The sequence below is a fragment of the Opisthocomus hoazin genome, chromosome 7 (assembly GCF_030867145.1).
Source record: "Opisthocomus hoazin isolate bOpiHoa1 chromosome 7, bOpiHoa1.hap1, whole genome shotgun sequence".
In the NCBI taxonomy this organism is placed as follows: domain Eukaryota; kingdom Metazoa; phylum Chordata; class Aves; order Opisthocomiformes; family Opisthocomidae; genus Opisthocomus; species Opisthocomus hoazin.
The window spans coordinates 14,897,485-15,041,663 of record NC_134420.1 but is presented as its reverse complement, the minus strand read 5'-3'; the positions used below and the strand labels follow the sequence as shown (position 1 = coordinate 15,041,663).

The window sequence follows — 144,179 nt, the reverse complement described above, 5'->3', positions numbered from 1 at the left end:
GACTTTAAGGATTTATGTACTATATCTCAGGAACAATATAGAAGAGTGACTGATGGCCCAGGAGTCATTGCTATAACACTGTATGCCCAGGAGTCATTGCTATAACACCGTATGCCCTCTGGTATCTAATTACTGAAGTCAGCCTTGCCTAAGAAGTTTTATTCCAGGTTGAACCATTACTAGAATGATGTTGGAGAGGTTCAACTTGAAATCAAGATATTTTGGAGGCGTATACACAGTAGGCCTGAGGTGAATTTAACCAGTCATAGGATTCTCTGATTGCAACAGTGAAAGGCAAGCTGAGCAGCAAATGATTCTTCCACAGTTATTCTAGGTATCAGAATAGCTTTATGGAATTGCAGCAAGTTATATCTTCTCCATGCTTTTGAATCTGTGCTGGCTGAAGACTAGTGTAGGCCAACAGCAGGTAGTCGATAATCAAAGGAATAAGGAGATTGATTGAAAACTACTTCTGCTTTCCTAGTCCATGTAGTTTGCATTAGATTTGCAGCTGAACCCCAGAATTGGGCCCACTGAAACAAGAGTGAAGGCCCTAATATGTAAAATCCTGTCACACTGACATCTTGGATAAAAAGGACCACGCTTGAAGAAGTACAATCATATGGACTTCTACAGCTCTATTAGCAGTACTACAAAACTGTACTACAAATTTCTGTTAGGTTTCTAAATTTACCAGTGTCACTGAAGGAGTGATGCACTTCACTTGTAAGAGAGAAGCAACAATATATTTTATTGATATAAACCAGTGATTTAACAAAATTCAGTGGTAAATGAGACAGTGGTTTAACAAGATTTGATGGCAAGGTACACTTGATTATTTACTGCATAGAGAACAGGATCAGACAAAACTGTCAGGGAGACCGTCCCATTGAGTCATGAAGTTCAGGGAGGACCCCCTTCCTTTCTAAACTCCTTCTGAGAGAGGACTCTAGGTGTGGCTGGCCCAGACTGAGCCACAGACTGCGTCAATGGTTTATGTCTAAAGGATTATACGTGCACAATCAATCCTTTATATCACTCAGCTAAGATTTTTCAAAGTTTCAGCATGCTTCCTGAGAATCTGTTGCTGCAAGGAATCTCTCAGCCTCGAGGAGTAGCCTTGAGAGGCATCCCTAACTCAAGGGAAGATACTGGCGTGCAGCCCACTGCTGTGCAGGAAAGCTTAAAGGGCTCTTGGGCTGCTCACTATTTATAAGGTGAGATGATTGACTCATAGTCATATTTGCATACATACTACAGATTCCAAATATGGCTTGAGATGGGCATTGACAAGCACTGTGGCTAGGTGGGCGGATTGACATAAATTAGACCTTGGCTATTAGGCTATTATCTGTCTCCCTAAATCCATTTTGACCAGACGCATACATCACAACTGCCATTGGTGGTTATCGCTTGAGCAGGGCTACAGGAAAAGGTCAGGTCAGGGTGGTGGCGGAGCATACCATCACAACAAAGCACACCACAGTGATGTTCTTTTAGAATTTGCTATTACTTCAGTAATTTTTTTCCTTGTTCCTCTGAAGAGTTTCCATATAGACTTGAGGTTTGTAAATACGGACCAGCAGTTGAAAAAACAGAAAAAACAAGGACAATGTTGCTGTGATATTAAAAAAAAAAAAGATTCTGTAAGCAAAATGTGTGTTAGTGCTTCAAAAATTGCAAAGAATTAAAGATTTCAGATGCAAGCCAACAATCTTACCCTCATCTTTTCCTGCCACCTAAGATCATGGGATATTTCTGAAGAACTATACCTTTTTTCTATAATCAAATAGCACCAGTAAATAGGCTATATTTACATATTAATGTACAAACAATTATTATACAAGAGAACCCATTTGGCCAGAAGTTTTGCTTCTGTTTACAAGCCTGATGATGATGAATTACTCCTCTATTGTCATAAAATAGCTAAATGAAAAAGAAATCATATGCTCACTACCTTCCTCCAAATAACCTGCAGCTTAAGATTTATAGAAAGCTTACATAAATCTTACCTTGCATAAGATTATATAAACTTCGGACTTTCCTCTCATATATGCTTTCTAGCCAAAGAATCGCATGTTTTCACACCTCTAGCTGTAAACAGCTCATGGTGCCTCCTACTCCCCTACAAGGAACTACCTCACATATTCACAAAATTAAATCAACTCAGAGGAATAAAATCACAGCTTAAGATCTGACCACTCATAGCTAGGTATCATAATCATGTGACTCCTTTCTCACCCTACATTAGTCATAAGATAACCTCATACAAATAGCTACCTTGACCTCATCTCCATTCTAAATGCTGTCTTCAAACCAAGACTCTTTTCCAAAACACACCAGACAAAGAAGTGATCGGAACTATCATACACTGAAGATGAAAACAATCTGGCAATAAATAATTGAGGTGGATGTTGCTAATTTTATGATTTTGGGAGATATATTCCAGATTATTCAACATACCTCTACTGTACATACACAACTGAGGGTGGCACCTCAAGGGCAAGAAACTCCAAAACATAAGGCATACATCTTATTGTTCTAGTCACACCAAACCATGGAGCTGACTTCAAGCTCCCAGAACTGATTTTTCAGAGGTCTCATGTTCTTCCCTATCTGTATCTATACTCTTACAGACACTGCACAGAATGTAAAGATGTTTGAAAAGTGCAGGATATAGTGACTTGGCTGAGTACATTATACAGAGAAACTGAGGCATGTGAGATTTTATATGAAATATCCTCCTTTGACCTGTGCTATGCACTTTTCACCCTCTAAAAGCTCCACATACAAGGCTTAAGCAATTCCATCACGAAGACTAGTAAGGGTGTTGTTTAACTGTATTTCTGAGATGGCAGAGTTGAGGCAGGGCTGGAGTTCATCTTGCCTAAGTTTAGCTAAATAGCAGTTATCTAGCCTAAGCTACTTGTCCAGTTTTCTTCTCCAGTCAGAGGAAAAGAAACACCTCCAGAGCATGATGTACCCCATCCTAAGATGAGATCAAACCATCTATGAAGAGAGAGAGAAAGAGGGAGAAATATGTGCAGAAATCAGTTAATTGTATTTGGAGACCTCTGTCTCTTGCTCTTCTTCTTCATTGATGGTGGAAAGAGTCTGTGCAACTAGCTTATGTAAATGTCTGACTGTCAACATGTGTACTGTCAGGCAGGCTGAATCTCAATATACGAGCACAAAAAGCTGTACAGGATTACTTTAGCTTTCGTTCCATAGTGATAAGCAGAACCCAGAGGCCATGTTATTTCTTTGTTGGAAGTAATACATGAGGAATTTGAACTATTTAATCTAACTAATTGCCTGGGCAATGCAAATCTCAACTCTGGGTTACTGCAGTAACTTTCAGGTTAGCTGAGCCAGGGCCAGAGCCTTGTCTTTTAAAGCCAGTGTTGACATTCTGTAGGAAGAAGCTGCACAATTACTCCTCTTTCCACATCCAGTCTACCCCTTATACACACAGAAAACTAATACCTGTTGCCTTGAACTGGATGCTGTGTTGATAGAATGGTTTTCCTGAATTGTTTCTCTCTTTCATTTTTACTAGATGGCAGGAGATATGCCTCCGACAATGATGGACAGGATTACAAGCTTAATCTGGAGGTCTTCAGTGCATTTTATAAAAGTAATTTTTAAAGAAAAATAAATATAATTGACCAGTATACTAGCTACAGATAAATATCTGTTGCTTTTTATCACATTAAAATCAAAATCCTTTTTTGCTAGTGTAAGCAGTTCTAACTCCACAGGATTATTTACATAACAGAGTATCCATTCCTTGGTTTGGTACACTAACTGAAATCTAAGGGAAAACAGATGGAGGCCATGATTTTTCAAAGTGGTCAAAATTATTCTGTCTCTGCTGCCTGTGGCAATTTGAATTCTCTAACAGCAGAATTAACCAAGAACACAAGACTGTCCTCCCTTTAAAACCAGTGGTTTTCTAAGAATTCAACTGTTTCTTTGGAAAAAAACACATCAGAAGTTCGGTGATCTTTCTGTATATCTGGAGTTGAGAAAAGGCCAGCAGCAACATAGTGCATTTCCCATATCCAAAACAACTGTGACTGCAACAGGATGACAGCAGGGAACAGAAGCAGCCCTGACAAGAGAAGGATGCAGTGAAGTAGTGCAAATACCACATACAGACAGAATGAGATGATGCCAGGTGGCAGAAAGAAAGAGTAATTTTGGTGTTATTGGAAGTAGAATTTGTTCAGTGCTTATGACGGTATAATCCCTCTCCATGACTACAAAGCAGAGTTATACTGTTGGGAACCTGCTGCTTGAAGATACAGCACCACTGTCTCCTAATGCAACAGTACAATCTGAAGATTCCACTTTTTCTGGAGTGGGACACACAGATTACGTTCCCACTATTTTGACAGGGACAAAAAGGAATTTGGAGTAGTCCTCAGAAAGAGACCTGGGAGTCTTCAGCATAATCCCTAATTCTTCAGCTGCTTCTGAGAAATATCAGAAATTGTTAGCATTATGAGATCAGTTTGCAGACCACGTCAACAGTTTAGGGAAAATGTTCTTGTGCAAGAAAGGTGATTAAGCATATACATAGCAGAGACAAGACTATAAATACATGCTGCAGAATCTTCCTAGAATAGTGCCTGTAGAAGTAATCATTACCAGAAGATTAATGGCAGAAACTAAGATTTACATGGGAAAGTAAAGGATGTTCACAATGTCAGTTCAGCCAGCCCTAGAAAATGAACACTTAGTTTTTGTTTCATTGACTTAGCCCATAGGGATGCTGCTGGAAGGTTTAAAGAAAATAGACCAAAGTAATGGAAAAGCAATTCTCTTTCATGGGCAGCCTCTCCCTTGTACTTGAATTGCTGTCGTGGAAAGAAAGTGTCACAGTTCAGTTGGGCCTAAGCAGAACATTCAATGTTAAGCTTTCAGCTCCTAGTATGGGACTAGCTAAGTACATACTTTCAAGGCTGGATCAGCAAGAACAATATTCCAGGATTCTAAGATAGACAGATACACATCTGCAACAGCTGCTGTACATATGTAAGACCCAAAGCCAACACCTGCTTATGTCAAAGGAAAGATCTTGTCCTCAGTGTAGCTAGATTATTTATGAAAATTAATCATAGAGACCAAGCACTGTTTTCTGCAGAATGTCCAGAGAATGTAGAGGATGGGGACAAAAGCAGATTGCTGTAATAAACAGAAGAGAAAAATGCTGAAGTAAACAGGACTTGTGGATGTGCTGAAGCAGCCGAGTTAATGATAAGGAGTTAAAAAACAGCTGTTGTGTACTGCCAGCCAGCGCATGGACAACGTGTGATCAGCAACCCCATTGACTGACCTGGTGTGTGATATGGCTATGGATTGGACAGAAGTAGAATAGACAGCCTCATGCAAATAGCTGTCTTATCGGGATAGACAGTTCCCAGGAACTAACGTCCGCATAAAGATGTATAAAGCACTGCTTGCAAAATAAACTTGGTCTCACTTGCACCACAACTGAGTCTGTGACGTCATATGCCACAAGAGAACACATACATTTATGTTTTTTTCTTTAATTTTAGGCTGAATTCAACACCAATGAACTTTCTGAACATCAAAGATTTACAGCCCAAAATACAGACACCACCTGCTTTAAATAAAACAAAGCTTTCCTGCTGTTTGCTGCAAACATCTCCTTATGCTGAAAAACAATAATACAAATGTTAAATGAATGTAACTACTGTAAATGTCACAAGGTAAGTCTCTTTAAAGACCAGAAAATGTTAAATGAGCTTGTTCCAAGACAAATCTTCATTTTATCTCATTAATGTTACATCTGAAAGTCATGAAAGCTAAAGGCTTACTAATATGACTCATCTTTTTTCTAGTCCCCTTACTTCACTCACAAGACACAATGTAAGTAAATGAAAAGCTTATAATTCCCCTTATAATTTTCATAATTGTCTGTGGGAAGCAGCAGTATTCAAAACATTAGATAAATATTTCTTTGCTGTCCTTAAAGGTCTTCTTTACAAAACCTGTCATACATAATGCTACAGTATTCATTCAACTCAATGAATTATACTCAGCTTCTCTCTGTGCCTGGGCCTATCACTCTCACATGCTAAGTTGCTAAAGAGTATGAGGTGTCTCCATGTAGACACAGTCTTTGTGATTCTCACAACACAAAAGATGCCAAATATCAACATGTGCAAGTGATCACATTGTCTTTAAAAAGAAGTTAAAGATTATAATGTTTCTATCCCTCATTCAGGTAATTGCCAGAACATTAATAAGCAGGTACATGTCTCTTCTGTTACTAGTTCACATATTTGAATTAAATTAAACTTAGAGTGTTTGATTTCTTCTCCAGCTTTGCCACAACAGAGCTCAGAAATCTGAACAGATATTTAACAGATATTGTTGCTGCCAATTTCATGAACTTTCCTAAAAAATATGCTGGATTCTTACATAAGATCTAGAAAAAAAATCTCACAAGAATGCTGCTTCTGATCTTTTCTGTGCAAATGTTAAATTTTGTTAATTACCCACTGAAAAGCTGCCTCAACTGCTCACCCATCATACTGACACAGGACAGCTGCTACATTCACTTGCATAAAACAGATGAAATCATTTATGCTGCTACGATCTGGCAAACAGTTGCGGTCTGTGTTTGGGTATGAAGATGATATAAGTTCCAAACACTGACTCTGATCTGTCTGTGATATTTTACCATTTCTGTACTGCAGTGCTGACACTAGTTCACAGTGTTCTTTAATCATCTCTGTTTGGTTTTATTTTTAATTTACCACGATGGGATTTTGATGGAATTTCTGCCATTGAAGAGAGTCCTAGTCCTACTCAGTTACAAGGGTCCTTGGCAAAATGGTAACATACATGAACAAAAGTGAAAAACAGGTGCCCTAGTCTAAGTTTAATATATTATAATTGTAATAAATGGTGATAATTTTCACAATCTCTGTGTAGTATATAGTTAAAAGAATCATCTAGGATCACATAGCCTGCTGTTGCTTCCTGATAAATACTAAATAGCACTTTTGCTTGCAGTTCTGCATTCAGTGAGGTTTGCTGCCACTTTCACCACACACCTGTCCTATCTTCCGTGCTCTAGCAAAGTAGGAAAAATTACTGGACTTGAGTATTCACTATTTCTTTTAGCAGAGCTAAAGGAAACAGTGAATGACACTGCACAAACACAAGATTTTATCTCCAAAAGGCACAGAGCTATGTGTGGGTGAGATGTGAAGGCACAAAGAAGAGTATAGGCAAGTCTATGTCTAAGACCACTGCCTTTCATAACTGACTGAAGTAAGGGAAAGACTTCTACTGATTTCACTGACCCTGCATAAGAAAGCAAAATCTTTCCTTCTTGCCTGTCCCAGCACTATAATGCAAAACAGAACATATTCAAGATGGCTATTCAATTTGGCTATGAAAATCCCACTAGTAGCTCCAATTGCAAGGACAGCTCCCAAGGAAGAAAATTTTTCAACGCTCCGTATCTCTTGTTCCAATAAAGAACATAGCTGTTACATGTGCCTCATATTCACCTGGAGCAAAGAAAAGAGTATGTTGTAAAAACAAAGAAAGTGATGCTACAAGACAGATTCTCAGTAAAACCATATGAAACTCAAAAAACAAAATTCTTAAATCAAGCAAAAATCTTAAAAGATAGAAGTGACAAAAAAAAAAAGCGCCTACTCATTTCTACCAAAGGAAAAAAAGTGATGTGTCTATACACACATATTCACTTCCAGTAAAGATGTCTATTCTGTATTCACCTGCCTATCTCAATTTTTTTCTGTACTTTCTAAGTGCATAATAAGAAATCTCCAGAACTGGGTTTCTCAGGGTCACTCTGTGAAGCAACACACAGTCTTCTACTTATGGCTCTAAACTGAAAAGTTGCTTGAAACTTCAAAACTTCCCAGTCTGAAAAAATAGAGCTCATAACATTTGTTTTCACTTACATCCCATATACTCCTGATTTACATCAATGAGGTAGACAGTGCTCTTTACAGGGAGATTTTCTCTTGCTGCATTCGTACAATGATCCCAATTTTGATGTGCGCTATTACTTAAATATGACTGTGACTGGAACAACAAATTGAAATGATCAGTAACACAAACTGACTCCCAGAGACAGGGGAGCAGTACTGCATTCCACTTGATTAAAAACATATAAATAAACAAATAACCAAACAGATAAACTTAAATACTAGTGTTTTTGTTGCTACTGTTCTAATTTTTCAAACAGTAGTACCCAACCAAACTCTATTAACAATTCAGATATGCTTACTAGACTCTGACAATGTATCACTTATACCTTTTCCATAGTCATATCTGCACTAGCACTGACAGCTTCCAAATCATGGCCAACCTGCAGCAATCTCTCATGATTATTATTGTTATTATACTCACTGCAGTCAGAACCTCTCTTGAGGATTGCCTGTTACTGCTTTTGACAGTATGTACACCTTAATAGGCTTCTTAGCAAGAAACAAGAGAAAAGAAATGCAATGAAATGAGGCTGGATTACTTACACAAAAATGTGAAAAACTTGTAAATTTGGACAGCTTCCTACTGAAGTTGCTTTCCATTGTCCCCAGTCCTGTTGGTATGTAACAGAAAAATACAGTGTTTTCTTCCATAATTTCTCTTCTTGCAAAAAAGATGTTTTTAAAGTTGTCAGTCTGATCCTGTAAGATTTCTCATTTCTAGATATTTTAAAGGAGCCACTTCATTCACCATACATATTATTAATAAATGGCAACTACATACAACATTTGCTAAGATCCTCGCATCAAAGGAATTCAGCTTAACCTGACACTTGATTTTCTCATATTCTGCTACGTTAATTGAACAATCCATACTCAGTTGCTGGGTTTTACCTTTGTAATCAAAGTAATTTTGGGCACCATGTTATTCTTAACAATTTTATATATCATATATTGCAAGCACTATTCCACAAGTGAACGTTTCTTTTCTACTCCAGGGCCATCAGTTTGCACTCAGCAATTCACACATGGCACATTAATGCAACAGAAAGTAAAACCTGCAAGGAGTATTTCTACCATGCAACACACTTTCATTAGCCTACACACAAACTGCAACTGTCAAATGACTTAGTGGTACCCTCTATGAATTTTGTCACTGCATAATACCTGTGAAGAGGCTGGCTTTTCAGTATCCCTTCTAGACTATTAGGACTGAATTACTTAGCTAAGTTTACTGGGAATGGCCTGTCTGTTGTGCCTCAGCTGTTCTATTAAACATGTAGTATTGTATTAATGAAAATGTGAAATGTCAGGTTTCCCTCAAAGACACAAAGAAAGGTGAAAATTAAAAAACAAGTTAAATTTTATAGCATGCAGACTAATTAGAAGTTGACCTTCGTATTCAGCAGGTTTGCCATATGAACAAATTAATATCTATTTACTTCAGTATAAAAATAAATCCATACCAGCTTCTCTTGACAATGCAGTTCAAATAAAAATGCACCTTTTATATAACAAATCTACTTCAAAGACAGACATCTACTCCTTTCAAAGTACAGAACATAAACTCACTCACAAATTTCAAACTCATTTGCTCCATACTTGTTAAGGAACCTAAATGCAGAAGATCTTTTTTTCCCCTTTATGGACTAGGAATTTGTAGCTTCAAACTATAATTTTGTTTCCATGCTCCTTTCAGATATGAAAACTTCTCCTATGCCACATCAATAATATAATTATACCTTAATGTTTCTCTTGTTGCAAAGAATTGAAGAATTACATAGCCTTTTACCAGTTCCCTTGCTAAGACAGAATACAGAGGGATGTGTTTCTAGCTACAGTAATTACCTTAATTTTGTAGGAACATAAGATTGCAGTGTAATCGGCTATTACTAATGCAATTACTCTGAAGAAATGGCTCACAGAGATGTGTCAGAGGTGCTTCTACATCAACAGAGATTGAAGTAATTTAATAATGAGTCACATTTGGTCTCTGAAGTGGGTAATACTGAATGGCAAACACTACAATGAAGATTTATGAAAGCATTATTTTGGGGTATGCTTACAGGATAGCTACTGGGTTTTGCAAAATCACTATACACCTCTTCTTTTCCCAAACACATGAGCACAATTTCTATAATTTATGTTATAGTAGAGGCCCCAGCTGGGACCAGGGTCCCATTCTGTTAGGTACCTGGTCAGGGTCTGATATTCCTTAGTTTTTCTGAAGGCCCAACTCAGAGCTTGCTGAAATAAATGGAGAGACTTTGGATGGGTTACGGACTGAGCCCTAAATAAATGGCACACTAAAGGAAAACAAGGGGGAGGGAAGAGCCTGTCATCCCACTTCTAATGGTCTGAATTCAAGAAGGACCTTGACAACACGCTTGACTTTATTATTCAGTCTTTACTCAAATACTTCCCTGAATCAAGGCCATGGAAATTCAGTGAATCTCTCAAGACCATCAAGGAAGCATGTAGCAGAGTCAAGAAAGGAACTCAGGTCTCCAAAGTCCCTCTTTAGCTCCTTAACCACAAACAACATCATTTCTGTAAACAGAGCTCTGTGGTGTGTAATTAGTAAATTTGTTAACTATTAGCACCTCTCAAAAGGCCTGTCTGACAGCTTATTTAGTTATTGACAATGATTGTGAAAAAAGAAATATAATGAATAAGCAACTGTCATGGTTTAGCCTGGGCAGGCAACAAAGGACCATGCGGTCACTGTATTGCACCTCCTCCCACTGGAGTGGGGAGGAGAATCGGAAGTAAAAGGCAAAACTCGTGGGTTGGGATAAGGGCAGTTTAACAGAACCGCAAAGCAAGCCAAGAGTAACAACAATAATACTGATAAGAAGAATATACAAAACAAACAACAGAATGCACAGAACAACATCCAGATGCCCAGTGCGCTTCCGAGCCGACATTAACTTCCACCCTGCCAGCTTCCCCAGCTCACTCCGAACATGATGGCACATGGTATCGAATACCCCATTTGTTGGGCCACTTTGGGTCAGCTGCCCAGCTGTGTCCCCTCCTCGCTTCCTGTAAAAATTAACCCTATCCTGGCTGAACCCAGGACAGCAACATGAAGTATGCAACAGTAGGTTGCCACACTGCAGTAGTTGGAATGAAGACTATTTGTGTACAGTTGCCCACATGCTCTATGAATTGATTACAAGTAGCTCTACAGAATGAGCTGACTTACTATTGCTTTACCCCAGAAGCAGAAATACAGACATGCCTGAAGCACCAAACATACATGGAGCTGTCACTACAACAGGTATAGTCATTCATTATTCTTTTCTTTTTAACTCCTGCAGCTGAAAAATGTAAACCAAAATCATCTAAACACAGGGATTAAATGATGACACTAGAGTTTAAGCGTCCAATAAGAAATGACTGCTATCACTATCAGTGCAGTAAAATAGAATGCAATGAATATAATAATTTAAGTACAAAGTTCATCACTTTCAGTAATACTCATTAATTGTTCAGGCACGCATACAGAAGGCCAGACCTGGTCAGGGTTAACCCAACATGTCGTGAGAAATTGCCAGATGCTGTAGACAATGGAAGGGGGGAAATCAGCCGGCCAAACTTAACCTGGGGCTAAATTAATAGGACAGTAACAGGAGAAACTTCTGGATATAAAATACCGAAAAGGGAGTATCCAGAACTCCCTTTGGGTGAAGACTGAAAAGATAGTAAAGAGGCATGTGTTCATTTACTGAGGCCACTGACAAAGGCTGAAACTGTCAAGCAAGGATGCATTCTCCCTCACTCCCCAAACAAAAAAACAAAACCAAAACTCAAACATTAATAACTCTGGGAATAATGGTAAAAGTGTAAAAGGGGGACAAGCTGTTTATGTGAGAGAAAGAAAAGGGTACCTGATTTACAGGTCACTGCCGTAATCAACAGAACCTGGATTAGCACAATAAACCTGTTGTTCTGGTCATACAGTCAGGCACCCTGTGGTCCAACAGACTCTGCAACATCTATCTCCCCTCCTAGGAGTTTGGCTGCCTGTGCTGGAGGACAGCTTTGATGTGGTACAGCTATAGCCTTGGATCAGATTTGTGTGAGAAAAAGCTGTGAGAAGCCTTGTTGGTGACCTCCCCCTTCACTCAGGAGCTGCATTTAAGCTCAGGCCTTGATCCTTCCTGAGCTATTTCACAGATATATCTATGCCTGGTTATATACCCTGCTTATCCTCACTTACTGATTTGAATTCCTGGTTTGGCATCATATTTACCTCATCACTGTGTATTTGTCTGGCAACAAGCAAACTGTAGGCTGATCTTATTACAATCACCAAAGCTCTTCTTGCTCAGGCACCATACACTTCACTGGTGTGGAATTTAGGCACACAGGCTTGGATCTTCAAACCCATTTCCTTGTTGACGATAAGCAACATGTGTGTCCAGTTTAGAAGGGACCACAGAACAGCTACTTCACATTCCCCACACACTTCCCAGCACTTACTTTTATATTTCACACATGAATCAAGAGATTAGAAACAATACCTTGCTACAGAAAGAATCAGAAACTGAGAGCATCAAGTAAATATCTGAATTGGCAGAACATTAAGAAACATAGATAATCCTCACAGAGGATCCTAAAAAAATTCACCGTCTTGTGATTGAAAAGTGTTTCATGATCCCAAAGTAAGTTTGAGCGTTAAAACCTGAGCATGTGAACAGGGGAGTTGAATATCTCTAGGAAGGTGAATACACACTGCCTGCATCTTGCCTCAACATCTGTTAGTGTTCAGTACTTCGGGAAGCCCACAGAGAGGATGACTTTCCCTTCATTAAGGAGGACTGTGTGAGGGATTGCTTAAGCGATCTGGATGCCTACAAATCCATGGGCCCCGATGAAATGCACCCACGAGTGCTGAGGGAGCTGGCAGATGTCATTGCTGAGCCACTCTCCATCATCTTTGAAAGGTCCTGGAGGACAGGAGAGGTGCCTGAGGACTGGAGAAAGGCCAGTGTCACTCCAATCTTCAAAAAGGGCAAGAAGGAGGATCCAGGGAACTACAGACTGGTCAGCCTCACCTCCATTCCAGGAAAGGTGATGGAGCAGTTCATCCTGGAGGTCATCATCAAGCAAGTGGAGGAAAAGAAGGTTATCAGGAATAGTCAATATGGATTCACCAAGGGGAAATCATGCTTGACCAATCTGATAGCTTTCTATGATGGCATGACTGGCTGGGTAGATGAGGGGAGAGCAATGGATGTTGTCTACGTCGATTTCAGCAAGGCTTTTGACACGGTTTCCCATAACATCCTCCTAGGGAAGCTCAGGAAGTGCGGGCTGGATGAGTGGTCAGTAAGGTGGATTGAGAACTGGGTGAATGGCAGAACTCAGAGGGTTGTCATCAGCGCCGCAGAGTCTAGTTGGAGGCCGGTAAATACTGGTGTCCCCCAGGGGTCAGTAATGGGCCTAGTCTTGTTTAACTTCTTCATCAACGACCTGGATGAAGAGTTAGAGTGTACCCTCAGCAAGTTTGCTGATGACACGAAACTGGGAGGACTGGTGGATACACCGGAAGGCTGTGCTGCCATTCAGCGTGACCTGGACAGGCTGGAGAGTTGGGCAGAGAGGAACCTGATGAAATTCAACAAGGGCAAGTGCAGGATCGTGCACCTGGGGAGGAACAACCCCATGCATCAGTACAGGCTGGAACATATCTCCTACGAGGAGAGGCTGAGGGAGCCGGGCTTGTTCAGCCTGAAGAGAAGACTGAGAGTGGATCTAGTAAATGTTTATAAATATCTCAAGGGTGGGAGTCAGGAGGATGGGGCCAGACTCTTTTCAGTGGTGCCCAGTGACACGGCAAGGGGCACAAACTGAAGCATAGGAAGTTCTGTCTGAACATGAGGAAGAACTTCTTCACTCTGAGGGTGACAGAGCACTGGAACAGGCTGCCTAGGGAGGCTGTGGAGTCTCCTTCTCTGGAGATATTCAAGACCCACCTGGACAAGGTTCTGTGCAGCCTGCTGTAGGTGACCCTGCTTCGGCAGGAGGGTTGGACTAGATGACCCACAGAGGTCCCTTCCAACCCCTAACATTCTGTGATTCTGTGGGACTCTAACAACGACCTATCAAGGAGAAAAAATATTTTTCTGCGTGCCATAGTTGATTAGCCTTGAAGTATGAGATTCATGCAAGGGAAATATAGCATAATCTACTCTATCTCCTTTCAAAATCCCTTGAATATGCCAATATATAGACACCCAAAGCCTTGTACCACAGACATAGTTTATTGTCTCCAGGAAATCTGTTTTAATTATGCAATTTTTCAAGTTCCATTTTTAAATAGTTTAGGTTCCTAGCTCACATCATCCTATCTGGATGACTATTTCAGAACCTTACCCTTTGAATGGTTAGGAAAACTTACTTTGCATTCCAAATTTAAGTGATATGTATCCTTTAGCAGCTTCTATTCCTCATCTATATTTATCCCCTGAATTTATTTATGAAGAGGAATCATATCTCCTCTCAGCCTTTATTTGCCTAGACTAAATCAAACTCCTTTGTTCTCTCCACTTAAAGACAGATATTCCATTCTCTCATTCATCGCAAGAGCCTTTCCGAGAAATGCATCTGTTCAGAATTAAGTTTATCTTTCTTGAGCACAGATGACCAAAACTGTACACAGTATTCCAAGTGAAGATTTAGTGGCATATTATAAAATAATACAAACACATTTTCATCTATCTACTAAAAATATCTTATCCAGTATTCCCTAGAACAGTATTAAGCTTTTTCATAGCTGTATAAAATGAATTAATACTGGTAGCTTAGAATCACCTACTGATTTACCATATAATTCACATTTTTCTTTTTTCCTCCCCTTGCCTCAAACTGATGCAACAAAAATATAGAATTAGAAGCTATTTCTTACACCTTGCTACTTTCCTCCAGCTGAGATTCTTTCCAAAGTCAGTCTCTCATACCTCCATTTGCTTTCATGTTCCTCTTCTTGCAGAGGGTCTAATTTATCCTGTTCTTCTGTCCATTTATGTCAGCTTCTCAAATGGACTGAGTAGTCTAAAAGGAGAAGGGGTCTCCTGTGTTACAATGTGTTACAATTTTCTTAATCTGTAGATTGAAATGGAAACATTTAATCCCTATGATCCTTAAGAACAGTTGACTAAATTCGATGACACTTGCCCTAATCAAAAAGGGACAAAGTCCAAACCTAACTAATAGGGAAGGCATCAGACAGCAACTTCCAGTTTTTACGTAAAGATCTCATGGAGTGGATTGTATTGTGTTTCACTTCTCTCATCTGATATATATATAAATACATAATATATGAGAAATTCTGTTGCCCACGTAACTTTTATTCTGTACCAATCCATACCTCTGAATAAGACCTCACATACCACATTACAACATCCTTCAGCTGAACTGCATTATTATGAGCCAAGAGAGACCTCTTAGAAGTGTCTGCACTTCTGAATTTCAGAGACCTCTCTGAAATAATATTTATGTGCTGACCCCTGGTCTCTGCACTGAAAATTTTAACAACAGTTTACCAAGCTTTTAGAGTACTGTCTGATATACCTGTAGGTAAATGAAATAGAAAAAAGATGTTTGGTTTAAGTAACTTTGCAATCCTACCCATCCAAATAATCTCTGTATTTACCTATTTTTAAAAGATTAATATTTCTTGTTATTTTCAGATGAGACTGACACATTGCCAGTTTCAAAAGGGTCTTTGTGTTTTATCTGCAAGGTTAAAATGTTAGTAGTTCATGGAGTTATGAATCCATGGGCTTGCTTGATTTTTAATTCCTGCTTGTTTCCTCAGAAAGACGAATATCATATATATCTGATACATAATTTCATATTCAGAAATTGAACAAATTTTAAAATACTGTAAAAAGAAAAGAAGATCCATTACCAAGCACAGCACAATAGCTGCTATAAAGAGAGCTATTCATGCTTCATCTCTTAGCTATCCTTTTCCTTTTTTTTAATTTATTTGCTGGGGCCAGGGTTTCTTTTGCTGGTCGAAGCAGCAGTAATTGAAGGCAATTCTGCTTAGTTCTTTGTGTTTGCATAAAGCCATACGAAGAACTTCCATTCACTAGTATTTCATTTCCAAGATCCTTGCAAGAAACAGAAAGGCAAATTTTCAACTTATTTGAAAAGCTATTTTCCCCCTAATATAGGTACCCACATGTTCTGATTCTATTCAGTTAAAGTCTTTCTTAATCTTTTCTGTACAGCTGTCAAGCCCTTGACCTACTCAGGACTGATTTTTGGCGCCTGTTTCCCCAAAGTTTTCAACTTTGTTATGAAACCAAACCTTTCTTTAGTAACAAAGGGCTACACTTAGTTAAGAAAACTGATACATATTTCCTACATGACTCCTTCGGGAAGAAATCTGTGGCTGTGTCAACATTGTTCTCAAATAATTTCATTACTGACTGCAAAACGCATTATTTGTAAGAGCACAAAGCTAGTTTTAGCTTTCTTTATTAAATATATAACCCTCTTTAACAGAGTTTTGCAGTTTGTTGACAGTTGCAGAAATTGCTTTTACATTATGTATTACTATCAACTGATTTATTTTTTTTTTTTCCAGAATATAATTACAATCCTAGTCACCACAGAATCTGGGAGTGTTTTTACAGACTGAGTTTATATCACCTGTAATAAAAAAAACCTGTAAATCAAACTGGTTTTACCTCTCTATAATGAAAAAGGGAATTTCAGCTTTTTACATCTAGCAGTTGGGTTTTTTTGTTGCTTCAGTGTAAACTCTTACACATTCTAGTGCCTTGTGGTTTTCATTATGAAATTGATATTAATTTTGTTTATGCCCATTTCATTTATATGGTGACTTCAGAATATATGCAGAAAATGCAGAAACCTTCCCTCAAGCCTTCTTAGCTGGCATCCTGGGTGAAAGTCTCAGCATTACATATGTAATGTTTTATCAGAGATGAGAGCCTAGGGATGTTGCTCAAAGCTGTAACTCATGTCTTCTTCATTCATTTCCCTTACTACGCTATTTCTATCTCTCCCCTGCACTCCTACCCTTTACTTTCGGTGGCAGAATTTTCTTATCTTTCCTACTCTAATTCCATTTTAATTCTATTATTTCTTCTAAAATTTTCCTGTGATTTTTTCCTCTTTATTATTTTCCAACCTCTTCACTAGTCAAAATCTTATGATTTTTCTTCCTAGTCTTTTTTTCCTCATCATTTGAGCTCATGTCTCTTTTGGGCTTAATAACTTGCCATTTTATACGATGACATTTTCTCCTGCTGTGTGTATTCAGTTAAGATGCATCTGAAGACGAGATTGTACTACACTCAATTCAGTTTTTCAAGGACTCTAACACTTCCTCTCACATTGTGTTTATCTTTATCTACTCCTCCCAATAATTTTTAATTTTATTTTGCATTTCTATTCCTAAAAGCTATTTTTAATCCTTACTTACGTCACTAGTTCTAACCCCAGTTTCTTGTTTACTAGTGTTAATCCTGCTGAACCTCACCTCCACTGGGAATTTTGGTGAGTTGATTTCCGAGGTTTTATTTCAAGGCATGATTTAGCAATACAGGGTGGTTTCTTCCTCATGCTTTGCTCCCTTATGGAGTGTCTATTGACTTTACAGTCCTTGTGTGCTCTTCTAATTTATGACCTCATAGTAACTCTATCTGGAGACAAACAATTTTTAAGATGATGCCTTTCTCTAGGTATGAGAAATATTCTTTAGGTGTTAATTCCAAAACCAAGAGAGATCATCTTAGGAATCAAAGTGCCCAGGAAGGGGTGAAGCATACAGGTGGTGCCATATCACTTACGGAGCACTTTGAAAATCCATTTTCTCCTGTGACCCTCAGCAATCTCCAGCAGCAGTTGTTAAAACCAAAGACACAAAATGCAATCCGTTCACACATTAACTGCCACTAACAAAAAAGCCCGCCCTCTTATTAAACAAAATTTTAAAATAGCATGCAGTGTCACCTGCTGCCCTGGCAACAATTTTCATGAATCGACATGACATGGAGAATATATTTATTCTTTTAAGCATAAATGCAAAAAATATCTAAGCACATATTATTAACTTAGCATAAAATGTCTAAAACCAAAGACTACTAATTTTTATATAATTTGTCAGTCCATTTATATAACAATTCTAAATTTTATTTTCTTTTCCAGAAAGACGGCAGCAAATAGCTTACTCTTGTTAGAGAAAATAAAACCTACTATTATCCCAACAGGGAGAATGACAAGAGGAAGAAATGTCACAGAGAAAATGTCCACATACGAAAAATTATTAACTAAACAAAAGCTATTCCAAGCTTTAAGGGAAACTGAATTGAAAATGTAGGATTCAGCAAATTTCAATCCCAAATGCTATGTACATAAAAGATTTTCCCTTCACAAACTTTTGTACTTTACAGTAGGAGTAAAAATGAGGTCATCTTCCTCCTTTTCTTTATGAGGCTCATCTCTAACAAATCTAATGTTGAACAAAGTCTGGTGTGGGTTTTTTTCCAACAGTAAATACCAAACCTACTGACAACATTGCTCTGTTTTCCAAAAATAGTACATCTGCAGACAGCAGAAATAAATTGCCAAAACAGAGAAGACCCAAAGCTAAACTTAGTAGTTTTGCCTGCTACCACTGGAAATGGTATTGTTTCACAATTCATAAAATAATCAAACTGAGATAGCAAATTCTTACTCACTTTTTACTGCACCTTCACTCACGCAAACATCCAATGAAGTCTTTTTAAGTTAAATTTACTTCTAACAAGGGCCTAGGTAAAGACTGAAGAATCAGCTCAGAAAGCCCTAACTACAGAGAAAATCTGTTTTAGTAGAAAATATAAGAAGCTTTCTACAGTATTAAGCTAGTAAAAAAAAAATGCTAGTTATGGTGCTGGTTTCACTTACACTAGCATAATTCAGACAGAATTCAGCTGAAGCCTATGAAATTATTCCTATTAAAGACCAAAGTAATATCATTAAGTAGCAAAATAGTGGAGAGTATGGCAACATATCAATATTAATACTTTTTGGCTTTATAACACATTGAACATTATCCAACTTTCAGTCTTTTAGATTTTAATTATGCACGTAGGATCTGGGATAAACATTTCCCAAATTCCTCCATGATCATCCGCTCAGCTAGACAGACAGAGTAACCTCTTTTTTCTGCCTCTTCAGCTTGCACCAGGAGACAAGCACATACTGCTTTCACTTCTTCCCAAGATATACATACAGCTGGTTGCCTGACAGGGGAAAAGAAACTAGTATAAAATATCTCCATTTTAAATCCACTAAATAATTTAAAAGACAAACTGCAAAACCCAGTTATGAGTTGGAATGCATAGAGCTGAATCAGACTAGTTACTCTGTTACAATGTTACTGTATCTGGGATATTCTTGTAGCAATTTCACTGTTCTACGCTGAATAGTTTCTGCTTCTAACAGATTGCTGCTCAGTTTTTCTAATTGATCATATTGAAGACTGTGTTCACACTACACAATTAACATATACAAATTCTGCCCTGCCCAACAGGTGCAGACACAGAACGGTTATGCAAGAAGCCTCTTCCTCCATCTGCATTCAGTAGTGACATCCTGCCTCATGTACAAGGAAATGTGTTTAAAAGGCCTAGCCAGGGTCTAGGAGGTACTAAATGTAAATTCAGTCTACTGCTGTTAAAGGAAAGAGCACCAAGCCTCTCAGGGATTCCCTGTATGGCACCTTAGCAGCCTTGCTTTGAATAAACTCTTGAAACTACCAGTCATTAACATAACTCATTCTACTATATTAATAACTCATCCTACTTGGCGATTGAAGAAAAGGCATAACTCGGCACCATCTACCCCATTAATATACTACAAACAGCAGAAATTATTATAATATTTTTAAAATGGAATTAAGACAAGAATTTTAATGTTGTGATTGATGCAAAGAAGCAAAAAAATGATCTATCCGAACTGAAAATTTTAGACCCTGGAGTAAAGCTCCCTAAAATCAATTAAGACGTGGTTTAATTCATTTTGATTATTATTAACAGGTGTTTCTATTTATTAGGCAGATAATTATAAACCAACCAAAAATAGAGATTAGGCTACAACTATGTTAGAAAGTATTACATGAGGATATATCAGCTGCCTTAGAATATTTTACAATCCGAATTGCCAACACAAATAAAATTGACAGGAGATGGACCAAAGGAAGAAGAGATAGGAAAGAAGTAGTGATCAAAACATGCTTATTAATTGAACATCACAAACATATTAATAACATAATTTTCTTAGTACTTATTTGGTCAAGGTTTTGCTAGAAATTAATGCTTAAACATAGAAAAATTTAAGAACAGAGAAACTGCAGGAAAAACATAAAGTAGCTAAGGGAGGAAAAAAGTTGAGAGAATGAAATATGTGATCAATACATAAATAACTGCTGTTTTGTAAGCAGAACTAAAATATATATCCCTGAAATCTGTATACTATATTCTTAAAGGATAGGTACAGCCTCTCCTTTAGATACTTTTTTATTCAGACAAAAAAGATGTCAAATGCTATGTGAAGTGATTCCTTCTATATAAGCCATCTGTCATTTTAGTCACTATTTCTTAGATAATTATGATAATGGTTACACAAAAAATTAATAAAGTCAGACCACTGGATATGCATTGCTATTTCCAGGCTAAACACATGCTAAATGCATTTGGAAACATATCAATTAACTTAGAAAACTAAATGTTTTTTAGGCAAATGGACAGCACACTTGCGCTGATCATAAGAAAACCTGAAACCATGCTATGTAGTCTTGACTACCAGCAACTGTCATCATGACTCCCAAGACAGATACACAAAGCATTCTTACAGAACTGCAATTTTGTTACAAGAGAGAAGCAGCTATGCAACATGAAAATGTCTGAGAGTCACTGCCAGTTTAAAATTCAGAAGTCCTCATGGATATCAGATGTTTCACACATCTTACCCCTCTGAGGTAATTTTCACTGGCCCACGCAGATTTGATTCTAGATGGAATGTGGCAGTGCTAGCTACTGGCTCTAAGGGTCCATTTTCAAACTGCTCAAGATAAAATGCATATATCCTGTTCATGTTAATTTCTTTAAAAAATACTCTTGTAAATTAACAGAGAAGAAGTAACACAAGGAAAATTCTTCAGGGATAATCTGATTGCCAAGATTACTGATAAAAACTCATGGAAGTAAAGAGTAATGAAAACAGCATTCAGGCCTTTGACACTGTTCCCCACAGCATCCTCCTGGAGAAACTAGCTGCCCATGGTTTGGGTGGGTGTACTCTTCGCTGGATAAAGAACTGGCTGAACAGCTGAGCACAGAGAGTGGTGGTGAATGGAGTTAAATCCAGCTGGCAGCTGATCACGAGTGGTGTTCCCCAGGGCTCAGTTTTGGGTCTGGTCTTGTGTAACATCTTTATCAATGATCTGGATGAGGGGATTGAGTGCTCCCTCAATAAGTTTGCAGATGACACCAAGTTGGGTGAGAGTGTTGATCTGCTCGAGGGTAGGAAGGCTCTGCAGAGGGATCTGGACACACTGGATTGATGGGCTGAGGCCAACTGTATGGGTTTCAATAAGGCCAAATGCTGGGTCCTGCACTTTGGTCACAACAACCCCATGCAACACTACAGGCTTGGGGAGGAGTGGCTGGAAAGCTGCCCGGCAGAAAAGGACCTGGGGGTGCTGGCTGACAGCCAGCTGAACATGAGCCAGCAGTGTGCCCAAGTGGCCAGGAAGGCCAGCGGCATCCTGGCTTGTATCAGGAATAGTGTGGCCAGCAGGAGTAGCGAGGTGATCATGCCCCTGTACTTGGCACCTGTGAAACCAGACCTCGAGTAATGTGTTCAGTTTTGGGCTCCTCACTACACGAAAGATATTGAGTTGCTGGAGCGTGTCCAGAGAAGGGCAGTGAGGCTGGTGAGGGGTCTACAGAACAAGTCTTATGAGGAGCGACTGAAGGAACTGGGGCTCTTTAGTCTGGAGAAGAGGAGGCTGAGGGGGGACCTTATTGCTCTCTACAACTACCTGAAGGGAGATTGTAGTGAGGCAGGTGTTGGTCTCTTCTCCCAAGTAACTAGCGATAGGACAAGATGCAACGGCCTCAAGTTGCATCAGGGGAGGTTTAGATTAGATATTATGAAAAATTTCTTTACTGAAGGAGTGGTCACATATTGGAGTAGGCTGCCCAGGGAGGTGGTTGAGTCACCATCCCTGGAGGTGTTTAAAAAACATGTAGATATGGCACTTTGGGATATGGTTTACTGGGCATGGTGTTGTTGGGAGGATGGTTGGACTTGATCTTAGAGGGCTTTTCCAACCTATGATTTTACGATTCTATATGATTCTATGTCAGTAATCCCATTCCTCCCAATGCAAAGAACCAAGAGTAGCTTTCAACACTGCAGTGTTGGTACACTATTTTCAGTTTACTGACAATTCTAGATTCAGTTGCTTTTAGTTCTTCAGACATAAGATTAATAAGGGCCTGGTTATGGAGAGAGACAAGGGAAGAACAATTAGGGTTATACTGATATTACTCGTAATAGAGGGACAGTCAATAATTGTAAATCACTGTTACTTCAATAGGTGATTAATCTAGTTTACCATGAAGAAAAGGAAAATTACTATATTTAAAGAAAGAGAAGAAATCTAGGAAACAACTAATTTAGGAAAAGGTTAGAGAAGAACTACAAGCCAGTCTACATCACTGCTCCAGAATATGTAGGCACCAATTTGCAGATATACTGCCTTTAGAGATGAAAGACTCCCCAGGTCATTGTTCGATCTGACCCTTGGGTTTTTCCTTCCCTCTTTTATGATAGTGGCTGCTATCCACAAACCATTTGCTGTGTTTGTACTGACATCACATACTCACTTTACACAAATCAAAAATTAATAATTAAAAATTTGCAGTGATTTTTGCTACCAGCTCTGCTGGAAGTAACTATGAGAAGCCAAACATCTGCAAAGATTTTCAGTCTTCTGTCGAGTTTTAATCAACAAAAAAATAATCAACAAAAATTAAAAAGACTTAATGACTGTTAAATCCTAAAAAAGAGAAAAGAGTGTAAAGAAAGATTTTTCTTCCTACTGGAAGAAAATATTCCCCTTCTTCTGGTACAAGTCAATGTGCTTTCCTTCATCCCAAAAGAGTCTTAAAATGATTCTCTGGAATGACATAATCTATATAATACCAAAGTCAAGGTTTCAAAACTGGAATAAATTTATTTTTCTTATAGAAAACTATATTTTTAACTCTGGCATTACTTGTAGAAAATGTTGAAATCAGAAACCTTTATATACGGAAAGTATACTGAGTGCAGAACTAATCTGCCCAAACTAGCTAAACTACCTTTAGAAAATGCATACACTTGTTACTTCCCAGCATAGACTTAACAACTCATTTTAAGAAAAGGAAAAAGAGTGTATATTGTACTTCACAAGTTTAAAACATAAAGTTTCTTTACCTCTTGTTCATTCAGAACCAGTTCACCTGGAACAGGCAAAAACTGCCTCAGTACGGCTGTTAAAGTGTTGTCCACATGTGAAAAGAAGATATTTACTTGAAGACAGCAGAAATACAGCGTATAAATCTGTGCATAAATATTTTTTCAATCAAGCACATAAGCAAATCAGTATCTTTATGTTCTTTTGTTAATAAAAAAAATTAACTGAGGTTGTCTGTCCTCTGTTAGCACATTCTCCTACAATTTAGTTTTAAATCCAAACTTACTCTACAATAAATAGTGTCATTAAAGGACATAGAAGTTTTGTCTCCAGAAATGTTTTCCTCATTGCAAAAAAAACAAGAATAAAAACACAATAATACCCCTGACAGAAGAACCCACCACCAATTTGTCAGCTAGGAATTTGATCATATGACATCAAGTACATTTAAATTCAAATGCCATAGACTGAAATGTTTTGATAAAATATGAAAAATGTTAGAAACAATTGAATATATTTATACTGAGTTCTTATTTTACAAATTTCCAGAGTTCTGAAAAAGCATATGGAACAGAGGTCTTCAGCTTACAAAAAAGATTACTAAAAAGCCATGGAGAAAACCATAGCTGTAAGAGTAAGTCCTTGCATAAGCTCTGGTGAAGAACTGCATGTAAGTACACGAGCATCCTAGCTTATACAGAAAAAAGCAAACGTAAGTCATAGTAAGATTACAAAATGAATCTTATACCTGCACTTCCTTCCCATTTAAAGAAAGAAAGAAGAAGCCAAAGGACACCTCAACTCAAAACTTGAAGAGATTAGTCCCTATAAACTGTTAGATATAATTTCTGGACCTAAATCTTTTTCTTGCTGTGAAGATGAGTAAAACAGAAGAAAGCTCAAGAAAGTAAAAACCAAAAAACATACGCCAGTGCATTGCTCTTCAGCTTTTCTTCCCTGACAAGAAAATTCCCAGCAAATGAATGAGAGTTTGAATTTTATAAAGGAACATGACCTTTCAATTGGTCAAATTTTGGTTTCTTTGATCATGGGAAGGTGTACAAAGCACCAGGCCTGCTGGCAACAGATGGAGTCCAGCTATCTCAAAGGGGAAAAAGGATTCTTGGCCACGAGCTGGCGGGGCTCACTCAGAGGGCTTTAAACTAGGTTTGAAGGGGGAAGTGGTCATAGCCCACCTCACTAGGGATGAGCCCAGGTTTGGCATGCCAGGGTCAGGGGCAAGATTGACAGCCCAGCTCAAGTGCATCTATACCAACGCACGTAGCATGGGCAATAAACAGGAGGAAGCCATTATACAGCAGGACGGCTACGACTTGGTCACCATCACAGAAACGTGGTGGGACAACTCACATGACTGGCATGCTGTCATGGATGACTGCACGCTCTTTAGGAAAGACAGGCCAACAAGGAGAGGTGGTGGAGTTGCTCTGTATCTGAAGGAGCAACTGGAATGCATTGAGCTCTGCGTGGGGGAAGATGGAGTTGAGAGGTTATGGGTTAGAATTAAGGGACAACCTATATGGGTGATGTTATCGTGGGTGTGTACTACAGGCCACCTGACCAGGAGGAGGACGTTGATGAGGCCTTCCACAAGCAGCTGCAAGTTGCCTCACAGTCATAGGCCCTGGTTCTCATGGGGGACTTCAACCACCCTGACATCAGCTGGGAAGACCACAGAGCTGGCAGGCGCAATCCAGGACGTTCCTGCAGAGCATAGATGATAACTTTCTGATGCAAGTGGTGGAAGAACCAACAAGGAGAGGCGCTCTGCTGGACCTTGTACTAACAAACACGGAGGGACTGGTTGAGGATGTGAAGGTTGGAGGTAGACTTGGCTGTAGTGATCACGAAATAGTCGAGTTCAGGATCCTGCGTGGAGGAAGCAGGGCAATAAGTAGGATCAAAACATTGGACTTCAAGAGGGCCAACTTTGGCCTCTTCAAGGAGCTACTGGGAGGAATCCCGTGGGCCAGGGCTCTTGAAGGCAGCGGGGTCCAAGAGTGCTGGTTGCTGTTTAAATGTCACTTCCTCCATGCTCAGGAGCGGTGCATCCCCCTGAGAAAGAAATCGAGCAAAGGAGGCAGGAGACCTGCATGGTTGAACAAGGAGCTTCTAGCGGAGATCAGGTGGAAGAGAAAGGTCCACGGAATGTGGAAAGAGTGACAGGCCACTTGGGAAGAATACAGGAATGTGGTCAGAACATGCAGGGATGCAACGAGGAAGGCCAAGGCCAAGGAATTGAATCTGGCAAGGGATATCAGAAACAACAAGAAGGGCTTCTTCAACTACATCAGCAGCAAACGGAAGACTAGGGATAATGTGGGGCTGCTGCTGAATGAGGCAGGTGTCCTGGTGACAGAGGATGCAGAGAAGGCAGAGCTACTGAATGCCTTCTTTGCTTCACTCTATAGTGCCAAGGCAGGCCCTCAGGAATCCCAGGCCCCGGAGGTAAAAGAGGAAGCCTACAGAAAGGATGACCTTCCCTTGGTCGAGGAGGACTGTGTGAGGCATTGCTTAAGCAATCTGGATGCCTACAAATCCATGGGCCCCGATGGAATGCACCCATGAGTGCTGAGGGAGCTGGCGGATGTCATTGCTGAGCCACTCTCCATCATCTTTGAGAGGTCCTGGAGGACAGGAGAGGTGCCCGAGGACTGGAGAAAGGCCAGTGTCACTCCAAACTTCAAAAAGGGCAAGAAGGGGGATCCAGGGAACTACAGGCTGGTCAGCCTCACCTCCATCCGGGAAAGGTGATGGAGCAGCTCATCCTGGAGGTCATCAACAAGCAAGTGGAGGAAAAGAAGGTTATCAGGAGTAGTCAGCATGGATTCACCAAGGGGGAAATCATTTGAACAATCTGATAGCTTTTTACGAAGGCATGACCAGCTGGGTAGATGAGGGGAGAGCTGTGGATGTTGTCTACCTCGACTTCAGCAAGGCTTTCGACACTGTCTCCCACAGTATCCTCCTAGGGAAGCTGACGAAGTGTGGGCTGGATGAGTGGTCAGTGAGGTGGATTGAGAACTGAGTGAATGGCAGAACTCAGAGGGTAGTCATCAGCGCCGCTGAGTCTAGTTGGAGGCTGGTAAATACTGGTGTCCCCCAGGGGTCAGTACTGGGCCCAGTCTTGTTCAACTTCTTCATCAACGACCTGGATGAAGAGTTAGAGTGTACCCTCAGCAAGTTTGCTGATGACACAAAACTGGGAGGTGTGGTGGATACACCAGAAGGCTGTGCTGCCATTCAGCGTGACCTGGACAGGCTGGAGAGTTGGGCAGAGAGGAACCTGATGAGGTTCAACAAGGGCAAATGCAGGGTCCTGCACCTGGGGAGGAACAACCCCATGCATCAGTACAGGCTTGGGGCGGACCTGCTGGAAAGCAACTCTGTGGAGAGGGACCTGGGTGTCCTGGTGGATAACAGGTTGACCATAAGCCAGCAGTGTGCCCTGGTTGCCAAGAAGGCTAATGGGATCCTCGGGTGCATTAGGAGGAGTGTGGCCAGTAGGTCGAGGGAGGTTCTCCTTCCTCTCTACACTGCCCTAGTGAGGCGGCATCTGGAGTACTGTGTCCAGTTCTGGGCTCCCCACTTCAAGAAAGATGAGGAGCTACTGGAAAGAGTCCAGCGGAGGGCTACAAGGATGATGAGGGGACTGGAGCATCTCCTCCTATGAGGAAAGGCTGAGGGAGCTGGGCTTGTTCAGCCTGAAGAAGAGAAGGCTGTGAGGGGACCTAATAAATGCCTACAAATATCTTAAGGATGGGTGTCAAGAGGACAGGGCTAGACTCTTTTCAGTGGTGCCCAGTGACAGGACAAGGGGCAAGGGGCACAAACTGAAGCATAGGAAGTTCTGTCTGACATGAGGAAGAACGTCTTCACTCTGAGGGTGACAGAGCACTGGAACAGGTTGCCTAGGGAGGCTGTGGAGTCTCCTTCTCTGGAGATATTCAAGACCCACCTGGACAAGGTTCTGTGCAGCCTGCTCTAGGTGACCCTGCTTCAGCAGGGGGGCTGGACTAGGTGACCCACAGAGGTCCCTTGTCGCGGAGGATGAACCGGACTCGACACGACGATCAGTGTGATCAGGTACAAGTAGTTTATTAGCCCCAGATAGCTCACATTTATATTCCCCATTACATACGCGGCGATCTCCCATTGGCAATAATAAAATTAAATCACATAGAAACCCGATTATGATTGGTGTGCATTACTTGTTCACGCGCTGTGCTCGTGGCCTTCTTGGAGGTGGCAAGTTCCGCTTCAGTATCGTGGACTGATTTTCTTTGCATTCATTTCCTTGTTTATACCACCGTTTGTCCTCTAGATGCCCTTGCGGCCTTATGCTAAGGCTCTGCGGCCTTATGCTAAGGTTTCATGGCCTCATAGAGAAAATGCTGGATTGCTCACGTCTGCAGTCCTTTAATGGTTCATCCTCCACAGTCCCTTCCAACCCCGAACATTCTGTGATTCTGTGATTAAATTTGAATGTGTCTGGATTTACTCTTTCGATGGTTTCTGACAAGTATAAGTTAACAGGCTCCACGCTTGGAGCATCTGCTGAGAGGTGCTCATGGTCAGCACCTGCTGATATTGAGAGTAATATCTGTGCTTGTATGGTGCCTAATATTAACAAGCTTTGTTTTCACACTGCCATCAAAATGCACCACTGTAATAAAATTATAGTAATAAATAATGAAATAAACCATAATAATAATTTTTTTGAGGAAGCTATAATTAGGTAAAGAAATATTTAAATTAAAACTAAACCACACTCCAATACTTTCTTGCTGCTCAGATGAAAATGTGTTACTCCATCTAAATAGCATTAATTTGAGGACCTCAGAAACTGCTTTCTTTAAAACCTGAAGGCATTTCAAGACCACCTAATTATGTAAATATTGGTGAGACATTCTGAATCCCAAGGCTGAAGTACACCCATAGCCCGCTCTTCATTAATAGAGAAACAGTGACACTTGGTGGCAAGCTAGGGTAAATACAAATGTATGCAGGTGCTTATGCTAAATGTGCTTTATATGGAAAGTAATCTGTATATTACAAACTTTCAATAAATTCAACATATCCATTACATCATTCTTATTACACTGAAGTGCCTAGCAATTTTTCAGTTATAAAATAAAGTGAAATAATAACTGGTGAACAGCTACATTATCTTAAGAACATAAAAACATGCAGTTGCATATTAACCATCTATGGTATAATATCTGACAGGCTAATTTTCATTTTTATTATACCTGACTGAAGATAGTTATGTTGGTTGTGACACTCGGGAATTAGATGAACTGGTTTCAGTTCTTGTGCGCCACAACTGTTTATGCAGAGTATTTGAGTACCTCCTTCCAACTGGCAGATAACCTGGAATGAATAACTAATGATTAGCTTTCATCTAAGAAACTGTAATTCTAAGCATATAGATATAAAAGGTTTTCATAAGAGTTCCACGTGTCTCATAAAGCTGCATAATCACAGACTGGAATCTCCCAAACAAATGGATCATTATGCATTAAAACGTTTGCTTTTTGACCCTTAATTTTTTTTTGGAAGCAGCTACTGAGATCTAACACTGTAACTCAACCTAGGGGATATGGATTCTTGGTTTTCTCAATTGCTCCATGGGGCTTCATAGAGCATATTCTAGCTATTTACTAGTGTGCTGGCTTCAGATTCAGTCCCCTAACCAGAACACACTATTGTAATTGTTCATGTTTCATTTAATTTATTCAGCTGTGATTTTTAAATCAAGACTTTTCATTCAGATTAATATTCACTTTTTTTTTGTTTCCAGCTGTTAAATATAAAATAATATGCTATATATCTCTCTCTCTCTCTAAAGTAGCACTGTAACAAGACAAAATTTGGACTGTGAGTCCAAGGAAGAGATTGCCTTATTCTTGATACGACATTTACTAAGTGGGACTTCTTGATACTACCATGGTACAAATAAGTCAATTTTCTCTAGCATTTAATCTTACTGTCAATTACAGGATATAATTACCACAGAGTTGGAATCATTTCTGTGTGAACATCTGGACTCCTCCACCATGCTGTGCAATGCTAATAACTCGCAGCCAGACTTGTCAACATTTGAACTCTGAAAAATTGCTTTCTCTTGATGATTCTCAGTAACATCACTAACTGCCTCTGTTACCTCAGCCGGAAATACAAAGTTTTCAATCTTCACAGGCATGCTTTAAAATCTACTTTAAATTCCAAGCAAATACAATAAATTTGAAAATTTATCTGCCAAAATAATGTATTTTAAAGAAAGGACTGTATTCAAATGTAATACTGAGAATAGTTAATTTACTTGTCGATGGCAGAATGATTTTTGCTTATATACTAACACTAATACTAATCAGCTGCCCAAGGGTATTTGGTGATGACCCACTAGGCAGTTTGTGTTCAGGTGGCTGTAGGAGAAGCCCCCTCCCCAGCTGTCCTGGAATCAAAATGTGCAAGTGGCAGACACGAGCGAACTAGACTTCAGCCAATAGGAATGGAAACAGGTGAAAAATCTTCCATCTTCCATAACATAGCAGTGCAGGAAATCTGAAGAGCAACATTTTCTTTCCCTCTCTTTTGTGAACAGATTATATAGGACAGTGTTTGAAAGAACCTTTTACCCTATGGCACTTAGAATAAGGCCCTTTTCAGACATCCAACAGTTGGACAGATTCTTCCAATAAAAACAAAACCTTGCATGCATACTTACTATTTCGTCATAGACAGAAGCACTAGCCTGAAGTAAGCCACAGCTATCACTGGTAGATTCTAGTGCATAAAATAAACCATATTTTGTTTAAAAAAAGATCAGTGTTTTATGCCAAGAACTCCTTTACAGCTTCAATAAAAGAGATTTTGACATAACTAAAGCATTATATTCTTGTGAAAGAAATATTTAATATTCTTTTGTAACAGACTTGCTGGGGAAAATAGACTTCACCTTTGGTCTTTTTGATGTCTTTCAAAGGTTTATTGTGCGCATTCGGCAAAATTAATTTAGCTTCAGGATAAACTACCTTGTAAGATCAAATCTAGCAGCCAGTTTAACTTTGAGCAGGATTGTGAACAGGTTATGGCCAGAACACATTAAACAACCGCTCAGAGCCTACTGTCATCATCAGCATCAGTGCAAACCACCTAACTTTCATAATCAGTGGTCAAACTTCAAGGTGAAATAAACCATTGTTCAACTCAGTCAAAAAAAAAAAATTGTACTGCAAGAAGGAATAGCTTCTTCACAGTCCCCTGAAGGAACAGGGAGGTGGTACGAGTGGAAGGGAAAATCAAAACTAAGACTGAACTACACCGTTGAAGCAACATGAACCTACACGAAAAAACAGTAGTCCACTCTCCTTTCAGACATTCTTAGCTATATGGACATAATAAGTAAAGTCTCATGCTTCAATTTGCAAAATCTAGAAATTTATTTATTTAGCTATGTAAATCCTTCCCTAAGCCTAAGAGGAGAGAACAAAATAAATCCCCCTCAATCACTTGTGGTACTTACCATTTAAGCAATTGGTCAATTTTGTAACTGCATAGTACTGTTTTGGATTCCTTTAAACTGATCATAACAAACACATTTATTCTTACCTGCAACTGGAGGTATGAATGATCTGAACACATGAAGAAAAGAATGTTTTCTTTATAACTGTTTTATGCATTAAATGATTCATTTTTTTAAAATGAAATGAATAAAAAAAAATTCACTTAAAGTGATCTTGAAAATTGGAAGTTATTTACATTTTCATGACATAATTAAGCACATAAATGCTGCATCTGTTCAGCATTACCAGATACCGTTATATAGCTTGGATATTATTTCTGCTTTTTCTGCTCAACATATAGTTATGGTTCAGATCTAATGCATTTACAACTATAATAGCATCATACTTAATAACTAAATTTGTATTTTCAAAAACAAACCAAATGAACAGAAAATGAAACAAAGACAGAAACCAACTATTTTCTAGTTTCAAATCAGAATTGAGAATATTTGAATTAGACAATTTGCTCTCTGTGTGTGCTGTGCTTCCTCTTAATGTAGATAGCAGTTTAAGAGGGTAAGTAAGCAGTGTAGCAACAACCAATCAGCTTTGTTTATTTCAACAGAATTATTTATAACCTGATAAGAATTTTGTTTTAATACCTTTAAGAAACAGGGCAAATTAAGGAAACATGCAGATTTAGTGTGATAAGCTGTAAGGATACTAGGAAGACAGCTGGCCAGCAAGATTTTTTCTAAACATTTTAGCTCCTTGTACAGAGACTAACCAATTTTCATTCCTTTCAACTTGACTTCAAAGAAAGCAACTGTTACGCCTTAATCACATTTATTTTCTAGAGGCTTCCACCAGTCTTTTGAATCTTATTAATGGTTCAAAAGACTGAAAGTTTCGATTATTAAATAACTACTGATAATATTAAGTATGTGTGTAAACAACCTCCCAAGCCAGAGATACTTTTAAACTACGACTGTAACATGAAATCAGAAAAAAAACCCAAAACACATAAGGTAACTGTCACAGTAGACCTCAAGCATCTCAGGATGAAATGTCGCTGGGAAACACACTGGGCTTGGTTGTGTCAGCAATCATTTCTGTGACAGGTGGTTTCCTGCAGACAGCCCCGCAGCTGCCAACCTGCCTTCAGCCTGGCACCTTGGTGGGGGACTGCAAGGGAAAATCAGACTTCATTTTCAACGAAGTGATTTTTGTGAGTTTGAGGGGTGGGGGGGTGGGGTTTAATGCTTTTGATTTTTTAATCTAACAGCACTGTTTGTCAAAATATTTACATGGAAAAAAATGTCAGCTGGTATGCTTAATTATTTCAAGACAGTTGCTCGGAGGAAACCTCAGTGCCCCTCTAGAAGCAGCCACAGTGCAAACTTAAAATCTGGAGGTTTCTTCAGATGATATTCTACAGGCATAAACAAAGATGCAAGGACACCTAAGTATTTGCAATATGAATAACCTGCATTAAGCAGATGGATTTGGTCCATGAGCATGACAAGAAGTTTTATGCTGTGTACCTTTCTAGACAGCAATTGATCCAACATAGAAAATGCAGCTTCAATCTATACAGAAAAACTGCCAAACATGGTAAGCAACAGAAAACCCCTCTCTTCTACAAAACTACTTTCCCCATGGAGATTTAAAAATACAGGCAATGGTTCACTGCTACAAATAAATTACTTTTTAAGATGACAAGTGTGCCACCAGTGGAACTAAAAAACAAAAGCTGATATCCTATTTGTACTTTGTACAATTATCTAGTAGTTGCTAATACAGACAGTAACATATAAAACCAAATTAGGTATATTTGTGATAGTTAAGATTTTTTTAATGAGTAAAATAACTACCCAGCCATTTAAATATATGGCTTATAACATGGACAAGAAAAAGAACAGCAGTCAGAGCCATAGGTTCACACTGCATGCTACTTCTGGCAATAAAAACCAATTTCTGTATTTACTACTAAGTTCGATCTAGTATAAAATTTATGACATAACTTTAAACATTATGTGGATCCCATGCAAGTTTTAATGTGGCAGTTCCCCACACTGAAGTCACAAGTATGCATCAATATACAAAAATTCCCATTTCGATGAATCCTACTGGTATCATTCTGACATTTTGATTGACCGTTCCCTCTGGAGAGAAAATGCTTGAAGTTGGAACACTACAATTTTTATGCTGCATTGCTACAGAAGAAAGAAAGTGGACACCATTTGAAGTCAGATAAGGTGAATGCATATGTTCCGCTGCCTCTGGAAGATTTAATTCCTTGTATTTTTCAAGATCTTCATCATCACAGCTGTTGTTTCCATGTGGATGTACTTCAACTTTCACTATTGTATTTTGATTTTCAATGGTAAGTGGATACTTGAAGTGATCTAACAAAGTCTCTCCCACATTTACAGTGCATAGATGATTGTCTTGACTAGACAGCAATCCTTCTTCTACCAGATTCTTAATTACTGCCATTTCCAGATTAAAGTTTTCACAACTAACAGGACTATTTTGACTAAATATTTCAGCTACAAGTCCACTGTCTATTACTGATCTTATATCAAGCAATATCTGATTCTCCATAGTCATGGACAGACTGTCAGCTGGTTCGTATTTATTTTTTTCATTGAAGATAATTAAATTTTCTGTTTTGGTATTCTTCTGAATAGTTTTTTCTTTCTAGAAGCTAACGAAATAGTCTTAACCAAACAACGCATATGTATAATACTGACAAATAACTCAATTAATATGTAACTGTGAAACTTAAAATCATAATGCTGGAAGAGGTTCTTGGGATTCTGAATCTAGCTTTCAGAAAATACCGGCCACCATGCCAACACAAACAAGATGCTTTTACCATAAGAACACATTCTTTGTAACTTTTAAACACGTTAACAGCATTCAGTCAGAATTTTGCCACTTGACTTCAGCAGTCAAAACAAAATCAATCAAATTTGACATAGTGCACTTGGACAGCTATAATGACACTGTTTTTAAGTATGTGTCAGTAAGTACCACATTAAGACCAAACAGTATCTGTACTGTCCATGTCGCTATTGCCAGTTATAGACAACGCAAGCCAAAGCACCCCTACCCAGAGTACCACAAGGCCACCATTAAAAAGACATAGGCCAAGATCCACCTTCACTGTCATCACTACTGTATCTGGATTTAGACTAAGACAATATGGGGAGGGCCAAGCCACCCGTGTCCCCCTGGCTAGACTGGGATATAGCAGCCCTCTGCAGGTTCAAGCTTCTCTGACCCATATGCAACAACCACGACCAGCTCTAGGACACCCATGGCGCTCCGGCTGCCCTCTCCCCTGACCCCATATCACCACTCCGGTTTCCAGGGCAGAAGGGAACGGGACAGGACCCACCTCCACCCCGGCCCTCAAAAGAAGCCGTGTCTCTGCCCCTTCCCCCAAGCAGTTCAACTTCTGCCATAGCCGGCACCCGCCCTTCCGTGTGTGAGGAGTGACGACTGCAAGCCAGAACAGAGGATAGGCATGTGCCAGAGCACGGCTTCCATCCGGCCCCACCCCTGCCCCCCATGGCAGCCTCGTAGGCGGGTCTCGTGCTCAGCAGAGGCAGCAGTGCAAATTGGGCTGGGTGGTTTGGGGGATTTTTTTTTTTTTTCTGTTGTATTTAAAGTATAATTTTCCTTGAGAAATTACCTCGCATTACAAGGAGTCAAAGATTAACCAGCACTCTGGTACTGAGTAAGAGGTTATTTGTTATAAACCATGTAGAAGAGTGCTACTCAGCACTGGTGAGGCCACAGCTCTAGTACTGTGTCCAGTCCTGGGTTCCCCAGTACAAGAGAGACATGGACATACTGGTAAGGGTCCGACAAAGGACCATGAAGATGATTAAGGGACTAAAGCATCTCTCTTATGAGGAAAGGCTTAGCCTAGAAATACAAACTGGAAAGGAGGGTGCAAAGAAGATGGACTTCCAGGAGCTCTTTGGTGCCCAGTGACGGGACAAGAGGCAATGGGCATAAACTGGAACACAGGAGGTTCCCTCTGATCATCAGGTAACACTTTCTCACTGTGTAGGTGACCAAGCTGACACCCGTTAATATAAAATTTCGACTGACCAGAGTGATTGTAATTAAATTAAAGTAGATCCTTGCTGTTTTGAGAAGACAGGAAAGCTCCAAGACAGAGAGGCTCCTAAATAATTCTACCCCAGACAGCTCAGCCTTGGGAAGGCAGAAGCACCAAGCTACAGAGATAAAGGGGCACCAAGAGGGCAATGAGACCAGAGCAAAACAACCTGGAAGGACACAGTAAACTCATCTTAGAACTGAGTTTGCACAGAAACAAAGGTCAACCAGCGGACACTGTGGTGAGGAGTATAAGCCTTCATCTTAGGACCCCCAAAGACCACCCGAGGACGCTAACAGATATGCGTGAAAGACATTAACATATGCTGATTAGTTCTTGGAAAAATCATTAATATGCTAAGCATTTCTCAGAAATATAATGAGTATGTATATTGTGATTGTATTTAACCTGAAATGACAGGATGTTTGGTGCACACGTTTGGAGGAGAGATCCCCCGTGTGCCCAGCACTACAACAAAGAATATCTGCTTAATAGCCCTCTGACTATTGAGTCTTCCACTCCAGCTTTTCACGGCATCAAAGCACTGGCACAGGTTGCCCAGGAAGGTTGTGGAGTCTCCATCCTTGGAGATGCTCAAAAACCATCTGGACATGGTCCCTTCCATCCTCAACCATTCTGCTCTTAAAGCCCTTTCTACAACTCCCTGTGTAAATTCTGGAATGGTCACCCTGGTGCCTTAAAGATTTCAGAATTTAGAAAACACTCCAAACCTACTAGGCCACTACCTATGGCCCTTTAAGACAAAATATGGTTTCCGTGAAAGCAGAAATTGAACTTGAACTTTTGATTTTATGTATTACTGTCTTCATTTTTAGGAAATTTTGTGTTTAAAAAAAAAAACAAAACAAAAACAAAACTGCAACTAAAACTACCCAACCAATTTCAAGCTACCTTTCATCCATAAGGTGCCATATAATTAACCCAGGAAGAAACTGGAATAAGTTTTTCCTTTTTTAGATACAAGCTTCCACCCCACCAGCCCAAGTCGGCAGCCCTGAAAGTTAGAGAAAACCAGAAGAAAACAAAACAAGGAAACCCTATGCTTTCTACTCACCTCTCAAAGGTTTCATCTAATAGCTAAGTTCTTTATCCTAGTACTTCCGAACAGGAGTTCATTAATCTCAGCTGGAGCTGATTAATCCCATGCATCGTGTATAACTACAGCAACATTTTCTGTGCATAAGATGCATCTTATACTTCCCACCCTTAAAACCAGGAAAAGGGAAAAAGGGAAAAAAAAAACCAAAAAATAAATCAGTATTTTCTGTGCCTAGAAAATTTCCATACAGCATTTCTGTTCATATTGAACATATCAATTTAAAACTTCAGTATCCAGCCTCGGTTTCAGAGTTTTGAAATACAACTCAGGAATTAACAGTATCTAAGAGATGAAGTGTGAAATTGGTATCTTTGTTCTTTCATGTAGTGAAGGCTGCAACATCCAAAAAAGCTGCAAGCTAAACGACCGTGAAAATGGTCTATCACACAAAACTATTCGGTGGGTTTTGTTTGGGGTTTTTTGTGTTGTTGTTTGGTGGTGGTTTGTTTTGGTTTTTTTTTTATTAAACAGCAATTGAAAAACTAGTATCTGAACCTTTAAAGGGTAAAAAAAATAAACCAACCCTCTTCAACTGTCTCAAAGTAGTCCCCAGTTTTAATGCAATTTCAAATGAGTTTTCAGGTACTGGGAATCTTCAGACAAACCAAATGACATTTTAACAATGTTAACTTTCTGTGCCTGAGCTAGTTCTCCACTGCCTTACCATTCATATTCTATGGATTACTGACTGTAAAGATTAAACCAGTGCTATTCTGCTAGCTTGCAGACACTTTCACAGAAACATTCCAACAGTTATTTGGATCTCATGCAAAAAGCTTATCTAAAGTAATACCAATGTTGTTTCTTCTTTCCACTGAACCTGAAAAATTGTTCATTAACACATTCCCTATTAATTAGCAAGACTTATAAATCACTGCTAACATAAACTGAATAGTCTGCTACTACCATTCGTAACTGGATTTAATAGCAATGATTTCACAAGTCCAGAAACAGCAGCAAGGGAGCTGTGAAGAAGATACAAAAGATATTAAACATTGTAGTAAGTAGTGGTAATTGTGAAACTTTATTTTCTGAAGTCACAGAAGAGGGTAGAAAATAAGAGACAAAGCGCTGGATGTAAGTAACCTACCATAGATGCAGAGTAATTGAACAAGATAAAAAAACCCAACATCTAGCTTAAACTAATATATTTTGTATGAGAAAACAATTCGTACAAAGGCTAATTAGAAACATGATTTTCAGGGTCGGGCACACGCTTCATTAGTCCCTCAAAAAATCCAACCCTTAAAAGAATATTTAGTTTGGAATAGTGTTAATCCTGTACAATGGTAGCCTCTAAATGCACTTAATGTTCTCCTAATTTCTGGCACGAAACAGCTGAAATAAGAAATTTGGAAAACACACTTTCGAGTTATTCCACCAATTCCATCCTGCTATTTAATAAACAGGTCAATTTATTATCCAACCTGACTCTTACCACCTACTCAACCCTAATTTCGAGCTGTTAGATCACTAATTGACAAGTGATTCAAGGTTTTAGTAACAAATCAATAGTTTTTCTGGAATATGAACATTTTACTTTATAAAGTACACTGTACTAGAAGGTTCATCCAAATCTAGGTAATGTTACATTCCTATGGCTTTTGAGCAAAAAAGCAAGCTGTTTAACGTATGCACATAATATTGAACATCAAGATTTAAATTAGTTATTTATTAATAACCTACACACTGTGAATTTCTAAGATTTACATCCAAAAGCATATTTTATTTACATGCTGTTGATATTTTAAAGAAAATGAAATAAAATCTTATCTGTTTAGAAATTATGATCTATCCCAAATTTAAAAGATACACTTAACACCACAAAATGTTTAAAACATTTACAATAAAAAACAGCTTTCTGTGCCAATTATACTTTAAGAATGTAAAATTGCATTGATAACTCAGTAACTACAATTAGACTTGAAACACTTAAAACCTGAGAGTCAAATCTAATTTTTTTTCCTATTTTTAAAGAAAATCCTACAAGCGAATATGCCCCAATGTTAATTTAAGCACAGACTGTTCAGTGGTCAGTAAAAAACAAACAAACAAACAGTGCATTATTTCTTCAACTCCAAAATAATACATCACTATAAAATTATTGTAGTAGTTTGATAAATGCCAGGCCTGCCAGCCGCAGTAAGGCTTATTTCAAAGTGTGCTTTCCCACACACTGTACCTAATCACATAATGAATGTCTTTGGCCAGTTCCTGTGAGGGTTCCTACATTTATGTAAGCATGCATTTGCTTAAGTATGCATCTGGGATCTTTGAGACTTCCTACCTCAAACATACACATACAGGTGTTTTAAGAGCTAGATCAGAGAAAAAAACCAAACAAACATGAAGAGGCACAGAAAGTTAGAAATATGGTACAGAAAACATTCAAAGTCTAAGAAGTTTTTTATCAACCCCAAAGGCCTTTTAAAATCAGCTCTGGAGCAGTATTCACTGTATTACTTAATACCATGTAGCTTGCATTTAAAAAAAATTAAAAATAAATTGTTGTGGCAAGAGGTATGCTTTACTGCACTGCAGGATGTAAAAAGTAACCACACCTATAAAGCCTAGAGAAGTATTGCGCACAATGTTACTCCATTTTGTAGCAGCCATTTTCTTTCTGCACTTGGAAATCCTATCCTCCTTTTTGAGTGAAAGAGCTTTCCCCTCCCTCCTTGTATCCTTCAGAAACTGTGCTTGACCAAGAGCATCTCCCAGGAGGGGTCTGAGAAGCCCAGGATTTTCCCATTCTGGAGCTATTATCCACAGTTTTAATAGTTTGCCCTTCTCACGCAGATGGTTGGCAATGGAGTAGTGGTCCTTCCAGGCTGAAAGCAGCTTCTACAGGCAGCCTTCCTTTGTAGACTGTCCAACAGGTTACATTTAACTACACTGACATTCCCTAGGATCCAGAACCTCTTATCCCAAATGACTATCAATACCATTCACCAAAATAAACAGGAGTATCTGTAGCTCTGAAACAAAGTTACTCCTGCATTTCCCAGGGACTGATCTTTGCCATTTAAGAAGGGACCATTTCATTAGAGCTTTAAACCTAACTGCACCATATGGCAACATACTCAAGTCTACTCATGCCACACCAACCTAACTTACAATGTGAAACGCAGATCTGCGTTACTAATGCTTCATCTCCTTCACCAATAAGACAATGTAAAACCAACTCCCAGCATAAGCTTTTATCCTTTTTCTTACTTTTCCTATGGCACTTGCATGAACAAGCATGCAGGTATATTTATTTATGTGGAAATAAAATGATGTGGCAAAAATGCTTGTAAGTAATATGAAAAATGTGGTATCTGATAATTAGATGAAACATTTTACTACCAACGTAGCACTACCCACTGTGTTTTTTTTTCCCCAAACCCCCAAAATTTCTGCAGCTTGGTATGTTATGGTGGGTTATATCAGAGATTTCTTTTGTATGTTTTTACAGAATCTACCTTTAAAAAAAACCCTAAAACCAATGAAGGTAAACAGCCACAAGTTTTGTCATTCATTGACATAAAGCAGCAGATACATTGAGGAACATTCTGCTATCAATACATCGCAAATCAAACTTTTTCTAGTATTTGAGTTTAAGATAGTGTGTTTTATCATTTTGATTCTGGAATACAAATACACTAATTTTAATTCTAAAAAGCGCAAACATACACAAATTAAGAGGAAACTGCAGGAGTTAGAATACACATGGCTTCATGCAATGATGCTATACTTCATTCTTAGACACATACAAGATTTCAAAAGTCATCCTTTGTGGAAACAAACTTTCCAAACTACTGAAAAAAAAATAATGAAACATTCAATATACTGCTAAGGCTTTCGTAGGTGATCAAGATGATGCTAACTCAGTTTCTTCACCAGCTACTGTTTGACAAATCTTGCTCTCATTCACTGTCCAGAAGAGTTCTCATCCCAACAACAGGAGATTACTAGGCACCAATAAGGCAAATCACTTGGTACAGTTTTTAATGAGGTTAAATAACCCCATGATGTCAACCATTGCTTTTTGGATGTTTTTTCCAAAACGATGAGAATCCTTTAAAAACAAACAAAAAAAATAAAACCAAAGACTTGTACTGTCAATCAACAGTTATCTTTTAGGCAAAAAAAGGAACCTTTTAACATTTTATAATTTTGCAGCTTACAGAATTAAGGCACATATTTTACCATTAAGCAGGGAATTTAAACCACAAAAATTTTAATACTATACAAATTAATCCTGGTTTATGCTATTACTGACTAATGAGTTCTTCATTATGCATTTACTTTCATACAGACACGAACTGAGATCTTCTCCTTTTGAAGTCAGATGCATCTATAGCTTTCTGTTACTTTAAAATAGCTGGGTTTCAGTATTGGGATTTTTATACAAGATTTTGTGAAAGCTAATATTCAGAAAACAAAAGAATGTCAGAAAGTGTATGACTAATGACCTAGAAGTACTGAAAGTGCAGAAAAACATTTTGTCTTTGAGTTCCTATCAATCCTGAATTGTTTGCAATTGAAAAATTACATAAAGTATTTAAAATGCAAATCACAATTGTCTAGGTGTAAATAAACTATGAACTTGTTCTGTTTATTCTAAGTGTCAGATGAATGGTACAAGGCAGAAATTAAGATTACAAATATAAATTATTAGGTTCATTACAGGACCTACTACAAAGACCCTACTAATACCAAGGCCACGCACGTGAAATCCTACCTTTTCTGATGGAACTTTGACTTGACTAGTAAGTAAAAAATACAGGGAAATTTAAAGTACAAGCTAACAAGCATGTGAAGAACAATTTCAACTACGAAAAAACAAAGTTGTATTTTCTAATCTTGCACCAAGTTCTCGTGGACATGCTAAGGTCAAAGAGGAAAACTAGTTCAGCTATGTAATCCTGAACAAACTTAGCATTTTTATTGAAGTCAAAAATCTAAATGAAAGTCTAAAAAATCTAACCATTAATTGAAACTCACTCAAAGCAGGCCCTTGCAACAGCAGGATATTAAATAGATGACATCTACTACATTCTAATAATGGGTGTTACTCTAATAAATTTTTGGTTAATTATGTTTCTCAAGCACAGATTATAACTTACAGGTCAGTTTCTTTCAGTGTTATTTAAACAAAGAAGATTTGAAGGATAGGGAGCATACATTTTACTCTGTCTTTACAACTGCAGCCATAGACAAATCAAAGCAGAACTGAAATAACAAAAACCAAGAAAAATCTCTTACTGTTTATCAGACTGATACGAGTCATTTTACCTGAGTTCCAGGAAACTACATGTGTAGAGAGGACCTTGGGCTATGTGCTTTCTTTGTGCTTGAAAGCTTAAGTGAAATAGAATATGGTTTCCTTGCTTCATAAAGCTATTAAATTTACAGAAGTGGAGACATAAAATCCTCCAACAAAACAGCCTATGTTGAGAAAAAAAACACACATTATAACTGTATGTTGGAAGTCCTACTAAACTGTTTTAGATGATGAGTAGAACCACTTTATAAGCAGGCACCTGATCAGATTTATTAAACCATAGGAAGGGACTAACCCTTACCGTCTCAGAACAAGATATTTTGCTGGAGACATGGAAATGGATGGAATTTTCACCCAAGATAATATAAGAAACACCATAACCATCATCAGCAACCTAGGGGAAGAAAGAAGAGAGAAACAAGTTATAAGCTTTTTTTTTCCTTCCATTCCTAAATTATCTTACACATAATTACACAATTCTTTTAGTGCAGTTTTTAAAATCAGTTACAGTTTCTCCTCAAACAAAAATTAAGTTTTCATATTTAATGTATCTTTTCTAAAGATTAATTCCACTTAAGGAAACAGTTCTAGTCTCATCTCAAGTGCATGGAATTAACATTTTCTGAATACGTCTGTAATATTTCCCAGCTTTAGTATTTTGAAATAGAATACTTGTTCAAAGACCTTCTTGTATCAAGGTCTGGTCCTAAACAGCTACACAGCTTCAGTGCTTAAGTAGAAAGGAATAAAACAGTTCAATTGTATACTTAAATATCCTGTTTCATGGGATTACTCTGCAGATGTAAACAAATACAGTATATAAATATGGAGTATACAAGAGCCCCGTATTATGAAAACTTGCCCAAAGGCAAAGTCATCCGACTCTACAGCAATGGTATGATTCTGTACACCTATGTCATTAGCAAAGCCCTGGTCTGATTTCAACATTAGCACCATTAACTGTCACAATTTTTAGTCTGATGTTTCATATAAAGTATGACTAGTAAAGACAGACTATGCTGCTGCCACCCTCCTTCCTCACTCAAACCTTCAAGCTCTTTGCTGTCACTGCTGCTAAGGACACTGATAGTCTTCCCTCCATTAGCACTACAGGGCTATAATCTACAGAACGCTTAGGAAAAACAAACCAAACCAAACCAAACCAACACACATCACACACACATGGAAAGCCTGATGTACTGAATCTCTGGGCTACTTCAGCAAACCAAAGTACAGTTTTTGTAAGGATACAAAAAAATGAGGAAGGGAAATGTACGCAGAGTTATTTAGAAAAACAGACAACTGAAGGAAGGAAATTAAAAGGAACGAAGAAATAGTAAGAAGGGAGCAGTTAACATAGCATTAGCAAAAACAAAAGGAAAAAGTGTTATAATTGCCAGACCACACCTTTTTGGGATTCTACATGTGGGCTTTATAATCTGTTGGAGCAAGCCAGTTACTCATGAATGAGAAGCATTGCAATAAATAGGCTTCCTTGATACTGTAATTTAAACTCATTCCACCTGTAAGAACTACTGAAAGTCGCATCAGAAACACGAATAAATAAATAAAAAACCCCACAAAATCCAACTTCCAGCTTGGCAAATCAGCCAAAATACATTGTACTTGTAATCCTAATTTCTGCGTGGCAAAGAACAGTCCTGTGATCCCTCTGATTGTTCCTTCAATAGAAATGCTTTTTGTAAACAGATTAATCTAGTCTACAGCCCCATAAAGTCTGCTTAACAGATCTTATTAACAACACCACCATCATCAATAGCCATGTTCAAATCCCGGTAAAATACTACAGCAAATCAAAAGCTTCTAACATCTCTAACAATACACTCGTTTCATGAAAGTCTACAGAAGCTGTAGAACGTGGTTTCATTCTTGACTTCTCCACTGCTCGCACTTTGGAGGGAAAGAAGAGCAATGCGAGAAGCTTAATTTGGAGGAAAGGATGAACACATTTTTTAATTAATCAGGAAATATAAAGAATAAGTCAAGTATAATTACTTTTATAAATACCAACCCTAAAATCTAGTTTAAGTAATAACACATTTGTCACATAGCCCAATGTACTGAAGTTCTGGGCATAGATAATGTGACCAAAGCCCCTACTTTATCAGAGCTCTCTGCCATGGAGTCTTGTATCACATTTGATAACTGTGTATTTCCTTAAGAATAATCCATTCTTGTAGTGGGATATGAGAAAAAGGTGATGCAGACTTTCCTGAGCACATTCACTTCATGAGAAAGCACTAAACACACACATTTAAAAGTATGTGTTGCACTTTTGATGTGCAGCATTAAGGTATTACAGATCTGAAATTATTCAGACTGTAATATTCAAAATAAAATTGTATTTAAAGGGGTAGTTTTATTTAGCAAACATACTGGTCCAAATCCTCCACCACAGGATAACATCTCAGGGTTCTTCTTCAGGTCAATGTGTTGCTGTGGTGTCTGACTCGTTGACAGCCTCCAAGGCTCTGACAAAACCTTTATTAGATATGAGAGAGATGCAAACAAGTATAACACACTGCATGTTTTAGCACATGTGACTTTCTCAAAAACTAGACAAGTTAGAAAGCACTCCATAAAGCAATATTAAGGATAACTCCAGTTCCCATTTCAACAGAATGAACAATTAAGAAGGTTAAATGAAATAGTTAAACTTGTCCTGATATGCAAACCGTTAACATATGAGGTCATAATGTCAATTCCTCACAGCAAATAAAAAGTTCTTTTAATAGAAATGCTGTTTCAAAACAGATTAATCTGGTCTATAGCCTGGTAGATTCTGCATAACAGGTCTTGTTAACAACAAGATGATCATGAATTGTCGTATTCAAATCCCAGTAAGATACTGCATCAAGTTACAAGCTTGTAAAATCTCTAACAATACACACATATCTTGAAAGTCTGCAGAAGCTGTAGAAAGTTGTTTTATTCTTGACTTCGCCACTATTCACATTTAGGATGGCAAGAAGACAAATGTGAGTAGTTGAATTTGGAGGCAAGCTAAGACACATTTTTTAATTAATCAGAAAACCATGCAATCACTTTTATAAAACCCAACTAGTTAAGTATTAAAGCATTTGTCACAGTAAACCAGTGACAATAATGTCGTGCATTAAAAAAAAAACACATCGCAATACACAGCTTCTTTAACTCACAGTAACTTAATTAAAAGAAAGTTCCAAAAGAACATTCTTGAGAGAAAACACACAGCCTCTGTTGTGCTGCCTTGAAAATACGTAAAACCACAGCCAACTATTATAATGACTATATCTTTCTTTCAATCCTTAATAATGTGTATTATACTACAAAGCTCACAGCATTACTATAGGTCTATTAGTAAGTTTATACATAAAGCAAAATTAAACTAACTTGTAATCTACCAGAAGATGTTAAGCAATGCTAGCTAAACTCTTTACCTTTTTCTTCGGAAAACCAGAGTTCTACAAGTACGTAAGCAGATACCACAAAACACTAAGTAAACAAAGGATTATTTACTGTAATTCATAGGTATCAATAACAGTCACTTACTTCCTTAAGGAAAGGAGAATCTACAGCAAGGTACTTGGACACAACATAAAGGCAGAACAGATGGCGGTCGATGCCAGCACCAGTCATGGCAAGACGATACAAATGCTGATGTTTCGCAGCAGCAAGCCGAAAGAACTTAAGTCTATTTTCATTCTAACAGTGAAAAAAAGATGACGAAAAAATCAGTTAAGTGAACTGGGCTGAAGATGCAGAAACCAAGTTACAGCAATGGCTTCCAAGCCTAGACACTTAAGGATCAAGTACAAGACAATGCATGCAACTAACACCAAATACTAGTATCCTCTGGCTTTTCAACCTCATGTATTCAATTTCAGGTACTAGCAAGTGTGAACTATTACCTGCTGTAAACACTGCATAATGAAAAAAAAACAACTGTATTTTAAGTGTGATTCAACCCCAGAATCAAACATGATTATAACTCAAGTTTACTACATTATTGTATATTTAGTTTGTAGAGACACTGGTCTTAAAAATATTATACAAGAGCAAATCTCGACATGATTTAAGAAAAGCTGGAACTGTAACAGCCATTTCAGAAGGCAAACTGATAACACTGAAGGTACTGCGGTCCATGAATGCTGGCCATTTTTTAAAAGCCTTCTCTTAGGAGCTCAGGAGCAGGCAATTCCAATGTGTTAGAAGTCAAGCAAGAAGGGCAGCAGACCTGCCTGGCTGAGCAGGGATCTTCTTCTAGAACTTAAGAGGAAATGGAGAGCATATGGACGTTGGAGACCTCAGCACAGGAAACCAGAGCCATCAGCACAGGCACAACATGGACCTGTTGGAGCAGGTCCAGAGGAGGGCCACAAAAATGATCAGAGGGATGGAACACCTCTCCTATGAGGAAAGGTAAGAGTTCGGGTTGTTCAGCCTGGAGAAGAGAAGGCTGCCGGAAGACCTTATGGCAGCCTTCCAGTACCTGAAGGGGGCTTATAAGAAAGATGGGGATAAACATTTTAGCAGGGTCTGTTGCAATAGGACAAGGGGTAATGGGTTTAAACTAAAAGAGGGTAGATTTTTATTAGATATAACAAAGAAATTCTTTACTATGAGGCTGATGAGGCACTGGAACAAGTTGTCCAGAGAAGTTGTGGATACCCCCTCCCTGGAAGTCTTCAAGGCCACATTGGATGGGGCTTTGAGCAACCTATTCTAGTGGAGGGTTTCCCCCACCCATGGCAAGAGGGGTGGAACTAGATGATCCTTAAGGTCCCTTCCAACTCAAACCATTCTATGACTGGAAGGAAGCACAGGCAACAGAGGCAGACTACAGAGATGCTGTTTGCTGCTGTAGGGAGAAAATTCATGCAGCCAAAACTTGATTTGAGTTCAGGCTGGCCAGTACTGTGAACGACAACTAAAAGGGTTCCTCACAAATAGGAATGTAGTTGAAGCAAAGATATTCAAAGCCTTTTTCACCTCTGTCTTTAACACTGATGAATGGCCCTGGGAACCCTGGAGCCCTGTGTTAGAAGACTGTGAATAGGGGGATGATAAACTCCCAGCTAACTCTGAACTTGTTTGCGACTTGCTGTTCCAGCTGGAGGCACTAAGTCTCTGCGCCCCAGTGGGATTCATCCCAGAGTACTAAAAGAGCTGGCCGATGTTATTGCGGACCCTTCTCCATTATTTTTCAATGGTCTTGGGAATCTGGAGAGGTCCCAGTCAACTAGAAGCTGACAAATGTTGTCCCAAGGTTATTCTGGGAGTTACTGAAGAACAATTGAGAGACAGTGCAGTCATTGGTCACAGCTAACATGAGTTCACGAGGGGAAAGTCCTGTTTAACTTAATTTCCTCTTATGACAAGGTCACCCACCTAGCTGACCAAGAAAAGCCAGTAGATGTAGGATTTATTGGATTTTAGCAAAGATTTTGATAACTGTCTCTCACAGCATCCTTCTGGACAAAGCGTCCAGCATACAGCTAGACAAGTCTATAATATGTTGGGTGGACAACAGGCTGATGGGTTAGTGGAGTTCACATTCCTGAGGGATATGGGAAAGGCAAGGAGTATAGTCAGGACCCTAAACTTTAGGAAAGCCAATTTCCAGCTCTCAAGGAGTTAGTCAGTAGGACTCCCTGGGAAATGGTCCTCAGCAACAGGGGGGCAGAACAGAGCTGGCAGATCCTTAAGGACGCTTTCCATAGAGCACAAGAGCTATCAGTCCCCAGGTGTAAAAAGTCAGGCAAGGAAGGGAAGAGACCAGCATAGCTGAGTCAAGACCTGCTGGTCAAACTAAAGGGCAAGAGGGAACTGCACAGGCAGTGGAAGCAGGGACAGGTATCTTGGGAAAAGGATAGGGATGCTATCCGGTTGCGTAGAGATGAGGTCAGGAGGGCCAAGGTGCAGCTGGAGCTGCACTTGGCAAGGAATGCTAAGAATAACAAGAAGGGCTTCTACAGGTACCTCAGCCAGAAGAGGAATGTTATAGAAAGTCTACCCCTCTCAATGAGCAAGAATGGCAACCTTGTATCAACAGATGAAAAGGCCAAGGTACTCAACTTTTCTGCCTCAGTTTTCACTGGCAACCTCTCTCCTCGCCCCTCCCCAGTTGATGGCCTGCCAGATGGGGACCAGAGGAGCAAAGTCCCTCTCACTGTAAGGCAAGACCAGGTTCAGGACTACCTGAAGAACCTGAACATACGTAAGTCTATGGGACCTGATGAGATGCATCCCACAGTCCTGAGGGGACTGGCTGATGTCATTGCCAAGCCACTCTCCATATGTGAAAGGTCATGGCAGTCAGGCGAAGTCCCTGGTGACTGGAAGAAGGGAAACATTGTGCCCATTTTTAAAAAAGGGCAGGAAGGAGGACACTGGGAACTTACTAACCTGTCGGCCTCACCTCTGTGCCTGGGAAGATTATGGAACAGATCCTTCTAGAAGCTACGCTAAGGCACATGGAGGACAGGGAGGTGATTCAAGACAGCCAGCACGGCTTCACCAACGGCAAGTCCTGCCTGACCAACCTAGTGGCCTTCTAAGATGGTGTGATTAGATCAGCGGACAAGGGAAGAACTATGGATGTGATCTATCTGGAGTTCTATAAAGCCTTCAACACAGTGTCTCACAACATCCTTCTCCTTAAATTTGAGAAATCCGGATTTGATGGGTGGACTGTTGGGTGGCTAAGGAATTGGTTGAAAGGTTACAGCTGGAGGGTAGTGGTCAATGGCTTAATGTCCAAATGGACACCGGTGACAAGTGGTGTCCCTCAGGGGTCCGTACTGGGACCGGTGCTGCTTAACATTTTCATCAATAACTTAGCAAGATGGAGTGCACCCTCAGGAAGTCTGCAGATGACACCAAGCTGAGTGGTGCGGTCGACACACCAGAAGCACTGGATGCCATACAGATGGGCCTGGACAAACTTGAAAAGTGGGCCCATGTGAACATCCTAAGGTTCAACAAGGCCAAGTGCAAGGTCCTGCACCTGGGTTGGGGCAACCTCCGCTGTCAATACAGGCTGGTGGATGAAGGGATTGAGAACAGCCCTGCTGAGAAGTACTTGGGGGTACTGGTGGATGAAAAGCTGGATATGAGCCACCAATATACACTCACAGCCCACAAGACCAACCATACCCTGGGCTGCATCAGGAGAAGCGTGGCCAGCAGGTCGAGAGAGGTGATTCTGCCCGTCTACTCTGCTCTGGTGAGACCCCACCTGGTGTACTGCGTCCAGCTCTGGAGCCCCCAGCACAAGAAGGACATGGAGCTGTTGGGAGTGGGTCCAGAGGAGGGCAACAAAGATGATCTGAGGGCTGGAGCACATCTGCTATGACTAAAGGCTGAGACAGTTGGGGTTGCTCAGCCTGGAGAAGAGAAGGCTCCAGGGAGACCTTATAACAGCCTTCCACTACCTGAAAGGGGCCTATAGAAAAGATGGGGAAAATATTTTCAGCAGGGCTTGTTGTGATAGGACAAGGAGCAATGGCTTTAAACTAAGGGAGGGCAGATTTAGACTAGATATTAGGAAGAAATTTTTTACCATGAGGGTGGTGAAACACTGGAACAGAATGCCCAGAGAGGTAGTGGAGGCCCCATCCCTGGAAACATTCAAGGCCAGGTTGGATGGAACTCTGAGCAACCTGGTCTAGTTGAAGATATCCCTGCTTCACTGCAGGGAGATTGGGGTAGATGACCTCTAAAGGTCGCTTCCAACCCAAAGCATTCTATGGTTCTATGGATGCAGGAGTCAAATGTACATTAAGTTTGCCGATGATACTAGATTAGGAGGAGCTGTGGACTCCCCTCAAGGGTAGAGAGGCCTTACAAAGACACCTGGATAGACTAGAGAGCTAGGCAATCACCAACCATATGAAATTTACCAAGCGCTCTATTCTGCACCTGGGATAGTGTAATCCTTGTTATACACACAAGCTATGGGACCAGAGGCTGGAGAGAAGCCTCACAGAAAGAGATCTGGGGGTTTGTGTCAATGCCAAGTTGAGTATGAGTCAACAGTGTGCCCCGGCAGCCAAAAGGGCCAACTGTGTCCTGGGTTGCATCAAGCACAGCATAGCTAACTAGTCCAGGGAGGTGACTGTCCCATTCTACACTCCACTGGTGTGGCCCCACCTTGAGTTCTGTGTGCAGTTTTGGGCATCTCAACATAAAAAGGACATCAGACTATTACGGTGTGTCCAGAGGAGGGTGACTGACATGATGAAAGGTCTCAAGGGCAAGAATTATGAGGAGTGGCTGAAGTGACTTGGCTTGTTCAGCTTAGAGAAGGCTGAGAGGTGACCTCATCACAGCCTACAAATTTCTCAAGAGGGGCAGTGGAGGGGAGGTGCTGATCTCCTCTCTCTGGTGACCAGTGATATGACATGAGGAAATGGAATGAAGCTGCATCAGGGGAAGTTCAGATTGGACATTAGGAAAAGGCTCTTCACTGAGAGTGTGGTTGGTCACTGGAACAGGCTCCCCAGGGAAGCGGTCAGGGCACCAAGCCTGTCCGATTTCAAGTAGCGTCTGAATGACGCCCTTAGTCATATGCTTTAGTTCTAAGTAGTCCTGTGAGGAGCAGGAGGTTGGACTCAATGATCCTTATGGGTCTCATCCAACTTGAGATAGTCAATGATTCTATGAATGCTATATCAATGTTGCAAGCGCTGAAAGAAAGTGTTCAAAACACTCAGCCATTCTGTTAAGACTTTATAATGTGGAATGCAACACACTGAGTATACAGAAACCTGTCACTTCTTATGTCCAGCATCACTGTATTTTACACCACTTACTTGGGACACAGTGAGCAGGCTATTTGCCTCCAGCATCAGAAACTAATAAATCACTTGTAGTCATGCTAAGCATGCCTACCATTGGCATTCAGGAGTAAAGCATTGTGGACAGTCCATGGAGGATGCAAGTGCTCAGGAAAAATTCTACGGAAAAACCCAGAGGAAAGTAGAAGCAAGCAGTAAAGGCAGCCAACTTATTTTAAAATAATATATAAATGCACATAATATAATCTTCATAATACATAAAAACTAAAAATTGTATTATGAAGGCACGATTCCTCTGCTCTGTGGCTGATCATTCCAGATGAAAACCAGTAATGAATCAACAAGTCTGAAAAATAATAATGTTTGTAGTACCCGTAAAAAAGGTAGTAGAATGAAATCTGCTATATATGTGATCTTGCCATGTGTGGGGCTACCTTATCCCTTTAACAAAAATGCAGATGTTAACTGCAGAGATGTAATAGGACAGGCCACTTGGGAAGAATACAAGGATGTGGTCAGAGCATGCAGGGATGCAACGAGGAAGGCTAAGGTCCACCTGGAATTAAATCTGGCAAGGGATGTCAAAGACAACAAGAAGGGTTTCTTCAAGCACATCAGCAGCAAACGTAAGACTAGGGATAATGTGGGGCCGCTGCTGAACGAGATGGGTTTCCTGGTGACAGAGGATGCAGAGAAGGCAGAGCTACTGAATGCCTTCTCTGTTTCAGTCTTCAGTGCCAAGGCCGGCCCTCCGGAATCCCAGGCCCTGGAGGTAAAAGAGGAAGCCTACAGAAAGGATGACCTTCCCTTGGTTGAGGAGGACTGTGTGAGGGATCACTTAAGCAATCTGGATGCCCACAAATCCATGGGTCCCGATGGAATGCACCCATGAGTGCTGAGGGAGCTGGCAGATGTCATTGCTGAGCCACTCTCCATCATCTTTGAAAGGTCCTGGAGGACAGGAGAGGTGCCCGAGGACTGGAGAAAGGCCAGTGTCACTCCAAACTTCAAAAAGGGCAAGAAGGAGGACCCAGGGAACTACAGGCTGGTCAGCCTCACCTCCATCCGGGAAAGGTGATGGAGCAGCTCATCCTGGAAGTCATCATCAAGCAAGTGGAGGAAAAGAAAGTTATCAGGAGTAGTCAACATGGATTCACCAAGGGGAAATCATGCCTGACCAACCTGATAGCTTTTTACGATGACATGAGTGGCTGGGTATATGAGGGGAGAGCAATGGATGTTGTCTACGTCGATTTCAGCAAGGCTTTCGACACTGTCTCCCATAACATCCTCCTAGGGAAGCTCAGGAAGTGTGGGCTGGATGAGTGGTCAGTAAGGTGGATTGAGAACTGGGTGAATGGCAGAACTCAGAGGGTAGTCATCAGCGCCGCTGAGTCTAATTGGAGGCCGGTAAATACTGGTGTCCCCCAGCGGTCAGTAATGGGCCTAGTCTTGTTCAACTTCTTCATCAATGACCTAGATGAAGAGTTAGAGTGTACCCTCAGCAAGTTTGCTGATGACACAAAACTGGGAGGACTGGTGGATACACCGGAAGGCTGTGCTGCCATTCAGCGAGACCTGGACAGGCTGGAGAGTTGGGCAGAGAAGAACCTGATGAGGTTCAACAAGGGCAAGTGCAGGGTCCTGCACCTGGGGAGGAACAACCCCATGCATCAGTACAGGCTTGGGGCAGACCTGCTGGACAGCAGCTCTGCAGAGAGGGACCTGGGTGTCCTGGTGGATGACCAGTTGACCATGAGCCATCAGTGTGCCCTGGTTGCCAGGAAGGCCAATGGTATCCTGGGGTGCATTAAGAGAAGTGCTGGCCAGCAGGTCAAGGGAGGTTCCCCTCCCGCTCTACTCTACCCTAGTGAGGTGGCATCTGGAGTACTGTGTCCAGTTCTGGGCTCCCCACTTCAAGAAAGATGAGGAGCTACTGGAAAGAGTCCAGCGGAGGGCTACAAAGATGATGAGGGGTCTGGAGCATCTGTCCTACTAGGAAAGGCTGAGAAGAGAGCTGGGCTTGTTTAGCCTGAAGAAGAGAAGGCTGCGAGGGGACCTTATAAATGCTTACAAATATCTCAAGGGTGGGTGTCAGGAGGATGAGGCCAGACTCTTTTCAGTGGTGCCCAGTGACAGGAGAAGGGGCAAGGGGCACAAACTGAAGCTTAGGAAGTTCTGTCTGAACATGAGGAAGAACTTCTTCACTCTGAGGGTGATGGAGCACTGGAACAGGTTGCCCAGGGAGGTTGTGGAGTCTCCTTCTCTGGAGATATTCCAGATCCGCCCGGACAAGGTTCCGTGCAGCCTGCTCTAGGTGACCCTGCTTCGGCAGAGGGGTTGGACTAGGTGACCCACAGAGGTCCCTTTCAACCCCTACCATTCTGTGATTCTGTAATAGCAATTAATTCTGACATTAGGAGTAAGTTAAAATTAACTTCTATACACAGGGCAGTTGTACAGTAGCTATGCCATAGTTATGTATGACATGTTGACATAGCTGGATTTCCAGACTTGCACTGGTCTGATCACAGCTCCCAGCACAACATATTGAGAAATCCAGAGAGGTTCCACAAAGAGGAGGGAGAGAAAAGTTTCTCTCGTTCTCTGTGCATCTGTTTTCTGGCAGTAACTTTTGTTCATAGAATCATGGGCCTAGAAAGAACCTTGCCTATTCATCTCCTTAGACTTCTCTGCGCTACGATCCGATCTCTTTCCTGAAGGACCACTATGTAACTTACTTCTACAGATTTTCAAATTGATAAAACAACCTCTCCAAGTAATCTGTTTCATGCTTCTCGCTATTTCTCTCATTATCCTTACTAGCAGAAAATGTTTCTCTAATGTGTTTCTTTCTGAAGTTTAAGTCCACTACTTCTTGGGATGGAGAACAGGTTGTTCACATCATCTCTGCATCAGCCTTTTTATTCTCTTGCGCACAACTTGGCTCCCTACCTCTTCCTCAGTGTTCTCTCTTCTTTAGACTAGGCAAGAATAATTAAGTTCAAACTCTCCTCATAGATCCTCTTCAGAGGTTTCTAACCATCTTTCTTGCTCTCCTTTAGACTCTCTCCTAGTCATCCACACCACAAGTGTGGTGTCCAAAACTGGACACATCACCCCAGCTAATGTGGTACTAGAAAAAAGGTGCAGGGACAAATGACTACTAAAAATAAAGGACAAGACTAACTGAAGTGAGGGATATATTTTTCCCAATGGCGTAGCACTGAATGTGCTATGTCGGTGTTCAGTTACTGATTACTATAGTCCTAGATCTTTTTCATTAACTTTTCTACCCATGCAGCTGTTACTCAGGCCTGGATGCAATACCTTGAGTACACTCCTATTTAACAAAATCCTCTTTTTCAGGTCAAATTTTTCTTGACTCTGAAGAACTGGAAATCCCCTTCAGCTTAGTAAAACCTGAAAATGTAATAAATTATTTCATCAACTATTTCTGTGAAAGCTGTGACTAGCAGTGGATTAAAGAACAGACAGCCCTTAAGATGACTGTCATCCACCCTTCCATTTTGACAGGAAACGTTTTAACCAGTATTGTCCAAGGTTTTCCAAACTAAGAACTTTTCCCCTAGACCATGCTTCCTTTATTTGCTAATCAGAACATCACAAGAAAGACTAAAAAGCCCACTGAATCAACATATAAAAGCAACTACTTATTCTCTGTGAATAATACTTGCTTCCCTATCAGAAAGAAAAGCCTAACTGGCATGAGATTACTTGTTTTACAAATCTATGTTTGAGTATTACGAGGCACAAAAATTTCACAAGTCATCTCCATTTTCTGGAGTTCAGGAACTGTAAGAAATGGCACATTTGGCTAAGTTATTGCCATTCTCTTTCAGTATAGCCTTGAATTTCTGCCATATTGACAAAAAATGTGGACTATTACCTTATGCTACACTTCCTTCCTAAAAAACAAAGGCATCAATCTAAGAGTTTAAAAACTATTTGGGAACTTACATGGGTATCCGGTGATAACTCACGTGCCTTACGGATAGTATAAGGCAACAACACTGTGAACTTACACTTTCAGTTGGGTCTTCCATGGTTCGAACAAAATTAGATGATTCAACAGTACATGAACGAACAGTTTCGGTCCTGCCTTCTCTGAACAAGCGTGTCATAGAGGCTTCATATGTTAAGGAAAATTTTCCCATGTCCTTGAAAAGGGAAAAATTAGAACTTAGAGGTTTAGCCAGACTTAGCCCCTCTTTCTTAATCAACAGTTCAAGATAAGCATACAATTCATATCATAAGTTCTTAGTAGCCCACCCTTAACAGTCTTACATAAGATAATAAAGGCAAAAATGAGATTAGTAGCAGGATTCGATAAATACTTATAGAACAACCAAACTAACAAGGACTACCCTCTCTGTTTTATATTCAGTCTTCTCCAGTTTACAACAGAAGCTGATTTAATGACTATCAAAAACCTATTTGAAAGTTCAGTGGCTTCCTAATTAACACAGCTGTGATAAGTAATCAAGAAAACTGTAACATCCTTCAAAGTATTTTCACTTAAAATTTTAATAGCATGAGGACGCATACCGGTGTGGTGATTTTTAAGAACGCGAGAACTGAAAACAGTCTGCAAAACCCAGGAAGTGTGGCTTCCATATTTCCTACAGATGTGCACAACCTACAGATTACAAGTTTCCAAGTGATAGAAACATATCTAACACATTAGCAACTGTACCCGTCTAAGCTATACATCAGAACAGATTGTGAAAGTCTGTTCAGTTTCAGATTAAGAGGATGGGTGTTCAAAATGAGAGAGGTGGTTGGGTAATCAAGCTTTGTGCCATGTAGCTACCCTAACCTAAGTAAGAAGGACTATAAGTGGTGATTACCAGTCAGGAAATCTGGATGCTTTGAAACAAATATTTGGAACTACTTTAAAAAAACAAACAAACAAACCAAAAACAAACAGTATCTCAGCAGCAGCAACAACTAGATAAAAAAGAGAAAAACATGCACGCTGCTACACTAGTGTTTTCTGCAAGCACATTATAGAAAAGGTGAACTAACAGAAGAAAACACAGCCAGGCATTTCTGTCAATCCTGTTAGGGAGTGTCCATGACTACTGAATTAAGGGTGACTCCAAACTAAAAGATGAGTTTACCATTGTTCAGAATTTAACACGCAGCTACTAGAAGTTTCATATCTACTTCTTTCAAGCCCAAAATGCTTAAGGACAGACCAGCTAAGCAGAAGAGAAAAATTTGCATGAGTGTCAATATGCTAACCTTTGGTCAATTAATTTCCAGCTAGTTATCTGTTTTGGGTTTGTACCAATTTCCATCAAAAGTCTTTAGTAACCTTGCACATGTGACTTTAGGCAGCCACATGTTTTAATCACAAACTTGCTATACCCAATTTAATGAGGTTCTATAAGCCAGAAACAGTCTGTTCTTCTTACCCGATAGTGAGCAAGCTGCAGGGCAAGTTGCACGAAGGCATCAGGGCTGGTTTTTGCTTTCTTTATTAGTCCCTTCCCAAAAGCATCAAAGTAAAATGAATGGAAGTCCACATCATCTGCCAGAGCTATGGCAGTGCTCAGAGACCTCTCAATCACTTCTTGACACTAAAATAAATAAATAAAAAAATATTTATATGCATACATGTGCATACGTATTCATTCAGTGGTATTTGAAAAAACTGTTGAAAAAGTGCATGTATTTTTAACTGATAAAACAACAAATGCTGCCTTTATGCATGCCAGGAACGTAATTTTTTAAATAATCTCCCTTTGAAGAAAGAGAAGCTATCTTTGCCAGAAACTTAGAATTAAAAAAACTAATAAAAATAAGTTTAAAGCCAATACACATCTGGAGCCCAAAAATTACACTTTAAAAAAACATCAGCATTAAGACTGTTTAGGTCGCTAGAACATAAAATAACTCATAGAGATAGAACGACCATAGTTGTGTTGCTTCCAATATGCCATACATGCTTAATTAAATGTAACTAACCATTACCTTTTTATTCAAAATTTAAAAATTCAAATAGATGATGGCAGTTTGTCTTGAAGTTAGGCGCAAAAAAAAAAATCAAACCTTATTAGACATGTATAGAGAACTTTGAACACAAAAAAGACAGCTACTCTCAAGAAACTATTACACAGGAGCATTTGTTATGACAACAGTGATGAAACCTCAGCAACTGAAACTTCAATAGAGTTACTATTTAAAAAATCAGGTAGCCATTTATTTTTGCCATGTTGCCAACCAAGAAAGTTTCCAGTAAAAAGCTGTCATTTCCTGGCCAGAATTTTTAGAGTGATTTTAAAGCCCCCTGATATCTTTTTAAGTAAACTGATTATTGTCCACACATGAAATATACATCTTACAGGACTCAAAGGAATTTAAAGCTGATCTATAGGGTTTATCAGTAATTAATAACACAATCTGACAGCTCAGAAACATAGGAACTTCTTCCTCAAACTACTAGCTGTTCTGTACTTACTTCTTCTGGAATTTCCCACTGCAGTTTGGTAGGTATAGGAATATTCTGATTGGTATCTCCTTTGCAATGCCCATCTTTTGAATAGCCCAGTTCAAGATACTCAGTTGCCATTACATTCTGCAAAGAACAAAACTTCTTCAGAATTGCAACATATTACATATTACTGTGGAATTAGGATTTGTGAAATCAATATAATCCATTTCAGTACACAGTGAAACACTATGCACAATCCATTTCCAAATAGTGAAAACAGCAGTAAATGAAGCCCCTTTTTACCTGCTATTTTAAGGCACTTTTACTTGTGTTCTGAGTAGGAAGAACAGCAGATATGAACAAACACCGATTCAATTACACTGCTGCATTTTGTTAGATGCTACTGAACTAATTAAAATGTCTCAATTAAAAACCCACCTCAAATTGATAAGTGGTTAAAATTCAGTATTAGATTTCACAACCTTTATTCAACTTAGAATCTACAGAATTTCTGCAAGTTTGTTATCTGTCAAAACTCGTTCATCAAGGAACAGTTTATTTCACAGTAAGAGCATATTCCTGAAAGATTTAAATCTTTTTTTTAAGATCTGCATCCCACTCAAAATTGCAGTTTACTTTATATGTGCACCAGAGCTCTTGGGTAGGGAAGCAAAACATTTCCAAGATGAACAATACAACTTGAATAACACACAAAAAAGGCTCTGTCTCACAAGATTTAAAACCACATCCTCATCATGAAAAAAAATTAATTAAAAAATACAGAATTCTCAATAGATTTTAATCTGATCAGAGTGGAAAGAAAAGCTTGACAAAAATCTACTGCATATTCTACATATATATTTCTAATCTATTATTTTTATTTAATTTTCTCATTTAGTTGTCAAAACCTACCAACTATGAAATAAAGCTTAATTCATTCTATTCTAAAAATACACCATCTATAAAAGGCTAACAACAGGTAACTTTTTAGGAAATGAAGTCCTACTTAGTTTAGTCATTTTAATTCTTAGAAGAAAATGAACCAACTAATAGTAAGTACAGAGCTATAAAATGAAGCATATAACATTATTCACTGCAAGAAAACAAAGTAACTTTTCCATTGAGCTAGTCTTAACTGCACAGTCAAGTCAGCTTCAAACCAGTATCGCCTTGTTTCTTCACAGGTTGGAGGATGCAATGAGGATTTTTTATTCTCACATGGAAGCACTTGTACAATAAAATTAGGAAATTACTTGGGGAATCAGTCAGCCCTGAGACCCATTTGCACAAATATATAATGAAATCAGAATTAGCTAATGTTTCTGAAATAATTTTGAGTGACTGAGTCATGTAAGCGTTTATGGGTTTAAGCTTCAAGAAGAAAAGAAAAATCAAATAGGATTTCAAGTAATAAACTAAGCTCATTATGAACAAACCTGACAAAAAGTGCATTTATTCCACTTATTGCAAATACATACAAGAGCTAATTTAAACAGCATATCAATCTGCAGCTCATCAAACAATTGCGCAGAGGAAAAACTGAACTCTGTACCATCTCTAAATTTTGAAAGCAAGTGTAGGATTTTTATAGCTTTTTATAAAGCATAACTGCTTCAGGAGCATGCATATACGCAAAATGCATATCAAAGAGGCAACAATCTATTGATTTAGATTATATACAAGTCAGACGGGGAGCTGTATCACTTTTCTATGAAGACATCTATGCCTATTAAAATGCAAAAAAGACCTATAATTTAAAGGACAGCAACCTCTTCTTTTAAGCAAGCTGTTTTGTTTTTTTTTTTTAAATTCTATAGTTGCAGTAGACACAGGCCCATAATCACTCCTCAGCAACATGAATGCAAGGGATTGAAATTGTTGATCTTCAGGACTGTTGCATGGACCATATCACATTATCTTCTGCATTAACTCTTTTGTACTAAATACCTACCTCCCACAGGTGTCCAACAATAGGAGCATCTGCCCAAGAGTGCTCTGCATTCAGACCTATTCTGCCATTTTTGAATATTATAAGAGTGAATGTTTTATCAAACCACCTGCAAAAGAAATTAAGATTTTGTTATGGTTTTGTACACTTCAAAAGCATTTTTATACTGTAACTTCATCCCTCTCAAAAATTGACATTCAAATGCACTAGATCTTGGCTTTTTTTTTTTAAGTAACAGTCTATTTAAAATAAATAGACATAAATTTGAACCTCTTGAAGTTCAACAAAGCCAAGTGCAACGTCCCACACCTAGGTCCGTGCAATCTCTGGTATCAACAGACTGGGGGATGAATGGATTGAAAGCAGCACTTCAGAGAAGGACCTGGGGTACTGGTGGATGAAAAGCTGGAGATGAGCTGACAAAGCGCGCCAGCTGTATCCTGGGCTGCATAAGAAGCAGTGTGGCCAGCAGGTCGAGGGCAGGTGATTCTCATCCTCTACTCTGCTCTTTTCAGACCTCACAGGGAGTACTGTGTCCGGATTTGGAGTCCCCAGCACAGGAAAGACATGGACCTGTTGGAGCGGGTCCAGAGGAGGTTCACGAAAATGATCATAAGGCTGGAACACCTATCCAATGGAGAAAGGTAGAGAGCTGGGGTTGTTCAGTCTGCAGAAGAGAAGGCTCTGGGACATCTTTTTGCAACCTTTCAATATAAAAAGAGGGCTTATGAGAAAGACTGAGAAAGACTTTTTACCAGTGCCTGTAGTGACAGGACAAAGGGCAATGGTTATAAACTCAAAGAGAGTAGATTTAGATTTGTCATAAGGGAGCTGTTTTTTTTTTTTGACGATGAGGGTGGTGAGACACTGGAACAGGTTGCCCAGAGAAGTTGTGGACGCCCCATCATTGGAAGTGTTCAAAGTCAGGTTAGGCGGGGCTTTGAGCAACCTGATCTACTGAAAGATGTCCCCGCCCATTGCAAGGGAGGTGGACTAGATGATCTTTGAAGGTTGCTTTCAACCCAAACCATTCTGTGATTTGATGAAATTTATCAGCTTATAAGTCACTAATTCATATGTATTAGCCACGTGAATTAGTGAAATTCGAAAAAAGAGAAGGCATTTTCCAGAGTCAATACTGTACCTGTCATAACACCTGCCATGTATTAGAGATTTTGCATATGCATCCAGTGAGCTCACTGGATCTTCTTTCCTGTATCCTTGCTCGGTGTCATCTAAAGTCACAAAAAATGCTGCTTTTTCAACAGCATCTAAGGACTGTTTGTTCTTTCCACGGCTAAAATAAGCCTGTCGAGCCTTAGCCCATGGTACTCTGCAAAACAATTTGGTTTATAGCCAGATTATGTGAATTTGTCAAGGTTTTATCACCCTTAAGATTACTATGAGACATTCCCCCTACTTTTATTAAATTTTCAGCAGCTACTTTCATTGTGTTTAAACTCTATCAGCAGTGAAAAGTTCTGAAAAGGACAATGTAATCCTAGGAACCAATTCAATATATCATCACACATGCGTGAAGCTTAATCCTCAGAAGTGCAACACTTCTGTGGCATGCTATACATATAGCATATATCATCTAGAACAAAAGAAAATATCTATTACATGCAAGAAGAAAATAGTAATAATAATGAAAACAATCAAAAGCTATTAATATCCATTGCTGTAACACCTAAATCCAAGAGTCTGGACAATAGTCAGTAAAAAGTTCCATGATAAATGCCTGGAACAGATCTGAAGTTAAAGAAGTCCTGAACAACGTAATTTCTGTATGGTTGCACCACATTTATTTATAAGTTTATGTGGTTTTCCTAATGAAAAAATATTTCAGTTTGTTTTAAAGCAGAAAGTGAGAAAAAGGAAGGACTCCTAGTAAGAAAGTATATTAAAATCCACAGCTCTTTCTCTCCCTTGTCCAGAAACAACTAGACAGATTGAACTACATTTGTCACAATTTAACTGAATTCAATTATCTTGCACCTAGAACCAGCTGAGTACATACTGCTGTATTTTGTAGATGAAAGTCATTAATATGGAGTAACAGTTACTGAATTCACATTATCAATCTTAATTTTTAAGATATTAAAATACCAGTGAACCCCAGAGCAGATACAGAACTCAAGTAGATCAATAGGTATAATACTGTAAAGCTTCCAATTACCACTCATGATAACAACAATCAAACCAAACTTCTCCAGATAAGCACAGGTAATCTGTAGACAGGGTTGCCACTGCAAAATTACTTTTAACTCCACGTACTTGAAAATGACTGAAGAGCTGCTACACGTTAGCAATATACAAAATCAGTGATCAAGGTATAACCAACTGACTGCAGACAATTTTAAAATTCCAAAGCCAATATTCAGTTAGTATGTTATACAGCTATTTCTAAATGTTAAAATTATTTTTTAATAAAATAACAACGACCATACCTGTCTCCTGCAGTAAGAGCTGCTAACTTCTCTTCACCAGCCTGAGGCTCTGAATCATCATCAAGAATTCTTTGCATCTGCTGTTCAATTTCTCGGGGTTTCAACAGTCTACCATCATGGTACAGCCAGACTTTGAAGTAACAGCCCTTATGATACACAACAATGTGTTTGCTGTCTTTCACATGCTGGAGAGTATCTAGAATTGAAATCACTTATGTGAAAATAAAGCTGAAGTCTCAAAACATAAATGCACTAGATAACACAAATGCCTACTGGACGCACTACCAGTGAGCCACAGCTTATTTATTTTAAGAAAATAACAGACAATGGGGAATAAATGGCTCCCTTGTGTTATTTAAGCACAAAGATTCCCGTATGAAACAGTCAAATGCCCAGATTTTATAATCATTTGCATATATAGCAGCACCAGTTTTCCACACTGGAGGCCAATATTAAGCAACTTAATCTGTATTTCTGTACCTGAAAAGTGAGCACTGGTAGTGTAGTCTGATTAAGCAGTCAGCAAAAGAACACGCTAGATGAGTGTGAGGAAAGGTTCTTTTAAATCTTCTGCATTCAAGTACTAAACAACTCATGGTACAATCTGTGGGGAGTCTTAACAGAGCCCAAATTCAGTACAATAAGCTTTTATTCACTTTTATCCTGGCAGATGCAGAGTGAATACTCCATCTATGCCCAAAGAGTGTAGTGTTACGGAAGTCAGTGAAGCAAAAACCTAGGCCACAAATTCATCCTCACTTTATTATTTGTATGGCTTAATTGGGATAAGCCTGAACTTAGTCATGAAGGCATTGTATCAAGCCACAGATGAAGGTTTCTACAGCAGCCAGGAGAAGTCCTCATTTGACGAAAATTGTTAATTGAGTTCCTTCACTAATCCAAAGAACTGTCACATTCCTGTGAATATTAAAAGACCCATTACTGAGATGGTGAAGAAAGATGATGTCAAAAATGACGGCTGAGCCGTAACTCATGATTCTAAGAGATCGGAGAAACATTGTACCAGCAAAGAGTTCTGGACTCTGGGTGCTCCCAGCTATCCATAACATTTTGGTAGGTATGCTCCATCTACTGATCAGAAGCAGTTTTATGCTAATCATGCCTTTGGTTATTCACTTTGCATTTCTGCCAGAGATAGGATGCCTGTGATGAAAGTGCTAGGATTGGTAGAAGCATCATTCTAACTGTCAAGTACATTAATGCAATGGGTTGCGAATTAAGCAGAACCCCCCCAGAGGGGGAAAAGAAGCAGCAATCAGCTAGTGAGATCACTTTTTCCTGTAATCCCAACCCAAATTGGGACACTCCAGTATTTGTCTCATGTACATGATGTGTCTGTACAAAAAAGACCACCTCTCAGTGTAAAAAGCAAATGAGAGATCATTAGTCATGTACATCAACAACCGACTTCACAAAAGTTATTGAACTCTGGCAACTGCCTTTCTGACACCTTACTTATGGGCCTAAATACACATTTATGCACCTGGAGTACAGGTTTGTTGTAATACAAAAAAATCCCTTCCTTTTTCTTGCCAGTCTAAGTAGTCATTTACATACATCTGAAGATGCATGTAACATGCTGCATGAGTTTCTTATAAAAAAAGCGGGAATGGAAAGACACAAAGGCTTTTCCCTGCTTAAAAGAAGTGGTTCACTCCATGCAAAAAGACATGAAAATTAAACAACTGCTCAAATGACAGGACACAATGTTCATTAAGATTTTACCACCAGCTAACATGAAGACTTGCCACACAACTTTTTTTTTTTTTTTTTTTAAATATGCTGCTCCTTTAGGAACTGTAACATACACCAAATACTTAATATAATTGAAATCGGGGCAAGAAATTGAGCTAATCATAAGAATCTGGGAAAAACAGCTTTATAACTTACCCACATAGAGAATGACAAGAATTATTTTTCCTTTAGAAAAACAGAAACAATGAAAAACTGAAAAAGTAAAATACGAAACGTGAAGTGCTTAGGCGGAAAATAATGTAATGTTATGATGATGACTGTACTTTAATTTAAAAGACTTTAAGCAGGAGAAACTGAGAAGAAACGTTAAGACGTACAGGATGTATTTTAATCCGGTGTTATAGCTAGAATGGGCCACTTCTACACTTCTGTGCAAAACTCACTGCAGACTAAGAGAACACCAAATCCAAAACTAAACGCAAACAGTTCATACCTTATATTTTACTGAGGACAGGGAAGGGGCAAAGGCAGTGCTTTCAATATTTCAAGTATTCTAAACAACAATAGCTCATACAGTACAGTTGTCTAAGAGATTTTAAAACTTGCTAGTCTACTTAAGCTACTAGCTCATGATCAGGGAGTTTTTCTCCATTTTGCAGCTAAAGGAAGCTGAGGCATAGCTGGGAATAAGAACTAAGTGTAAAATCTTTATCTGACACATGCACCTACCACCCGACTACTTTATCCACTAGCCAATGCTACTTCTTCCCCTTATCAAATTTCATGCAGTACAGCAAACCTCAGACCTCCAGCAGGGAAGAGTGGGCATATCCTTCTGTGTGTTTAGAAACTCTTTATATTTTTTTATTCTGTAGTTGAGTAGGACTAACACACTCAAAGGCAACCTGAAGTGTAAGAGTGAATTACAGATCTCAAAGAAAGCTAAAAAATATATCCTATCTTCAAGTGACAGTCCAAGTACACTTCCAGTGGAGGTCACTAACCAATAACCACTTGCATTCCAAATTCCTAGTGATTGTCCTCAGCACTAATCATGACTGTCCGTGTAACTCTGTCAAATGCTGTATTTCATTCTGATGCTGCCACAATGATGCAGTGTTGGATAAACATGTGAACTCAGTTCGAAGATGCTCTTCAGCATATAACCAGATCAGAAAAACCTAGATATAGTTTAAGCTTTTGTAGAAAGCACAACAACAGAAGTTTTCACTTCAATCCACTGTGAAATTATCAGTTTGCTTCTCAAAGAACAAGAAAATGGATAGCAACATTTTCTTGCACACGTTGACTACAAATGTCAGTATTTCTAGATACAATCTGCCTCCTTTTACAGTGACAAAACTCATGAAAAAAAAGCCACAACAATAAAGCTACTTTTATATTAAGATCATAAAAGCCAGCTTAAGCCTGGAAAATTTAGGATGAGCTGATGGAGATCTTTGGAAGCTACCCTGGGGAGAAACCCATTATGAACCTTTAGGGATACATTACCTTTAGAAAAATAACACCATATGGAGAAGAATCAGCCTCAAGATCTTGGATGACATATTGACCACCAAAAAACCACGGTATTTTTATGTTGAGGTACAACAACAAACAATTTATCAAAGGTTTGCCATCGACTACAGTAAAGTGCTTCTATGTCTACAGGCAGTGTTAATGAATGCATACAATGAGAAGAACACGTACATCTACACTGAGAAAGTGTTATGAACTATCACAGATACAATTTTTTTTTTTGACCAAGCTAACATGATTGCTTGTGATCATGTAAACATATCCTTAGTCTCCCATGATAAGTAGAAGTTGCAGGAACAGACTCAGGTGACAGTGACCCTGCTGTAAGTCAACAGGCATGCTCCTCTATTTAACATTAAAATGTGAAAACTTAGTTACTCACAGCTTAGGATAACCAGACCATTGCTGGGAGTTAGGGCAGGGCAGGAACTACCAAAACTCAGAGTACGTATTTCTTAATATGTTGCACAGAAAGTTTTGGACACAGTCCTTACTAGAGGTGATTTCACCTAGCTGATGTCTTATAGTGCATACAAAAGGTCAAGGTAACAGTGGTGTTGAAAACCCTCACAGGACTAAGACTGTACCTGCCTCTAAACTAGGTAAACAACTAGTGTTGAATGTATGTTTACATTGAGCACACCAAATTTGGATGTTGTTGTGAATCATAAGCTGAAAGGAGAAATGGAAAGTCAAGCAAGCAGATTTTTAAATGGCTGAGATAAGAGAACACAACTTTTACAAAAATAAAAACATGGATATCAAAGGATCCTGAAAGAACAGAATGGAGAAAAGTAAAGGTTATTTATAAATTAAAAACACAGGGCAGACAACAGTTTCTTGAAGTTAGCTTTTAATTTAAGTAAAGGAAAAGACAAAAAACGCTGAAGAAGTTTCAAAATCATCTGAAAAGGAGAAACAGCTATGCACTCTATAGCAATTCATTACTTCCTGAGTACTGGAAACACAGTATTGGTGTGTCCTTGTATCTGTGAGATCCTTATGTGGAAAAACAGGATTTTAGCAGGAAATACTGCAAAAATTGAATTCCATGAATATGTTTATTCTCCTTGCCTGGCCCTTCTTACCTGATTCCTCTCCTGGGATACGGGAGGTATTAAACATCCGTTCCCACTGAGCTGAACAGAGTGGAACAGTAGATCCCATCAGAAGAATCTGTGCCGCAAACGTACAGTAAAATGTAATTTTACAAATACAAATAGCAAATTAAATAGGAAAGAAAAAAAAACAGGATCTGGTTAAAGACAGGCTGTAGAACAGTAAGATTTATAATACCTCAGCTCAGGTCTGGGATTTTTCCCCCACCCTGTTCACTGCCTTTCCTTGACACTGACATTCCACTAGCTGTATTTTTTTCCCCTCCTACCAAAAGCTCACCCTTCAGTAGGGATGACTGAAGCTAGCTAGTGCCCAAAGAGCTCTCAATGGCCAGTCTGGATACAAAACTTAAACATTCAGCATGCATTACCCCTTAATTTCTTCTTTTAAAGCTTACAAAAAAAGAAAAAAGCTTTAAAGCTTCTTTTATTTCTGGCTTTGTAAGAACAAAAGTTCATGTTTGTCAGATTTGTAGTTACATACAACTGCCACGACCTTCAACAAAACTACTTAGTTGTTTCCACAATATTTGTTTACTTCAAGACACATCCACTGGACAAAACAGAAATTTAGAATGGTATTCACCTTGCCTATCTTCGCTACCTAGAAGTTAGTACAACACAAGATTTTATCATTATCTATATTTAGGCTGCCACTGGCCCACTCTTGGCCTCAAGGTCCAGTCCTTTGTCCCAACCACCTCTTGCACTGTCACCACATGATGCCACAGACTTTTCAGACTTCTGTGGCTAAAAATTACCATTACATGCTTAGCACATACTAATAACATGTCTTACACAGAATATTTAACATATGCAGATACAAGCACCTATTTGTCTTTTTGGAAAATAGATACATTAATTTAAAATACTGCACTTAGCTGGCATGACAAAATCCTGTATTTTTGACAGCTGGTAGTTTCTGCCCATGTGTAATTCAAGAGATAACCAAGATGTTTGGGACCACAAATTTAGTTACTTCTTACATGTAGTTCTGATAAGACATCCCTCTCCCATTCTGAAAACTGATCAACTTCTTACAGACTGTGCTGGAAGAAGATCAAATGCCATTTAAACTGATACACATACTGGTTTGATTTCTTGTCTGTCCAGTTTTTTCCGATAGAGCAGGATGGCATGGATAATGTTACCAGCTCTAGCTGCCTGCAGGGTTGTGGGAGATAAATAAAGGAAGTCCTGTAAAATACATAAGAATAGCAAGTTAACGATTACCAGACTACATTTAAAAAAAAAATACTGATAATACTTCTCATCCACATTCTTAATGTTTATTCTGGTCAATACAGAAAATGCTTTAAAACATATGAAGTGCACTAGTACAGTGAGTTGATGACTTGAAACTTAAATTTCTTGAGTAGTGATGATCTCCTTAAACAGTATGAGTCCTAAAACATACACGATAGTTGTTAATTATTCCAGCAGAAAAGATAATGCTACTTAAAACTCAAATCCAAGACTACTATATTTCCTCTTTTTGCTTTTAATTTTAGGGTCTTTTACAATTTTACTTCCTGTACAGACATATGCAGATATGAGCACACACCTTGTTGAATTGCGTTACACATGAAGTTTTACATGGAGCTTTTGAAAGACTGCTCATTGCAGTAAGCACAGAACTGTATAACTCATTACTGTATGAGTTCACCTAAGTGGCAGATGCACTAAGTTTATTATTAAGACAGCACTGTACTTGAAGACACTGGCTGCACACTATACTATAAGAAAGAAAAACAAAGGTCACACGGTCCGTGGCAATAGATTTCTAAACAGAAAGATATCATGAAATAAGATACCTGGCAGAAATTTTACAGTGCTTCTTTGACACAAAGTGTTTATAGTATTTACCTACCATTGCAAAATAGTTACTATTAACCATAATTGGTCCACGTCCTCTAAGGTAGATATATTCTTCCCACCAATCACTAACCTGTAGCAGAAAGGAAAACAAAAGCAGTAAAATCTCACAATTTCCACAGTTTGTGTCTTCCATGTTAATGACTCCACCACACAACATTTCATACAGAAGCAGGAAGAAAACTGCCAGCTTGGCCCCCTACTTAAAAAACACAAACTAATTTGTGTTAAACTTTAGGGAAAACAGCAAAACAGGGGTGAGAGAATTAAATTAATCTGTAGCTCTCTGATAAGCTTCTGAAGAAGTCCTCATCTTCAGATAAAATTTAAAATGTATCAGATCTCCTGAATGTTTTTCAGCCTTTACCAAGACACTGTAGCTCACCTTAGGCTACTGGGTACAGCTAGAGGTTAAATAATATATCAGGAAGGAATTATACTACAGTTCTCACTATGATGTTGAGGTTTGGGTTTTCTTTTTGGTAAAAAAAAAAAAAAAAAAAAAAGAAAAAAAGACAAAAAAACCCCACCCAAAACATACAACTCACTGTTACAATTCTTTATTTCTCTTCCCTATGCTTTAGCTGCTCTATATAAAAAAGTTGTCCTAAACCACTCTTCTAAACTACCTGGTTAGCTAGGCTCATTGTTGAGTTATCAAGCTTAACAAGCAAATAAACAGCCCTCAAAAGCAATCATAACAGCAAAAGCTAAATCACCTGCTGCAGAAGAACAAACACAAAACACAGATTCATTCTTTCAAGTTCCATTCACCACACTGTTTGTTTACCAAATCACACAAATTATTTCTGTGCAAATCAGGTGGTCTGCAACGCACTTTACAAAAATATTAGGCAGTTTCAATTGCCTTCTTTTACATTTAAGAAAGAATGAAAGTTAAGCCAAAAGGCAACAGTGAACAAACTAAGTTATATAATTTCAATGATTGAGCCTCCTATTTATCTACTCACATAGTTTGTGGCCCACCAGGATTTTAGCTTCAAATACCACTGAAGCCTTGGTCCCAAATTAAATGCAAAATCTTTGGCAAGACCCTCCATTCTTCTGAACTCTTCATCATGCATAAGTGGCCGAACTGATTCCAGATACTAGAATACAGAAAAAGAATTAGCATCAGTAGAGTAACGAATAAGTAGCTTCTCGCCATTCCTACACAAATCATTTGAACAGTAGACAAAGATTATCCAGACTCAATTCATCATGTTGCAAATACTATGTTTTTGAAATAAGAGTATACACTTTTCTAAACATCTGCCTGCAAACCACAAAAAGGAGATATTTTTCCACACATTTGTCAGCAAATCACAAGTGGAAGAGGTTACTTTTCTAAAGATACCTTTTCCATTCAAAAGGGGAAGACGCACTGCTTCTTCAGCATCAGGCAGAAATATTTTTTTCATCTCTAAAAATCAAACTTCCAGTTTCTGTGACATACTGTCCTCCTTATACACTTTGCTGTAAGGTTCTACATCACAAAACATGCATTTATATGTTCAAGCTGTTGAAGATAACAAAACTGCTATGCTTCAGAAGCCATGGAAATCACACTTCATTGCACAGACTTACATCAACAGACATCACATCATCGGATATGAATTATGCTAGCTTCAAATTGTCACCAGTTTCAGTGGTTTGTCATAGCCTTTATTTTATTTTCTGTATAGAATTTTTAATCCATTACACCATATTAATATGACCATGCAATACTTCTATAAGACATGGCAAAAAACCCCTACAAGGGCATCTAAATACAGATTCAATGTTACTGAAGAAAATGAATTCATGAGCGTACATACCCTATTGACCGTGTCTTTAACAGCTGGAACGGGCAATCGTGGTAGTGATGTCTGGAAACTGTATAACATGGGTTTACGTCCTGAAAAGAGTTTGACAAGTACCTGAAGAAAAATAAAAACAGAATACACTCCTCAAATTATTAGTTTCAACAAAAGGAAAAATGCCAGAGTAATGAAGTGTAATGTTAACTCATAGTTCTTTTCACTGGTAAATTGAAGCATACTAAATTTAGCAAACTATCATATTTATCACTGTTTCACAAATAAAAGAGGCACTGACAAAAACTAACTTCCTAAGGTTAAACAACACGTCAGTGGAAAAGAAAGATGGTCACAGTCATTCCTGACTTCCCATACAATCTTCTGGCCATTAGGCAGTATTGTTTAATAATGGCACACCTTGATCTCAACAGAAAATAAAGACAGAGTTATTTAGCACTTCTTCATACATTTCCCTCTGTAAAGATCAAAACAGCAAGTCTGCCAGTTGATCTTTTACTGTATAGTAGACACTATAAAAAGAAGTCTACACTGCGTTTCAAAACAGGAATCATTTTCAAGCCTGTCACTCATCTAAGTATCCTAAATAACTATAGCCACCTTCAAAAATAATAATTATGCTTTGGAATCATGGCTTTCAATATTTTCCAAAGTTACAGCTCAACATCAGTAATAGCACTGACATTATAGGGAGTTTCCTCAAGCATGAGTCTATGTCAGGTAGTCTGCGGCATGATTGGAACATATCAAATTGTGCAACCATGTCAGTGTTATACTCAGTGCTTGTGTTACAAAAAAACAACCACAGAGATGACAGTTCTTATCTTTTCTTACCTTCAGATACTACAGTATCTCCTATTTTCCATGAGAGAGTGAAGACAGAAGCAGCATTTCTATGATGACTACTCAGCTGTGACACACACTAGACTGAAAGTCTAGACCATGCCACTTCCAGGCTACACATTAAAGGATTTTGACATTATCACCCTATTTCAGCATGAAAGTAAGGTCAAGTATTATGCCAGCAATGTAGTGCAACCTTTACTATCAAAGTCCAACCTTGGTCCAATATACTATACATATATTGTATACAGGCCAAGAGACTAAAGACAGAAGAAAATTGAGGATGTCATCTCACTACGAAATTCTTAGAACTTCTCCCTTCTTATCCGCGTCCCCCCAACCACAACTGACAAAACTACTTGTTAAAATGTAGGGTGTTTCCCCCTTCTCAATTTCTTTGGTCAGCACAGCTAGAGGAGATTGTTTCAGGCAGCACAAAACCATTAATAATTGCAAACTATTACTAGCAACAAAGACCTCCCTGCAAATGGATCTGTATCAGACAGTTATCAGATGTACATGGATGCATCACAGTGATCAGCCCAATGAAATCTAGTTGTGTATCATGACAAGATAGATTTGAAGCCAGGTGAGAATAAAAAGCTCATATCTTCATAAGAAAATCTAATTCCATACTTGGAGGCAATTTTGTTCCAGAAATCTGAAGCCAGGAAAGGCTGGAATTATCTTCAGACAGAACACCTGCTCAACTGACAAAAACCAGCAAATACATTTCACAGTACTTATCTCCTAAGTAAACCTGTAGTAGAGAATTTGTAACAGTTTGAGACCATTAACGTGATCTGACAGACACACATACTTCATTATGTCTCTGATTTCATATGCAGACACAGTAACTAATCCCATTACAGTATGCATTGTAATCATCTGTGAACAGACACAACTACTTCTTAAGATATTTTTTAAAACTGCAACTAATGCTTGGATTTTTCCCCCAATCCTGGTACAGGAAATTCTACTTTAGAAGATGATATGTATTCATTAAAAGTACTACCAAACTTTCAACCAGCCTGAAAATCAATTTGTACTACGACTGAAATCAGAGCTCAGGTTTTTGATCTATTATGATTATTTGAACAGAAGACAGTAGACTCACAATAGCATTTTTCATGCTGTTAATCAGTGTGAAAAACAGCTAAGAAAAAAAAAACCCACCGAAAAACCCCTCCAGAAAATTACACACTATTAAAGGCTAATAAAAATGTAGAAAGTTAAAGGTAGTTGGTACTGTTTTACTAGTGAAACCAGTCTTTTGTTGGAACTAGCTGAATAAGGTATTAAAATAGAGCTTCATATTAAGACACTGTGGGGCATACACATTTGTAGTGTTCTGTATTTTAAAACATATATAATACACAACAAAATACATATGCAACATACATCATAGACAAAAATTTACAAATACAATACACAACAAAGCATGGTAAGTAGCACTACAGTTCATACTGTTTAACATTGATGAGGCAATATTAACAGCTTTAAAACATCTATCCAGTAGTACATGCTGAAAACCCAGACAGTCACAGCTTCAAGCAATTGACAGAAAGTCTTACCATTCAGAGCCTGTACTGTACAAATTCAAGTCATGAGGCTCCTGATACCGCTTCCAGGAGAAACTATCAATTAGAAATTTCATTTGTAACAGATGAATGTTCAATTCTATTTTAGTGTACCTTTCTGGATACCTGTTCTTGAACATATTTCAGACTAAAAACATCATGAATTACTGTAACACACATCAGTTAATTTTTGAGGTTGCAGAGACTAATTTTATTGTAGTAGGGCACTTAAGTTATTTCTACAACAATACTGGCAAAAGCAAGTTGAAACACAGTCCAAAGAAAAAAACCCACTTCATCTCTTGGAGCACCTATATGTACATTTCCTCACTTTATACCTATCACATCCTTTAAGGATCCTTCTCCAAAGTACCACAATAATGAACATAAGCCAGACCACTCGCGTCTTATCCTTGTGTGAAAACTGCATAACAAGCTACCTACCTTACGCTTTTTCTCCAACTCATTTTGGAGGCATGCCACTTAATAAATCGAAAGGACATTCAGTATTATTTTCTTCAAGCATAAGATTAATTTTAGAATGGATGACTAGAAATCCTAAGATTTCAACAAATAATTAGGGCAGCACTTTCTTTGGTGCTGCAGCCCAAGTTCTTTAAGCTATACTTTCACATAGAGAAAAAGTAGGTATTTGAGTCACACAGTCTCAAGGCGTTGTCAAATTTAGAAGTTATTCCTGAAGTGTTTACCCTTTCTTCTGTTCCTTCTACAAGGCCATCCTGAATAATTTAACTATAGCATCAGAAGGATGACAGTAATTAGCAGAAATATCTACCCAACAGCATCCTGTCCCATGACACAGAAAATAAGAGCAAGGAAAAACCTACAAAATATTCTCATTTAGGGCTCTGAATACAGATCAGATAGAAGTTAAGACGAAACAGGAAGACAATATATCCTTACCATCCAAAACTTGGTGCCTGCAGAAAGCTTGCCATGTTCAGCAAACATCCAACCATGATAGGAAAGCAGCATTTTTAGAGAGTAGCGCATTGTGACAATGAGGGCAACCCAAAGCCCTGTGCCAAAAAGTATTCCACTCACGATGTTCTGTGTTTGGTTTGACATATAGCCTCTATTTGAAACAAAAGCCAGTATGTGCCAGTTAATGTCAGTTTAAGTTCTAAAGAGAACCTCATATTGCAAACCTAAGTCTAATGGCACTATAGGCAGACATTATACAAGCTTCATGCCCATTTAGCCCTTTTTCATAAACTCATTTCCAAACACCTTCTCATGCAGCAAGATCAAAGGCCACAGAGGTTGCCAAACATACTTCCGAAATATTCAGAAAACAATGTAGTAATACTGGTATGACAACTTATCTATTTCATACCCTCATACATCTGCTTATTGGGCTTCGTCTTGTCACAAACATACTGTTCAAAAATTGATACACTTTAACTGGATTAGCTTTAAGAACAGCTACAAATAAAACTGATTTCTGTTAGATGAACAGTAACCTTTCAGTCTACTTACGTTGTATCAAGCGTTCGGTTGATTTTAGCTATTATTCCTAAAGAAGGATCAATTTTGGCATACATTGTTGACATCACACCCACAACTACAATAAGCCAGCTAGATGGGCTAGCAGGATAAACGCCAGTGATAATTCCATTCTGGAAAGAAAAGCCTTCACATAATTTTTTCATACCAAAGTGGCTGACTTCATATTACCATGGAAAAAAACAAAAAATCAACACATTTAAGTCATTTAGTTTTAAACAAGAAGTTAAGGTTATCCAGCATTCTTTTACATATGCTTAACTCAGCAGTAGGGAATGGATTTAGTTAAGTTTGACTGCTACAGAAAATTGGCACAATGATATCACGAATTAAAGGAAATTTTAAGTTCTTTTGTAGACAGCAATGATTCTGCTGCAAGTCTTACTCAAAAAACTGACATTAGCAAAAAACTTTGGAACGAATGACACTCAATAATTCCCACTTACACAGAGTTGGGCCACTCTAAACGAATACATGGCAAAAAGATTCTACTAAACAAAGATGCTGAAAACCGGAATCAAGGGGTTTTCGTATCATTTAAACAGTCCTTCTTATAGCTTTATAAGATTTTATTAAAACTACTGTTAAAAACACATTTCTGACAGATGTTGAAGATAGCCTGTAGCTTATCTAGTTTTCTACTAATTAAATACTTGCCATTTATGAGCCCATGAACAAAACAATAAATTCATAATAATCCACATCAACTACCTTGTCAGAAATATTACTACTTAGCACAACTTTACAAGACGGATGTTCAAGTAACTGTTTGAAAACAGCACACATTCTTCTTAATTTGAAAATTTAATTTTGGCAAAGAATACATAAAATCAAGCGTGTAGTCTTGCATCTCTAAATGCTACAACACTAAAAAACCCCACAATTAGTTATACTTCTGACTTATGCTAAAAGATTACATAATTACATGACATATTATGAAGAGAATGAAGTAAATTAAAGCTATTAATTTCTACATCTGCTTCATCTTGCCTCCATAGAATAAATCAAAAAGATGTACACTTTTAGTCTTTACAGCATCACCCAGTGCTACCTTCCTCAGTATCCTGTGTCTTAACTAAACCCCCCACAAGTCTTACACAATAAGGAACTTTATTTCTTTGCCTTTATGGCAAATAAATATATAAATAAGTTTTGCCTAAATGAAACTTCAATAAATCCATAAAACATTAAACAACCCTCAAGTTTGGTGCACTTGACTAACTTAAAATACCTTGAATCTGATGAACTTTTTCTTCCATGAATGGACACCAGACAGGTAAATTTGTCTGAGTGCCTCATGGCTCATTCGCAGGTCAATCCCATCCGGAGTTACTGTAAATTGAAAAGCTACTGCTTGATGAGCTTCTGCCATTTTCAGAGAGAATTCTGTTAAAAAGCAAAGTTTAAAAATTATTTTCTTTTTGTTCAAAGGAACTAGGAGCTAGTCCAATTCTAGCAAGATATTGTCTACACAGTAATTTTGGGAAATATCCCAAGTATGCAAAATTTACATACAGTACTTGCCTCTTCCTTACACAGGCTGTGCTTGCACTTCAGTTTGAGCGTCCAATACGTTAATTAAGGTACCTCTTCTAACTACAACAGCTGAAAATGGAAGCAAAACACTCTCAAGTAACTTCGGCTTTTTGGCAGGATTGCAGCAAGCTGAATATCGTGCATATATGCAATACATAAAAATTCAGAGTAAAGCAGAAAATTAAAGCCATAATATTTAGAAGAAGCATATCACAGGTACATAACATAATAAAGGAGATTCAGAAATTTTTTTTTTCCATCATTTTGAAACAAAAAGTATCTAAAGTCTCCACTTCAGCTAGCAAAAGAAAGCTGCTTCTGGCTGTATCTTTTTTTCATATCTTAATTTCAAGCTCGTAACAGCAATAAGACACTATAGCCCCTGTGACTCTGAGTTCAGACTGGCAAATAAGTGCAAAATCAAAACTATGCAGAGCCCAGGAAACCAAACCACAAGTGTCAGAAAAATGGCCTTCACTTAAACAGATCTGAAATTAAGAGGACATTTCATTGAACTTGCAGCTCAGTTTAACTACCCAAACAAATATCAACAATGGTGCCAATATAGACAAAAGACCATCATAATGGGCAGGCATAACAGGCTCAAATAGAAACCACTGGAAGTTAGAACAGAAATGGAACTGTGATTCTGTTTACATATTTACATCTCAACTCTGTCAGAGGATACAGCCAATTCAAACTGAACTGTATGTTCTTATTTATCAGTACATCTTCATAGCTTCTTTCTTTCAGTAACCAGCATTTCTACATAAATATCCTGAAAGTTACCTACTACCTACTCCTCACTAATTCAGAGCAACATTGTTTGAGCATTCACAGTCTGAACAGATTTTTGCAGACGGGCTCTTTGTATAATATTGAAATGGTCCAAACTACATATTCCTGAGGAGACCCACTGTGATTCCAGTCTTTTATTCACATGCATTTATTGGCTTACCAAAACTTCTGTGCATAATCCCCAAAACAACACCCTCTTGTAATTATGGCAAAAAGGTAGAGGAATCCATAATCTCATCTGTAGGTCAGGATTCATGTGCAAGTTTTAATTTCGCATTTTTACTGGTAGAAGCCAAAACGTTATCAATACCAAGTGTTCTAAGGTGGCACTGGCATTTCTATTTAAACAAAATCAACAGAAAGCACAACTACTTCATGCCTTTTGAATCCTAAACACTGACATTTACATTTCTTTTGCAAACCTGAAGCTTAGACTTTGTAACTAAACTTAAATTCTGATAGAAATTCTGGTAGAAATTCTGGTAGAATCTCCTGTTGAACAGCATGTGAGGGATAACCAGTGCAGTTTAGCTGGGCACTTCAAAAGCAGTTTCTTATGACTGTAGTGCTACTCCTCTAGTCTGTAAATATTCTACTACAACAAAGAAGGGGTGCAAAGGTGTATGAGTAGACAACTAGAGAATGTAAGCACAGCGAATGCTGCAGTAATAATAGACTTAGGAAATAAATGCACAATATAGGAAGAAAAGGAGCATTAGGCAGACATGAACAAGGCAAGTGCTGTTGCCCAGCATCTAGTAAGGTTGCTGACCAATAGGTAGTAACTGTTTGCAATATTTAAAGTGTCTATCCCTAGACCAGCCTGCAACAATCAACCTGTGCAATACACAACTACTCCTAGAGTGGCTGATGGTAATTCACAGATGTCCCAGATCCATCAGCCACTGCTCAAGTTTTAGAGGCTGAGTCCTGGGTGAATCAGGCTTCTGGGTTTCCAGAAGGGTAGCTAAAGCTCACAGTGTCATACGGACAGTGTGCAATTTGACCTATGAATGTATAGTGTCTGATTAGGGCAACAAAGAAATCAAATCCGCTTTGAACACCAGTTTCAAAACATTTAAGACAATGCCCTAGTAACAACTGCAATTTGTATGACTTAATGACTCTGTCACTCACAACTGGTTATTCATAGGTGCCTTGCTGCAGACCAGTATCAGGAAGTCAGCTGTCCATTCATTTAAATTGTGCATCACTAGTTCGATGTTTGACTAAAACCACAAGAGAGCAATAAAACAGAAACATGCAGCAGTAATACATGGTATATACCCTGGACTTGACAGGGTTTGCAAGAGGGGAAAGCACTCAAAAGTTAAGAATTCATCCTATGTTTAGCAATACCATTAAGACTGGGATGAAAAGAAAACCCACAACAAAATCAACCATATCCCCATATGGAGAATCAGGCACCTGGATTTGTCTCAAGAAGGGCCAACAGGTTCTCCAGTTCACTCCTGTAATTTTGTATGTTGGAATGCCAGTATCTTAAGTACCAGATCAACCAGTTTCTATTACCCTTCACCTGCCCTGTAACTTCTCAGTCTGGGTATTTGTAACCATCCTCTTCTGCTTCTGAAGAGAAAGAATTTCAGGAACTCTTCCTTTTTTAGTCACATGCATTACTACTGTCCAAGGCAGAAAAATATCATAAATAGCATTAATCATAAACACTCAACCCAATATTGTAATGAATTAAAACTTAGCATGATCATAACATTAAGCTTCAATAAGGAAAATGAAGAAATATTAATGCAGCAAGAACTAATCCCGAGTCAGGTAAACAAGTCCTGAAAACAAAGACAAGTCTTGTTCTAGGACTGTATTAGGTGATCCTAAGATATGAAACAATCAAATGGCTTGTTTCATTTCATAGCCTTTTCCTTTACTTTAGAAAACTGTAAGCCTTTAAGACTGTTCTGAATTACAATGGCTGAACACCAAAGACTTCCTTAAGTCCCTTTCTTTGAACACTTACTTTCCTCCTTAAAGGCCAATTTAATCATAAACTGCAGTACACTCCTCTTTTGCATTCCTTTGCTGTCACGTGCTTGCTAGCAAAGTAGGTAAAAGGGCACAGGGCAGAGGAGCATGCGTTAGATTTGTGAACTTGACTTGCCAATGTTAGTAATGTAGCACACACATCAGTCAGCTAAGTAACACTGAAAAAATAACTTCTAACTTCAGGCATTTTGGTCACCAAAATACTTCTGTACAGCATATACTAATTAACCTCATTCCCAATAGAGAGCCATAAACAAGAGCCTTTGACTTTCTTCAGTTTGGCCAAGTCTTACTTACAGGGGAAAAGAAGTGCACAATAATCTCTAAAAGTAATCTGAAATGGCTGTTCTCACTTCTTTCAGTGTTCTCTCATAATATGTATCTTAAAAAAACCCCAATCCACACTCGCCCCTTAAAACTTGGTGGTTTTTTTTTTTTTTTTCCTATTAATTAAAGGAGAAAGCTTCCTGTCCGCCTATTCCTTGCTCTTTTCTGCTTTTACTTCAATTCAAACATGCTGTAACAGCTGCAGATGTTTCTCCTCTTCCCTTTTCACACCTCTGCTTGCAACAATCAAAACCAACCACAATTTTTGCCATTGTTATAAACAAATACTGCTAGGTTGGATGTCATATTTAACTCAAAAAACCCGCACACTGAAAGGCCTAAGCCCTGATAAACCTGATGGTCTGAAAAACTATGCTGCTATGCCTACAATGCAATAAAGCCTCCTCAGACTTCTATTTTTGCAGTTTCAGGATATTTACACGACTAAAACCAAAGTTTAACTCGCAGACTGCTCACAGACCTTACGATTTCAGGTTGCGAACACTGAACATTTGACTCTGTATTACATGTTCTTACAGCCATGAAAGGAGATGTGGGTCTCAGCTCTGGAAAACCTGAAGCTAAGAGAGATCCCATGGGCAGGATGCTTCCATTTAGTCAGGCATGCAAGAAGTCACTTGTGGTTGGTAATGTCTCTCTGAAGCACATCACATAGAACACACTGTCTAAAAGACAGTGAAAGGATTACCACATGCATCTTAAAAAGCATCAAGCCATGATATAAAATTAAACATGTTACAGTACATTGCACAAAACAAGGTATTAATTCCTGAAGCAATTACTTTTGGAAATTCTATTAAGCATGAACGTTTATGTTTCTGCACATTTCATAAGCTTTACATGGATAAAATCATAGTACTAAAAGAAGTAAAGTCACTACCTCTACCTCACAAAAAGCAACTCCTCTGCTTTAAGTGGATATCCATGTCGCCTCTTATCTCGGAAGTCAGCCACTTACTTCCCATACATTGCTTGGCTCATGCAATCCATTTTTTCCCCCACTTCCTGTTCCTCCTGGAATAGAGAAACCCTTCAATTTCTCCTTAGCAGGAGTCCAAACATCCACTGGAAAGAGACATGTCATTTAAATATAGTTTCCAAATCTGTAGCTCCTTTTCCTGGAAAGAAAGCAATCTAACAAATGCAGAGGAAAACTGGGGAGAAGACTTATTCACATGACCCAGAATAGCTAAAACCTTTGTGAAAGACTTAATTCTCTGACTCTCACTTGCAAGCTACCTCAATAGTTTAGTTTGAGGCTCTCCACAGATTTTTGACAGCTATTTACAGATTAGCGTTTATATACAGGGCATACACCTGTCAGTAACCAAACCAAGCTCACAAAACACTCTTCCCCAATTATTCTACTTTGACAATTTTCTTGGAAAAGCAGTGACTGCTGCACACTGTTTCTCCAAGAACACTGCTACATACCACCCCACACAGGTTTCTTGCTTTCAGAGCCTTAAATAGACATCTTTGGCACCCAAACCCCAGGCTGTTCATAGATGGTGGGCAGACTTGCAGCATTACATGTCCCTCTGCTAAGAGCTAGAACATGCTGCATCTTGAAGTATGACGGCAGTTCTGAATTCAGAAGCACCTGAATGCCGTCATAACTTCACGCAAAAGCAAGGTACAACCCGTAAAGCAATGAGAAGCACCTTATTACACAGGTAGGATCTTCTGACTCCTGTCAAGTTCCTGCTAGCAGGCTTAAAAGTAAAAAAACCCAAACAACCAGAAATCTGACCTTGAAAAATTCTTCGCTCACTTGTTAAAATAAACTTACAACTTCAGAAATTTAGCTTAGTGCTCAGGTTTCATACAGGAATAGAGACTGGTGAGGAGAAAAGTCTGATACTGAATCATTTACAATTACATTGTTTAAGGAAGTTTTCAAGACGGCAAGTGGAGAGAGACATCAGTTGCAAGCACATTAAACCCAATTATAGTTAGGAAACATGCTTAGAACTATATTAAGATTTCCATTTAAAGCTAGACACCTTGAAGTCAGAAGGTCTTTGGAAAACAAGCAAGTGCCCCAAATGTCTTTGTGCCCAAAACAGTTTATTTCAAAGAGAAAAGGGGGGCTGGAGGAATTCTATTTCTACTAACATGCAAAGCAACTAGAGTTTCTGTCTGAATGTTACAAACAGCCCTACAGAATAGGAAGAAAATTCTGAAGCTCTCACAAGTTCTCTCAGAATAAGTATTTAAAACATTTAAGAAGATTTATCCAGTATTTTATTGTCTACACATCAGATCTCCCTTCAGGAGATGAGCTTGCTACAGCTTTTGGAAAAAAACACTTTTATTTGTATGTTCATTTGTTAACATATTTTGACACTTTAGGATAGATCACTGAATTCCAAGAGCCTGAGGACAGACTTCAGGAAATCAGAGCCTGTATTAAAACACTAGGACACCTGTGCTGTGTTTGTGCTGAGACAGTGATCAAGTATTTTCTCACGTGTTTAAGCTATTACTACAGAAATTTGCATCTTCTATTCCCCTAGAAAGCCAAAACTATCAATGCATTTTGTTTTATACAATCCATGAATCATTATTTATGCTCAAATCTGTTGATGTCACATCAGATACTAGAAGTAATAGAATTCCAAATACTGATACGTCAATCCAAGTCTCTTCATGCGTTATTCCAAATTTCTCTTCAGATTTCTGTTAACGATGCTCCTGTCAGACCAAGCCTTCAGTACCACCTACACAAAGTAATTCAGACTACACTGTGACAGTTGACTTTGCCTAGATAGCGCACTTACAATGAAATGCTATGTACTGAAGCACAGCAAAGCCAATGCCAACATCCCAAAATAACTTGCTAGCAAGTGAGTTTACTTCCATACTTTGTCACCCATTACAGTTTAATGGCAACATTCATCTATACAGCCACCCTGGAAGTGGATGCAATTTAAGGATAATCAAGGTTCCTCAAATTTTTTTGGTTTTTTTTTTTGTTGAAAAAGACTCATTGAAAAAAGGTTCTCCAAACAAAAAAATGTATCAAATACTTACATCAAGTAGCAGGATCTCCTCTTATACAAATGTAAAGGGGTAAAGTCCTCAAAAAAAAAAAAGTTTGTAATTGTCTTTATAACATTCATCAACTATGCTTCACCTGTCTGAATTCCACAGAGGTTCTGAAGTCTATCAGTTTATTAAACCCTTCCAGATGTTCGATGCAAAAGTAATAGCTGTCAAACCTATTTAATGCTTGAAGACAGAAAAAAAAACCAAAAACCCAAACATAGAAAAAAAAGACCAAACTGCAGATGGATTTACAAGTACAGCGAGTGAAACTGGGAGTAGTGGCTGATACACCAGAGGATTTCGCTGCCATCCAGACAGACCTTGACAGGCTGCAGAAATGGGCAGGCAGGAATCCTATGCAGTTCAACAAAGAGAAGTGCAAAGTCCTGCACCTAGAGAGAAGTAACTCCACACACCAGTACACCCTGGGACTGACTGGCTGGAAAGAAACTTTGCAGAAAGTTGCACACAAGTTGGCAAGGTGCCCTTGCAGCAAAGGTAGCTAACAGAATCCTGGGGTGCACTAGCAGGACTGTTGCCACCAGGCTAAGGGAGGTGACTTTTCCCTTCTACTCAGTGCTGGTGAGGCCCCATCTCAATTACTGTGTCCAGTTCACAGAATGGTAGGGTTGGAAGGGACCTCTGTGGATCATCTGGTCCAACGCCCCTGCTGAAGCAGGGTCACCTAAAGCAGGCTGCACAGGACCGAATCCAGGCGGGTCTTGAATATCTCCAGAGAAGGAGAATCCAGGGCAACCTGTTCCAGTACTCCGTCACCCTCAGAGTGAAGTTCTTCCTCATGTTCAGACAGAACTTCCTATGCCTCAGTTTGTGCCCCTTGCCCCTTGTCCTGTCACTGGGCACCACTGAAAAGAGTCTGGCCTCATCCTCCTGACACCCACCCTTGAGATATTTGTAAGCATTTATAAGGTCCCCTCGCAGCCTTCTCTTCTTCAGGCTAAACAAGCCCAGCTCTCTTCTCAGCCTTTCCTAGTAGGACAGATGCTCCAGACCCCTCATCATCTTTGTAGCCCTCCGCTGGACTCTTTCCAGTAGCTCCTCATCTTTCTTGAAGTGGGGAGCCCAGAACTGGACACAGTATTCCAGATGCCACCTCACTAGGGCAGAGTAGAGCGGGAGGAGAACCTCCCTTGACCTGCTGGCCAACACTCCTCTTAATGCACCCCAGGATACTATTGGCCTTCCTGGCAACCAGGGCACACGGATGGCTCATGGTCAACCTGTTATCCACCAGGACACCCAGGTCCCTCTCTGCAGAGCTGCTCTCCAGCAGGTCTGCCCCAAGCCTGTACTGATGCATGGGGTTGTTCCTCCCCAGGTGCACGACCCTGCACTTGCCCCTTGTTGAACCTCATCAGGTTCCTCTCTGCCCAACTCTCCAGCCTGTCCAGGTCACGCTGAATGGTAGCACAGCCTTCCAGTCTATCCACCAGTCCTCCCAGTTTTGTGTCATCAGCAAACTTGCTGAGGGTACACTCTAACTCTTCATCCAGGTCGTTGATGAAGAAGTTGAACAAGACTGGGCCCATTACTGACCGCTGGGGGACACCACTAGTTACTGGCCTCCAACTAGACTCAGCGGCGCTGATGACTACCCTCTGAGCTCTGCCATTCACCCAGTTCTCAATCCACCTCACTGACCACTCACCTAGCCCACGCTTCCTGAGCTCACCTATGAGGATGTTATGGGAGACAGTGTCAAAAGCCTTGCTGAAGTCAAGGTAGACAACATCCACTGCTCTCCCCTCATCTACCCAGTCAGTCACGCCATCACAGAAAGCTATCAGATTGGTCAAGCAGTTCTGGGCTCCCCAGTAAAAGAAAACTATTGGAGAGAGTCCAGTGAAGAGCCACTAAGAGGATTAAGGGCTTGAAGCATCAATCCTATTTTTTCAAATACAGTTTTAACTGTATACCTAGCAGAGATGCTTTATGAAAGTTAATGCAGGAGGTTTTTTTTTTATAATAGATCTGCTTCAAAAAATAAACTTACTTTAGAACACTAAGGCCTGAACAAGAAGTCCTGTGCTTCAATTGCTTTAAATGAACAGCACACTTCAAAAAGTCAAACTGGTAGTAGCAGCCAAACATTCAAAAAGAGAAAGTTTTCTGCAACTGACAAAAATGTACTATTAGTTTAGAGGATAAAAGAAGCTGGATTTTGCCGTAGAATTTTTACAGAAATTTTGCATGAACTTTTCGGACAATGATTCACCTGATTTTTTCAACATTATTCCAGTAACTTTGCCCTCACTAAAAAGCACTAGGTTTTTAAATGTACGCTGGTATTCTGAACACCACTACACCGCCCAATGAGAGTCTGCTAGTCTTAAGGCAGCAGGCACATTTCTGGAGCTGACCTTAAGTGCCATGAATACCACAGTGATACAGTGGGAAACAGTACAAACACCTACTAAAAAATAAGCCCTTGGAATTTCATGTTACATGTATATAGCTATCTAGAGGAAACGTTGACTGTTCCTACCAAATTAAGAAAGACGTATTATCAATTATAAAACCAATGTGACTTCAGTAAAGTGTTTTCATTAAGTTTGCTATAAATACAACAGTTTCAGACACTAAACTATATGCTCTACGGCAGCATCCAGCACTCAGTAACTCAAGGTCCCATCTGCTCTTATGTGAGCAACTGCCTCCCCCCCACTTTCTGACATAATTAGCAAAATTCTGCTAGAATGCTACAGGGTCGATTAAGTAAGGCAGCTAACCAGAGAATGCCAAAAAGATGCCAAAACGCTTTTACTCATGTGCATCTGATGTTCCTTTGAAGCACAGCTGAACAAAGTCAAAACTAAAGCTAAAGAAAAAACATTTAGTTTAACATAAATCCCAACAAAGATTAAAGTTGTCTAGAGTTTTATGCCTTTCAAAGGAAATTCAGGTTTTCATCTATAAAATCTTCAGTGAACAGTATAAAATATACAGCTCAAACATTTAAAGATATGACCAAAAAGACTGTCTGGTCTCTCCTGTACTTGCTTCTTGGATATTCTACTAGCTTACGCCACCTTCTTGCAGTGTATACTACACTTCTGCAAAAAGGTAAGAAGATACAAAGCCTCAGAAAGAATGAAGGGCTTACTCACAGTTCATGTGATATTCTGCAAGGCACCTGACTTCTGAACTTACTATAAAGATTAACCAGACACTGCTATTCACTTGAGAATTTCTATTTCTAAATAGCTTCCTTGCATACTAACTTTCAATAGTATCTAATTGTGCTTCAGCATATAAAAAGACACTCCTACTTGCTTCTCTCAAGTCCTACCAATAGCTCACCTACCTTACCATGATCAATCATGTTCTACAGACACAAAATCCTTAAGAGACCAACGAAGCCAAATTATTTCTATGCAGTAGTCATGTGGATTAAATTCACTCAGCATGGCTTGTCAGGTGAACCTGAAGACAATAGCATAGAAGTAAAACAGAAACCAAAGAATCATTCTCCTCTAAAACTTGAATTAACATAGCACTCAATTATTTGATCTGATGAAAAGAAAGTTAAACTGACAGATTCTCTCTTTAGTTGTGACCGACACATGCTAAAACCAGTTTAAGACCCCCAAAACCTGAATCGGTGATTTATGCAGCAGTTCTCTCTCACAAGGTCCCCAGAGTAAAATTAGTATGCCATGACTGAAGCAGCTTAAGTCACTTGGAAAGAGACAGAAGCCTTTCCTCCAACAATCATCATTTGACATGTAAATTTCAAGTTATCTTCTTTGCTTATTGATGATCACTGGCTCCAATCCTTCCTACCCTCAGCTACAGCTGTGGTCCTCTGTAACTGCAAATATCTTAAAGGATTTCTCACATCTAAAAAATTAATAAATGCTGTGGTTCAAGCCATGGTGGAGAACTGAATACATGTATTTGTCCAGGTACAGCAACACTGGGACCTTGTACAAATCTCACCCATAGCAGAGAGTTTGAAATCAGAACAGCTAAGAAGTTTGCAGGAACTTGCTATCCCACTGACAAACATACCAGCTGGTGTCCTGTGCTCAGCATTTTCCCAAGATCATCTGTGGGTTAGCTACCCTCTGCAGGCATTTCCTTTGGAATCTTAGGCCAATTTCTCCATCCCCTTCCCAAGTGGTAAACTGGAGCAACAGGTATATATGGAAGGGAAGAGATAATAACAAACTGAGCAATGAATGAAACGTAAGCATACCTGAACAGCTGCCTTGCTTAAAAGTGGACTTGAGATCTATTTGTCACACAGAAACCTTCTGTCCTGCAAGCTCACTCCAGCTGGGGTCTTGAATAGGTGAAGACACACCAAGAGGCAGATTCATTCCAATGCTGCTAGCTTCTAATACACGTTACACTACAGCAATGGTGATCAAACACTCTTGGAATAGAAAGTCAAGAAAACCAGTCTGAGCTTTGATTCACACACAGCCTTCAACCGCTCAGAGGAACTGGATCAGACTGGAAGTATTTTAGAAAAACTGATGGCAATGGAGAGAATAGTCACAAACCGTAGTTCTGAAACACTGTTTTCCCTTACACTAGATTAATGTATTATTTGGATCAATCTGTCTTCATCTAACAGGTCTGAGTGGTGAGGAAAGTTCATCTGCTACCTACTCAGTCATTTTTGAGGGCTCAAACTACTGATCGCTAGCTAGTGTAATAAGCAATGTGATCTCAGGGGCTAGACTCCAATGTTAGTTTCAGCTTTCAGTTTAAGACATCCAAGTGTTTGCCTGCAGGCTTTAAATTCCCATTACAGTCAACACAGATGCCATCAAGATTTCTCGGAGAGATGTTCACAGAACAGACCGTTTCCACTGGCACTCGCAGGGGAAAAGCCACGGAGAGATAGTAGTCTTCTCACCTGATCGAACTGGAGACAGTCAGTTCAGTAGGAGACTCACTATAGCAGACAACATGTTAATTACTAGGCTAACATACAGAATATTAATCCCTACAGTTTCTGCATCATATGGCCTTTCTCCTCTTCCCAAATAGCAAGTTCCCATACAAGATGGTTCCAAAACGTACACTTCAACAAAAAAAGAAAAAACAAGACACTGACATGCTCCATAACTGTAATCAAACAGAAACTTTTACAACTGTCATATCATTTTTTTTCCCCCCATGTACAGAGTAGGACATACTATACTGTTCCTAGACCTTTTAGATGATTCTAGTCTCTACTGCAACACTAGTTCTACTGTACATATCCCAGCAAGCTACCTCCTCCGACATTCTAGAAATTCAGAATAATCTTGCTGAGTAAGAGATAAGCATACAAAACCAAAACACTGCACAGATCATACCATGCAGAAATCTCCCCCACCCCCAAAAACTGGGCTTTAGCATCTGCGCACATCTTTTTATTACTGGTATAAAAGACATACCTAGGCATTTAGATTATGCAAGTTTTATCCCTTCTCTCTTTCCCTGCATTAATGAGCTTCTATGCTCATGCAATAAAGAAGAATTACTGTCTTCTCTATAACAACAAATATCTCCAGAATGGCAGGACTTTTGCAAGACATGCAAGCTGGCACATTTTAGGACTCTGGAGATCCTGGAAGATGGACAACAATGTTGGGTGACCAAAGGCAGACTGGATGGATTGCTCTCACAGTAGTTCAGTCATCATTTACTAAACAAGTAATATGCATCAGGTTGAAAGACTTAACCGAAAGTTCCAAACACTGTACAAATATTTAAATCGACCATTCAAATTAAAGTCAATCCAGACTTGGAAAGACAGGGATACTTTTCAGTAATTTAGATCTTGTTTTTCTGAAATGTGGAGCTCAGGATACAGCATGCTGCAGGACAAAGACAATGGCTTGGGAATATTAAAAAAAATACACAGTTTGGGTTTTTTTTTTGTTTTGTTTTTAAATACAAGTATTCACTTAACGCGATTTTTCCCAAGATTTTTCACAACCAGGCGTGCGGTCATGGTCGGGATTCAACATTCCGACTATCCCTGCACGCAGCGAACGTAAACATCCCGCCCGCCAAGCGCACACCTGACCGCCGACCGCTCCGCAGCTTGTGCTTGCTGTTCCTTGAGCCGCAGCGCGCGCTGCTCCGTCTCCTCTCGCCGGTTGCCCCCCTCCACCGCGGTGAGGCTGCCGCTTCGCTCCCTCTCCGCGCGCAGGCCTCTGCGGGCGCGCCCCTCCCCCGGCACGCCTTGGAGCCTCGCCCGCCTCCGGGCCCGCTCACGTGACCGCTCCCCAGAAGTAGGTGAAAGGTCGCACCACTGCAGCGCGGCGCAGGCTAATGACAGCCGGGCCTGCGGCGGGGGCAGCCCCGCCCCGGGCTACCGGCACCCCCACCCTGCCCAGTCAGTTCTAGGCAGGCCGTGAAGGCACTGCCAACGCCAAACAAAAGTTCCCAAAGAGAAGGACGAAAAGTATATCTGAAAGCTAGGAGAAAAAAGCTGTTCTTAGCATGTGCAACTTAACAGTTTCCATTCTGGTTCTCAGAGCTAAAAAGGCTCAGTTGTTCGATGTTACAGTTTTCTTTAACCACAAACAAAGTCTTCTTCCCGGAAGAGGCTCTTGAATCAAGGCTGCAACACCCCAAAATTTTAAAGAGTCCTCAGATCAACTTACCTTTCAAAGCAAGTCACAGCTATGACAGAGCCTGATACCTCTGTAATCATGTAACATTTCCTAAACTAATACACACATCGTACTTACCTACGATATCACCTGTGCTATTACAAACTGCTAACTATTAATCAGTATATCGACATGATCACCATAGGAAAAGAACCTGCTAATTACCACTGAAGACTACAATACTTTTTTGTACAACATCTGTTCACAGTGGTCAGAAAACGCATAAAAGAGCTTGTAGATCTGGAAATTGAAGAGGTTAGACACTCGGGAAAACATACGCGTTTAACGAAAGGAGAATGAAGGTATCAGATCTTCCCCATTCTCAGTGCTACACTCCCACAAACATGTGATAAGGAATCAAGTAGTTTTCTGCACAGTAATCTCCTCCAGACTGCAGTTTCAATATTGTATGATTATCCTCTAAGTGCTGACAAATTGCCAGATAAGAGGAAGAATGATGTATTTGCTTGATTCCACTTTGCAATTTTCTCTTACCAAAAATGGTGCTTTCTGTTACAGTTCCATCAACACCAGTGTAGCTCTGTTATAACTGGGTTATAACTAAAGTCATATTTCAGGTTTATTTTTCTGTTTAAACCAGAAAACATAGGGCAAAATATGAAAGTTGTGTGAAAACGAGGCAAGAAAATGCAGTTCTGAGATGCTGCAAAAATCTTAATCTACCTTTTGCAACAAGTCCAATTAGCATTCTCATCCACTAAACCTGCCACATCGTGAACAAAATGTACCATTCTCTCTGTGTAGCTCAAAGCAGTTTGCAGTGACTGCGTTTTTTACAGGTTTCACAGCCTGCAATCACCTGAGCATACGGACTACTCTGTCTCACACACACACACACCCCCACTTCAGTATTTCGTTTACGCACACCTGAAAACCCACCACCGATACCAAACTGCCTGCACACTTCTACAGAGCTGAAACTCGTCCTGCTAATGGGTCAAAGCAGTTCCACTAACCCGCGAAGCTGCGGGTCACCAACGTCATCTTCGCTCACGCGGTGCAGCTTTCGCGAGCCTCCCCGTGTAGCTCTGTAACACCGCCCCCCTGCCCCCCCATCCCCTTACCGCCTCAGCTCCCCTACCTGCGGCAGTAACACGCTCGCTCTCAAGCCAGGGAAAAACGCGAGCAGGCTGCCACGGACACCTCGCCTTTCCATGGCGCTCCCAAACGCTGCCGGGGGGACCCTCCGACCGTCCCCCGGCCGCCGGCACCGCCGGGGAACAGCCCCGCTCCCACCACCTTCTCTGCGCTTTCGCCCTTTCCTGCAGCAAGGACAAGCCCCGCTTAGGAAACAGCACTCGCACATTTACCACAGAACTTCGTGCTCGCCCTAACGAAAATAATAATTAGGCTAAAACCAGACCAACCGAGCCCGTCCGCCTGACCCCAGTCTCGTTTTCCCTCAGCCCCAACGCGGATGGCGGAGCGCTGCGGACGCGTCCCAGCTGAGGGGGGAGGAAGGGTGGAGCGGCAGCCCCCAGGCAATCAGCCAGACGCAGAGGAACACAGCCCGTCACTGCCCCTACCCCGTTCCCCTGGGACCGCCGGAGCCCACCGCCTGCAGGCGGCGGATCTAAACAGAGCCGAGCCGCGCCAGGAAAGCTAGCGATCGAGGACCTGCGCCCCACATCTGCCAGAGGCCCCCTGCCGGCGACCGGGCCGCTCTCCCGCTTACCTGCTGAGAGAATGACAGTTACCAGCGCTCAGGCAAAGCAGGCCAAGACAGGCTGAAGCGACGGGCAGCACGAGCAAGAAGCAAATGACCGAGTGACCGCCCCCTCGCCCACCCAGCGAGAGCCGGGCTTGCCGCCCGCTCCCCCACTGGCTGCCGGCGGCACGGGGGGTGGGTCCGCAACAGGGCAGAGGACGAGGCGCAGGGCGCTGCCCGTGTGGGCGGAGCGGAGGCGGGAAGAGATGTGGGCATCGATAAGCGGAGGAGGGACAGGTTGGGCAGTGTGATTGGCGGGGAGACCGGGGCAGGAATAAAGGCAGGCCCCGCGGGACGTGAGGGGTGAGTACCTGCGGGGAGGGAGTCTGAGGTTGTGGTGAGCTGACCTGCGGAGTTGTCCGAAACACAGGCTCCGTGGTCTTGCAGCCGTCTTGGGGAAGGAAGCTCCAGGGATTGCGAGGAGAGGCCCTGGGGATGTAAATGTGTATGGGAAAAGGTACATCTTGGGGAAGCACTGTGCGTGGGGGACCTGTCTGGGGTGCAGCCGTGGAGCTAAGATGGCCTCCCTGGGAAGGACCAGCCCACCCTTCTGCTCCAGCAGATACTGTGATTGACGGAAATAAGTACACTTGGTACATCTCATCAAAAGTAATTGCATTCTTAAAAAAAAAAAAAAAAAAAGGCAAAATCATGAAAGCAATTCAAATGAAAGCATGTGTGTCAATCTCAGGGCAGAATGGCACTCAATTTCAAATGAATAATTAATAGACTGGCCACTTCCAAGAGCTCAGAGCTTGAATATCTGATGCTTTGTTTGATTTCAGTATGATAACAGCAGCAAGATCAAAAGGGGGTCGCAGCCTGTCAGACTGCAGTGGTATCAGTATGAAGTGTCTTTGAACTAGTGTGAGTTGAGATTCATACGTTTTTTCCCTTGTGGGCAGACCCACCCACACACTCCTTGCTGCAATTTCCAGGATGTGGCTGAAGGCTCCAAAGCGCACAAACATATGATGAAATCCAGAAGCGTGGACTGTGCAGACTAAGCCTCTCCCTTACCCTTAAGATCATGCAAAGTCAATGAGGAAAAAACACACCCACTTCTGGTCAGAATTTTCCCTTCTAGTGTTCTGTGCCTAATGATGCGATTTCAAGAAAATGTTATTCTTTCAGAAGGAAACATAAAGCCTAGAATAAAGCAAGAGGAGGAGGGGAAAAAGAAGAGGGGTTTAGATGTATTAATATTAGCAGGGGGATAAAGAAAGCAAAAGAATAAATCACCATAAACCCAGCTACACCTCCAGATTCAGCAGCATGTGTATCTACATATTTTTAGCCATAGCAGATAGGAAAGTAATTTGGACAGCCACAAGACTGTAATTAATAGCTTAAAAATAAAAAAAAAAACATCTGTATGTTTTTCCCTGTGCACAAAGGCAGCCTAGAATGTTTTGTTAGGCCTTTTTTTTAATCTACCAGGTGCCTTTTATCTTTGAAATATTAAAAAAATAATCTGCTTTACTTATTCTACCAGGAGTTTTGTCCTTATCTTAGTCCCCAGCCAACATTTTCGTCTATGCGGTGGTCAGGAGGGAATCAGTCAGTTGGGAACAGATGTTGGTGTTGATTATTTTGTTCTCCAAACAATTGTGCAAGCTGTCATGAATTAGGGAGCACCAAGGTAGAGCATGTTTACTTTAACATGACTCTAAGCCCCCTGCAGCTGACGTGAGTAAAGACATGAAAAGTACTACGTAAGGATGCAATGACTGCAACTTCACCAAACCTGACTTGGCTCTGCTTAACTCAGAAATGCAAACCTTACAGATAATCCTCTGACTAGTTCCCTGTGGCTCTGACACCGACACCTAGGTCAGGCTCTATTCATCCATATGTAGTGCGTTAGATACTTGCTAACTATCCATCCTGATCAGAGCATTGTGCTTCGTTTATGGGAGCAACATGACCTGCTGAAGCGCCCCGTCTGCTCTGCTAACCATGTTTCTTCAGCTGGGGCATAAGGTGGCTCTGCCTCTCCCGGCTGCAGCTGTAGTCATATGCAGGCCTGCAGTGTGGCCTGTGCTTCTGTAGCAATCTTTCACTACCCAGGAAAGGTAAGTTAACTTTTCCCCCATAATGGACATATTTTTAATTTCTAAAAAAAATACAAGGATCATCAGCACAGACCACGTGCAGACCTCCCTAGTAATTAATTCTGATCTGTGTAATCCAAAGAAATCAAAATAACTAATGACAGGTCACATTTTTATGTGTCTTGGCAGGCTGAAATAATTTCAGTTTACTACAATGGATATGTAGCTCTTGAATTAAATACATTTGATTATCTTACTCCAGCCCTTCAAGACTTCCTGGCTTTTGTTCATGCAGTATGGCTTCTTTGTAGCAGCTTTTCTTACCCAGTATACCCGTCTTTCCTTATTGTTGTCAATTTTTTAGCAGATTTTAATGATGGCAAAGACTATACTTTAAACTTGGATCTGGTCTTGAAATCTGGCTATCTCCAGTGTGGTTTTGTGTTGTTCTGTTTTGATGTAATTTTTTTTTTTTTAATTAATTCAGTTTCTCAAGTTGCTTAAGCAGTTTCAACATAGACAAGTACTTCTCTCTGTTAGCTTGAAAAACAATTATTCTGGTTATTGGAATTAGATTATTCAAGACCTTCAGAGCACAAATTTATTGGGTGCAATCTCAGTTGTTTAAGCAGATATTTTCCTAGTTTGCTTGCTAGTCAAAACACCAGTCAGTTTCATTTTAAACAAGACCAAGGAGGTTTGTTTTTTTCCTTCGTGTTATCTCCCCTGATAGTTGAAAATGAAGGTTTCCACTTCATAGTAGGGATGCAAGCACAGGTAGTTCAGTGTCCCACAGCAAATTGCCACTGATAGCCTGAGTGGCAAAAGAAATCAGTAAGTGAACTGAGGAACAGCTCCATATTCAACTTTTTGTAGCTGAAAGTGTATGTATGCCAGGGAGCCAAGGGTGAGACCAAATAAGGCAGGGCAGAGCCCTTGCTAACAAGGGTGCTGATGCCATGAAAAGCCGGAGTTGAAGACTCAATAGTCAGAGGGCTATTAAGCAGGTATTCTTTATTGCGGCGCCGGGCACACGGGGGATCTCTCCTCCAAACGTGCGCGCCAAACACCCTGTCATTTCAGGTTAAATACAATCACAATATACATATTCATTATATTTCCGAGAAATGTTTAGCATATTCATGACTTTTCCAAGAACAAATTAGCATATGTTAATATCTTTCACGCATGTCTGTTAGTGTCCTCGGGTGGTCTTTGGGGGTCTCAAGATGAATGCTTATACTCCTCACCACAGTGTCTGCTGGTTGACCTTTGTTTCTGCGCAAACTCAGTTCTAAGATTACGTATACCGTGTCCTTCCAGGTTGTTTTGCTCCGGTCTTGGTGCCTCTTTATCTCTGTGGCTTGGTACACTGCCCTCCCAAGGCTGAGCTGTATGGGGTAGAATTATTTAGGAGCCTCTCTATCTTAGAGCTTTCCTGCCTTCTCAAAACAGCAAGTCGAGTTTGTCTAAGTAGTGTTATTGAGGAGCCTCTTTATCTTAAAGCTTTCTTGTCTTCTCAGAACAGCAAGGATCTAGTTTACTTTAATTACAATCACTCTGGTAAGTGGAAATTTTACATTTACATGTATCAGTGCCTTCCCATGGTACCTGAGCCAGGTGAACAGCATGGGTCTTGTGAGAGCGAACAGGGTCAACCAAATCATTTGCTTCAGTGATGAGGCAAGTTCAAGGCTGTCAAGCTGGAAAACTGGGTTGGGATCAGGGTCCAGATAAACAGGGAGCATGGCCAGGTGCAAGGCACCTGCAGGAGGGCTCTGAGGATGAGAGCCTCAGTTTAAAATCTACTCCCAAGCAAAGCGGGGAGCCCCACTGGGGCCTTGCAACACAGTTTCCGCCCAACAGCTCATTTCAAGGCCAGAAACCTATAACTTGTGTCTAAGCCATCCCAGAGGTCTGGCAGCCAAAAGCCCAGTAGGGGTAGAGGGAAGATATCCTCAAGACGCTGACAGTGTACAAGCATACACATGTGCAGACTCGCAAGAGGCCACATTTACTTTTCTGTGAGATGAAAAGTGAAGGCCTATAGAAAATGCAGTGTCCAAAAGGGTATATGTTTTTTGTCAAGAACAAAATGTTGCAAAACAGTCTAGTGCACATTACTGACCAGCGAAAATCACTGAGTGATTTCACGTACCATGGATAAGCCCATGCCTTGCCACATCCTCCTTTTCTTGCATGCTCCAGATCACTCCTCTCTCCCAAGCCCTTATTGCTGTAACTCAACCATCTCAGCCACTGTTATACCGAGTAACACCAAGATCTGCCAGCACAGTAATGGCTCAGACTTTGATCTGGCTAGATCTTTGTCTACTGTTAAACACTTTCTTGTGAAGATACAGTAGCAATTAAACTGAATGGAGTGAGTTGTCATGTCTTGCCATGCTAATCTCACTTGACGGAGTTGTCAGCATGATTCTCAGCCTACACTGTGACAGTAAGACCTAGCAGAGAACACACTCTGTGCATCTGTGATTGCAACAGCAGAAAGATGTTTCCGGAAAACAAATATGCCTCTCCTCCTAAACAATAACATTTTTTAGAAATTATTATTCACGTTTAGTGTATTAATTGTCTCGAGTGGGACAAGCATTATGTTTCTAAATTAACTGATTAAGGAATTGCAAAATGATCGCTCAGAACGTCACAGATTTTGCTGAGTTTATAAAACAAAATAAAAATAGCATAACTTTCCAGTGCTCTGTCAAATTAGCTAGACTTTATAGTCTCCTTGGAAAGGGAACACTTGTAGATACCATTTAACCAGTAAGTAATATGTTATTGCTTTAGAAATGACACAATGATAACTTTTCAGGTGGTGCAAACCCACGTAACTTCCCCAGACCTGATCCAAGAATTCACCATGGTTGGGATTATGCTCCTGGTGTCTGGATTTACTGTTCTGTGCCCCTGAGTTAGTCTTACCTATCATAACAGTACCTCTGAAGAGATGACCGCAGACTAAGTGAACACAAACCCTCATCAGTATCCATTGAGAAATGGATATGTATAGGTCTAATACACTGCTGAACAAAAATGTCTGTAAACTTAGCAGGTACCTAAGTTTTTCAGGAAAGGTTTAACTTAAAATCAGGTAACAATGGGTGGACCCCACAGAGATTTTTCTAAAAGTGCCTGAGCATCTTTGGCAGAAGAGTCTAAAAGAAATTACATGACATCTGCATGCTTATAACACCATGTTCTGAGCAAATCACTGTCTCTTAAAGTTGTTTTTAATACATATTGACAAATAAGAGCAAAATGAAAAAGTACTAACATGGCATGTGGGTGAGATAGCCCTTCTGGGCGAGCTTGTAGGGAATAATCCACTCAGAAAAAAAAATAGGTCAAGAGGCTATTTGGTAGGCAAATCCACAGCAAGTGACAAGTCTGCCCCCACACACAGACTTTTAGGTGTCCTGATTTTCATTTCTTTCCTTGTGATGTTTCACCTTTTTTAACTTTGTGAGTTTATGACTCTGGCCTTCACCCTTCACAGTCACACTGGGTGGGGAATATCTATCTCGTAATAACGATATGAGAAGATGGATGACATCCCAGGTATGAAGCGTATTATTTACAAACCTCACAGATGTGCCTGAGGTTATGTTAACAGTAGCAAAGTGAAGCCTGGACTAGCTTTGAAAGGAAAGTATGTAGCTGGAAGTTTTCTAAGATAATGGGATAAATGAAAAATGGAAAAATACTAAAACTCACTGTATATTAGAAGAAGACACAGTGAATGTTACAGCCTAAAAGTAGTTGTGTTTATGACTCTCTCTAAAATCTGCAAAACTTTGAGAAAGAAAACTCTCTGGCCTGAAAGTACACACACCATCATTTCTAGCAGAGTAGAGGTTTATTTAGAGTAAATTGGAAAGTTATACAGAGGTTGGTTTGTTCAGATTGAAGGATCTGGCAGATACTTTTGGGAAGACAGTGTTATTTCCACTTGTAAAATATTTAAAATCAGCCACTCTAAATAGAAAAAACTGGCATGCACACTAACAGTCACTCAGAAATTGATAGTGTAGCTTTCATTAACAATTTCAAAAGCAAGGCAGGTTGTAGTGCAGCTTTTTTGGTCATTGGGCAACAGATACTCTTATGTACTATATCCTACTGCAGTCTACTGGATGGAAGCAGAACTGTTTGTTTGCTACCCACATAGCTCTGCAAGGACAATGGTGTTAACTGTTTGTCACTATTTATTGGTTTTCCAGTGTACCAGTTATGTGCCTTACAGTAATTCTCATACTATGTCCAGAGTTATGTCCATGCTGTTTAGAGACCAAGACTGAAATGAAGTGAGTTCAGTTCCTTGCTACTCTACTTTAGGGACAAGCAGAGTACGTGGGCAGGCCATGCAAAACCCATCTGTGCAGACTGAGTGTAAGGAGGAGAAATTTCCATTTATTTCACCCGATTTTGCCATATCAGACAGAATAAAAAAATGCACAGAATAAGAATCCATGCCTCCAGGTGAGTGGATTAAAAGATTCTTTCCCACGTTCTTAAAAGCTTTTGATCAAATAAAATACAACCCCAAAGCACTGAAGCACTTGTTAGGACTGCTGTCAGTTACTTAGCATTGCAGTGTCAGTGTAGCCTTTTCCCTTCAAGTGCTAGCAGTTCATCCGTAAGTGAATGAAGCACATCCATAATTCATTATGGCATTTTCCTTATTAATTGTAATGGTGAGTCAGATACTCCTTCTTTAGTAATGAGTACAGCTGTGGGAGGACTTCTGCCATTCTGTCCAGTGCTTTGTGATTTTTCTTGCTCTACATTTCAGAATAGTTCCCAGGAAACAGAGGAAATTTGGATCATACCTACCATGCCCCCATCAAGAGTCTTTTGGTATCTAATGTCTGTGCTAGAGCTATTTCCAAACAAAGCCAGATGAGGTATCCAGTACTGAACACCATAGTCACAGCAATCAAAGTAAGATTGGCAGTGCTAGTCTTTACACCCTTTACACTGTTTTGAGCTATTTGTTTTGACTGTTCTCCAACCACTATTCCAGGAAAGAAAAGGCTAGTCTAACTAGGTCCTGAAAGACAGCTGATTTTCATTCCAATGTTCATGCCAAAGTAAAAATTATCTGTGCTGTAGTTCTCTCCTATCATACCAGAAGAATTCCATGAAAAGTCTGCAATATGAGCTCAGTTCTTTAGACTTTGTTTCAGATCTATAATGCATATCAAATGTTTTAAGGCCCGGTAGATTTGCAGTATATATAATTCTCTTCTTCACTCAAAGCTGAGTGCACACATATGATTAAAATCTACCTTTGTACCTTTTCTGTTGAATTTCCTTATCTTTCTATACTTGCAGCCGTAATAAAGCGTAATTTATTTGCACTGTGCTTCCTCTAACTTTTGTAGTACAAAGTCAAGCAAAGCAGAGTGCTGATTGTGTAAGAAGAGAGAAAAAATCCTCCAGAAATTGGAGCAGGACGCAAGACAGCAAGTGCTAGGGAGCTTGGGTGTAGACAATATTTGAAATGGAAGAAAAGCATTTTAAAGTCTCTCTGTGTAGTTATAGTCCAGGTTACAGATGCAGCTCCTTGCCTGCATCAGTGGTGTGTATGCTGTGGCTGGAGGCAGGTCCACCGCGGCATGATGCGCTATGTTTTATCCTTGCACAATTCTTGGGCATCCGCACCTGATTAACTTCTTTGTCTCTGGTATGCCTGTGTCTTGTTGTGGCAGGAAATATTACTGCTTTTCTGTGGATTCACAGTGATAACACTTGCATAAAGGTATTTTGGTTCCTCTATGTGAAATCTCTTGCATGATTCTTGCATTGACTTCCCTCCCTTTCAGTTCCTGTTGTGCCTCCTGTCTTTGCTGGCTGTGGTGACGCTGAATCTTCTTGCATCCTTTCTGGGAAAAGAGAAAATATGTACAATTTAAAAAAACCCAAGAAAATATTGCCATAACATCCCGAGTGTTCTCTAGGAACATTGCAGGATGAGGAGGGGGGTACAGCTGTTAAAGCAGTGCCAGATACTCTATTAAAAATAGTATCCACAGTTGTGTTGAGGATTCAGCTGCCTAAGAGAGCTATGAAGCAGTGGGAACATTCCAATACCAGCCCTGGTTCTGCAAGACTGAAGCAGCATAATGTGATGAACTAGTTCGCAGTCTGTTCAATGATGTACTTTGAATACAGTGTTTCACCAGATGGATCCCAACTGTAACACTCAGTTGCAAAAAAAGGATCTTGTGTAATGCTCATAAATGTTTAGAGTCTCAAAACTTCCATTCATCTGCCGTGGAATCTCTAACATCAAACTAGAGAATATTTCTTGCTTTTTTTCGTGAGAAACTGACACCAACAAAGGCAGTAGATAGTTTTTACCACTATTGCCTTACTAGAAAGGATAATTCGTAGAATTACCAGGTTCGAAAGATAGTTGGAGGGTTTTTTCATTCTATAGTCTTTTACTCTGCTGTTTGTCTTTATTGTCCTACCCGCATGAGGATATCCCTCCCAGAATAATTTGTCATGTTGGTCTTTCTTCCTCAATTAATTGACAAAATGTATTGCCTTTGAGTTTTTTTATAATTTGATATTTACTGAGCATATTGATGTATCTACATATATAAAAGCAAAGTGAATATCGAAAAAGTTGTTTACACTTGGTGCAGAAAGTAGTGAAGTTTGTGGTACTCTTCACCTAAATATAAGCAGCTAAAAGACTGGATCTACGAGTAAAAAGATAAGAAAAGCACTAAAATATTTTCCAGTTTCTGGAGAAATTGAAGTATTTAGTAATGTTTAACAACTTGTGTTTATCAAACCATCCTAATGAATAATAAAAATTATAAAGCAAAGCAAAATATTTGTCTAAACTAATTACCAATGTTAACTTCAGCTTCTATCAAGCTAGGCAGTAGAAAGTACACCTAGCCATGCACAAGTGTGCTGTTTAGCAGAGTCTTTGAAGTGACATAAGCATCCAGTGGACGTCGTCCATACTTGTGACAGAATAGTTCAATTCAGTGTAATACTGCTCCATTTTGTGCTCATATGCCACACACAAATTCTACCCATATGTATCTAATACACACATCAAAACTACATAAAGAGCTGAGAATGGGTAGGAAAAGGTGACTGGAATAATAGAGTTCATCAATATATTTCACAAACAAGTTTTTCCAGGGTATAAAGAAATATAATATTCATGAGTCTGTGGGCTATTTACTAACCTTTAGGCAGGTTGTGGAATCAGAGTCATAGAATGGTCAGGGTTGGAAGGGACCTTAAAGATCATCTGGTTCCAACCCCCCTGCCATAAGCAGGGACATCTTCCCCTAGACCAGACTGCTCAGAGCTCCATCCAACCTAGCCTTGAACAATTCCAGGGAGGGGGCAGCCACAGCTTCTCTGGGCAACCTGTTCCAGTGTTTCACCACCCTCATGGTGAGGAATTTCTTCCTAATATCTAATCTAAATCTTCGCTTCTTTTAGTTTAAAGCAGTTCCACCTTGTCCTGTCACTACACACCCTTGTGAAAAGTCCATCTCCATCCTTCCTGTAGGCCCCCTTCAGGTACTGGAAGGCTGATCTAAGGTCACCCCGGAGCCTTCTCTTCTCCAGGCTGAACAGCCCCAACTCCCTCAGCCTGTCCTCATAGGAGAGGTACTCCAGCCCTCTGATCATCTTCGTGGCCCTCCTCTGGACCCGCTCCAACACATCCATGTCCTTCTTATGTTGGGGGCTCCAGAGCTGGATGCAGTACTCCAGGTGGGGTCTCACGAGAGCGGAGTAAAGGGGCAGAATCACCTCCCTTGACCTGCTGGCCATGCTTCTCTTGATGCAGCCCAAATACGGTTGGCTTTCTGGGCTTCAAGTGCACACTGCCGGTCATATTGAGCTTCTCATCTACCAGTACCCCCAAGTCCTTCTCCTGAGGGCTGCTCTCGAGCCACTCTCTGCCCAGCCTGTACCTGTGTTTGGGATTACCCCGACCCACATGCAGGACTTTGCACTTGGCCTTGTTGAACTTCATGCAGTTCACGCAGGCCCACCTCTCCAGCCTGTCAAGGTCCCTCTGAATGGCATCCCTTCCCTCCAGCGTGTCAACCACACCGCACAGCTTGGTGTTGTCAGCAAATTTGCTGAGGGTGCACTCAGTCACACTGTCCATGTCGCCGAAAGAGATATTGAACCGCACCGGCCCCAGTACCAACCGCTGAGGCATATAGCTGGTCACTGGTCTCCACCTGGACATTGAGCCATTCACTGCAACTCCATTCATCGAGTGCGTCCATCGAGCCAGTTCCTTATCCAACTACTGGTCAGCTTCCCAGGTAAGCCATACCTGCCAGTCTGCTTTTCAAAATACTCTCAGCCAGGGAATGAAAACTGTAAAGCCCCATGTTCTGCCTCCTGGAGCTTTACATGGTGATTGTCTGTGAGAATAAGTCTAGTTTGCATTTGTACCTGGGAAGATAATGAATTTAAGAGTTGCACAGATGACCTGCTCGATGGCATCATATGTAAATAGGTTCCTGCAGTTTAATGAAGGAACGGAAGGAGTAAGGAAAAAAGGCCAAGGCAAAAAGCCATCAGTATGTGGAGTTATTAAAAGCATATAAGGCTGAGAAGTCTCAGTGTTCTTCTATGTGACAATGTAGAAGAAATAGTATTGGCTAGAGAAGGGACTCAAAGTGCACGTCTCCTTCAAAGACCATAATTTTCTGAATGTTTTAAAAGGAAACATAGTGGAGAAAAATAATATTGTGAAACATAACAGAATGGAAGGAAAAATTGCTTTCTACCAAAGTCCATGAAAATAGTGGAACACTGTTTCTCAGTATATCTCAACGGACAGCTAATGTTTGTAGCAAAGTGGTAATGACTCTGCCAGTGACTGATTTTATGTGGCTTTTCTAGGAAGCTGAAATAATATGAATCATGAACTTGATGCAGGAAGATTTTGAGTTTAGAAACCAATACATGAAAATTCCTTTTTAAATATTCTTCTTTTCTGTGGGAAAATTACATACTCTAGAATGACACTCTTTTTAAAACGCAATAATATGTTCTTCTTTTCATGAATACTTAATTCGATTCAGGATTCAAAGTGATCCTCACTTTGAAAAATTGGTGAGGTGCTGCACTGTCTCACATTAGGATATTAGTTTGTAAATATCAACAGCATATGCTATTGAACAAACAGCTTGTGTGATGTGATCACAACCTGAGGGGGAAAAATAATTCCTTCATAAGAAAATAGGGCTTACTGCCCTCCTGTGGCTATTGCTAAGAAAAAAGCCTTGGAATGCTATGCATTCAGACTTAATGCAACATAACTACTAGGAACAGGCACTCACAAATTATAGGTTGCACATACTCATTGTGAAAATGTCTCTTCTTGCCTTTGAAGCAGCTATGACTTGTCACACCCTAATACTTGACTAGATGACCCAGCAATCTTATATTGTCTGATTATCTTATATTATCTGGCACTTCAAAACTGAGGAGGTAATTTAGCTGTTCTGTTAGGAGACAGAAAGGAAAATGTGGATTAATTTTTTTATCCTATAGTATTTGTGACTGATTTTTTGATATTTCATAATTTTCTCAGGAGCATAGGATTATTTGTATGGAGGTCTATGCTCTTAAAAAAACAGAAGGAAATGTATTTAAACAGTTTTTGATTACTGCGTTTGAGAAATCAGATAAATGTAGAATTAGTCTGCTCTCACTTTTTGAAGAGGGTATTTCTATTACACCCCTTTGAAAGTTTAAGGCTTTTTAGTTCCTTTCTATCTTCATAAAAATTCCCACACATTGCAGGATCCTAACAGATATTTGCAGTTATCGCCCCTCATGGGATTTGAGCTAGATAGGACTTCCAAAGAGAAAAGTGCCCAGTTTTGCTTAGCTGTGAAAGGATGCAAAATGTGTGGCTATGGATGCAATGTGATTGGACTGCTTGGACATTAGCAAATCCTCTTTCATCACTTGCTTTTGTAGATGGGCTCCTGGCTGTATCCATCACTACTGTTCAGCAGCTATAATAATACAACACAAAAGAGCTGGCACAATCTCTATTTTTCCATAGGTTACATATTTTCTTAATCCTCTTATAGTACCCGATGATTACAGTGATAGCACTATTAGCCCTGTGAGCTCACAGGTGACTTTCCCACATTGTGCCTGCAGCCCCCATGTGGAAATATCACCCTATGTAGTAATAAGATGTCATTGCATGGAGGGCCATTACCCAGCGAACATGTCTTTGCTTGTTGTTTCATGCATAGGGTGCTATTGGTTGTCCACACTCCTTACCTGAACCAGGCATGTGATAACTGTAAATGTAACAAATGTAACATGTAGGAGATGTTTTCACTTCAGGTGGTCAGAATCATTGCACAACCAAAACAAGTCTTGGTTCTTTGTGAATAGTTGGGATGAGACAGTTGCAAGATAAGGGACTCCTGAATAATCCCATTAGGCGCCTGGGCCTTGGGAGAAGAGGTATGCGAACTACAGAGATAAGGAGGCTGCAGGATAATCTGAAGACCCCACCAATCACTGAGAGACGCCAAACAAACATGCGCGACAGACATTACCATATACTAATGAGTTCTCGGTAAAATTATGATAAGCATTTCTTGCAAATGTAATGAGTGTGTACGTTAACATAGCATAAGTACCTAGTAAGTGTGTCCTTTCAGTGCACACATTTGGAGGAGAGATCCCCCGTGTGCCCGGCGCCGTAATAAAGAATACCTGCTTAATAGTCTTATGACTATTGAGTCTTCAATTCCGGCTTTCCACGGCATCACATGTTAAGTAATACATATGGCTTGTACACATATCATGTGCATACAGCAATATAAATTTAGCATAAATATCAGATGTACGACGTGATTTGACTAGGAAAATGTTTTTTTGTTCCAGACATTCTTGCTGCAGTGAAGAGACAGTGCAGACCTTTGAGAGTGCCCTTAAAACAAATTGTGGGGAAAGATAGAGGGGGGAATTCTTAAGTTAAACAGCCTGTCCTTTAAAAGAAGGCCAAAAGCACAAAAACACATGGCACCCTTGCCTAAAATGGACTCTTGAACTGGACAAGATATATGGTTCGAGGTTTAGTAACTTTTATTTCTGTCTCTGCAAATAGTGGTGCTAGGACACTATCGCCTGCTCTGGTGTTTACACGCCAGCCTGCTGACAGACAAGGTGGACAAATGTGGCTCAATCACATCTTGTTTCAGCAGGTGCCAACCAAAGACCAATCAGTCATGGTGGAATTAATTTAAGAACTGGTCAAATTGTTCACACAAGTCAAAAGAAAACAAAGCCAAAATTGTTGTTAAAATTGTAGAGAAAGCATCATTGCGGATGCCCTAGGTCTCAGTGGCTCTCAGGTGGCACAGGGTTTTTTGCATGGCCCCAGATCATAGTCTGCACTGATTAAGCAGGGCACTCATGGTTTCATATGCATGGGGCATTTATAATTTCTGCTGTGGAACGAGAATGTAGACTTTACTTAGGATGCTAAAGTGGGAAGCCTGATAATAAAAAAAGGCTCACATTTTCTCTTCCAGGCAGATGGAGCATGTCCCACATCATTGCCATCACTTGTCGGGACTAATGAAGGAGCTTGCAACTTTATGTTGCGTTTACATAATTAGTTTTTAGACAGCTGTAATTAAAGTAAGATATCCACAAAGAAGTTAGTCTAGTGATTATTTATGGCCAAGTACTGAATGCCTGCTCCCACTGATGACCACTGACCTGCACAGTTGGCTCCATTTCTTTCAATGCAAGTGAAGTGTTAGGCTTTTGGAATTATTGCTATAAATCTGGCCCTCTGACTATAATCTGTGTTGTACCTTTATATAAACTGGAACAACGAAACTTTTAATGTGAAAAGGAAGTGATAAAAACCACTAAAATTCAAGCAAAATATTTTAACTTAAAGGAAGAATTAAATTTCAGTGACTTGTTTTGACTTCATTAAAATGACACGGCTTGTCCAGAAATATCTGCACTTTGGTAGAGTGTCCTTCCAAATCCAAGTCAGTTCACTTGTTTTTCTTGTCTGCAGCCATAGTGTGGCAATGCCTGGGACCCTGCAGTGAACTTTTCAAATTACAGGCTCTGTGAACAGCATTATCCTGCAGTTGAAGAAGCAACAGAAAAATTTAACTGAACTTCCAGTCTGCTAATTTGGCCTGCTGGGATCCTGTTCCAAGTGGTTCGGTCAAGTTCATCCACGATCTTTCAGGCTATAGCTCATAGTGCAAACACAGCCTAAAGAATCTGTAAACTTGTACTTACTGCAGCTGCATCCTGGTTACATTTAAATAGAGTCCTAGCTGACTTCTGGGGCAGGCTTGTACTATTTGTAATGATGATTTATTATCACGAACAGAACCAAAATCAGTTGGAGATCCTCCCACTTCCCACAGGTCACTACTGTGAGATGTTGACCCCCTGGCTCCAATGCAGGAAACCATTTAAACCACTTACATGAACATTTTGTGACATGTGCTTGAAGATGAACTTCCATTTTGAGGGCTGCTGGAGAGGACACCAAGTCCTTCATGGCAGCATTAATACAAAATACTGTAACTGAAATTCTCACTTTTGAGAGTTTTCAGGCCTTCGTCTAAAAGCCAGTGCTTAAACAACTATGTTCAGCAGTGATTTCTTCAAGTGAATTCTGCTTCTAGGTTTTGCAGTCTAGTTTGTTTAACAACCGCAGAACATGACGTGGGGTTCGATGTCCAAGGACACAAACCTCACTAACAGAAGTGACAAGACAGAAAGAGTCAAAGAATGTCTATTTTGGTGCATGTTTGGTACTTGAAATATCTTTCTCAGCTAGATAACATCAATAGTTAAATTTTCAGTAATATTTTTCACAAAAAAATATGTATTTGAGGAAAAGGCACAAGAAGTTACACAGAGTGAGGTGCACAACAAATTGCTGTGACACAAGCAGACTCAGCACAAAAGGCAGAAAATTGTGCAAGAATCTCCTGTAACTGATGACTTATTAAACTAGGGTGAGCTTATAGACTGCAGGGGCTGGTTACATGTCTACTTCCTGGACGTACTAAATTGTTCCCAGAAATATTTATTTTGCTGTAATTGAACAAAGATGATCCTAACAAAGAATAATCACACAGGTTAAAGACAAAACCAGGCAAGCTTTGAATAAAGGGGAGAACAAGATGAGCCTGTGAAGCAAACTACTACAGCCAGCTCTTTTGACAGTGTGAAGCTGTTCTAAATCATTTGCTGTCTGCTTGGCCTCGTTTAACCAAGCTCTTGGTGCTGTCAGTATTTTTTCCTAGGAAATGCTGAGTGATGATCCTGGGTCACACAGAAAGGCACTCAAAGGCCCTGTGGTGCACAGAGAGGCACCTGAGGAGAACAGAAAGGCATTAATGTGTCCCTGGTGTGCAAAGAAGGCCACTCAGAAGCTGCGGGGAAGCAAAGAATGGCACTTGGATGTCCCTGATTTGCCACAAGGCACACAGAGGCCCAAAAGTCTCAATGAGGGGCACACTGAAAGGCCCAAGGAGACTTATGCCTCTATGTGAAAGGCATTTGAAGGTCCTGAGCCGCAAAAAAAGTGACACAGAGGGCTGAGACATGAAAAGAAAGTGTTTTTGAGTTCCCTGGACCACAAAGGCACTAAGTTACATCAGAAAGGCATCAAAAGATGGTCAAAGATACCTGGGGTGCAAAACAAAATATAACATTGTAACCAGGGAGATAAAATGAGTTAACCATAAACATGAACATTGCTGCTATGTTCCTGGTACAGCCCTACCCACCTGGACATTAGGTCTTGGAACGGAGGGTCTATCCTCTAGGTAACCATTAATGCTAACCATGGTAGGTAATTGTGTTTTTGTCAAGAGAAATGATGGCGTGTGGTTCTGTGAAATGGACTGAAGAAACTGACCAGGTTTGCCAAGATTGCGAGCCTAGTGGACAAAAGGTAATTCCGGCAGGGGGAGATCGCTACCACCGACTCACTGACCCCCCTACTCTAGTAATACCACCTACCCAAAAAGGAACAATGGAAGAGGGTGACTGAGTCTGCTCAACAATCTACGTAAGAAGCGAGAAAAGTTTACACCAATGGCCAAAGAGAAGAATACTGAATATGCATGAATAAAATAAATATGTATATTTTTGATCTTTATAAACTGGATGCAAAAGGTATGAGGTATGCACGTTTGGTGGAATTATCCCCCGTGCATCCAGTGCTGCAATAAAGAATGCCTGCCTTTTAAAACTACATTGGTGTTACGAGGTTTTATTCCCGGATTTTCGGTGACAGTTTCTGGCGACCCAGATGGGACCCTGCTTGTGAATACTGATGGATCCTTGGGCTCAAGGGACTTGCAGCCGGCATCGAGGGATTCTTGAGGAGAACCTCTGATCCCCGGACTGAAGGATTCCAAGTAAGTCCCCTGGAAATTAATTAAGGCATTCTTTTAACAAGTAATGGAGCTCCTGAGAGGATGTGGGTTAGAGTCCCACAGGAGGTGGGTAAGAGTCCCACTGAAGCCTGCTCATAAGGCGCGGCGAAAGCCACGCAGGGTTGGGCTAAAAAGGTACCTCGGTTGGAAAGTCTCTGCTCGGTGAAAGCCGGTGGAGCGGGGTCCAAGGGGGAAGTCTTCAGCGGGGGGGCGGGGGGTTGAAGTCTCCAAGGTTGGGATTTCTGGCAGGGGGCTGGGATCCCAGAGAGAGCTCCAACAAGGGTTGGGGTCCCTCTGACTAGTGCCTGTGATAGTGTGCACAATCACAACCACTGGTTGTTTGGGAGATGGACACACTTCCGAGAGAAAAGTCCATCCCACAAAGTACACCTTTGGGATGTATTCTAAAACATTGGAAAGATCCTTTGGGGATCTTTGGGGGTGATCCTTTGACTCGGAAGCGATTGATTGAGTACTGCAGTCATCGGTGGCCAATGTATACCTTGGAAAGTGGGGAAAAATGGCCAGGGAATGGGACACTGCGTTATAACACCATCTTGCAATTAATGTTGTTTTGTAAAGGGGAAGGTAAATGACATATTATATGCAGATCTGTTTTTCACACTGAGAAATCATCTGGAGTGGCAGAAGCAGGGTGGGATACATCCATACGATTCTATCGTGATGGCTTTAAAGAAAGGGAAATCTGAAGAGGATCTTTAAAAGTGTTGTTCTGCTTGCAGTATTGGTAAAAGGTGTTTAAAATATGGACTTGAGGAAAATGATGTTAAATTAATGATTGCACCTTGCCGCAGATGGGGAGATGATCAAGAGGATCAAAATTTGGATGCTGATAGTCCTACTTCTCCTATGGGAGGGAGGGGGGGGGGCAGGGGGATTCAGCCCGGTTTCAGGAAGTACAGGGGGAAGAACGGGACGAGGGGGAGGGGTGGCTGAGCCAGCTCCCCTCCAAGCCCCTTTCTGAAAATCTAGGGAATGAGGAAGTAGAATTTTTAGTAGCTACAGGGGCCACTTATTCGGTATTGAACCCCTGTAAAGGGAAATTTAGTCATAAATCGGTAGACGTTGTTGGTGCTACAGGGCAAAAAGAAAATTAACCTTTCTTAAAGCTGCTGAAATTTAGATTGGGAAAACACTGGGTAACTCACCAGTTTCTATATATGTCTGAATGTCTCTTGCCTTTGTTAGGACGAGATTTATTAAGCAAATTAGAGGCACAAATAACTTTTAAAAATGGGGAAACTGAATTATTGATACCAGAATCAAAAGCCATAGAGGCAAGAGTGTTTATGTTACAGGATTCTTTTAAGGAGGAACAAATTCCAGAAGAGGTGGAAGATACAGTGATTCCCTTGGTTTGGGCAAATGAAGTGCCGAGATGGTCCAAAGTAGCAGAACCGGTAAAAGTGACCTTGAAACTTGGATCCAAACCGGTAAGACAAAAACAATATCCTATTAAGGGGAGGCTCAAAAAGTATTGGAGGGATTAATCACAATTTTTGGAATATGGACTTTTGGTAGAATGTGAGTCAGAATATAACACTCCTATATTACCAGTAAGGAAATCTGGAAGAAAAGAATATCGACTAGTCCAGGATTTAAGAGCTATAAATCAGATGGTTCAGGATATACACCCAGTAGTAGCCAATCCCTATACTTTACGGACATTTCTGAAAGAGGAACGTAAATGGTTTACTGTACTAGATTTAAAAGATGCCTTCTTTTGCATACTTCTAGATATACAAAGTCAAAGCATGTTTGCTTTTGAATGGGAGAGCCCTGCAACAGGACGAAAGATGTAATTGACATGGACTGTACTTCCACAAGGATGCAAAAATAGCCCCCAAATATTTGAGACTCAGTTGGCAAAAGAATTAGAAATATGGAAGAAACAGAACCAGGAAAAGGGAACATTGCTGAACTTCAAAAGGCATTGATGATGGCCCAGGAAATGGGAGCACTGTTGAACTTCAAAAGGCATTGATGATGGCCCCTGCCTTGGGTTTACCTGATCTAACCAAACCTTTTGAGCTGTTTGTACATAAGAGGCAATATCGGGCCCCTGGAGTGCTGGCACAAAGTCTGGGATCCTGGAAGCAACCAGTAGGATACTTCTCTAAACAACTTGACAACGTGAGTAAAGGATGGCCGGGATGTTTATGTACTGTGGCAGCAACAGTATTGCTGATTCAAGAAGCTCGAGAATTGACTATGGACCAAAAGATGGTGGCGTATGTACCAAACATGGTGGTAACTCTTTTAGAAAAAAAGGGGGGGTCATTGGCTATCCCCCAGCAGAATGCTGAAATATCAGGTTGTCTTGCTGGAACAAGACGATATGGAATTAAAAACCACAACTATTGTAAATCCAGCAATGTTTCCGTCGACAGAAAATCCGACAGGAAGTCTAGAACATGACTGCCTGCTAACTGTTGAACAAGTCTATTCCAGCAGGTGGGACCTGAAAGATGAACCTCTGGAAAATCCTGATTTGGAGTTATTTACGGATGGGAGAAGCTTTGTGAAAGAAGGCTGGATGCGCTGTTGTCACCATCACGGAGGTACTGGAGTCAGGAACGCTGTCTGCAAATAACTTGGCACAGAAAGCAGAACTGATGGCGTTGCAGCAAGCCTTGCGAATGGCAGAAGGAAAGAGGGTAAATATAGGGACTGATTCCAAATATGCATTTGGTGTGATTCATGCTCATGGAGCTATCTGGAAAGAAGGAGGACTGCTCTCAGCCCCAGGATCATCGAGAAAACACAAAGAAGAAATCCTCCAGCTCCTAGAAGAGGTGCAGAAGCCAAAAGGAAGTGGGGGTAATGCATTGCAAAGCTCATCAATTTGGTCAGACAACTGTAAACATAGGTAATCGATTGGCAGACAAAAGAGCAAAGGAGGCTGCGGAACAAGGTATCCTTGCACTAGTACCAGTAAAACAGATAAAAATCCCGAATCTGAAACCAAAATATAGTAAATTGGATGAGCAATTGGCGGAACAATTCAAAGCATCACAAAATACAGAAGGGTGGTGGGTAACGGCCAGAAAAGCAGGTAATAGTAACCCCGCAAGTCATGTTAGAACTTGCGAAAGAAAAAGATGCTCAGACACATAGGGCTGTAGATGCTATGGTCTCAAGTTTAAAATCATCTGTAGTGTGTGTAGGAATGACAGGAATATTTAAATCGATAGTGGCCAAGTGTCCAATTTATCTCAAAAATCAGCCTTTAAATCAGAAGAAAGCACCTGTAGGAGTAACAAAACAAGGTAAGTCCCCAAGAGACTGTTGGCAGGTTGATTTTTCTGAATTACCTAGACGAAATAGATTTAGATATGTATTAGTATTGATTGATACATTTTCTGGATGGCCAAAGGCCTTTCCTTGTCGCGCCAACAAAGCAAAAACAGTGGTTAAAATATTGCTAAAAGAAATAATACCAAGGTTTGAGCTAAAAGTAGACATGTCTTCTGATAGCAGACCATATTTTATAGCAGAAATAGTTCAACAAGTAAGTAAAGTTTTAAAAATAAATTGAAATTTACATACCCCCTGGCGGCCGCAATCAAGTGGGAAAATTAAAAAGATAAACCAAACATAAAAAAAGAAAATAAGTAAGATTTGCCAAAAAATATCTTTACAATGACCACAAGTCTTACCATTAACACTCGTGATAATCAGAATCCAACCAAGATCTAAAGATGGTGTAAGTCCATACAAAATCTTGTATGGCAGACCTTATCAAACACCTCTAATTCCAGGCGATGTGAGAATAGCAGGGGAAACGGATTTAAAAATGTATTTGATTTCTTTAGGAAAAACCCTCGAGGCACTCCGAAAATACGTTGTGCTGACCAGATCGCTTGCTTCGGATACACCTGTGCATCGATATCCACCAGGTGATTTTGTGTGCATAAGGACTTGGAACTCTGAACCACTGCAGGAGAAGTGGGAGGGACCTTTCCAGTCACTGTTAACAACTTACACTGCTATCAAAGTAGGAGGAGTGGAAGCGTGGATACACTACGCTCGAGTGAAAAAAGGCCCCTTCATGGAGAATCATCACTAGAGATGCAGAGACTGCAAAACTTATCTTAAAATATGCCTCAAAAAGGTGGTTATCACTATAGAATAAGGGGGAAATGGCTCTTGATTTGGAAGCTGCTGCTGATGGGAACACTAGCTAGAATATTAGAAGCGAAAACAGAGAGTGCAGATCCGCTGTCAATAGAAGTGGAGCAATTGATATACCTCCCAAGGGGAAATGCGGAAGAAAATTTGATGGTCGGATTGATAAAAGAATTTGCTAACTTGCAGAACGTAACCCAAATGACTGCATGTCTTCCAATCCCAAGAGCGGTAGGGGAATCAGTTCCATGGGGAATTCTGACAAGAAACCTGAGTAGCGAAAAATCCAACAATGACATTTCTCACTGTGAGCAAGTTCCCGTTGTTGGGTGGCAGGAACGAGTAGATTATGTTAAAAAGCAATGGAGAATCCCTGGGAGTAGAGCAAATTGTGAAAAGTTACTGAATTATGTTTTTGTCTAAATAGTCCTCCCCAATATAGGTTGGTGTGTTTATGATGAACCGGTTAAGAAAAACGTTAGTCGAATAATGATGGCCTGGAAATGCAGGAAGTCTAACCAAACTAAACAAGAGATGGCTTTGTGGGATTCAGTATGGCCAATGGCCATCTCATCTCAATTTCAGTACGTGGCCAGTGCCCCCTGGTGTTTTACTTGGGATGGGATGATTTTTGCAGCTTTCCCAACGGTTAATGAGAAAGGAAGCGCTTCCCGAGAACAGGAAATGATCGTCCCCTGGTGGAATTGTAAAAAGATATAGAACTGTAGTGCAGTTAGTGAAGCAGTCCAAAGCGTTCCACCTCTGGCAGCTGCATTGAAATAGGGATGCTGGTGTAGAGGACTTAAAAATGATTTACAATTGACTGACACGTATAAGCCCAAGAGAGGAACAATATTCAGTTGCAGAAAATCTACAATTCAAAGTCCGGGACATTTAGTTTGGGCAACGAGTGATGGAACCTGGTCCGCTCATCTACCGGTGGACGGGAAGGTAAAACAAATTACTTTGGGAATGCCCACATTATGTCCGGTTTGGAAGAAGACTCCCTTTAAAGGACACTCTGAGAATCTGAAATTATTACGAGTCAAGAGATGAGAAGTTGATGAAGACAAAAAATTGGAATGAACCATCAACAGGGGTAAGAATTGGTTGGTGTTTGGAATCCTTATCGACTCCCTTATCAATCTACAGGAATAGGGCCTGGGTATCTAAACTAACTGGTCAGGTAGAAAACTTAGCAAATGTGACAAGGAAAGGATTCAAACAGTTAAACCTGCAGTTACAAGCAACTTCAAGAATGACCTTGCAAAATAGAATGGCCTTAGACATGCTCCTGTTAAAGGAACATGGAGTATGTGGATACCTAAAGGATAGGATAGACCACTGCTGTATACATATCGGCAACGTTACTCAGGATGTTGAACACGACTCCAATTTATTAGAACAGGTAGAAAAAAGAGACTCAGGCGATCCAACAAGACATGCAAGAAAATTGGCTCGACAAAATTTCTAATGGATTGGAGTGGAATCTGAGTTCCTGGGTAAAATCCTCAGTTAGCACTGGGCTACATTTGTTAATCGTATTTTTGGTGATATTACTCATTTACTATTGCTTAAAAAGGGAACTCGCCAATAAAACAGCCTTCAATCGGATGGTCATTCAGGCCGTAGCTGAGAGACAAACTCAGTGATTCAGAGGCAACGCTCCCATCATCATACAATAAATAATGGATGATTGTATCCATTGTAAGAATTTGATCATCATTAGCAATAGATATTGAATCAATGTGTAATTAATGTAATTTGATTTAAAATGGAAGTATTGAAAGTAATGATTATTTCCTAAGTTCCAAAGGGGGGAAATGTAACCAGGGAGATAGAATCAGTTAACCATAAACATGAACAATGCTGCTATGTTCCTGGTACAGCCCTAGCCACCTGGACATTAGGTCTTGGAACGGAGGGTCTATCCTCTAGGTAACCATTAATGCTAACCATAGTAGGTAATTGTGTTTTTGTCAAGAGAAATGATGGCGTGTGGTTCTGTGAAATGGACTGAAGAAACTGACCAGGTTTGCCAAGATTGCGAGCCTAGTGGACAAAAGGTAATTCCGGCAGGGGGAGATCGCTACCACTGACTCTCTGACCCCCCTACTCAAGTAATACCACCCACCCAAAAAGGAACAATGGAAGAGGGTGACTGAGTCTGCGCAACAATCTATGTAAGAAGCGAGAAAAGTTTACACCAATGGCCAAAGAGAAGAATACTGAATATGCATGAATAAAATAAATATGTATATTTTTGATCTCTATAAACTGGACGGAAAAGGTATGAGGTATGCACGTTTGGCAGAAGGAAAGAGTTTAAATATAGGGACTGATTCCAAATATGCATCTGGTGTGATTCATGCTCATGGAGCTATCTGGAAAGAAAGAGGACTGCTCTCAGCCCCAGGATCATCGATAAAACACAAAGAAGAAATCCTCCAGCTCCTAGAAGAGGTGCAGAAGCCAAAGGAAGTGGGGGTAATGCATTGCAAAGCTCATCAATTTGGTCAGACAACTGTAAACATAGGTAATCGATTGGCAGACAAAAGAGCAAAGGAGGCTGCGGAACAAGGTATCCTTGCACTAGTACCAGTAAAACAGATAAAAATCCCGAATCTGAAACCAAAATATAGTAAATTGGATGAGCAATTGGCGGAACAATTCAAAACATCACAAAATACAGAAGGGTGGTGGGTAACGGCCAGAAAAGCAGGTAATAGTAACCCCGCAAGTCATGTTAGAACTTGTGAAAGAAAAAGATGCTCAGATACATAGGGGTGTAGATGCTATGGTCTCGAGTTTAAAATCATCTGTAGTGTGTGTAGGAATGACAGGAATAATTAAATCGATAGTGGCCAAGTGTCCAATTTATCTCAAAATCAGCCTTTAAATCAGAAGAAAGCACCTGTAGGAGTAACAAAACAAGGTAAGTCCCCAAGAGACTGTTGGCAGGTTGATTTTTCTGAATTACCTAGACGAAATAGATTTAGATATGTATTAGTATTGATTGATACATTTTCTGGATGGCCAAAGGCCTTTCCTTGTCGCGCCAACAAAGCAAAAACAGTGGTTAAAATATTGCTAAAAGAAATAATACCAAGGTTTGAGCTAAAAGTAGACATGTCTTCTGATAGCAGACCATATTTTATAGCAGAAATAGTTCAACAAGTAAGTAAAGTTTTAAAATAAATTGAAATTTACATACCCCCTGGAGGCCACAATCAAGTGGGAAAATTAAAAAGATAAACCAAACATAAAAAAAGAAAATAAGTAAGATTTGTCAAAAAATATCTTTACAATGACCACAAGTCTTACCATTAACACTCGTGATAATCAGAATCCAACCAAGATCTAAAGATGGTGTAAGTCCATACAAAATCTTGTATGGCAGACCTTATCAAACACCTCTAATTCCAGGCGATGTGAGAATAGCAGGGGAAACGGATTTAAAAATGTATTTGATTTCTTTAGGAAAAACCCTCGAGGCACTCCGAAAATACGTTGTGCTGACCAGATCGCTTGCTTCGGATACACCTGTGCATCGATATCCACCAGGTGATTTTGTGTGCATAAGGACTTGGAACTCTGAACCACTGCAGGAGAAGTGGAAGGGACCTTTCCAGTCACTGTTAACAACTTACACTGCTATCAAAGTAGGAGGAGTGGAAGCGTGGATACACTACGCTCGAGTGAAAAAAGGCCCCTTCATGGAGAATCATCACTAGAGATGCAGAGACTGCAAAACTTATCTTAAAATATGCCTCAAAAAGGTGGTTATCACTATAGAATAAGGGGGAAATGGCTCTTGATTTGGAAGCTGCTGCTGATGGGAACACTAGCTAGAATATTAGAAGCGAAAACAGAGAGTGCAGATCCGCTGTCAATAGAAGTGGAGCAATTGATATACCTCCCAAGGGGAAATGCGGAAGAAAATTTGATGGTCGGATTGATAAAAGAATTTGCTAACTTGCAGAACGTAACCCAAATGACTGCATGTCGTCCAATCCCAAGAGCGGTAGGGGAATCAGTTCCATGGGGAATTCTGACAAGAAACCTGAGTAGCGAAAAATCCAACAATGACATTTCCCACTGTGAGCAAGTTCCCGTTGTTGGGTGGCAGGAACGAGTAGATTATGTTAAAAAGCAATGGAGAATCCCTGGGAGTAGAGCAAATTGTGAAAAGTTACTGAACTATGTTCCCAAAGTAATTTGTTTTACCTTCCCGTCCACCGGTAGATGAGCGGACCAGGTTCCGTCACTCATTGCCCAAACTAAATGTCCCGGACTTTGAATTGTAGATTTTCTACAACTGAATATTGTTCCTCTCTTGGGCTTATATGTGTCAGTCAATTGTAAATCATTTTTAAGTCCTCTACACCAGCATCCCTATTTCAATGCAGCTGCCAGAGGTGGAACGCTTTGGACTGCTTCACTAACTGCACTACAGTTCTATATCTTTTTACAATTCCACCAGGGGACGATCATTTCCTGTTCTCGGGAAGCGCTTCCTTTCTCATTAACCGTTGGGAAAGCTGCAAAAATCATCCCATCCCAAGTAAAACACCAGGGGGCACTGGCCACGTACTGAAATTGAGATGAGATGGCCATTGGCCATACTGAATCCCACAAAGCCATCTCTTGTTTAGTTTGGTTAGACTTCCTGCATTTCCAGGCCATCATTATTTGACTAACGTTTTTCTTAATTGGTTCATAATAAACACACCAACCTATACTGGGGAGGACTATTTGGACAAAAACATAATTCAGTAACTTTTCACAAGCTGGGGCTGCTTGCTTGTCTTGCCACCTCAAACTTCAGAGGTAGCCTGGGAAAGGGGAGTGTCCCTGCCAGGCTCCTTCCGCAGCCTTGCTCCGAAAATGCGAACGTCTGCAGATACGTGGCAGCCAGAAGGGGCTAGCCTGGAAAGGTGTTGCTCTGCCTCCTGTGCCCATGGCAGGGCTCGCACAGAGGCACAGAGACTGGGGCTGCTTTCTTGTCTTGCCACCTCAAAGTTCAGAGGTATCCTGAGAATGGGGAGGGTCTCTGCCAGGCTCCTTTCGCAGCCCTTATCCGAAAATGCGAACAAATGCAGATAGTTGGCAGCCAGAAGGGGCTAGGCTGGAAAGCTGCTGCTCAGCCTCATCTGCCCATGGCACTGCTCGCACAGAGGCACAGAGACTGGGGCTGCTTGCTTGTCTTGCCACCTCAAACTTCAGAGGTAGCCTGGGAATGGGGAGGGTCCCTGCCGGCTCCTTTCGGAGTCCTGCTCCGAAAATGCGTATGTCTGCAGATAGCTGGCAGCCAAAAGGGGGTAGGCTGGAAAGCTGTTGCTCAGCCTCATGTGCCCATGGCACTGCTCGCACAGAGGCACAGAGACTGGGGCTGCTTGCTTTTCTTGCTACCTCAAACTTCAAACGTAGGCTGGGAATGGGAAGGGTCCCTGCCATGCTCCTTTCGCAGCCCTGCTCCGAAAATGCGTATGTCTGCAGATAGCTTTCAACCAGAAGGGGCTAGCCTGGAAAGCTGTTGCTCAGCCTCATCTGCCCATGGCACTGCTCGCACAGAGGCACAGAGACTGGGGCTTCTTGCTTGTCTTGCCACCTCAAACTTCAGAGGTATCCTGAGAATGGGGAGGGTCTCTGTAGGCCTCCTTTCGCAGCCCTTTTGCGAAAATGCGAATGTCTACAGATAGTTGGCAGCCAGAAGGGGCTAGGCTGGAAAGCTGTTGCTCAGCCTCATCTGCCCATGGCACTGCTCGCACAGAGGCACAGAGACTGGGGCTGCTTGCTTGTCTTGCCACCTCAAACTTCAGAGGTTGCCTGGGAATGGTGAGGGTCCCTGCCAGGCTCCTTTGGCAGCCCTGCTCCGAAAATGCGTATGTCTGCAAATAGCTGGCAGCCAGAAGGGGCTAGGCTGGAAAGCTCTTGCTCAGCCTCATCTGCCCATGGCACTACTCGCACAGAGGCACAGAGACTGGGGCTGCTTGCTTGTCTTGCACCCTCAAAATTCAAACGTATCCTGGGAATGGGGAGGGTCCCTGCCAGGCTCCTTTCGCAGCCCTGCTCTGAAAATGCGAACGTCTGCAGATAGCTGGCAGCCAGAAGGGGCTAGGCTGGAAAGCTGTTGCTCAGCCTCATCTGCCCATGGCACTGCTCGCACAGAGGCACAGAGACTGGGGCTGCCTGCTCGTCTTGCCACATCCTAAGTGAAACATAGCTTAGGAGGTGTGCGCAGGGTAGCTACGGCAGCACTGCTCCGAAAATGCGAACATGTGCAGATAGCTGGCAGCCAGAAGGGTCTAGCCTGGAAAGCTGTTGCTCTGCCTCATCTGCCCATGGCACTGCTCGCACAGAGGCACAGAGACTGGGGCTGCTTGCTTGTCTTGCCACCTCAAACTTCAGAGGTAACCTGGGAATGGGGAGGGTCCCTGCCAGGCTCCTTTCGCATCCCTGCTCCGAAAATGCGAATCTCTGCAGATAGCTGGCAGCCAGAAGGGGCTAGCCTGGAAAGGTGTTGCTCTGCCTCCTGTGCCCATGGCAGGGCTCGCACAGAGGCACAGAGACGGGGGCTGCTTGATTGTGTTGCCACCTCCTAAGTCAAACATAGCTTAGGAGGTGTGCGCAGGGTAGCTACGGCAGCACTGCTCCGAAAATGCGAACATGTGCAGATATGTGGGAACCAGAACGGGCTAGCCTGGAAAGCTGTTGCTCTACCTCCTGTGCCCATGGCACTGCTCGCACAGAGGCTCAGAGACTGGGGCTGCTTGCTTGTCTTGCCACCTCAAACTTCAGAGGTAACCTGGGAATGGTGAGGGTCCCTGCCAGGCTCCTTTCGCAGCCCTGCTCCGAAAATGCGAACGTCTGCAGATAGCTGGCAGCCAGAAGGGGCTAGCCTGGAAAGCTGTTGCTCAGCCTCATCTGCCCATGGCAGGGCTCTTACAGAGGCACAGCGACTGGGGCTGCTTGCTTGTCTTGCCACCTGAAGTTTCAGAGGTATCCTGACAATGGGGAGGGTGCCTGCCAGGCCCCTTTCTCAGCCCTTCTGCGAAAATGCGAACGTCTGCAGATAGGTGGCAGGCAGAAGGGGCTAGGCAGGAAAGCTGTTGCTCAGCCTCATGTGCCCATGGCACTGCTCGCACAGAGGCACAGAGACTGGGGCTGCTTGCTTGTCTTGCCACCTCAAACTTCAAACCTAAGTTTGGGGTTCGCTGCCCAGTGTCTCCTGCAGCCCAGTTCCGAAAATGCGAATGTCTACAGATAGCTGGCAGCCAGAAGGGGCTAGCCTGGAAAGCTGTTGCTCAGCCTCATGTGGCCATGGCACTGCTCGCACAGAGGCACAGAGACTGGGGCTGCTTGCTTGTCTTGCCACCTCAAGCTTCAGAGGTAGCCTGGGAATGGGGAGGGTCCCTGCCGGCTCATTTCGCAGCCCTGCTCCGAAAATGCGAACGTCTGCAGATAGCTGGCAGCCAGAAGGGGCTAGCCTGGAAAGCTGTTGCTCAACCTCATCTGCCCATGGCACTGCTCGCACAGAGGTTCAGAGACTGGGGCTGCTTGCTTGTCTTGCCACCTCAAACTTCAGAGGTAACCTGGGAATGGTGAGGGTCCCTGCCAGGCTCCTTTCGCAGCCCTGCTCCGAAAATGCGAACGTCTGCAGATAGCTGGCAGGCAGAAGGGGCTAGCCTGGAAAGCTGTTGCTCAGCCTCATCTGCCCATGGCAGGGCTCGCACAGAGGCACAGAGAGTGTGGCTGCTTGCTTGTCTTGCCACCTGAAGTTTCAGAGGTAACCTGAGAATGGGGAGGGTGCCTGCCAGGATCCTTTCGCAGCCCTTCTGCGAAAATGCGAACGTCTGCAGATAGGTGGCAGCCAGAAGGGGCTAGGCAGGAAAGCTGTTGCTCAGCCTCATGTGCCCATGGCAGGGCTCGCACAGAGGCACAGAGACTGTGGCTGCTTGCTTGTCTTGCCACCTCAAACTTCAGAGGTAGCCTGGGAATGGTGAGGGTCCCTGCCAGGCTCCTTTCGCAGCCCTGCTCCGAAAATGCGTATGTCTGGAGATAGCTGGCAGCCAGAAGGGCCTAGGCTGGAAAGCTGTTGCTCAGCCTCATCTGCTCATGGCACTGCTCGCACAAAGGCACAAAGACTGGGGCTGCTTGCTTGTCTTGCCACCTCCTAAGTCAAACATAGCTTAGGACGTGTGCGCAGGGTAGCTACGGCAGCACTGCTCCGACAATGCGAACTTGTGCAGATATCTGGCAGCCAGAAGGGTCTAGCCTGGAAAGCTGTTGCTCTGCGTCCTGTGCCCATGGCACTGCTCGCACAGAGGCACAGAGACTGGGGCTGCTTGCTTGTCTTGCCACCTCAAAGTTCAGAGGTATCCTGGGAATGGGGACGGTCCCTGCCAGGCTCATTTCGCAGCCCTGGTGCGAAAATGCGAAGAAATGCAGATATCTGGCAGCCAGAAGGGGCTAGCCTGGAAAGTTGTTGCTCAGCCTCATCTGCCCATGGCACTGCTCGCACAGAGGCACAGAGACTGGGGCTGCTTGCTTGTCTTGCTACCTCAAAGTTCAGAGGTAGCCTGGGAATGGGGAGGGTCCCTGCCAGGCTCCTTCCGCAGCCTTGCTCCGAAAATGCGAACGTCTGCAGATACGTGGCAGCCAGAAGGGGCTAGCCTGGAAAGGTGTTGCTCTGCCTCCTGTGCCCATGGCAGGGCTCGCACAGAGGCACAGAGACTGGGGCTGCTTTCTTGTCTTGCCACCTCAAAGTTCAGAGGTATCCTGAGAATGGGGAGGGTCTCTGCCAGGCTCCTTTCGCAGCCCTTATCCGAAAATGCGAACAAATGCAGATAGTTGGCAGCCAGAAGGGGCTAGGCTGGAAAGCTGCTGCTCAGCCTCATCTGCCCATGGCACTGCTCGCACAGAGGCACAGAGACTGGGGCTGCTTGCTTGTCTTGCCACCTCAAACTTCAGAGGTAGCCTGGGAATGGGGAGGGTCCCTGCCGGCTCCTTTCGGAATCCTGCTCCGAAAATGCGTATGTCTGCAGATAGCTGGCAGCCAAAAGGGGGTAGGCTGGAAAGCTGTTGCTCAGCCTCATGTGCCCATGGCACTGCTCGCACAGAGGCACAGAGACTGGGGCTGCTTGCTTTTCTTGCTACCTCAAACTTCAAACGTAGGCTGGGAATGGGAAGGGTCCCTGCCATGCTCCTTTCGCAGCCCTGCTCCGAAAATGCGTATGTCTGCAGATAGCTTTCAACCAGAAGGGGCTAGCCTGGAAAGCTGTTGCTCAGCCTCATCTGCCCATGGCACTGCTCGCACAGATGCACAGAGACTGGGGCTTCTTGCTTGTCTTGCCACCTCAAACTTCAGAGGTATCCTGAGAATGGGGAGGGTCTCTGTAGGCCTCCTTTCGCAGCCCTTCTGCGAAAATGCGAATGTCTACAGATAGTTGGCAGCCAGAAGGGGCTAGGCTGGAAAGCTGTTGCTCAGCCTCATCTGCCCATGGCACTGCTCGCACAGAGGCACAGAGACTGGGGCTGCTTGCTTGTCATGCCACCTCAAACTTCAGAGGTTGCCTGGGAATGGTGAGGGTCCCTGCCAGGCTCCTTTCGCAGCCCTGCTCCGAAAATGCGAACGTCTGCAAATAGCTGGCAGCCAGAAGGGGCTAGGCTGGAAAGCTCTTGCTCAGCCTCATCTGCCCATGGCACTACTCGCACAGAGGCACAGAGACTGGGGCTGCTTGGTTGTCTTGCCACGTCAAACTTCAGAGGTAGCCTGGGAATGGTGAGGGTCCCTGCCAGGCTCGTTTCGCAGCCCTGCTCCGAAAATGCGAACGTCTGCAGATAGCTGGCAGCCAGAAGGGGCTAGGCTGGAAAGCTGTTGCTCAGCCTCATCTGCCCATGGCACTGCTCGCACAAAGGCACAGAGACTGGGGCTGCCTGCTCGTCTTGCCACCTCCTAAGTGAAACATAGCTTAGGAGGTGTGCGCAGAGTAGCTACGGCAGCACTGCTCCGAAAATGCGAACATGTGCAGATAGCTGGCAACCAGAAGGGTCTAGCCTGGAAAGCTGTTGCTCTGCCTCATCTGCCCATGGCACTGCTCGCACAGAGGCACAGAGACTGGGGCTGCTTGCTTGTCTTGCCACCTCAAACTTCAGAGGTAACCTGGGAATGGTGAGGGTCCCTGCCAGGCTCCTTTCGCATCCCTGCTCCGAAAATGCGAACGTCTGCAGATAGCTGGCAGCCAGAAGGGGCTAGCCTGGAAAGCTGTTGCTCAGCCGCATCTGCCCATGGCACTGCTCGCACAGAGGCACAGCGACTGGGGCTGCTTGGTTGTCTTGCCACGTCAAACTTCAGAGGTATCCTGGGATGGGGAGGGTCCCTGCCAGGCTCCTTTCGCAGCCCTGCTCCGAAAATGCGTATGTCTGCAGATAGCTGGCAGCCAGAAGGGGCTAGGCTGGAAAGCTGTTGCTCAGCCTCATCTGCCCATGGCACTGCTCGCACAAAGACGCAGAGACCGGGGCTGCCTGATTGTGTTGCCACCTCCTAAGTCAAACATAGCTTAGGAGGTGTGCGCAGGGTAGCTACGGCAGCACTGCTCCGAAAATGCGAACATGTGCAGATATGTGGGAACGAGAACGGGCTAGCCTGGAAAGCTGTTGCTCTGCCTCCTGTGCCCATGGCACTGCTCGCACAGAGGCTCAGAGACTGGGGCTTCTTGCTTGTCTTGCCACCTCAAACTTCAGAGGTAACCTGGGAATGGTGAGGGTCTCTGCCAGGCTTCTTTCGCAGCCCTGCTCCGAAAATGCGAACGTCTGCAGATAGCTGGCAGCCAGAAGGGGCTAGCCTGGAAAGCTGTTGCTCAGCCTCATCTGCCCATGGCACTGCTCGCACAGAGGCACAGAGACTGGGGCTGCTTGCTTGTCTTGCCACCTCAAACTTCAGAGGTAGCCTGTGAATGGGGAGGGTCCCTGCCAGGCTCCTTTCGGAGCCCTGCTCCGAAAATGCTTATGTCTGCAAATAGCTGGCAGCCAGAAGGGGCTAGGCTGGAAAGCTGTTGCTCAGCCTCATGTGCCCATGGCACTGCTCGCTCAGAGGCACAGAGACTGGGGCTGCTTGCTTGTCTTGCTACCTCAAACTTCAAACTAAGACTGGGAATGGGAAGGGTCCCTGCCATGCTCCTTTCGCAGCCCTGCTCCGAAAATGCGTATGTCTGCAGATAGCTGGCAACCAGAAGGGGCTAGCCTGGAAAGCTGTTGCTCAGCCTCATCTGCCCATGGCACTGCTCGCACAGAGGCCCAGAGACTGGGGCTGCTTGCTTGTCTTGCCACCTGAAGTTTCAGAGGTATCCTGAGAATGGGGAGGGTCTCTGTAGGCCTCCTTTCGCAGCCCTTTTGCGAAAATGCGAATGTCTACACATAGTTGGCAGCCAGAAGGGGCTAGGCTGGAAAGCTGTTGCTCAGCCTCATCTGCCCATGGCACTGCTCGCACAGAGGCACAGAGACTGGGGCTGCTTGCTTCTCTTGCCACTTCAAACTTCAAACATAAGTTTGGGGTTCGCTGCCCAGTGTCTCCTGCAGCCCTGCTCCGAAAATGCGAACGTCTGCAAATAGCTGGCAGCCAGAAGGGGCTAGGCTGGAAAGCTCTTGCTCAGCCTCATCTGCCCATGGCACTACTCGCACAGAGGCACAGAGACTGGGGCTGCTTGATTGTCTTGCACCCTCAAAATTCAAACGTATCCTGGGAATGGGGAGGGTCCCTGCCAGGCTCCTTTCGCAGCCCTGCTCCGAAAATGCGAATGTCTGCAGACAGCTGGCAGGCAGAAGGGGCTAGCCTGGAAAGCTGTTGCTCAGCCTCATCTGCCCATGGCACTGCTCGCACAGAGGCACAGAGACTGGGGCTGCTTGCTTGTCTTGCCACCTCAAACTTTAGAGGTAGCCTGGGAATGGGGAGGGTCCCTGCCAGGCTCCTTTCGCAGGGGTGCTCCGAAAATGCGAACGTCTGCAGATAGCCGGCAGGCATAAGGGGCTAGCCTGGAAAGTTGTTGCTCAGCCTCATCTGCCCATGGCAAGGCTCGCACAGAGGCACAGAGACTGGGGCTGCTTGCTTGTCTTGCCACCTCAAACTTCAGAGGTATCCTGAGAATGGGCAGGGTGTCTGCCAAGCTCCTTTCGCAGCCCTTCTCCGAAAATGCGAACGTCTGCAGATACTTGGCAGCCAGAAGGGGCTAGCCTGGAAAGCTCTTGCTCAGCCTCATGTGCCCATGGCACTGCTCGCACAGAGGCTCAGAGACTGGGAATGCTTGATTGTCTCGCCACCCCAAACTTCAGAGGTAGCCTGGGAATGGGAAGGGTCCCTGCCATGCTGCTTTCGCAGCCCTGCTCCGAAAATGCGTATGTCTGCAGATAGCTGGCAGCCAGAAGGGGCTAGGCTGGAAAGCTGTTGCTCAGCCTCATCTGCCCATGGCACTGCTCGCACAAAGGCACAGAGACTGGGGCTGCCTGCTCATCTTGCCACCTCCTAAGTCAAACATAGCTTAGGAGGTGTGCGCAGGGTAGCTACGGCAGCACTGCTCCGAAAATGCAAACATGTGCAGCTAGCTGGCAGCCAGAAGTGTCTAGCCTGGAAAGCTGTTGCTCTGCCTCATCTGCCCATGGCACTGCTCGCACAGAGGCACAGAGACTGGGGCTGCTTGCTTGTCTTGCCACCTCAAACTTCAGAGGTAACCTGGGAATGGTGAGGGTCCCTGCCAGGCTCCTTTCGCAGCCCTGCTCCGAAAATGCGAACGTCTGCAGATAGCTGGAAGCCAGAAGGGGCTAGCCTGGAAAGGTGTTGCTCAACCGCATCTGCCCATGGCACTGCTCGCACAGAGGCAAAGCGACTGGGGCTGCTTGGTTGTCTTACCACGTCAAACTTCAGAGGTATTTTGGGATGGGGAGGGTCCCTGCCAGGCTCCTTTCGCAGCCCTGCTCCGAAAATGCGAACGTCTGCAGATAGCTGGCAGCCAGAAGGGGCTAGGCTGGAAAGCTGTTGATCAGCCTCATCTGCCCATGGCACTGCTCGCACAAAGACGCAGAGACCGGGGCTGCCTGATTGTGTTGCCACCTCCTAAGTCAAACATAGCTTAGGTGGTGTGCGCAGGGTAGCTACGGCAGCACTGCTCCGAAAATGCGAACATGTGCAGATATGTGGCAACCAGAAGGGGCTAGCCTGGAAAGCTGTTGCTCTGCCTCCTGTGCCCATGGCACTGCTTGCACAGAGGCTCAGAGACTGGGGCTGCTTGCTTGTCTTGCCACCTCAAACTTCAGAGGTAACCTGGGAATGGTGAGGGTCCCTGCCAGGCTCCTTTCGCAGCCCTGCTCCGAAAATGCGAACGTCTGCAGATAGCTGGCAGCCAGAAGGGGCTAGGCAGGAAAGCTATTGCTCAGCCTCATCTGCCCATGGCACTGCTCGCACAGAGGCAGAGAGACTGGGGCTGCTTGCTTGTCTTGCCACTTCAAACTATAAACCTAAGTTTGGGGTTCGCTGCCCAGTGTCTCCTGCAGCCCTGCTCCGAAAATGCGAATGTCTACAGATATCTGGCAGCCAGAATGGGCTAGGCTGGAAAGCTGTTGCTCAGCCTCATCTGCCCATGGCAGGGCTCGCACAGAGGCACAGAGACTGGGGCTGCTTGCTTGTCTTGCCACCTCAAACTTCAGAGGTAGCCTGGGAATGGGGAGGGTCCCTGCCGTCTCATTTCGCAGCCCTGCTCCGAAAATGTGAAGAAATGCAGATAGGTGGCAGCCAGAAGGGGCTAGCCTGGAAAGCTGTTGCTCAACCTCATCTGCCCATGGCACTGCTCGCACAGAGGCACAGAGACTGGGGCTGCTTGCTTGTCTTGCTACCTCAAACTTCAAACTAAGACTGGGAATGGGAAGGGTCCCTGCCATGCTCCTTTCGCAGCCCTGCTCCGAAAATGCGTATGTCTGCAGATAGCTTGCAACCAGAAGGGGCTAGCCTGGAAAGCTGTTGCTCAGCCTCATCTGCCCATGGCACTGCTCGCACAGAGGCCCAGAGACTGGGGCTGCTTGCTTGTCTTGCCACCTGAAGTTTCAGAGGTATCCTGAGAATGGGGAGGGTCTCTGTAGGCCTCCTTTCGCAGCCCTTTTGCGAAAATGCGAATGTCTACACATAGTTGGCAGCCAGAAGGGGCTAGGCTGGAAAGCTGTTGCTCAGCCTCATCTGCCCATGGCACTGCTCGCACAGAGGCACAGAGACTGGGGCTGCTTGCTTGTCTTGCCACTTCAAACTTCAAACATAAGTTTGGGGTTCGCTGCCCAGTGTCTCCTGCAGCCCTGCTCCGAAAATGCGAACGTCTGCAAATAGCTGGCAGCCAGAAGGGGCTAGGCTTGAAAGCTCTTGCTCAGCCTCATCTGCCCATGGCACTACTCGCACAGAGGCACAGAGACTGGGGCTGCTTGATTGTCTTGCACCCTCAAAATTCAAACGTATCCTGGGAATGGGGAGGGTCCCTGCCAGGCTCCTTTCGCAGCCCTGCTCCGAAAATGCGAATGTCTGCATACAGCTGGCAGGCAGAAGGGGCTAGCCTGGAAAGCTGTTGCTCAGCCTCATCTGCCCATGGCACTGCTCGCACAGAGGCACAGAGACTGGGGCTGGTTGCTTGTCTTGCCACCTCAAACTTTAGAGGTAGCCTGGGAATGGGGAGGGTCCCTGCCAGGCTCCTTTCGCAGGGGTGCTCCGAAAATGCGAACGTCTGCAGATAGCCGGCAGGCATAAGGGGCTAGCCTGGAAAGCTGTTGCTCAGCCTCATCTGCCCATGGCAAGGCTCGCACAGAGGCACAGAGACTGGGGCTGCTTGCTTGTCTTGCCACCTCAAACTTCAGAGGTATCCTGAGAATGGGCAGGGTCTCTGCCAAGCTCCTTTCGCAGCCCTTCTCCGAAAATGCGAACGTCTGCAGATACTTGGCAGCCAGAAGGGGCTAGCCTGGAAAGCTCTTGCTCAGCCTCATGTGCCCATGGCACTGCTCGCACAGAGGCTCAGAGACTGGGAATGCTTGATTGTCTCGCCACCCCAAACTTCAGAGGTAGCCTGGGAATGGGAAGGGTCCCTGCCATGCTGCTTTCGCAGCCCTGCTCCGAAAATGCGTATGTCTGCAGATAGCTGGCAGCCAGAATGGGCTAGCCTGGAAAGCTGTTGCTCAGCCTCATCTGCCCATGGCAATGCTCGCACAGAGGCACAGAGACTGGGGCTGCTTGCTTGTCTTGCCACCTCAAACTTCAAACCTAGGTTTGCGGTTCGCTGCCCAGTGCCTCCTGCAGCCCTGTTCCGAAAATGCGAATGTCTACAGATATATGGCAGGCAGAAGGGGCTAGGCTGGAAAGCTGTTGCTCAGCCTCATCTGCCCATGGCACTGCTCGCACAGAGGCACAGAGACTGGGGCTGCTTGCTTGTCTTGCCACCTCAAACTTCAGATGTAACCTGGTATTGAGGGGAGTGTCTGATAGACTTCTTTCGCAGCCCTGCTCCAAAAATGTGAAAGTCTGCAGATAGCTGGCAGCCAGAAGGGGCTAGGCTGGAAAGCTGTTGATCAGCCTCATCTGCCCATGGCACTGCTCGCACAAAGACGCAGAGACCGGGGCTGCCTGATTGTGTTGCCACCTCCTAAGTCAAACATAGCTTAGGTGGTGTGCGCAGGGTAGCTACGGCAGCACTGCTCCGAAAATGCGAACATGTGCAGATATGTGGCAACCAGAAGGGGCTAGCCTGGAAAGCTGTTGCTCTGCCTCCTGTGCCCATGGCACTGCTTGCACAGAGGCTCAGAGACTGGGGCTGCTTGCTTGTCTTGCCACCTCAAACTTCAGAGGTAACCTGGGAATGGTGAGGGTCCCTGCCAGGCTCCTTTCGCAGCCCTGCTCCGAAAATGCGAACGTCTGCAGATAGCTGGCAGCCAGAAGGGGCTAGGCAGGAAAGCTATTGCTCAGCCTCATCTGCCCATGGCACTGCTCGCACAGAGGCAGAGAGACTGGGGCTGCTTGCTTGTCTTGCCACTTCAAACTATAAACCTAAGTTTGGGGTTCGCTGCCCAGTGTCTCCTGCAGCCCTGCTCCGAAAATGCGAATGTCTACAGATATCTGGCAGCCAGAATGGGCTAGGCTGGAAAGCTGTTGCTCAGCCTCATCTGCCCATGGCAGGGCTCGCACAGAGGCACAGAGACTGGGGCTGCTTGCTTGTCTTGCCACCTCAAACTTCAGAGGTAGCCTGGGAATGGGGAGGGTCCCTGCCGTCTCATTTCGCAGCCCTGCTCCGAAAATGTGAAGAAATGCAGATAGGTGGCAGCCAGAAGGGGCTAGCCTGGAAAGCTGTTGCTCAACCTCATCTGCCCATGGCACTGCTCGCACAGAGGCACAGAGACTGGGGCTGCTTGCTTGTCTTGCTACCTCAAACTTCAAACTAAGACTGGGAATGGGAAGGGTCCCTGCCATGCTCCTTTCGCAGCCCTGCTCCGAAAATGCGTATGTCTGCAGATAGCTTGCAACCAGAAGGGGCTAGCCTGGAAAGCTGTTGCTCAGCCTCATCTGCCCATGGCACTGCTCGCACAGAGGCCCAGAGACTGGGGCTGCTTGCTTGTCTTGCCACCTGAAGTTTCAGAGGTATCCTGAGAATGGGGAGGGTCTCTGTAGGCCTCCTTTCGCAGCCCTTTTGCGAAAATGCGAATGTCTACACATAGTTGGCAGCCAGAAGGGGCTAGGCTGGAAAGCTGTTGCTCAGCCTCATCTGCCCATGGCACTGCTCGCACAGAGGCACAGAGACTGGGGCTGCTTGCTTGTCTTGCCACTTCAAACTTCAAACATAAGTTTGGGGTTCGCTGCCCAGTGTCTCCTGCAGCCCTGCTCCGAAAATGCGAACGTCTGCAAATAGCTGGCAGCCAGAAGGGGCTAGGCTTGAAAGCTCTTGCTCAGCCTCATCTGCCCATGGCACTACTCGCACAGAGGCACAGAGACTGGGGCTGCTTGATTGTCTTGCACCCTCAAAATTCAAACGTATCCTGGGAATGGGGAGGGTCCCTGCCAGGCTCCTTTCGCAGCCCTGCTCCGAAAATGCGAATGTCTGCATACAGCTGGCAGGCAGAAGGGGCTAGCCTGGAAAGCTGTTGCTCAGCCTCATCTGCCCATGGCACTGCTCGCACAGAGGCACAGAGACTGGGGCTGGTTGCTTGTCTTGCCACCTCAAACTTTAGAGGTAGCCTGGGAATGGGGAGGGTCCCTGCCAGGCTCCTCTCGCAGGGGTGCTCCGAAAATGCGAACGTCTGCAGATAGCCGGCAGGCATAAGGGGCTAGCCTGGAAAGCTGTTGCTCAGCCTCATCTGCCCATGGCAAGGCTCGCACAGAGGCACAGAGACTGGGGCTGCTTGCTTGTCTTGCCACCTCAAACTTCAGAGGTATCCTGAGAATGGGCAGGGTCTCTGCCAAGCTCCTTTCGCAGCCCTTCTCCGAAAATGCGAACGTCTGCAGATACTTGGCAGCCAGAAGGGGCTAGCCTGGAAAGCTCTTGCTCAGCCTCATGTGCCCATGGCACTGCTCGCACAGAGGCTCAGAGACTGGGAATGCTTGATTGTCTCGCCACCCCAAACTTCAGAGGTAGCCTGGGAATGGGAAGGGTCCCTGCCATGCTGCTTTCGCAGCCCTGCTCCGAAAATGCGTATGTCTGCAGATAGCTGGCAGCCAGAATGGGCTAGCCTGGAAAGCTGTTGCTCAGCCTCATCTGCCCATGGCAATGCTCGCACAGAGGCACAGAGACTGGGGCTGCTTGCTTGTCTTGCCACCTCAAACTTCAAACCTAGGTTTGCGGTTCGCTGCCCAGTGCCTCCTGCAGCCCTGTTCCGAAAATGCGAATGTCTACAGATATATGGCAGGCAGAAGGGGCTAGGCTGGAAAGCTGTTGCTCAGCCTCATCTGCCCATGGCACTGCTCGCACAGAGGCACAGAGACTGGGGCTGCTTGCTTGTCTTGCCACCTCAAACTTCAGAGGTATCCTGAGAATGGGGAGGGTCCCTGCCAGGCTCCTTTCGCAGCCATTCTCTGAAAATGCGAACGTCTGGAAATAGCTGGCAGCCAGAAGGGGCTAGCCTGGAAATCTGTTGATCAGCCTCATCTGCCCATGGCAGGGCTCGCACATAGCCACAGAGACTGGGACTGCTTGATTGTCTTGCCACCTCAAACTTCACAGGTATCCTGAGAATGGGGAGGGTCTCTGCCAGGCTCATTTCGCAGCCCTTCTGCGAAAATGCGAATGTCTACAGATAGTTGGAAGCCAGAAGGGGCTAGTCTGGAAAGCTGTTGCTCAGCCTCATCTGCCCATGGCAGGGCTCGCACAGAGGCACAGAGACTGGGGCTGCTTGCTTGTCTTGCCACCTCAAACTTCAGAGGTAGCCTGGGAATGGGGAGGGTCCCTGCCGTCTCATTTCGCAGCCCTGCTCCGAAAATGTGAAGAAATGCAGATAGGTGGCAGCCAGAAGGGGCTAGGCTGGAAAGCTGTTGCTCAACCTCATCTGCCCATGGCACTGCTCGCACAGAGGCACAGAGACTGGGGCTGCTTGCTTGTCTTGCTACCTCAAACTTCAAACTAAGACTGGGAATGGGAAGGGTCCCTGCCATGCTCCTTTCGCAGCCCTGCTCCGAAAATGCGTATGTCTGCAGATAGCTTGCAACCAGAAGGGGCTAGCCTGGAAAGCTGTTGCTCAGCCTCATCTGCCCATGGCACTGCTCGCACAGAGGCCCAGAGACTGGGGCTGCTTGCTTGTCTTGCCACCTGAAGTTTCAGAGGTATCCTGAGAATGGGGAGGGTCTCTGTAGGCCTCCTTTCGCAGCCCTTTTGCGAAAATGCGAATGTCTACACATAGTTGGCAGCCAGAAGGGGCTAGGCTGGAAAGCTGTTGCTCAGCCTCATCTGCCCATGGCACTGCTCGCACAGAGGCACAGAGACTGGGGCTGCTTGCTTGTCTTGCCACTTCAAACTTCAAACATAAGTTTGGGGTTCGCTGCCCAGTGTCTCCTGCAGCCCTGCTCCGAAAATGCGAACGTCTGCAAATAGCTGGCAGCCAGAAGGGGCTAGGCTTGAAAGCTCTTGCTCAGCCTCATCTGCCCATGGCACTACTCGCACAGAGGCACAGAGACTGGGGCTGCTTGATTGTCTTGCACCCTCAAAATTCAAACGTATCCTGGGAATGGGGAGGGTCCCTGCCAGGCTCCTTTCGCAGCCCTGCTCCGAAAATGCGAATGTCTGCATACAGCTGGCAGGCAGAAGGGGCTAGCCTGGAAAGCTGTTGCTCAGCCTCATCTGCCCATGGCACTGCTCGCACAGAGGCACAGAGACTGGGGCTGGTTGCTTGTCTTGCCACCTCAAACTTTAGAGGTAGCCTGGGAATGGGGAGGGTCCCTGCCAGGCTCCTTTCGCAGGGGTGCTCCGAAAATGCGAACGTCTGCAGATAGCCGGCAGGCATAAGGGGCTAGCCTGGAAAGCTGTTGCTCAGCCTCATCTGCCCATGGCAAGGCTCGCACAGAGGCACAGAGACTGGGGCTGCTTGCTTGTCTTGCCACCTCAAACTTCAGAGGTATCCTGAGAATGGGCAGGGTCTCTGCCAAGCTCCTTTCGCAGCCCTTCTCCGAAAATGCGAACGTCTGCAGATACTTGGCAGCCAGAAGGGGCTAGCCTGGAAAGCTCTTGCTCAGCCTCATGTGCCCATGGCACTGCTCGCACAGAGGCTCAGAGACTGGGAATGCTTGATTGTCTCGCCACCCTAAACTTCAGAGGTAGCCTGGGAATGGGAAGGGTCCCTGCCATGCTGCTTTCGCAGCCCTTCTCCGAAAATGCGTATGTCTGCAGATAGCTGGCAGCCAGAATGGGCTAGCCTGGAAAGCTGTTGCTCAGCCTCATCTGCCCATGGCAATGCTCGCACAGAGGCACAGAGACTGGGGCTGCTTGCTTGTCTTGCCACCTCAAACTTCAAACCTAGGTTTGCGGTTCGCTGCCCAGTGCCTCCTGCAGCCCTGTTCCGAAAATGCGAATGTCTACAGATATATGGCAGGCAGAAGGGGCTAGGCTGGAAAGCTGTTGCTCAGCCTCATCTGCCCATGGCACTGCTCGCACAGAGGCACAGAGACTGGGGCTGCTTGCTTGTCTTGCCACCTCAAACTTCAGAGATATCCTGAGAATGGGGAGGGTCCCTGCCAGGCTCCTTTCGCAGCCATTCTCTGAAAATGCGAACGTCTGGAAATAGCTGGCAGCCAGAAGGGGCTAGCCTGGAAATCTGTTGATCAGCCTCATCTGCCCATGGCAGGGCTCGCACATAGCCACAGAGACTGGGACTGCTTGATTGTCTTGCCACCTCAAACTTCACAGGTATCCTGAGAATGGGGAGGGTCTCTGCCAGGCTCATTTCGCAGCCCTTCTGCGAAAATGCGAATGTCTACAGATAGTTGGAAGCCAGAAGGGGCTAGTCTGGAAAGCTGTTGCTCAGCCTCATCTGCCCATGGCACTGCTCGCACAGAGGCACAGAGACTGGGGCTGCTTGCTTGTCTTGCCACCTCAAACTTTAGAGGTAGCGTGGGAATGGTGAGGGTCCCTGCCAGGCTCCTTTCGCAGCCCTGCTCCGAAAATGTGAAGAAATGCAGATAGCTGGCAGCCAGAAGGGGCTAGGCTGGAAAGCTGTTGCTCAGCCTCATCTGCCCATGGCACTGCTCGCACAGAGGCACAGAGACTGGGGCTGCTTGCTTGTCTTGCCACCTCAAACTTCAAACCTATCTTTGGGGTTCGCTCCCCAGTGCCTCCTGAAGCCCTGTTCTGAAAATGCGAATGTCTACAGATATCTGGCAGCCAGAATGGGCTAGGCTGGAAAGCTGTTGCTCAGCCTCATCTGCCCATGGCACTGCTCGCACAGAGGCACAGAGACCGGTGCTGCGTGATTGTCTTGCCACATCCTAAGTCAAACATAGCTTAGGAGGTGTGCGCAGGGTAGCTACGGCAGCCCTTCTCCGAAAATGCGAACATGTACAGATATGTGGCAGCCAGAAGGGGCTAGCCTGGAAAGCTGTTGCTCTGCCTCCTGTGCCCATGGCACTGCTCGCACAGAGGCACAGAGACTGGGGCTGCTTGCTTGTCTTGCCACCTCAAACTTCAGAGGTAGCCTGGGAATGGGGAGGGTCCCTGCCGGCTCATTTCGCAGTCCTGCTCCGAAAATGCGAACAAATGCAGATAGCTGGTAGCCAGAAGGGGCTAGGCTGGAAAGCTGTTGCTCAGCCTCATCTGCCCATGGCAGGGCTCGCACAGAGGCACAGAGACTGGGGCTGCTTCCTTGTCTTGCCACCTCAAACTTCAGAGGTATCCTGAGAATGGGGAGGGTCCCTGCCAGGCTCCTTTCGGAGCCCTGCTCCGAAAATGCGTATGTCTGCAGATAGCTGGCAGCCAAAAGGGGCTAGGCTGGAAAGCTGTTGCTCAGCCTCATGTGCCCATGGCACTGCTCGCACAGAGGCACAGAGACTGGGGCTGCTTGCTTGCCTTGCCACCTCAAACTTCAGAGGTATCCTGAGAATGGGGAGGGTCTCTGTAGGCCTCCTTTCGCAGCCCTTTTGCGAAAATGCGAATGTCTACAGATAGTTGGTAGCCAGAAGGGGCTAGGCTGGAAAGCTGTTGCTCAGCCTCATGTGCCCATGGCACTGCTCGCACAGAGGCACAGAGACTGGTGCTGCTTGCTTGTCTTGCCACCTCAAACTTCAGAGGTAGCCTGGGAATGGTGAGGGTCCCTGCCAGGCTCCTTTCGCAGCCCTGCTCCGAAAATGCGAACGTCTGCAGATATCTGGCAGCCAGAAGGGGCTAGCCTGGAAAGCTCTTGCTCAGCCTCATCTGCCCATGGCACTACTCGCACAGAGGCACAGAGACTGGGGCTGCTTGCTTGTCTTGCACCCTCAGAATTCAAACGTATCCTGGGAATGGTGAGGGTCCCTGCCACGCTCCTTTCGCAGCCCTGTTCCGAAAATGCGAACGTCTGCAGATAGCTGGCAGCCAGAAGGGGCTAGGCTGGAAAGCTGTTGCTCAGCCTCATCTGCCCATGGCACTGCTCGCACAAAGGCACAGAGACTGGGGCTGCCTGCTCGTCTTGCCACCTCCTAAGTCAAACATAGCTTAGGAGGTGTGCGCAGGGTAGCTACGGCAGCACTGCTCCGAAAATGCAAACATGTGCAGCTAGCTGGCAGCCAGAAGTGTCTAGCCTGGAAAGCTGTTGCTCTGCCTCATCTGCCCATGGCACTGCTCGCACAGAGGCACAGAGACTGGGGCTGCTTGCTTGTCTTGCCACCTCAAACTTCAGAGGTAACCTGGGAATGGTGAGGGTCCCTGCCAGGCTCCTTTCGCAGCCCTGCTCCGAAAATGCGAACGTCTGCAGATAGCTGGAAGCCAGAAGGGGCTAGCCTGGAAAGGTGTTGCTCAACCGCATCTGCCCATGGCACTGCTCGCACAGAGGCACAGCGACTGGGGCTGCTTGGTTGTCTTACCACGTCAAACTTCAGAGGTATTTTGGGATGGGGAGGGTCCCTGCCAGGCTCCTTTCGCAGCCCTGCTCCGAAAATGCGAACGTCTGCAGATAGCTGGCAGCCAGAAGGGGCTAGGCTGGAAAGCTGTTGATCAGCCTCATCTGCCCATGGCACTGCTCGCACAAAGACGCAGAGACCGGGGCTGCCTGATTGTGTTGCCACCTCCTAAGTCAAACATAGCTTAGGTGGTGTGCGCAGGGTAGCTACGGCAGCACTGCTCCGAAAATGCGAACATGTGCAGATATGTGGCAACCAGAAGGGGCTAGCCTGGAAAGCTGTTGCTCTGCCTCCTGTGCCCATGGCACTGCTTGCACAGAGGCTCAGAGACTGGGGCTGCTTGCTTGTCTTGCCACCTCAAACTTCAGAGGTAACCTGGGAATGGTGAGGGTCCCTGCCAGGCTCCTTTCGCAGCCCTGCTCCGAAAATGCGAACGTCTGCAGATAGCTGGCAGCCAGAAGGGGCTAGGCAGGAAAGCTATTGCTCAGCCTCATCTGCCCATGGCACTGCTCGCACAGAGGCAGAGAGACTGGGGCTGCTTGCTTGTCTTGCCACTTCAAACTATAAACCTAAGTTTGGGGTTCGCTGCCCAGTGTCTCCTGCAGCCCTGCTCCGAAAATGCGAATGTCTACAGATATCTGGCAGCCAGAATGGGCTAGGCTGGAAAGCTGTTGCTCAGCCTCATCTGCCCATGGCAGGGCTCGCACAGAGGCACAGAGACTGGGGCTGCTTGCTTGTCTTGCCACCTCAAACTTCAGAGGTAGCCTGGGAATGGGGAGGGTCCCTGCCGTCTCATTTCGCAGCCCTGCTCCGAAAATGTGAAGAAATGCAGATAGGTGGCAGCCAGAAGGGGCTAGCCTGGAAAGCTGTTGCTCAGCCTCATCTGCCCATGGCACTGCTCGCACAGAGGCACAGAGACTGGGCCTGCTTGCTTGTCTTGCCACCTCAAACTTCAGAGGTATCCTGAGAATGGTGAGGGTCCCTGCCAGGCTCCTTTCGCAGCCCTGCTCCGAAAATGCGAACGTCTGCAGATAGCCGGCAGGCAGAAGGGGCTGGCCTGGAAAGCTGTTGCTCAGCCTCATCTGCCCATGGCAGGGCTCGCACAGAGGCACAGAAACTGGGGCTGCTTCCTTGTCTTGCCACCTCAAACTTGAGAGGTATCCTGAGAAGGGGGAGGGTCTCTGCCAGGCTCCTTTCGCAGCCCTTCTCCGAAAATGCAAACGTCTGCAGATAGTTGGCAACCAGAAGGGGCTAGGCTGGAAAGCTGTTGCTCAGCCTCATGTGCCCATGGCAGGGCTCGCACAGAGGCACAGAGACTGGGACTGCTTGCTTGTCTTGCTACCTCAAACTTCAGAGGTAGCCTGGGAATGGGGAGGGTCCCTGCCAGGCTCCTTTCGCAGCCCTGCTCTGAAAATGCGTATGTCTGCAGATAGCTGGCAGCCAGAAGGGGCTAGGCTGGAAAGCTGTTGCTCAGCCTCATCTGCTCATGGCACTGCTCGCACAAAGGCACAGAGACTGGGGCTGCCTGCTCGTCCTGCCACATCCTAAGTCAAACATACCTTAGGAGGTGTGCGCAGGGTAGCTACGGCAGCACTGCTCCGAAAATGCGAACATTTGCAGATATCTGGCAGCCAGAAGGGTCTAGCCTGGAAAGCTGTTGCTCTGCCTCCTGTGCCCATGGCACTGCTCGCACAGAGGCACAGAGACTGGGGCTGCTTGCTTGTCTTGCCACCTCAAAGTTCAGAGGTAGCCTGGGAATGGGGAGGGTCCCTGCCAGGCTCCTTTCGCAGCCCTGCTCCGAAAGTGCATATGTCTGCAGATAGCTGGCAGCCAGAAGGGGCTAGGCTGGAAAGCTGTTGCTCAGCCGCATCTGCCCATGGCACTGCTCGCACAGAGGCACAGAGACTGGGGCTGCTTGGTTGTCTTGCCACCTCAAACTTCAGAGGTATCCTGGGATGGGGAGGGTCCCTGCCAGGCTGCTTTGGCAGCCCTGCTCCGAAAATGCGTATGTCTGCAGATAGCTGGCAGCCAGAAGGGGCTAGGCTGGAAAGCTGTTGCTCAGCCTCATCTGCCCATGGCACTGCTCGCACAGAGGCACAGAGACCGGTGCTACCTGCTTGTCTTGCCACCTCCTAAGTCAAACATAGCTTAGGAGGTGTGCGCAGGGTAGCTACGGCAGCACTTCTCCGAAAATGCGAAGATGTGCAGATATGTGACAGCCAGAAGGGACTAGCCTGGAAAGCTGTTGCTCTGCATCCTGTGCCCATGGCACTGCTCGCACAGAGGCTCAGAGACTGGGGCTGCTTGCTTGTCTTGCCACCTCAAACTTCAGAGGTAACCTGGGAATGGTGAGGGTCTCTGCCAGGCTCCTTTCGCAGCCCTGCTCCGAAAATGCAAACGTCTGCAGATAGCTGGCAGGCAGAAGGGGCTAGCCTGGAAAGCTGTTGCTCAGCCTCATCTGCCCATGGCAAGGCTCGCACAGAGGCACCGAGACTGGGGCTGCTTGCTTGTCTTGCCACCTCAAACCTAGGTTTGCGGTTCGCTGCCCAGTGCCTCCTGCAGCCCTGTTCCGAAAATGCGAATGTCTACAGATATATGGCAGGCAGAAGGGGCTAGGCTGGAAAGCTGTTGCTCAGCCTCATCTGCCCATGGCACTGCTCGCACAGAGGCACAGAGAGTGTGGCTGCTTGCTTGTCTTGCCACCTCAAACTTCAGAGGTAGCGTGGGAATGATGAGGGTCCCTGCCAGGCTCCTTTCGCAGCCCTGCTCCGAAAAAGCGAACGTCTGCAAATAGCTGGTAGCCAGAAGGGGCTAGCCTGGAAAGCTGTTGCTCAGCCTCATCTGCCCATGGCACTGCTCGCACAGAGACACAGCGACTGGGGCTGCTTGGTTGTCTTGCCACCTCAAACTTCAGAGGTATCCTGGGATGGGGAGGGTCCCTGCCAGGCTCCTTTCGCAGCCCTGCTCCGAAAATGCGAACGTCTGCAGATATCTGGCAGCCAGAAGGGGCTAGCCTGGAAAGCTGTTGATCAGCCTCATCTGCCCATGGCACTGCTCGCACAAAGACGCAGAGACCGGGGCTGCCTGATTGTGTTGCCACCTCCTAAGTCAAACATAGCTTAGGAGGTGTGCGCAGGGTAGCTACGGCAGCACTGCTCCGAAAATGCGAACATGTGCAGATATGTGGCAACCAGAAGGGGCTAGCCTGGAAAGCTGTTGCTCTGCGTCCTGTGCCCATGGCACTGCTTGCACAGAGGCTCAGAGACTGGGGCTGCTTGCTTGTCTTGCCACCTCAAACTTCAAACCTAGGTTTGCGGTTCGCTGCCCAGTGCCTCCTGCAGCCCTGTTCCGAAAATGCGAATGTCTACAGATATATGGCAGGCAGAAGGGGCTAGCCTGGAAAGCTGTTGCTCAGCCTCATCTGCCCATGGCACTGCTTGCACAGAGGCACAGAGAGTGTGGCTGCTTGCTTGTCTTGCCACCTCAAACTTCAGAGGTAGCGTGGGAATGATGAGGGTGCCTGCCAGGCTCCTTTCGCATCCCTGCTCCGAAAATGCGAACGTCTGCAAATAGCTGGCAGGCAGAAGGGGCTAGCCTGGAAAGCTGTTGCTCAGCCTCATCTGCCCATGGCACTGCTCGCACAGAGACACAGCGACTGGGGCTGCTTGGTTGTCTTGCCACGTCAAACTTCAGAGGTATTTTGGGATGGGGAGGGTCCCTGTCAGGCTCCTTTCGCAGCCCTGCTCCGAAAATGCGAACGTCTGGAGATAGCTGGCAGCCAGAAGGGGCTAGGCTGGAAAGCTGTTGCTCAGCCTCATCTGCCCATGGCACTGCTCGCACAAAGACGCAGAGACCGGGGCTGCCTGATTGTGTTGCCACCTCCTAAGTCAAACATAGCTTAGGTGGTGTGCGCAGGGTAGCTACGGCAGCACTGCTCCGAAAATGCGAACATGTGCAGATATGTGGCAACCAGAAGGGGCTAGCCTGGAAAGCTGTTGCTCTGCCTCCTGTGCCCATGGCACTGCTTGCACAGAGGCTCAGAGACTGGGGCTGCTTGCTTGTCTTGCCACCTCAAACTTCAGAGGTAACCTGGGAATGGTGAGGGTCCCTGCCAGGCTCCTTTCGCAGCCCTGCTCCGAAAATGCGAACGTCTGCAGATAGCTGGCAGCCAGAAGGGGCTAGGCAGGAAAGCTATTGCTCAGCCTCATCTGCCCATGGCACTGCTCGCATAGAGGCAGAGAGACTGGGGCTGCTTGCTTGTCTTGCCACTTCAAACTATAAACCTAAGTTTGGGGTTCGCTGCCCAGTGTCTCCTGCAGCCCTGCTCCGAAAATGCGAATGTCTACAGATATCTGGCAGCCAGAATGGGCTAGGCTGGAAAGCTGTTGCTCAGCCTCATCTGCCCATGGCACTGCTCGCACAAAGGCACAGAGACTGGGGCTGCCTGCTCGTCTTGCCACCTCCTAAGTCAAACATAGCTTAGGTGGTGTGCGCAGGGTAGCTACGGCAGCACTGCTCCGAAAATGCGAACATGTGCAGATATGTGGCAACCAGAAGGGGCTAGCCTGGAAAGCTGTTGCTCTGCGTCCTGTGCCCATGGCACTGCTTGCACAGAGGCTCAGAGACTGGGGCTGCTTGCTTGTCTTGCCACCTCAAACTTCAGAGGTAACCTGGGAATGGTGAGGGTCCCTGCCAGGCTCCTTTCGCAGCCCTGCTCCGAAAATGCGAATGTCTGCAGATAGCTGGCAGCCAGAAGGGACTAGGCAGGAAAGCTATTGCTCAGCCTCATCTGCCCATGGCACTGCTCGCACAGAGGCAGAGAGACTGGGGCTGCTTGCTTGTCTTGCCACTTCAAACTATAAACCTAAGTTTGGGGTTCGCTGCCCAGTGTCTCCTGCAGCCCTGCTCCGAAAATGCGAATGTCTACAGATATCTGGCAGCCAGAATGGGCTAGGCTGGAAAGCTGTTGCTCAGCCTCATCTGCCCATGGCAGGGCTCGCACAGAGGCACAGAGACTGGGTCTGCTTGCTTGTCTTGCCACCTCAAACTTCAGAGGTAGCCTGGGAATGGGGAGGGTCCCTGCCAGGCTCCTTTCGCAGCCCTGCTCCGAAAATGAGTATGTCTGCAGATAGCTGGCAGCCAGAAGGGGCTAGGCTGGAAAGCTGTTGCTCATCCTCATGTGGCCATGGCACTGCTCGCACAGAGGCTCAGAGACTGGGGCTGCTTGCTTGTCTTGCCACCTCAAACTTCAGAGGTAGCCTGGGAATGGGGAGGGTCCCTGCCGTCTCATTTCGCAGCCCTGCTCCGAAAATGTGAAGAAATGCAGATAGGTGGCAGCCAGAAGGGGCTAGGCTGGAAAGCTGTTGCTCAGCCTCATCTGCCCATGGCACTGCTCGCACAGAGGCACAGAGACTGGGGCTGCTTGCTTGTCTTGCCACCTCAAACTTCAGAGGTATCCCGAGAATGGTGAGGGTCCCTGCCAGGCTCCTTTCGCAGCCCTGCTCCGAAAATGCGAACGTCTGCAGATAGCCGGCAGGCAGAAGGGGCTGGCCTGGAAAGCTGTTGCTCAGCCTCATCTGCCCATGGCAGGGCTCGCACAGAGGCACAGAAACTGGGGCTGCTTCCTTGTCTTGCCACCTCAAACTTGAGAGGTATCCTGAGAAGGGGGAGGGTCTCTGCCAGGCTCCTTTCGCAGCCCTTCTCCGAAAATGCAAACGTCTGCAGATAGTTGGCAACCAGAAGGGGCTAGGCTGGAAAGCTGTTGCTCAGCCTCATGTGCCCATGGCAGGGCTCGCACAGAGGCACAGAGACTGGGACTGCTTGCTTGTCTTGCTACCTCAAACTTCAGAGGTAGCCTGGGAATGGGGAGGGTCCCTGCCAGGCTCCTTTCGCAGCCCTGCTCTGAAAATGCATATGTCTGCAGATAGCTGGCAGCCAGAAGGGGCTAGGCTGGAAAGCTGTTGCTCAGCCTCATCTGCTCATGGCACTGCTCGCACAAAGGCACAGAGACTGGGGCTGCCTGCTCGTCTTGCCACATCCTAAGTCAAACATAGCTTAGGAGGTGTGCGCAGGGTAGCTACGGCAGCAGTGCTCCGAAAATGCGAACATTTGCAGATATCTGGCAGCCAGAAGGGTCTAGCCTGGAAAGCTGTTGCTCTGCGTCCTGTGCCCATGGCACTGCTCGCACAGAGGCACAGAGACTGGGGCTGCTTGCTTGTCTTGCCACCTCAAAGTTCAGAGGTAGCCTGGGAATGGGGAGGGTCCCTGCCAGGCTCCTTTCGCAGCCCTGCTCCGAAAATGCGAACAAATGCAGATATCTGGCAGCCAGAAGGGGCTAGCCTGAAAAGCTGTTGCTCAGCCTCATCTGCCCATGGCACTGCTCGCACAGAGGCACAGAGACTGGGGCTGCTTGCTTGTCTTGCCACCTCAAACTTCAGAGGTAGCCTGGGAATGTGGAGGGTCCCTGCCAGGCTCCTTTCGCAGCCCTGCTCCGAAAGTGCATATGTCTGCAGATAGCTGCAACCAGAAGGGGCTAGGCTGGAAAGCTGTTGCTCAGCCGCATCTGCCCATGGCACTGCTCGCACAGAGGCACAGAGAGTGTGGCTGCTTGGTTGTCTTGCCACCTCAAACTTCAGAGGTATCCTGGGATTGGGAGGGTCCCTGCCAGGCTCCTTTGGCAGCCCTGCTCCGAAAATGCGTATGTCTGCAGATAGCTGGCAGCCAGAAGGGGCTAGGCTGGAAAGCTGTTGCTCAGCCTCATCTGCCCATGGCACTGCTCGCACAAAGGCACAGAGACTGGGGCTGCCTGCTCGTCTTGCCACCTCCTAAGTCAAACATAGCTTAGGTGGTGTGCGCAGGGTAGCTACGGCAGCACTGCTCCGAAAATGCGAACATGTGCAGATATGTGGCAACCAGAAGGGGCTAGCCTGGAAAGCTGTTGCTCTGCGTCCTGTGCCCATGGCACTGCTTGCACAGAGGCTCAGAGACTGGGGCTGCTTGCTTGTCTTGCCACCTCAAACTTCAGAGGTAACCTGGGAATGGTGAGGGTCCCTGCCAGGCTCCTTTCGCAGCCCTGCTCCGAAAATGCGAATGTCTGCAGATAGCTGGCAGCCAGAAGGGACTAGGCAGGAAAGCTATTGCTCAGCCTCATCTGCCCATGGCACTGCTCGCACAGAGGCAGAGAGACTGGGGCTGCTTGCTTGTCTTGCCACTTCAAACTATAAACCTAAGTTTGGGGTTCGCTGCCCAGTGTCTCCTGCAGCCCTGCTCCGAAAATGCGAATGTCTACAGATATCTGGCAGCCAGAATGGGCTAGGCTGGAAAGCTGTTGCTCAGCCTCATCTGCCCATGGCAGGGCTCGCACAGAGGCACAGAGACTGGGTCTGCTTGCTTGTCTTGCCACCTCAAACTTCAGAGGTAGCCTGGGAATGGGGAGGGTCCCTGCCAGGCTCCTTTCGCAGCCCTGCTCCGAAAATGAGTATGTCTGCAGATAGCTGGCAGCCAGAAGGGGCTAGGCTGGAAAGCTGTTGCTCATCCTCATGTGGCCATGGCACTGCTCGCACAGAGGCTCAGAGACTGGGGCTGCTTGCTTGTCTTGCCACCTCAAACTTCAGAGGTAGCCTGGGAATGGGGAGGGTCCCTGCCGTCTCATTTCGCAGCCCTGCTCCGAAAATGTGAAGAAATGCAGATAGGTGGCAGCCAGAAGGGGCTAGCCTGGAAAGCTGTTGCTCAACCTCATCTGCCCATGGCACTGCTCGCACAGAGGCACAGAGACTGGGGCTGCTTGCTTGTCTTGCCACCTCAAACTTCAGAGGTATCCTGAGAATGGTGAGGGTCCCTGCCAGGCTCCTTTCGCAGCCCTGCTCCGAAAATGCGAACGTCTGCAGATAGCCGGCAGGCAGAAGGGGCTGGCCTGGAAAGCTGTTGCTCAGCCTCATCTGCCCATGGCAGGGCTCGCACAGAGGCACAGAAACTGGGGCTGCTTCCTTGTCTTGCCACCTCAAACTTGAGAGGTATCCTGAGAAGGGGGAGGGTCTCTGCCAGGCTCCTTTCGCAGCCCTTCTCCGAAAATGCAAACGTCTGCAGATAGTTGGCAACCAGAAGGGGCTAGGCTGGAAAGCTGTTGCTCAGCCTCATGTGCCCATGGCAGGGCTCGCACAGAGGCACAGAGACTGGGACTGCTTGCTTGTCTTGCTACCTCAAACTTCAGAGGTAGCCTGGGAATGGGGAGGGTCCCTGCCAGGCTCCTTTCGCAGCCCTGCTCTGAAAATGCGTATGTCTGCAGATAGCTGGCAGCCAGAAGGGGCTAGGCTGGAAAGCTGTTGCTCAGCCTCATCTGCTCATGGCACTGCTCGCACAAAGGCACAGAGACTGGGGCTGCCTGCTCGTCTTGCCACCTCCTAAGTCAAACATACCTTAGGAGGTGTGCGCAGGGTAGCTACGGCAGCACTGCTCCGAAAATGCGAACATTTGCAGATATCTGGCAGCCAGAAGGGTCTAGCCTGGAAAGCTGTTCCTCTGCCTCCTGTGCCCATGGCACTGCTCGCACAGAGGCACAGAGACTGGGGCTGCTTGCTTGTCTTGCCACCTCAAAGTTCAGAGGTAGCCTGGGAATGGGGAGGGTCCCTGCCAGGCTCCTTTCGCAGCCCTGCTCCGAAAATGCGAACAAATGCAGATATCTGGCAGCCAGAAGGGGCTAGCCTGAAAAGCTGTTGCTCAGCCTCATCTGCCCATGGCACTGCTCGCACAGAGGCACAGAGACTGGGGCTGCTTGCTTGTCTTGCCACCTCAAACTTCAGAGGTAGCCTGGGAATGGGGAGGGTCCCTGCCAGGCTCCTTTCGCAGCCCTGCTCCGAAAGTGCATATGTCTGCAGATAGCTGCAACCAGAAGGGGCTAGGCTGGAAAGCTGTTGCTCAGCCGCATCTGCCCATGGCACTGCTCGCACAGAGGCACAGAGAGTGTGGCTGCTTGGTTGTCTTGCCACCTCAAACTTCAGAGGTATCCTGGGATTGGGAGGGTCCCTGCCAGGCTCCTTTGGCAGCCCTGCTCCGAAAATGCGTATGTCTGCAGATAGCTGGCAGCCAGAAGGGGCTAGGCTGGAAAGCTGTTGCTCAGCCTCATCTGCCCATGGCACTGCTCGCACAAAGGCACAGAGACTGGGGCTGCCTGCTCGTCTTGCCACCTCCTAAGTCAAACATAGCTTAGGTGGTGTGCGCAGGGTAGCTACGGCAGCACTGCTCCGAAAATGCGAACATGTGCAGATATGTGGCAACCAGAAGGGGCTAGCCTGGAAAGCTGTTGCTCTGCGTCCTGTGCCCATGGCACTGCTTGCACAGAGGCTCAGAGACTGGGGCTGCTTGCTTGTCTTGCCACCTCAAACTTCAGAGGTAACCTGGGAATGGTGAGGGTCCCTGCCAGGCTCCTTTCGCAGCCCTGCTCCGAAAATGCGAATGTCTGCAGATAGCTGGCAGCCAGAAGGGGCTAGGCAGGAAAGCTATTGCTCAGCCTCATCTGCCCATGGCACTGCTCGCACAGAGGCAGAGAGACTGGGGCTGCTTGCTTGTCTTGCCACTTCAAACTATAAACCTAAGTTTGGGGTTCGCTGCCCAGTGTCTCCTGCAGCCCTGCTCCGAAAATGCGAATGTCTACAGATATCTGGCAGCCAGAATGGGCTAGGCTGGAAAGCTGTTGCTCAGCCTCATCTGCCCATGGCAGGGCTCGCACAGAGGCACAGAGACTGGGTCTGCTTGCTTGTCTTGCCACCTCAAACTTCAGAGGTAGCCTGGGAATGGGGAGGGTCCCTGCCAGGCTCCTTTCGCAGCCCTGCTCCGAAAATGAGTATGTCTGCAGATAACTGGCAGCCAGAAGGGGCTAGGCTGGAAAGCTGTTGCTCAGCCTCATGTGGCCATGGCACTGCTCGCACAGAGGCTCAGAGACTGGGGCTGCTTGCTTGTCTTGCCACCTCAAACTTCAGAGGTAGCCTGGGAATGGGGAGGGTCCCTGCCGTCTCATTTCGCAGCCCTGCTCCGAAAATGTGAAGAAATGCAGATAGGTGGCAGCCAGAAGGGGCTAGCCTGGAAAGCTGTTGCTCAACCTCATCTGCCCATGGCACTGCTCGCACAGAGGCACAGAGACTGGGGCTGCTTGCTTGTCTTGCCACCTCAAACTTCAGAGGTATCCTGAGAATGGTGAGGGTCCCTGCCAGGCTCCTTTCGCAGCCCTGCTCCGAAAATGCGAACGTCTGCAGATAGCCGGCAGGCAGAAGGGGCTGGCCTGGAAAGCTGTTGCTCAGCCTCATCTGCCCATGGCAGGGCTCGCACAGAGGCACAGAAACTGGGGCTGCTTCCTTGTCTTGCCACCTCAAACTTGAGAGGTATCCTGAGAAGGGGGAGGGTCTCTGCCAGGCTCCTTTCGCAGCCCTTCTCCGAAAATGCAAACGTCTGCAGATAGTTGGCAACCAGAAGGGGCTAGGCTGGAAAGCTGTTGCTCAGCCTCATGTGCCCATGGCAGGGCTTGCACAGAGGCACAGAGACTGGGACTGCTTGCTTGTCTTGCTACCTCAAACTTCAGAGGTAGCCTGGGAATGGGGAGGGTCCCTGCCAGGCTCCTTTCGCAGCCCTGCTCTGAAAATGCGTATGTCTGCAGATAGCTGGCAGCCAGAAGGGGCTAGGCTGGAAAGCTGTTGCTCAGCCTCATCTGCTCATGGCACTGCTCGCACAAAGGCACAGAGACTGGGGCTGCCTGCTCGTCTTGCCACCTCCTAAGTCAAACATACCTTAGGAGGTGTGCGCAGGGTAGCTACGGCAGCACTGCTCCGAAAATGCGAACATTTGCAGATATCTGGCAGCCAGAAGGGTCTAGCCTGGAAAGCTGTTCCTCTGCCTCCTGTGCCCATGGCACTGCTCGCACAGAGGCACAGAGACTGGGGCTGCTTGCTTGTCTTGCCACCTCAAAGTTCAGAGGTAGCCTGGGAATGGGGAGGGTCCCTGCCAGGCTCCTTTCGCAGCCCTGCTCCGAAAATGCGAACAAATGCAGATATCTGGCAGCCAGAAGGGGCTAGCCTGAAAAGCTGTTGCTCAGCCTCATCTGCCCATGGCACTGCTCGCACAGAGGCACAGAGACTGGGGCTGCTTGCTTGTCTTGCCACCTCAAACTTCAGAGGTAGCCTGGGAATGGGGAGGGTCCCTGCCAGGCTCCTTTCGCAGCCCTGCTCCGAAAGTGCATATGTCTGCAGATAGCTGCAACCAGAAGGGGCTAGGCTGGAAAGCTGTTGCTCAGCCGCATCTGCCCATGGCACTGCTCGCACAGAGGCACAGAGAGTGTGGCTGCTTGGTTGTCTTGCCACCTCAAACTTCAGAGGTATCCTGGGATTGGGAGGGTCCCTGCCAGGCTCCTTTGGCAGCCCTGCTCCGAAAATGCGTATGTCTGCAGATAGCTGGCAGCCAGAAGGGGCTAGGCTGGAAAGCTGTTGCTCAGCCTCATCTGCCCATGGCACTGCTCGCACAAAGGCACAGAGACTGGGGCTGCCTGCTCGTCTTGCCACCTCCTAAGTCA

The 144,179-nt window shown here is 43.4% G+C and overlaps 1 protein-coding gene across 11 annotated transcripts; it reads right to left on the bottom strand.

Moving 5' to 3' along the window:
- Positions 1-27,594: 27,594 nt before the first annotated feature.
- CPT1A (carnitine palmitoyltransferase 1A) lies at positions 27,595-89,408 on the bottom strand. Of its 11 annotated transcripts, none has more exons than XM_075425250.1 (21): positions 89,316-89,403; positions 78,814-78,941; positions 74,751-74,831; positions 74,458-74,612; positions 73,200-73,339; positions 72,624-72,795; positions 69,277-69,378; positions 68,431-68,568; positions 67,455-67,532; positions 66,674-66,781; positions 65,555-65,642; positions 61,212-61,407; positions 59,906-60,094; positions 58,765-58,870; positions 56,841-56,957; positions 55,795-55,959; positions 54,400-54,534; positions 45,105-45,257; positions 43,950-44,054; positions 41,854-41,946; positions 27,595-40,343 (listed from the first exon to the last, which is right to left on the bottom strand). In XM_075425250.1, the coding sequence occupies exons 4-21, from the start codon at positions 74,596-74,598 to the stop codon at positions 40,257-40,259; spliced, it is 2,313 nt and encodes a 770-aa protein (XP_075281365.1). In that variant the 5' UTR covers positions 74,599-74,612; positions 74,751-74,831; positions 78,814-78,941; positions 89,316-89,403; the 3' UTR covers positions 27,595-40,256. The 11 variants fall into 11 exon arrangements, 10 of the variants coding, with proteins under 10 accessions (XP_075281365.1, XP_075281361.1, XP_075281366.1 ...); XR_012764473.1 differs by lacking the exon at positions 78,814-78,941 and adding an exon at positions 41,564-41,716 and having other exon boundaries at positions 40,260-40,343; XM_075425246.1 differs by lacking the exon at positions 78,814-78,941.
- Between the last annotated feature and the right edge of the window lie 54,771 nt (positions 89,409-144,179).

Coding starts and splice junctions, on each gene's coding strand:
- CPT1A (XM_075425250.1), bottom strand. CDS start 74,598: ATGGCAGAAGCTCATCAAGCAGTAGCTTTTCAATTTACAGTAACTCCG. Junction 68,569..69,276: donor TTAAAGACACGGTCAATAGG/GTATGTACGCTC, acceptor TCTGTATTCTAG/TATCTGGAATCAGTTCGGCC. Junction 41,947..43,949: donor GTGGTGGAGGATTTGGACCA/GTATGTTTGCTA, acceptor TTCTTCCCCTAG/GTTGCTGATGATGGTTATGG.